The following is a 144,179-nucleotide window of genomic DNA, read 5'->3' as shown; positions in this document are numbered from 1 at the left end:
GATTCAAGAGTGCAAAGGCATCTCAGAATATTTATGAGACAACCTGCAATTCCTTAAATTGCATGTGCTTTTTCCCAGGGTCACAATGTAGGTCCACGATTCCAGCATGTCACAGTGATCACAATGTAATCTCACAATTCCAGGGAAAAAGGCAGCTCTTTTAAAGACTTGCCCGAAGGTGTCTGTGTGAAAATTCCCTCACATTCTGAAGCACCTTTCCTCCCTCCGATTAAAAGCTTTATGGGTTGTTGTTTTCTGGATATGCAAATAGAGTTTGGTTAATTGTGGGCTTTCCCTGCTCTCCTAGGTTGCCTTCTTTCTTTACAACGGAGTGGTCCTGGATAGGTTTGTGCTGCAAGTCACCCACCCCTTCTATCTGAAGAATTCATTATTATATCATCCTCAACTCCGTGCCCAGGCCTGGAGGTACCTCACCTACATCTTCATGCATGCAGGGTGAGTGCTGCGGAAATGTCAATGTCTCCATTGTGACACAGTATTAGGGTAGGGGGGTCAATCTCACAGCGTCCCAATGGTGTCACATGACCGTGTCGGGGTCACCCGTCCCCCCCTTCACTAAACCAGGCGTGGGGGTGGCCAGCCTGTGACAGATCTGGTTTGTGGCCTGGGAGTTTGACAGCCCTGAATTAGGGGAAAGATGGCAAGGGAGACTTGTGAGTGGCATACTTGGGCAGCCCTTAGAATCCAGTATCACAGCATGGCCCACTGCCCCTCACCTCTTTAAAATTATATTATTATTATTATTATTATTATTATTATTATTATTATTATTATTATTATTATTATTATTAATTAATTAATTAATTAACTTATTTATTAGATTTGTATGCCGCCCCTCTCCGAAGACTCGGGGCGGCTCACAACAATAATAGAAACAATATAACAGTGAAACAAATCTAATATTAAAAATAAAAACATATATAAAACCCCAGCAATTTTAATTCCCTGCTGTACCCCTGCCATAATTCCTAGTCACCAATGGTTACGTACCATCCGAATTTCTGGATTTTCACAACTGAACCATAAACTAATCTGATCGGCTGGGTCCCTATAGCATGGTAGGATAAAAAAGGAATTTTTATTTTTATCTAATTTGAAGTTCAATGTCCTGGAAGTCCTTGACTTACAACCATTCATTTAGTGACTGTTCAAAGTTACAACAGCACTGAAAAAAGTGACTTCTGAGCACTTTTCACATTTATGACCATTGCATCACATGATCAAAATTTGGATGCTTAGTTCTGGCTCATAGTTATGACGGTTGCAGTGTCCCTAGAGATCATGTGATCATCTTTTCTGAGCACGCAAGGCTCCCAATGGGGAAGGCAACCGAGATGGCTCTCATTGCAAGCGCCACATTGTTCTCTTTGGTGGCCGGGGTGGGGGGAAGAAAGGTGGGTGCTCTGAATCTCTCCAAGCAAAACCTACCAAAGGAGAGAGGCGCCCATGCAACGGAGGACAGAAGCCCAGATTTCCCCCATGCCTGCCAAGTTTCATTGCCAAGTGAGACATTTGTTAAGCGAGTTTGCCCCATTTTATGACCTTTCTTGCTGGAATTGTTAAGTGAATCCAGCTTTCCCATTGACTTTGCTTATCAGAAGGTTACAAAAATTTCCGGGATCCTGCAATCGTCATAATATGAACCAGTTTGCCAAGTGTCCAAATGTTGATCATGCAATCGTAGAGAAGCTGCAGTAGATTGTAAGTGTGAAAAATGTTCATGTTCTTTTTTCCAGTGTCCTTGTAACACTGAATGGTCATTGAATGAGCTCTTGTAAGTCGAAGATTACCTGTATTTACACACCAGAGATGAAATGCTTCCGGTTCGCTCATGCTTGTCGGTCGTAGGAGAGCCAGTCATGAAGGAAGCATAAGGCTCTACCCACCTGCCCGGATGCGGTCATTTGGGTTCTTTTACCCTCTGCGCATGGACAAAACCTTCTGTCCAGATAGGTGGGTGGAGCCTCACGTTCCCTTCACAACTGGCTCTCCTATGACCGGCAGGCATGAGTGAACCGGGAGCACTTCACTCCTGTTACACACCCTAAGTTTTCACGCACTTATTATAATATCTGGCTTCACCCTATCATTTTTTTCTGATCCTCCAGTTTCTAACTGGGCACTACAGAAACCTAACCTCAACATATGTGAAGAAAACCAAGCACCCTAAATTCCCTGGGATTTCTTTGAATGAAAGGCATTGACTTACTTTAAACACAGCCAACCACCCAGGAACTTTGAAAGATTTCAAAGCACTTTAGACATATTGCAGAACACTTTTCTTACTCCCAAAAAGCCAACCTTTGCCTTCACAAGTATCTCGTTGCCACTAGGCTGCTGTGTGGCTTGAAAAATGTGCTGAATCTTTTAATTATTCCGGGGTTTGGGGTTTTTTGTTTTTTTTTAACCCTTGGCTGGTTTCCAGGGAAATCTCTCGGAAGATCAAGTATCCAAAGTCTGCGGTCTGTACATACTAGACTGAACCGGCATTGGGTGATTATATTTTTTTGGCAGATTCTAAACCCTTTGGAAGTGCAAACCATCCCAGCCACACGGATATTCTCCACTTGAGAAGCAATGGGCGTTACGGATAGTAGTTTCTAAGAAAGCTGTGTAATATTTAAAGTGCTCGGCAATCACTTCCAGCCAAGTTGCCCGAATTAAGATTATTTCACCCAGCTGGAGAACAAAATAATTCTCAAAGAAAGTAATAATGGCATTTGTGCTTTTTAATGGCGAGGCCATTATTCTGCTCCACACCCTTCCACCAAAGGGCAAATGGACACAAAAGTGGGGGAAACTATTGTTGCCCTGCTTCCTGCTGTGACTTTAAAATGTTAATGAGGATCTCTTAATTTTTTATGCTGATCTGCCTTTTTTTGGGATGGGGGGGGGGGGACATGACAGCTAGAATGTATTCTGGGAAAAGGGGGAGCTGCTTAGGCTTCCCCAGAGCACCCCGAACCATGTGCTGTTCATGTTCCAGTCCTGACAAGGAAAAGGCTTCTAAGCCCCCACAGTTGTAAAATTTAGCTTTCCCTTTTTAAGGCAGAAAGCCCATGAATGATCTGTGAGGGCCCCATGCAAGGGCCCGCTTGCTTGGTCCCAAAGAAGGGGAAGCCTGGATAAATCAATTATATTGTCATCCAAAGAATGACACATTCAGAGCATGTGAAAGCTAATTATGTTTTATGGGCCCTTATTGACGAAGGGGCTCTGATGCGCTTGGCTGCTACAGGAGCTGTTTAGCTGAAGGGGAGGCTCGTTTTTAAAGGACCAGCCAACCACTGGGCAAGCAGAAACATCGGGCAGAAATAAATCACTGCACTTCAAGAGATCTGATTTAAAAGACGGTTAAATTCATTGTTAGGGTAAAACCACGAAGCTTCCCGTGACGTTTCTTGTTATTTAAGTCTGCATTTAGCTGTGATTCTTTTAGTATAAGGGGAAAGCTAGTATTTAAAATCTTGTTTCAAACTTTCCCCCTCATTTTCACTCTAAACAATATGTTTTGGTTAAATGTTATGATCGGTGATTGTTGCATAAGGATGCACACACAGAGAGTTTGCAATCCGCCCCGCTTCAACTTAAACAATTATGATAATCAGCAGGATTTTATTTTATTTTTTAAACTCCCCAGAAGAAAATCTGGGCCTGACATCAAATGGTAAATCTTGAACAACCGAGCTGTTCAGTATTCTTGGATACATACCATCTGGCTCGGGAGATTGGCAATTTTTTAATTAGTTCATTTATCGCCTTTATTTGTGCAATTCAAGCAGAATGGTTGATGGATCCAACTTTTTGGGGAGAGAATGAAGTCTGGATGTAAAGAATTCAATCTTTCTATAGTCTCCATCTCTTCTTGTAACGTTCTTGTTAAATAATGAAGTAGCAGTTTCCTTTTTCACAAGTTGCTTAAAATCCTGTGTACTTTACTGGCCACATTATACACTACACAGTGTTCAAACCATGTGGGGTTTGTACTTCTGGAGTTTAGGGGGAAAATACAGCTGTTTACATGTGCAAATTCTCTTAACAGAGAGTGTACATTTTTCTTGTTAAAATTGATTATTCAAGAAGCTTTTAAAAAACAAAAGCAAATAATTCTCCTTTCATTCTTTGATATATAAATTTCTCCAATATGGACTTTTAAAAGTCAATCCTCCAGGCGGTAGAAGTTCCCCATGGACGTTTTAAAGCCACAGTTGGGTACTGCGGGCGTGTCCCCCTATCTATCGTCCCCTACTCTCAGATCCTATTCCCACCCCACTAGCCCTTATAATAGCGAGTCCTGCATCAGTTGTAACTGGGTCTGGCCAGTGTCTTGTTGCAGAGAGCAGGTTGCACATCTTCCCAAGCAATCAAGGCACACCCAGCACCAACAAGGGCTGGAAGAAGCTCCAGCAAGAATGAGGCACCAGAAAATCAGCCCCAGACGCTTCTCCATCCCCTGCCACTGCTCTTACCTTCTCAGGCTAGGCAAGGAGTGACTGGGAGGGGAGAGCGAGGGGCAGGAGTGACAGGGAGGGGAGGGTGAGGGATCAGCCAACAGAGAGCCACAGCAGAGGGCCCAAAAAGCCGGATGTGGCTCTAAAGCTGCAGATTGCACACCCTTGGTCTAGATTATTCATTCATTCATTTGCTTGTTTGTTATTTTCACATCTTTGGTGTAAAAGTTTTCCACCCTCTGCGAGATAGCAGAGCAGGGAATAGTACCTTGCATTGCCAGGAATTATCCAGTTCATTCGAGTTCAGATTTGTACCAGTCCATGGTCTTAATTACTGATTGATTAATAGTAACTTAACTGTGATTAAGATATAATAATTATGGTTAATTGAGCTGGGTGGTTAAACATGTAGCGTTCAAAGACAGACTTCTTAAACCGTAATTATTACATTATTTTTAAATTAAGGAGCATGTCTGTTGGAATACTCTTTGGAAAACTAAGAAGCCAGACAGTCTAGTGCTTTTAAATTGTCCTTTAACCTAAATAATATTTTATCAGGGTGGCTATATAAAGGCTTTGATAATGTTCTTGCAAAATATCACTCGGGGAATAATAATAACAATAATGAAAATAAAATAAAATAAAAGGAATAAAAATAAACAGTGCTGTTTCCTCAGGATAGAACACCTTGGACTCAACGTAGTCCTTCAGCTTCTGGTTGGCGTTCCCCTTGAAATGGTTCATGGTGCGACAAGGATTGCATTCGTCTACATTGCTGGAGTGATCGCAGGTAAGCTCTGTGACGGATACTGGTGAGCCATCATTATTTTGGGCCCCACGGGAAAGTTTAAAAGCTTCCCGCTGTTTTCCATTGCATCAATTAGAAAAGCATTTGCCCTCCATCCTAGTCAACCTCAGCATTTCTGAACCAAGGTTGTAATTCTGGAATTCTTTAACTTGGGTGACTGCCCTTGTCAATGAAACTGAGAGTGTTAATATTCTTTTATGTGTCTGTCATTCAATGAACTCTACAATCATTTAGTGAACCAATTGTCCGCAATGGGGCTTTTTTTTTTTTTTACTAAAAACAACAAGAAAATGCTAGCATGGGAAACAGCCAAAAACACAGACTAGTTGCTGGGCACCCAAAATATGGTTTTATTTATTTATTTATTGGATTTGTATGCCGCCCCTCTCCGAAGACTCGGGGCGGCTAACAACAGTAATAAAACAATGTGCAATAATAATTCAATAAATACTAAAAATGATTTAAAAACCCCATTAATATAAAAAACCAAACATACATACAGACATACCACACATGAAATTGTAAAGGCCCAGGGGGAAAGAGCATCTCAATTCCCCCATGCCTGGCGGCAGAGGTGGGTTTTAAGGAGCTTACAAAAGGCAAGGAGGGTGGGGGCAATTCTAATCTCTGGGGAGAGTTGGTTCCAGAGGGCCGGGGCCGCCACAGAAAAGGCTCTTCCCCTGATCCGCGGAGGTAGGAGGCAGGCAGCCTTTGGAACTTCTAATACAGTCTGTAAGTGCCTTTTTGGCATCCATCTATCATAACTGAGGACTGCTTGTGGGGTTTTGGTTAATTTTTTGGTTAGAATGAAAAGGCAATTAACTTGCTTATAACCCAGGAATCTATTAGAATAGATGAGAGTGTTTCATACACTGATTTTTACATTTGTGTTACACTTGTCCTGTTAGTCTATCTTTTCTGTTTTTTTTTAATTAAGAGGTTTTTTAAGTTGAAAGATGCTGGGTAGGTGAAAAATCTAAAATGTAATTAAAACAATAAAGCCGAGCAAGGTGTGTTCATTTGTTATGTGGCTTGAGACATGATCTTTTGCTGTTATTCCTCTTTCAACCTCCCCTGTCAGACCTTCTTGTCTTTGCGCTAATGAACAAATGATGTTTTAATAAAAGTATGGTTTAACCAAACAGAAATAAGATATTTTCTGCCATGTGAAAATAAACAAAGGCTGAAAGTATAATTGTTATAATGGGATGGCAAAATTATAAATGGGAGCTCAATAAACATCTGAGGATTTATAACTTGGAACCTGGATATCTGATGGCAGTGATGGAAATGGCAGGATTTATGTTGAGAAGGAGAGGGAGGCCAGGAGAAAAAAAATGAATTTGGAAAATTCACTTTGCATAGTGGGAAGGATCCTCCTTTATGGCAGTGGTCACCAACCTGTCAGACCTCAGAGACCACTAAATTCATAATTTTATATCCCGTGGACCACTAATTAGATTTTTTTAAAAGATAAATAGTATTTAGTGTGATATAAAAAATGCAAATATTTTTTCTGCGGTCGACCAAAATTTTCTTGTGGACCACCAGTGGTCCACGGACCATTAGTTGGTGACCACTGCTTTATGGAACATGCCCTTATAGAGTTCTCTTTTCAGGTCGAACCAATTTATTATTATTATTATTATTATTATTATTATTATTATTATTATTATTATTATTTATTAGATTTGTATGCCGCCCCTCTCTGTAGACTCGGGGTGGCTTACAGCAATGATAAAAACAATATACTGTATAATGACAAATCTAATAGTTAGAATCTAAAATAACAATAACACATTTAAAAAGTCTAAAAAACAAGAAAACCCAATATAGAAAAAACATACATACAGTCATATCATACACAGAAAACTACATAGGCAGGGGAGATGTTTCAGTTCCCCCACGCTTGACGACAGAGGTGGGTTTTAAGGAGTTTACGAAAGGCAGTAGCTAATTGAGAACAAATGTTGAGATGAGGCTGCAATGTAAGCATATTTACAGACTTCACATATGACAATTTCTTCTTCGCCTTTTCCTTTCTCTTATTTGTTACCTATCTGAAATATGTCCTGTCAGCAGGGTTATTTCCCTTCCCGAACAAATTTTCTCTGGAAATGAAAGTGACAGGAAGAGCAATGGGAAGAACCAGGAAGCTTTTAAAAACAGAGAGGCTGGTGTCATCTGGGCCACTCATAAAATTCTGTTAATAAAACAATTGCAAAATAAAAAACCCTCTCCTCCCTTATTCCTTTTGATTTTCTGACATTTTCTTGTTTGTGGTATTAATGAGAGCCGGTATAATATAATGGTTAAGTTGCTACTTTGAGAATGGAGAACGTCATATTCATGTCCCCAGACATACACTGGAGTGATTATGGGATGACTACCCTCTCTGTCTCTTGGGGCACATTTCCTTCTGTGGAGATAAATTAGGGGACCTTATAAATATTGCCTTGAGCTTCCAAAGGAAAAATGGAATACAAATGCAAATGCTAAAGCTAAAGCTAATAATAGTAATAGATGGTAAATGATGCAGTGGTTTCTTCTCTGTTTAATTTTAGGGAAGAACATTATGTACATTCAAAGCCAGTTTGGTATCGTGGTCAAAGTGCTGGCCTAGAAACCAGGATACTGGGAGTTCTAGTCCTGCCTTAGAACCATGAAAATCAGATGGGTGACATTGAGCCAGTCATTCATTCTCAACCCAAACCACCTCACAGGATTGTGGTTATGAGGGAAAGAGGAGAAGCAAGGAGTATTATGCATGTCCCCCGCCTTCAGTTATTTATAAAAATAATAATGGCAAGATGCAAATAAAGAAATTATCTCCCTGCTAGCGGTCAGAAAGTCACTCCCCCAACTTCCCGGTGTTTTAAAGGGGCCTTCAGCAAGCAGGACTGATGCCCCCTTTACTTCCTCTTCTTTGTTCCCATTTGGGTTTGTTGTCTCTGCCATTTTTTGCTCTTTTTTGGCATTGTATCATTTTCTTGTTTTAAATGTATTTAACAATTTGAATACTGTACTGCCCAACATCACCAGGATGGCAGAATGTACATTTAATAAATTATTAGACACCATGATATGACATTCTTATTCTTATTACTATTATGGCTTTTTCCTAGGAGCCTGTGGGTAACAAGTCTACCTATATTCATTGTACGCACATAATTGTGTATATTCCAACCTTCATATCTTTCACAGGTGATACGGCCCACTGCAGTGATGGCGAACATATGGCATGGGTGCCACAGGTGGCACGGGGAGCCTTATCTACTGGCACATGAGCCATTGTCCTAGCTCAGCTCCAAAGTGCATGTGTGTGCCTGCCAGCCGATTTTTGGCTTGCACAGAGGCTCTGGGAGGGCATTTTTGGCTTCCAGACAGCCTCCAGAAGGATGGGAGAAGGTGTTTTTACCCTCCCCTGGCTCCAGGGAAGCCTTTGGAGCCTGGGGAGAGTGAAACACAAGCCTAAAACCCACCAGAAGTTGGGAAACAGGCAGTTTCCAGCCTCCAGAGGTTCTCCAGGGGGAAACTGTTTTTGCCCCTCCACAGGCATTGAATTATGGGTGTGGGCACTCACACATGTGCGATAGTGTGCACGCATGTTCTTTCAGCACCTGAGGAAAAAAAGGTTCTCCATCACGAGCCTCACATTACAGGTGGAGACAAAAGAGCTTATAGGAGGGAGATTCAAAAATCTATCCACACGGTGTTTGGGAAACAACCTGCACCTGAACATCAGCAAGACAAAAGAGATGGTGTTAGACTTCCGGAAGAAGAGAGAGGAACCTGCCCCTCTTCACATCGAGGGGGGCTGTGTGGAGAGAGTTTCCTCCTTTAAATTCCTGGGAGTCTACCTCAGCGAGGATCTCACTTGGAAAATCAACACAACCCAGGTGCCCAGAAAAACCCAACAGATACTCCACTTCCTGAGGGCCTTGAGAAAGAAACAAAGTGGAACAACAACTGATGACCTCCTGTTGCGGGTCCACAATAGAAAGCGTCCTCACTCAATGCATTACAGTGCTGACAGCCGCGGATAGAAAGACATTACAGAGGGTGGTGAGCACAGCACAAAACATTGTGGGCTGTGCCCTGAGAACACCAGAGGACATCGCTAGGGCTCGCTGCCTTGGAAGAGTGAGGAAAATCCTCAGGGACGACACACAACCTGGTCAGCACTTCTTTATTCTCCGCACACTGGGAAGGAGATATAGAGCCATAGGCAGCCGTACAAACAGGCTGAAGAACAGTTTTTATTCATGGGCTAACAGACTTCTGAATGGAAAATAACTTTACAACATCGTACGACTGACTTGCAGGGCTGACGCAATGTACAATAAGCTCACGTGGAGCAGTAAGATTGTGTGTTTGTTAGTAGGATTCACTGGGCCAGGGATTTTTTATCTTTCACTGTGAGTTGTATTGGGTTGCACGAAGAGAGGCCAGCCAATCCCATTGTACACATGTTGTACTCTGACAATAAAGGTTTGAATTGTACTGAATTTTGAATAGTGTCTGTTCTTTAGACCAGAAACATAGAAGGTTGGATGTGGAGAGTCCCAAGAAATAAATAGAGTAGTCCTGTACTTTCCACTATCTTTTTCTTTATCTTGCATGAAGCCTTTTTTCTGGGTATGAATTTGTTGTTGCGCCAGCTTTGACTTGGTGTGCCATCCCTCCAGTGAAGGGCTGCAAAAAATTTTACTATCACACTGTGGGCATGGCTTGTTTTGTGGGTGTGGCTTGCCAGCCATGTGACTAGGTGGGAGTGGCTTGACAGTCATGTGATCGGGGTGGCTTAAAAGTCATGTGACTGCTTTAAAAGTGGCCAAGTTAACATCACTCACATCAAGGGTTTGGGTTAGGGTGCCTGGCCTCTCCTCAAAGAGATACAATTTCCCTATCTATTTACTATTACTGAACATCCAAAATATACTATTTAATTCTATGTATATATGCCATATGTGTACATACATATTACACACAGGCACACAAAATTATTTCTTTGTTTGTTTGTTTGTTTATTTATTTAATTATCTATCTATCTATCTATCTATCTATCTATCTATCTATCTATCTATCTATCTATTTATTAGATTTGTATGCCGCCCCTCTCCGTAGATTCGGTAGACTTATCTACTATATAAACTGTGTGTATGTACACACGCACACACAGCTCTTCTAAAATTATACACATCCAACCTCATTTACTGTGATAGGAAAAACATACTCAAAGCCCAGAAAAGGGGGGGGGGGGGGTTTCAAAATTTTTCTACCAGTTCTGTGTATCTGACCCTACCCATAGGAGCCCATCACTGCATCCCTCCATTATTTTATTCCCAAACGTTTATTCGACAGGAAGCCCTGTAAACCACCTTCCAACAAGGGACCGTGTTATTGCATGTTATGTCACAAATGATCAGTGTACTTTTCATTTGATTTCTAAAGCTGTTAACAAGCACATGGCTATCCTGGCAATAACTACAGCAAAGACAGTCTTGTTGCAATTAACTTCAGTGAGCAATAACTCTCCCCTGAAGTGATTTTTTTGCAGTGTAATTTACCAGTTGGTTGCCCATAAACTGTTGGCTGGTTGCAACCTGGAAATTTTTATTCACTTAATCAGAACAACCAAGCGGAAAAAGAAAACTCGAGTCTCGTGGTTTATTATTGTGGCATTTTCTTTGGGCTTCTTAGCTGGGCACCAATAGTTTCTCACACAACACTGTGCATGATTGAAACGTCTTGTGCAAGGAAGTTTTTTTTAAAAAAAACACTAAACAACATACCAACAGTGACATTAGCTCATGATTTCTGTTAATGTTATTTTTATGGAATAGGCTGAGATGGCCTGAGGCACTCATACTGCTAAGCCATAAATTATGTTTTATAAACCCCAATAGCTTCTAGGACATCGCAAAAGGGATGGGCTGTACGCAGGGCCCAAATTACTGCTACGTGCCTAATAAATGTTGTGATTCCGTCTGAGGCCCCTCAGGGAACAGCTGATCCTCTGCCGGCTTCCTGCTCAGAGGGGGAGGATGAGGAACAGGAGGTTCAGGCAGACAGGGAGGAGGAATCTCAGGCTGAGGGAGAGGGAGGACAGCTAGAGTCCTCCGAGAGGGAGCTCTCCCCAGCAAGCAGCCTGGATTCCTTAGATGAAAATGCACAAGCAATAATCGATCTCCGGCAGAGAAGAGCAACACAACGAAGGGGACAATTAGCCAGGTACTTTCAGCACTAAAGAGGCAACAGCTGGGTTTGGGTGTGGTGCTCTCTGGAAAGGCTGAAAAGGCAGACCCACCCTTCATGGCTTGTGGAGTATTATCTTTGGGAGTCCTGGGACCTGGCTGTGATCTTTGGCATCTTGGAATTCTGGTTTGTGACTTTGAATACTGAAACCTTGGGGGGAAAAGGTGTGGGTCTTATTCTCTACAGTGGTGGGTGTGCCAGCAAGAAGTCTGCTGTATTGTCTGGCCACCAGGACTCTGCTGTGAAGTCTCATAGCCTGCCTGTTGGGAAGAACAGGTTTTTCTCTGTGTTTATTTTTCAAACTATAAAGTGCTTTTGCTTTTACCAGCGTGTCTGGTTGCTTTTTCCAGTTGGTGTTGAAGTCTGGGGGCACCCAGACAGAACAATAAAGTTGTCTCTTATTGCCGTTGCTAAACTGTTTGCCACCATTTTGAGGCAAGACTCATAAATACACTAATGAACATTTAAGGAAAGAACAGGGCCTAAAACCTACACGCTTTCAAATGAGCTTTTCTCACATTATGTGTTATCAGAGCTCTACCCAGCCCACTCTGACCTTCATTTTCCTGAAATATTTTAAGTTTAGCTATAAAATGTTTATGACTGGTGAGGGACAAACACCATCTCATGACCTGTTTCTGGCCTCTTACTGCTTATTGAGGCCCCCAAGCAGCTGCTGGGAGAGATCATATACTGCTCAAAAAAATAAAGGGAACACTCAAATACCACATCCTAGATCTGAATGAATGAAATATTCTCATGGAATACTTTGTTCTGTACAAAGTTGAATGTGCTGACAACAGCACGTGAAATGGATTGTCAATCAGTATTGTTTCCTATGTGGACAGTTTGATTTCACAGAAGTTTGATTTACTTGGAGTTATATTGTGTTGTTTAAGTGTTCCTTTTATTTTTTTGAGCATTATATATTGGACCAAGCAGGGAATTGTTTGGATTCATTAGGTTTAAGGAATTGTCCAATGGGGGCCCCCCACCAATTCATCTATTTAACATCATTCCTCTCTTGCAAAAGGAGCTGATCCAAGTACCGGTAGTTTAAAAGCTATAAAAACACAAAAAAGTAAACAATATTCAAAGCATTTGTACATGCTCAGGCTCACAGCAACAACACAGTTGACCCTCACAACAGTTCATTTAATGACTGTTTAAAGTTAAAAATGGAACTGGAAAAAAAGTGTCTTATGATGGTTTTTCACACCTAGGACTTTGCAGCATCCCCATGGTCACACGGTCAAAATTCAGATGCTTGGACAACTGATTCATATTTATGATGGTTGCAGTGTCCCAGGGTCATGTGATCATTATTTGCAACCATCTGACAAACAAAGTCAATGGGAAAATCATCTTCACCGAACCATCGTGTTACTAATTTTACCAAGATTCACTTAACAACTTGTGGCAAGAAATGTCATAAAATGGGGTAAAGTTCACATAACAACCGTCTCGCTTATTAGCAGAAATGTTGAGCTCAGTTGTGGTCGTAAGGCAAACAAGGGTATAAGAATTAAGCCGTAGCCAAGTTAAATGCCTATGTTTTTCTCTGCTAGTGGAATGCACTCTTCCAAAACAGGATGGTAATCTAAATTCTGGAAGCGGTATAAAAGAAACTGTAATTATATTTAATACATCTGGCAAGCAGGCTTGCTTTTAAACTCATTAACAACTCCCCCTCAGGATGTAGGGCTGAAACACACTAATTTTAAACCCATTAAATGCTTTATATATTTTTACTTTAAATAAAAAATAATTTTTTTTTTACAGATGCTTAGGACAGTGACGGCGAACCTTTTTTGGCTCAGGTACCAAAAGGGTGTGCACGCATGTGATAGCATGCATGTGCGTGCCCACACCCATAACGCAATGCCCTAACCCTGCGCATACGCACAACCCCCACGCTGCCCTCCCCCATGCATGCACACAAGTCTCACTGAAGACTTTGGGCTTCCAGTAGGACCACTGGGCTGTTTTTCAGGGTTCAGTAAGCTTCCCTGAAGCATGGAGAGAGTGAAAAAAAGAAGGCTGAAAATCAGCTGACCGGCGCACTGGAGCTGACATAGGGCAACGCCTCACATGCCCTCAGATATGGCTCTGCGTGCTATCTGTGCAGTGAAGCGCTACCAACATTTTTACTACTACACTGTGAATGTGGCTTATGCATTTTCTTTCAAAATCTTTCAGTGCAAATTGGGTGCTCTGGGGTGGAGCTCCATTTTCGCTACCCCACTGCATTTCCCCCCCCCCCCCGGTCCAGGCAGCAGCCCACACCTGCATCTGTGCTACATGTGCCATAGGTTCACCATCATTGGCCTAGGACAGTGATGGTGAACCTATGGCACGGGTGCCACCGGTGGCACACGCAGCCATATCTGCTGGCACACGAGCCATTGCTCAACTCCAACGTGCATGTGTGTGCTGTCCAGATTTTTGGCTCCCGCAGAGGCTCTGGCAGGGTGTTTTTGGCTTCCAAAGAGCCTCCGGGCAGGTGGCGGAGGGCATTTTTACCATCTTCTGGCTCCAGGGAAGCTTTGGAGCTTGGGGAAGGTAAAACGTGAGCCTACTGGGTCCGCCAGAAATTGGGAAACAGCCGTTTGCGGCCTCCATAGGGGCCTCTGTGGGGTGGAGGAACCTGTTTTCTCCCTCCCCAGGCAATGAATTATGGCCGTGGGCACTTGGGTATGCGTGATAGCGCACGCGCACACTCTTTTGGCACTTGAGAGGAAAAAGGTTCACCACCACTGGCCTAGGACATCCCGGAAAAGCATGTAGTGGAGTCTAGTAGCTGAAAGGGAAGCCAACCTATTCTTATGGTGAAAAATATATATGATCCCCCTATTTTGGAGTAGGGGCACAGGTGGGCTACTGCCCAGACGGGGGTTGAGCTTTCTCTGCAAAGGCTGAGTAACAGGACAACTTATTGGACAGTAAAATGATATTAGCCCTTCCATCACAGCAGATGGCAGTAGCTACCCAATCTTGGCTGATCTCAAAAAAATTAAAGAGGGATTGATCTGGTTGGATATAAGACCAAGAAGAAATCCTAAAGTTTTTCACCTGACTGGGTAATTGAAAATATATCTATATATATATATTGGTAGAAGAAAAATGCAAACTGTTTCTGTTTTGTTCACATGTCCATATAGATTGGGGTTTGAACTCTCAGAATCTTTTTCTAGAAAATACAGATAGTCTTTGACTTACAACAGTTCATTTAGTGACCATTCAAAGTTACAACGGTATTGAAAAAAATGACATGACTCTTTTTTTCATACTTACAACCATTGCAGCATCCCGATGGTCAAGTGATCAAAATTCAGATGCTTACTGTCTCATATTTATGATGGTTTCACGTGTCCCATGGTCATGTGATAAGCTTTTGCAACCTTCTTTCATGCAATGGGAAATCCAGATTCACTTAACAACCGTGTTGCTAAATTAACAATTACAGTGATTCACTTAACAACTATCCTAAAATGGGGGCAATACTCAAGAACTGTCTCACTTAGCAGAAGAACTTTTTGGGCTCAATTCTGGTTGTAAGTCGAAGACTATCTGTATTCATAGAAAAGCAGGGAGTGATTTATTTGGCAGTCATTTGTACTTACCTTTATTTTTTTTTTAATTTCTCCAAGGTTCCCTGGCAGTGTCCATTGCTGATATGACTGCACCTGTTGTGGGTTCATCTGGAGGGGTGTATGCTCTTATTTCTGCTCATTTAGCCAATATAGTGATGGTAAGCCCTGGATTAAGTAGAACAGATATTGCCTTTGGGACCAGAATGTGCTGTTTATTGGATATGGATTCATTTATGTGACAGCTGAACTGTGGTTTTCAATCCAGCCTGAACAAATAATATCAACATTTGGTTGTTGGCATTATTGGTTTCTTTTTTGTTACGCTTATGTTGATTATTAGCAAGTAAACAAGTATCTCACATATTTCCATTTACAATAACAAACAGATCTGATTTTATGTTATTATATAAGCACAGGAGACTTAGTTCTCATATAGTCAATAAAAAATAAGACAGTAATAACTTTGACCATTACCAAAGCAAGGGACAGATGGAAACCATTGGCTATCAGCAAAAGAACTGGGTAGCACATTAAAAGCACAGAATATTGTTTTTATATATAAGTCTGTCAAATGCATAGCATAGAGCCCATTTCCATCAAACTAAGTCAACCAATTTGGGTCTATTGACGTGGATAAGCTAAGTCAGTATCTGAAAAGCTGTGAATTATGGATTTTTTGTTTAACACCTTCAGAGGAGGCCAGGTTGGGAAAGGGTAGTCTATGGTAAAATACAGCCAAAGGAAGACTACTATTAGATTTTCAGGCGCCAAAAATCTGCTGTGTACTTACTTTCTTTCTTTCTTTCTTTATTTTGTTTGTTTGTTTGTTTTGTCCAATACACAATGAGGGTTTTAGTGGGTATATATCTATATACACATAGTAAAATACATGATGAAGGTTATAGAGGAGATACTCATAGTAAAATATATCTAAGAAAGAATAGAAAAGTAGATATAGGAATAGAACATATCAATGAAAGAATAGAAGAAGAGATATAGGAATAGAAGAAAGGTATAGGAGATATAGGAGAGCAATAGGACAGGGGACGGAAGGCACTCTAGTGCACTTGTACTCGCCCCTTACTGACCTCTTAGGAATCTGGATAGGTCAACCGTGGTTAATCCAAGGGTAAAGTGTTGGGGGTTTGGGGATGACACTATGGAGTCCGGTAATGAGTTCCACGCTTCAACAACTCGGTTACTGAAGTAATATTTTTTACAGTCAAGTTTGGAGCGGTTAATATTAAGTTTAAATCTGTTGTGTGCTCTTGTGTTGTTGTGGTTGAAGCTGAAGTAGTCGCCGACAGGCAGGACGTTGCAGCATATGATCTTGTGGGCAATACTTAGATCTTGTTTAAGGCGTCTTAGTTCTAAACTTTCTAGGCTTTGTATTTCATTGCCAAATATATATACAGTTATATTTATCTCATTGTATTCAGCCCTGCCAATTAAAAAATATAAATAATTCGAGCTTAATGTTAGTGAGGGAGATTCTTGGATGATGAAAATGATGCATTTGGCACTCTAAGCACATTCATCACAATATTTGTTACACTTTGCTTTGTTTTTCCTCCTGAGAGGCTGACTCCATCAAACCTTTTTATTTTCCCTGGAAGTCCTTGAATAACTGCAAATAATAAAAAATGCCCATGCCTTTAGAATGAAATATTCCTGGAAATAAATAAAGGGAGAAGAATCATAAAGCAGTTCACCCTATGGGAAATAATAGATAAACAAACCAAATAAAAACACAAGATTTAGCAGTAACTTCCACAGTTTTCCAAGTGCATTATTATCTCTGTGGAGAAATAAACCAAAGATGTCTTCTAAAGATGTCTTTTCCCCAAAAAACTGGATTTATTTGTAGCATCTTTACTGATGCTTATCTAAATGTTTGTACTTCATTTCCCAGGATTCCTACCTATCATAAAAAGGCACAAGGTTGAGCAAGGGTCATAGATGATAGACAAAAGACAATTTCATACAACTCAGAAATGCTTACAAATGGTTCAGGTCACATATTGAAATATTACTTTAAAGGCCTGTATGTAACACTCTGGTTGCCTTTGTGAATTGTCAGACTGATTTCCAGGGCACAACCATATTGCATCAGTAACCACAGTTACTTACCTTGACTGACAACCACAATTTAGCCCAAATTTTCTGTTGCTAAGTAAGACATTTGTTAAGTGAATTTTGCCCCATTCTTGCCAGAGTTGTTAAGTGAATAACTACATTTGTTAAGTTAGTAACACAGTTGTTAAGTGAATCTGGCTCCCAGAAGTCACAACAGGTGATTAACAGATTAAAATTACGGAAGATGAAAAGTAATCTTTACAAAACCATGAGTTTGGAGCAGAGCACTGTTATTACATCCACCATCTCCAGCCTAGATCTTCTCCTAGACCCCATCATCCAAAATACCTTGGCTTATGGGATCTGCAGTAGGCCTCTACTACCAGCATGGGGGCTGGCCAATAGGATCAGGAGAAGACAGATCCTCAGATATCCTGGACCCACACTATAGTGGTGAACCTTTTTTCCCTTGGGTGCCAAAAGAGTGTGCGCGTGCACTATTGCACACATAGGAGTGCTCACATCCATAATTCAATGCCTAGGGAAGGCGAAAACAGGGCCCCTCCCTGGAGGCCCCCTGAATGCCGGAAATGACCCATTTCCTGACTTCCGGTGAGCCCAGCAGCCTTCACTGGAGCCTGGGGAGGGTGAAAACGCCCCCTCTCGCCCCTCCAGAAGCCAGAAACGCCATCCCAAAGTCTCTGTGTGAGCCAAAAATCAGCTGGGAGGCGTGCACATGCGTGTTGGAGCTAAGCTAGGACCAGTGAAGGGCTACCAAAACTTTTACTACCACTACCACACTGTGGGTGTGGCTTATGCAGGACGCCCTGCATGTTCTTTCAATATCTTTCAGTGCAAATTGGGTGCTCTGGGGTGGAGCTCCATTTTCACCACCCCACTGCATTCCGCCCCCCCCCCCAATCCGGGCAGTAGCCCACCTCTGGCTAGGACAACGGCTCGCAGATATGGCTCTGCATGCCACATGTGGCACTTATGCCATAGGTTCGTTATCACTGCTATAGACGGTTTTAAATGTGATAAGCAACATATTGAATCGGACCCAGAAGCAGATTGCAATTAGGGCAGCTTGTGTAACAGCGGTGTTACATGTACCAATCCAACTTAGGGGCCTTTAAAACTGTCTGCACTGCTGCATTTTGGAATAATTGTAGTTTGAGAATACTCTTCAAGGGTAGCCCCCTGTAAAGCGTATTATAATAATCCAAACAGGAGATGATCAGGGCATTAGTGACTAAGTGCAGAGGCCCCAGGATCCAGAAAACAATGCAGTTGGCATACAACATTGGAATCAAATCTCCCCAGAGATTTGCACGGTCCCACGCCCTCCTGGCCTTTTGAAAGGTTTTCAAACCTTTGCCAGCAGGCCTGGGACCATTGAGCATGGACATTATGCTGCGTGACTGAGATGAGCTTGGATGAATTGGTTTAAATGTTTGGGATTTTAAGATTTGGGTTTTATGGCTGGGGTTTATAATTTATATCTTGTATTTTGTATTGATTTTTATCTTGTAAGCTGCCTTGCATCCCCAGAAGGGTGGCCTAGAAATTCAGATTATTTATTTATTTATTGAATTTGTGTGCCGCTTCTCTCCGAGGACTCGGGGTGGCTCGCAACGTATCAAAGAAAATGACAATACATCTGGATCCAATTAATATAATTTAAAAAGCTAAAAGTTCTACTAGTATTGAAAACATTCATTACCATTCACTCTGTGAAATTAATTAATTTCACTCTGTAATTAATTAATATTAAGTTCTCTTAGCTTTTTGAGCAGGTGTTGCAAGTCTAGGAGAACACCAAAGTTAATAGCTATAAAAGTAGATAATGGTTAAAATGATTAAAGTGTTTATGGGTAAAAACATACTATTTAATTATTTCCTATTTTAAAAGTAATTAAGGATCATACTAAGGTACTAGAGAAGGAAAGTCAATTTAAAAACGATTAAGTATTCAAAAAATAGTGCATAAACTTACTACCCCCACTGGGGGCAGCAGCCCATTACTGGGACTGGTATGGAGATAGGAGGAACCCGCCCCTGGTAATGGTTCAGCTTTGCTTAGACAAATATGTTCTAGCAATCCAAAATGAGTTCATTTTTCCATTAAACAATGGGGCCATCTCCACTAATGTATTGCAGCAGAGGCGGAGTAACGACACGGACACAAGAGCTGGATTTAAACTGGGTCATTTTTATTAATTAAATTTGCATAATTTATTTAAATCAATTTGCATAAATTAACTATAACCCTAAACAAGGACCCGCAGGGTCAAACAATTGCTTCTGGGGCGGAAAATGACGTAATAAAAACTTCCGGGGCAACTATGGGCGTAGCTCCATGCTGATCCAGGTGAGGGGCCACGCCCTCACCTGATTCACTGCCATGCACTTGCATGTGGGAGGTCCCGCCGTCTATCCCATACAAGGGGACAGCAATGGGCGGGACCCAAAGACAGGTTCCCCCCAATTGCTCAGGTCGCTTACACCACAAGTCTTTGGAGAGAACCTGTCAATCATCCCCAAAGATGCCCAACGGAGAACACGCAGTTGCTAAACCACCACCCAGTTTTTCGCCCCTAACCTGCCTACCCAAATGACCAAAGGTATGCCAATTAGCCTGCATATGGGCGAAGCACCCCCTAACCGCGCATCCTTCACCGCAGTGTGGTATAGGCGAAAAAACGGTCGCAGAAAATACCGTGACCACCAAAAATTCCTATTCGGCCCCCCGAGGGGCGACCCCACTGGCACACTGAAAGATAGGGAGGGCGGGTGGGTGTTCTCCTCTTGTCATCCAGGGCGAAAAGGAGGCCCTGGAGCCTGCCCAGCCCTTTTATAGGGCTGCAGGCTCCGCCCCTGGATGATGTCACTGGGAAGGCCGAAGCCTCCCAGGAGCTGGCCAAGTGTTGTGTCTCCCTGGCCCTGCAGCAAAACAGGCCGGAGATGAAGTCACCAGCCAGGTATTCTTTTAGTATTGTGATTCCATAGCACATTCTCTGGCTTACTCTTCAGGAACTATGTTTCCCATAATGCTTTCCCCCAATTGAATTATATCATCTCCAAAATTTGTTTTGGGGTGTGTGGTTTTGAGGTTGCAAAACCCTTTTCCCCAATCTTTTGCTTTCGATCTCAAAGCAGAGGGAGAAGGATTTGAAGACAGGCAATGCATGGCCCCACGTCTTACTTCCAAGTTATTTTTCACCGTGTACCTATAGAAGCAGGCTGCTGAAAATAATCACAGCCTTGATTCTTAAACCTGTACTTATGTGCCTTTTTAATGACAGACAAGTGAAAGAGAGGAAATTAAAATTATCTGTTTATTTCACTTTGCCTGCAAGAGGATTTAAACTTCTCTTGTAATTTCAGCAACGTGGTTGTGGGTTGTGCCCCTCATCCCAAGGGGAGAGATCCGAGCTCTAAGACCCTCTTAGTTAGCTACTATGTCCCCAGTAATATTTAACTACAGAAAAACCAACAACAGCTATTTTTCCCCTTATCCCCAGAACATTGTTTCATTTGGCTCCCAGCATATTTCTAAAAGAACATTGTCAGTTCTACAGATATTAAAGTAATATTTTTCCCTTTATTCCAATGCTGCTGTACAAACAAGCCTCGAGGTATATGAAACCTGTAGCCTTTGTCATCTATTGTTTTGGAAGGAAGTCAAGTTACCGGAACAAAGTTGTTTTATAAGAATTCCTTCTCACTAACCAGAAACTTAATCTGAGAGGGATTCATGGTGTCCTGTCCATCTTCACTAAACAGTTGTTAGCCTGGTAGGAGGGTGGGACTTCATTTCCCAGACAGATTGAAGTACAACTAGGGTTTGATATCCACGCGACGTCCATAGATCTCGTGGACATTATGCGGATGTGACTAGACCCACATATGGCACAGACCACACTTGTATTTCTATTGGGATGAAGTAGTGGCACTTCCTATAATTCAGGGAAATAGCCTCTTCTCTGGAGTCAGACTGGCAGTTTTTTAAAAAAACTAGATTGAACAAGAGAAGCAATATTCTTGATTGGGGGATTAGGCTATCATGTTATTTTTATGGTTTCATGTTATTTATTGTTCTGTCCAATTTTTATGATACTGTTAACTGTCGGAACTGGAACTCTAATAATGAAACTTCTTACGGCAGTTTTCATATTTGATACCTACACAGAATAGAATAGAATAGAATAGAAGTGGGGTGGAATGAAATGGAATAGAATAGAATAGAATAGGTTTGTATGCCGCCCCTCTCCAAGGGTTCGGGGCGGCTCGCAGCATATAAAAGAGACAGTAGTAAACAAGCCAATTAATATACATAAAAACAATTCTTAAAATTTTAATTAAAAAAAAACACTTCCATTAACAATTCATTCAACAATCAGACTAAGAAACATTCATTGGTCAGGGGGAAGATCTAATAACCCCAGGCCTGGCGACAAAGATGAGTTTTTAAACTCTTTCGGAAGGCAAGGAGGGTGGGGGCAGTGCAAATCTCCAGGGGGAGCTGATTCCAGAAGGCCGGGCCCCCCACAGAGAAGGCTCTTCCCCTGGGGCCCGCCAGACGACATTGTTTAGTCGACAGGACCCGGAGAAGACGAACTCTGTGGGACCTTATCAACCGCTGGGATTTGTGCCGCAGAAGATGGTCCTAGAGGTATTCTGGTCTGATGCCGTGTAGAGCATAGGTTGTCCTCAACAGGAGGGATTAATATTAGGGATCTCATATCTCCCCTACATGTGAAACAAACAAGTAACCAAGAAAGTCCAAACCAACTTCCAGTTAGAGGTTCTTTTGTTTATATTTTCTTCAAATGCACAGGTTTTGCATTTGGAATATCTGCTGTTTGGGCGTTTGGATTCAAGAGTGCAAAGGTATCTCAGAATATTTATGAGACAACCTGCAATTCCTTAAATTGCATGTGCCTTTTCCCAGGGTCACAATGTAGGTGCACGATTCCAGCATGTCACAGTGATCACAATGTAATCGCACAATTCCAGGGGAAAATGCAGCTCTTTTAAGGACTTTTGATGTGAACATTCCCTCACATTCTGAAGCGCCTTTCCTCCCTCCAATTAAAAGTTTTATGGGTTGTTTTTTTTGTGGATATGCAAATGGAGTTTGGTTAACAGCTCTACGCCATTTCAGACAAATGGTTGTCTAATCTCTTCTTAAAAATTTCCAGTTTTGTAGCATTTACAACTTCTGGAGGCAAGTTGTTCCACTGATTAATTGTTCTAATTCTCAGGAAATTTCTCCTTAGTTCTAAGTTGCTTCTCTCCTTGTTTAATTTCCACCTACTGCTTCTTGTTCTACCCTCAGGTGCTTTGGAGAATAGTTTGACTCCCTCTTCTTTGTGACAATTCCTTAGATATTGGAACATTGCTATCATGTCTCCCCTAATCCTTCTTTTTATTAAATTAGACATACCCAATTCTAACAACTTTTCATATGTTTTAGCCGCTAGTCTCCTAATCATCTTTGTTGCTCCTCTCTGTACTCTTTGTAGAGTCTCCACATCCTTTTTACATTGTGGTGACCAAAATTGGTTGTAGTATTCAAAGTGTGGCCTTACCACCAACCAAGGCATTATAAAGTGGTATTAATACGTCACGTGATCATGAGTCTCTCTCTCTGTTCATACAGTATTTTGTATGACTTAGCACACTATGACTACATATTGTGCTAAATCATAATGTGATTTAGTTTGGATAGTTGGATAGTTTGTTTTAGGAATGCAATCACTGCAGTTTATAAGTTATGGTTTATAGTTTGGGGTGAGTCCAGAAAATTTAACAAATAATGGCTTAGTGTAATATCTCAACCACTTAATTTAAGTCTACATGGCATCGGACCAGAATACCTATGGGACCGCCTCCTGCCCCATGAATCTCAGTGACCGGTTAGGTCCCACAGAGTTGGCCTTCTCCAGGTCTTGTCAATTAGACAATACTGGTTGGCGGGGCCTAAGGAAAGGGCCTTCTCTGTGGGGGCCCCAAAACTCTGGAATCAACTCCCCCCAGAGATTCGTACTGTCTCCACCCTCCTTGCCTTCCGCAAGAGTCTTAAGACTCACTTATGTCACCAGGCCCGGGGCCGTTAGATTCTTGCCCCATGGCTGATGAATGGACTGAGATAAACCGATTGAATGGGAATGACTGGTTTTTTAGGGTTTTTAGTTTTAGATTATATATTTAATTAATTGGACCCGAAATGTTATGTATTGTTTTATTATGTGTTATGAGCTGCCCCGAGTACTCAGAGAGGGGCAGCATAGACGTCCAATAAATAAATAAGTAAATAAGTCAAACCAGTTTATTGGCCTGCTAATATTTCTTGTAGAGCCATCTGTACATAAGCAGATGGAGAGACAAATATAGACAGGCTTTCAAGGCTTGCAATCCTTATAGCTTACCCAGTTGAACCTAATACTTCTTACTTCTAAATAGATAATATACAAAATTGTATTGTTCACTGTATTTGGTAATGTAGGAGAGCGTTTGCATGGCTAATCTGAGCATCCGCTGGTTTAGAATAAATGTGACACTTTTATCAAAGCCACTTATTGGAGTGATTAACTCTTGTATTACTAAATTCACAACCAAAAAGGGCCTAACACATGGTTGTCTAAATAAATAAAAAGAAAAAAAAATAACCAGGATAATATTTTCAGGGTGGGAAACGAGAATCCGCTTATAGCAGGGGAAACATGCCTGTATGACAGATGCTTTGGCCTAAAAGTCAATAGAAGTCTTTGTAGAATCTATCATTTTTGTCAACATAACTAAAGCAGTATTGTGCCAACATGTTGCAAGTTGTGTACATCTCCACCTGTCATCTCACAGACACTGCTAGATTAAAAAAAACAAAACAAAACATTGAAACTGAGCCAAACCAAGGAAAATCAGATTTTGATAATTTGGGGCAAAATTTAACATTCCTTTGCCCATTTATATAAAAAATAATACATCTGTGCTTTTGTTTTATCCTTAATTATTTTTTCTTCTTCTTCAGAATTTATCTTATTAATATATCAGGCATTAATTCTTGAAATACTTCTTTGTGCTGCATGTTAATGAAATGAGAGACGTATTCACTGTCAAATAATCTGCATATAGCATTTATAATTTCCTAAAATAAGAGCACCAATGATCTTGCAGTCCTAATCTCATCTTGCTGTTGCTCGAAAGGTCACAGCTACAGTTAGCTACAATCCACATTAATTTTGAAAGTGGGGAGAGATTGGGGGAAATGAAAAATATCATTACTACTATTAGCAATGTAGCATGGAGCAACTTATGCAATTGGGCTTTTAATGCCACCCTTTTCACTTCCAAATTGTCAGAGGCAGTTTTTTTAAAAAGCAGGGTTTAATCTTCATTGCTTTGCAATCAATCTTGCAGGAACATAAATGTTCCCACTCCATGCAAAAGGGAGGGGGGAAATGTTTAGAAACCACATTGACTTGCATTTTGCAGTTGGCTCCTCACTTGCCAAAGGAAAAAGGAATTATTATTAATTTCATCCCTGGTCCTTTTGTTTGGTCTGCTGAGTGGGAACCGCAAAGCCACCATGCCACCATTTCCCTTAAAGGTCCCGAATTCCAGGAGCCAGAAAAGGTTACTGAGGCAAGAGCAAAGATAGGCAAAAACAAAACAAAACAATTGTTTGTTTCACAAGCATTTTAACTACATGCCCTGCAGCCAAGCAAGAAGTAGCTCTCTTCAGCTGTCAAACATATAGAGTTTACTTTCAGGCTGGCTCAGAATCCTCATGTGACCATCGGTCAAGGGTGTGTGTAACTAGCACTGAACCTGTTGATGTGTGAATGAGTATTTGCAAGAGCAGCACGTGAACCCTTCTGCCCTTATAACCCCCAAACTAGAATCACATAACTCTGCCGTTCAGGAAACGAACACAAGATAAACTGAACAGAGAATCAAACAATGTGTGATGTGTTATTTAAAGTTCAAAGGGCCAAGGGAAAACATCAAGCAATTGAAATTTCAGTAAAAATTGCTATCTCTATTCAAACGATATGCGTGCTTGATATTCCACCACCCTTATCCATTATTATTTAAATCTGCATTATTGCCCATTTTATCTTGTTCTGTAAGATCAAGAGAAATATGCTATGACCCAACCCTATAATATAACAAACAAGGTCCCATTAACTACCTATTTAGATATACAGTGTTCCCTCGATTTTTGCGGGGGATGCATTCTGAGACCGCCCGCGAAAGTCGAATTTCCGCGAAGTAGAGATGCGGAAGTAAATACACTATTTTTTACTATGAACAGTATCACAAGCCTTTCCTTAACACTTTAAACCCCTAAATTGCAATTTCCCATTCCCTTAGCAACCATTTAGATTATTAGTCACCATGTTTATTTATTAAAGTTTATTTAAAAAAATAATTATTAAAGGGAGATGAAAGTTTGGTGATGACATATGACGTCATCAGGCGGGAAAAACCATGGTATAGGGAAAAAACCCATGAAGTATTTTTTTAATTAATATTTTTGAAAAACCGTGGTATAGATTTTTCACGAAGTTCGAACCCGCGAAAATCGAGGGAGCACTGTATTTCAAATGACAAGGGTTATCCGGAAAGTAAGGTTGCAAGCACATAGCTCTCATGGGGGAAGTTGGTATTAGTATTGTGTAGCAGGGAAGCCAGCGGACGTGAACGAGCAGTGCCAGTGGTCAGTAGATCATCGACTGGCGTCGTGGTGAATGTTTGAGATGAGCATCTTCATTCAGTTTCCCTCCAAGTGCAAAGTGCACACTGTAATATGCTACCTGAAATTTAAGGGCATGAACACTGCTGTGATGGGTACCCAAGATTTCTGCGCAATGGGTGCCCAAGATTTTTCTCGCCAATTGCTGAGTTTTGAATTTTGGGGATGAAGGAGAATGAGTATGGTGCCACTGCATTGATTGACGTTTGCTGTCTAGAGCAGTGTTTCCCAACCTTGGCAACTTGAAGATATTTGGACTTCAACTCCCAGAATTCCCCAGCCAGCATTTGCTGGCTGGTGAATTCTGGGAGTTGAAGTCCAAATATCTTCAAGTTGCCAAGCTTGGGAAACACTGCTCTAGAACATGGTGATACGCCCAAGTTTCATCTCCTGTTACTATACAGTTAAGAAAACCTTCACCTTCAATCTCGAAATGTCAAGGAATTCTTGGGCGGCACTGACTTTGTTGATTCTGTGCCCTTCAGTAAGCATCTTGGGCACCCACCGCAGCAGCGTTCATGCCCTTAGCATTCAGGTAGTGTATTACAACGCAACTTCACACATGGAGGGAAACAGAATCAGGACACTCATCTCGAACCTTCACCACAACATCAGTCAATGATCTATTGATCACTAGTACTGCTCGTTCTTTTCCACTGGCTTCCCGCTACATGATAGTACCGTGTTTCCCCGAAAATAAGACACTGTCTTATATTAATTTTTGCTCCAAAAGTTGTGCTACGCCTTATTTTCGGGGGGTGCCTTATATTTCTCAAATAAGACAAATTCACAGGCAGAAAAGCTGACACCCCCAAAGAAAGTGTACCGTACGGTACACTGATTATGGTACGGTACCTGTCAGTATGGCACCCACACACACAAACGACGACACTTATATGGTACAACAGTATACTCCCGCTATTGCAGCTTCCGGCCACCAGAGGAGCTACAGTCTACGCACTGTAGTGGAGACTGTAATGGCGGTGAGACAGCAGCAGACTGTGTCTGCTGTACTGGATGGTACAAAGCGATGGAAGGGGCCAGCAGGGGACGCCACATTATTACGGTACTGCTATGAACAGCTTTGAATGGTACCGTATGTTTTTCCACCGTACCGTATGTAAACTTGACTACGCCTTATTTTCGGGGGGTGCCTTATATTAGCAAATTCTGCAAAAACTCTGACATGCCTTACTTTCGGGGTACGTCTTATTTTCGGGGAAACAGGGTAGTAGCAATCTCTCCCTCAAACATTCCCCGTGAGAGCTACCTGTCTTGTAACCTTACTTCCCAGATAACCCTCATACTTTTATATTTACATTTTCTCCCCCTGCTCCAAATTACCACAGCCCCACCCAACCACAGGTGGCCTCATTTTCTTTGATAATAATCTCTCAGTTATTGTTGCCTATGCATCGCTCTCAGCGTGGCTGTATCATTAACTCTTGTTCTGAATCCAAGGAGGAGCTAGATAATTGATCTCCTTCTGAACTGTCTGCCACACTCTCCTCCTCCCTGTCACTCATGTCTTCTTGATCAGAGGAGCCTTCATCAGCAGATTCCACCAGGGGCAAAACAGGCCTGCAGCATGTGGATGTCTCCCCCACATCCACAGTCCTTGGGGCAGGAGCTGGGCCAGAGCTAACCACAACACTAGCCGAGGAATTCAGAGAGTTAAAGTTGCCAAGACTGAGAAACACTGCTGCAATTTCCTTTCAAACAAGACTGCTTGTGGCAAGACCACTGCATGTAACACTTTCAAAGGAGATAATATTCCCAACTTCAATGGGAATCCTGGTGATATAGTGGTTAAAAGTTCGGTCCTGATGGGGCGCAAGGTTGATTCAGCCTTTCATCCTTCTGAGGTTGGTAAAATGAAGACTCAGATTGTTGGGGGCAATATGCAAATAATACTTCATTGTAAACAGCCCGGAAAGTGCTTTAACACACTATGGGATAGTATATAAGTCTAAACATTACTGCTATTCATGCCTATGAATTTCTTAGAATGATCACTGAATTTAAGAATATCCTTCACAGCAATGCTGCTTTGCTGACTACATTTCAGAATTTGGAAAACAGAGAGAAATCAATAAAAGGTCTGCTTGGGAAGAATGAATCTCCTCTTTTAACCAATCTAATGGCAGCGTTCCAAATGTCCTCTTGAGCGTTGTTGATTAGTTAGATGAGATCTGAAATGTAGGTCCAGTATCTCTCTCCCTGTCTGATATATGATGCCATTGACCTGGAGGATTCTTAAAAAGAGATATGAGGAGCAAGGTGTTCTGGCCTGAGAACCCAGATTTTATTGAGCAATAATTCCTATCATCCCAGCCTGTCCAATGTTCAGGAAAGAGCAGGGTTGTAATCACTGTATAGGCAGACTTTATGTCCCAGCCAGTGACAACTCCATCTTTCTTGGTCCTTGAAATCACTTTACCTACAATGCCTCTTCTTTGACACCTGGAGTTGTAGAAGCTGACATGAGAGGCTAAGGTTGCCTAGCATTGACCTTGAATGACCTCCTTCCTCCAATTTCTAAAATCTCCACTTTCCTTCTCATTCCATAGGGATGCACAATATACACTGTAGAAACATTCAATTGCAATTTTAATGCAACATGTATACAATTCCATAGACTGTTTTAGATTCCTTTATAATTTCTTCATTAATGGATCAGATTATTTTCAGTCTTTTTTTCCTTTTCCTGTAAACATAATGTTGTACCTTCAATAATAATAATAATAATAATAATAATAATAATAATAATAATAATAATAACAACAACAACAACAACAACAACAACAACAGATGAGCCGGGGTGGCGCAGCAGGTAGAGTGCTGTACTGCAGGCCACTGAAGCTGACTGTAGATCTGAAAGTCAGCAGTTCAAATCTCATCACCGGCTCAAGATTGACTCAGCCTTCCATCCTTCCAAGGTGGGTAAAATGAGGACCTGGATTGTGGGGGCAAATATGCTGGCTATGTTAAAAAGTGCTATTGCTAACATGTTGTAAGCCGCCCTGAGTCTAAGGAGAAGGGCGGCATAAAAATCAAATAAATCAAATAAATAAATAAACAAACAAACAAACAAACAAATAAATAAACAAATAAACAAATAAACAAACAACAACAACAACAACAATAATAATAATACAAGTGGCACATCCAAAGCCTCCTGGGGGTTTGGGGTTTGTAGTTGTTCCTTCTCTGGATCTATGCAAGAGATGAGGTATTGCAAAATAAGCTAATGGACCATCTTGCATCTGGAGAGCAATAGTTAAAACTGTGAATGGTGAGCAGACAAGTGCCTGTACTATGAGAACACACAAGAATGACTTTACTTATTTTTATTTTTTTATTTTTGTTTGTTTTGTCAAGTACATATTGGTGGCATATAAAGATATGATAATATTCATATACATGATACTAGTAAAAAAGAAACATTAGGACAGGGGACAGAAGGCATGATTGTGCACTTATGCATGCCCCTTACTGACTGACCTCTTAGGAATTGGGAGAGGTTAACAGTGGATAGTCTAAGAGTAAAGTTTTGGGGGTTAGGTGAAGATACTACAGAGTCTGGTAGTGAGCTCCATGCATCAACTACTCGGTTACTAAAGTCGTATTTCCTGCAGTCGAGTATAGAGCGGTTTACATTTTTATATTTCCAAATGTAGAGAAGAGCAACAAAGAAGATTAGGGGACTGGAGGCTAAAACATATGAAGAATGGTTGCAGAAACACATGTCTAAATTAACAAAAATATAAGGAATAAGGTTGATATGACAGCAGTGTTCCAATGTCTCAGGGGTCAAAGAAGAGGGAGTCAAGCTACTCTCCAAAGCGCCTGAGGGTAGGACAAGAAGCAATGGGTGGAAATTAATCAAGGAGAGAAGCAACTTAGAACTAAGGACAAATTTTCTGATAGTAAGAACTAATCAGTAGAACAATTTGCCTTCAAAAGTTGTGAATGCTCCAACACTAGAAGTTTTTAAGAAGATGTTGGATAACCATCTGTCTGAAGTGGTGCAGGGCTTTCTGCCTAAGCAGGGGGTTGGACTAGATCCCCAAGGTCCCTTCCAACTCTGTTATGCTATATAGATTTTATGGTTTATAGCTGTGATTTGTGACTAAGTATTGAATGAACCCAGTATTGTATAATTTTAATAATAGTAGCTCTCACCTCAAATATTAGAACAATTAATCAGTTGAACGACTTATCTCCAATAGTTGTGAATTCTCCAACGTTGGATAAGAAGAGATTGGACAACCATTTGTCTGAAATGTAGGATTTACTGCCTGAGCAAGGGGTTGGGCTACAAGACCTCCAAGGTCCCTTCCAACTCTGTTATTCTGTAAAGTATTGAAGGTTACATCATAGTTTAGCATTGCACAGATCACCCCATTACCAGAAATCCTCCATACCAAACCTGCTCATGTTTTCTAAGAGCTCATTAAGGGAAACAGCAGAAGGTTTCACTGCATGGAGAGCAACATTTTTTATAAAAAATATCATAAAATGAGATAGTCTTGAGCAATGCAAAGGATATAGCTAGAGGTATAACAAGCAGGAAGAGGGAGATTGTGATCCCCTTATATAGAGCGCTGGTGAGACCACATTTGGAATACTGTGTTCAGTGCTGGAGACCTCACCTACAAAAAGATATTGACAAAATTGAACGGGTCCAAAGACAGACTACAAGAATGGTGAAAGATCTTAAGCATAAAACGTATCAGGAAAGACTTAATGAACTCAATCTGTATAGTCTGGAGGACAGAAGGAAAAGGGGGGACATGATCGAAACATTTAAATATGTCAAAGGGTTAAATAAGGTTCAGGAGGGAAGTGTTTTTAATAGGAAAGTGAACACAAGAACAAGGGGACACAATCTGCAGTTAGTTGGGGGAAAGATTAGAAGTAATGTGAGAAAATATTATTTTACTGAAAGAGTAGTAGATCCTTGGAGCAAACGTCCAGCAGACGTGGTTGGTAAATCCACAGTAACTGAATTTAAACATGCCTGGGATAAACATATATCCATTGTAAGATAAAATACAGGAAATAGTATAAGGGCAGACTAGATGGACCATGAGGTCTTTTTCTGCCGTCAGTCTTCTATGTTTCTATGTTTCTATATAAAACCCGAATTCACATCTTGATTTTGAAAAAAAAAACTTTTTTTTTCTTCCGGTCAATATTCTGGCTGATTTAGGAAAGAACGAATTGGTAGCTTTCAGAAGGCAAGTCTTTTAATTTATTTCTCAGGGTCTCCTTACCAAAGCTGGAATGGGTGTGCAATGAAAAAAGATGAAGGGATGGATGTGTATTCCAAAAGCCAAAGACATTAAATGAAAGGAGAAGGGACCCAAATTAAGCCCCAGGGAATCAGGTCTGTCTCCAGATATTGAGCAGATGGGGAAAAGAATCACTTGGATATTCTTTGATTTCTTTCTCAGAACTGGTCTGGAATGAAGTGTCAATTCAAGCTGCTGCGCATGGCCGTTGCCTTGATCTGCAGTAAGTATCCTCATTAAATGATTCTCATTAGCGCACCTGCTATGCTTAAAGATAGTCTTGATCTCATCTATTCTTTTTTCAGATTAGTAGCCTAGAGATAATAGTGGGAAATTAGAAAAAAAAAATCAATCTTGGGACTGTGCCATATAGAACTGCTCACTTTGCTTTCTAAACCCTGTAGAACAGTGTTTCCCAACCTTGGCAACTTGAAGATATTTGGACTTCAACTCCCAGAATTCCCCAGCCAGCGAATGCATTCTGGAATTCTGGGAGTTGAAGTCCAAATTCTGGGAGTTGAAGTTCAAATATCTTCAAGTTGCCAAGATTGGGAAACATTGCTATAGAGGATGTGTTGAATCACATCTACATTTGGGACCAGACTGGATGGCACAACAATTAATTTGGACAGTGCTAATGACCAATAAGTAGATCAACTTCTTTGATTGGGCTTTTTTTCCCCAGAGAAAGAAACCAGGAATAAATTATGGCTTCTTGGAAATTAAGAATAAGTTGGAATTCCTCACTAGCTAAGCAAGTGGTGGCCACTTGTGAAGGCTTTAGAAAGTCTCCCTCGCTGACTTTACTGGCCTTCAGGAAGGAAATTAAGACCTGGTTCTTCCAGCAGGCTCTGAGTCAGACTTATCGGTGCCCTTTAGGCAAACCCTTGTCCTCTGAGTTGCTGCATGGCAGTCATTTCATTACTAAATTAGGTAACATTTTCAGCAGGGTTTTACATGCGCCCGTTAGCGTTTCTGTAATAATATATCTTGTCATGTTTTGCAATGTAGAACAATCTCAGCTGAGATTGGATCAACATCACTCAGCTGTAACTAGGGTGACCTTTGCACAGGTTCGCCCGGTGCACCAATTGCAGCCCTACCTGGATCAAGAGGCTCTTCACATGGTCACTCAAGCCCTTATCATCTCACGGTTGGACTATTGCAATGCGTTCTACATGGGGCTACCCCTGAAAAGCGTTTGGAGACTTCAGCTGGTCCAGAACACAACAATGCAAGCTATTGTGGGTGCACCTAGGTGCACCCACATCACACCAACTACTGGTTCACTGGTCAGGCTCCAGATGCAATTCAAGGTGTTGGTTATCACTTATAAACCCCTATATGGCTTAGAGCCACCTTCTACCACACATCTCCCAGTGACCAATAAGAGTCCACAGGGTTGGCCTCCTCCAGGTCCCATTAGCTAAACAATGTCAGCTGGCGGGGCCATGGGTAAGGGCCTTCTCTGTGGCGGCTCTGGCTCTCTGGAATCAGGTACCTCCTGAGATATGTATGCCTCCACCCTACTGGCCTTCCAGAAAACCATAAGGACTTGGTTTTTCTGGCAGGCCTGGGGCCATTGACCACATAAAGTATCACCTAGATCCGGCCAAGAGAGATATGCATGGTCTAATATGAGTTTTTTAAAATTATTTTTAAATTGCTCTTTTAGATGTTGCTCTCTCTGTTGTAAACCACCCAGAATCCTCAGGGAGTTGAGCAGCATATAAATTAAATTAATAATTTTAAAAAGAGTAATCAAGTTAAATACAATCATACATTTGTGCTCCTTGAAGCCAAAATCAGGGATATGGGACCTGTCCCTTGGTTTTTCCCACTTTAAGACTTGCTTGCATTTTTTTAATGGTTCATTAGAAAATTTGGACTAACCAGCAATTGGCTTAAGTGGAAAACAAGGGAACCTCCATAAAGTTCTGGAGAGGCTGCCTAATCTTTCCTAATCTATCTGCTTAATCTGAATCGCCACCTGTGTTCCACTAGTCTTTGGCAGCAGAGATTATAGCTGAACTCTAATATGATTTTACATCCCATTATGATAATAGGACTAGGTACAAAAAGAGAAAGGCAGATTATTTTCTCAAGGGGAAAAGGGATGGGGGAAATGAAAAGAAGATTCATAGAGAAGGCTCTTTAAAAAAAATCTGTCAGTAATGGGGGGGGGGACTTTTTTTTTTTAGAACTAGTCTGTTGTGTACCACTGAATCAATGGCTTTAAAGAAGTCCATGTAAATTGCATCTATTACTTTGCCCTGATCGAGTTTCATAGTCCATACGTTTTTGCAGTGTAGAAGTTGTAGATTACAGGACAATTTTTTTCTGAAACCAAATTGTTCCAAAAGAAATATTTTATTTAAAAAGATAAAGTTGTCAGGGACTTATTTTCAAGTCATTGGGTGAAATTCTTGCGCAATAATCTGTTCTGTTCCTTGAAAATGTTGCTCAAAATAGTAAGGAACACAGCATAATAGCATGGGATTCTACGGGAGAGTGAATGGACAAAGCTGTGCAATTTCTGATGAATTGTGAGCCTGTGTGACTTCCCACTTCGTCTCTCTTTCAGTGAGCTTTGAATTTGGAAGAGCTGTATGGCTGAGATTCTACCCATCCGCTTATCCTCCGTGTCCTCATCCCAGTTTCGTTGCCCACCTCGGTGGGGTGGGAGTGGGAATCACCCTTGGCGTGGTTATTCTAAGGAACTATGAGCAGAGACTTCAAGATCAATCAGTGTGGTGGATCTTCGTTTCCATGTATATAGTGTTTGTTCTCTTTGCCATCTTCTGGAACATTTTTGCCTACAGCCTGTTGGATCTAAAACTACCTCCACTTCCTTAAGAGCTTGGGCTAAACAACAGACAAAGAAGTGACTTCCTATCGTCCAGCTTTATGGGCAAAATAATAATAATAATAATGAAACCAGAGGATTTATTTTTTTATGAATGTGACAGGAGGGGAATGTATCCAAGTTCTAGAATGACATTCATCAAGGGAGAACTATACAAAATGAATATTAAGGACGACTCCATGGATCCTTGCTTGGAAGATGTTTGGGTATGAAGAATTTACAGGTACCATGATTTTTATGAGCCACACCTTGTGCCCTTTGCTCATATAACCTGTTTGGTGCTCTACTCCAAAGGAAGATTCAGCCCCCTGGATGCTTAGCCCAATGCATATGGGTGAAATGTTCATGCACCCAGCGAAGGCTCATCTGGATGGTTTTGTCTTTTTCAGCATTCACAGTTAGAAACTTTAGAAGAGCGTTTCTTAGCTGATGTCCTCCAGATGTGTTGTGCTATAAACCCTTCACTTTGGTTTAAGATGATGGGAACTGTAGTACTATTATATCGGATCATGCCAGACAATCTTCAGTCTGTTTGGAAAATATATTCCTTTCTTTAGTGGATGGGTTGTAAGGCAGGGCAAAAGGAAGGCTTAGAGACCACATAAGGCATGCCAGCCGAGTATCCACTTTGTAGCTCTACAGAGCCATAAAGTCTCTAAGTCCAAATATTTTAGCCTTTCCCCCATTGGTCGAGTTGTCTGGATAATTATGAGGGGAAAATAAATGGAGGATTCTGAATTTAGATGTTCACTCGTGACCACTTGCAGAGACTGGTTTTCCGCTAAAGAATCAACTAAATCATAGTGAAATATTTGAAGGTGCTTTAGTCTGCTTATAAAATTCAGCTGAATATTTCATTGTTTTTTTATAATTGTTTGTGGCTGGGTTTTTAGTCATCTCAGACTAGTTGAAGCTGTTGAATCTTACAATAACTATATTATTTCCTCTGGGCCTTTAGTCCTTCTGTTTATTTTAAAGCAGAATCTGCTGCTTGGAGAAAGATAGTTAGATGGTCTACTTTTTAAAAAGAGTTCTTCCAGAATTTCACAACCCATTAAACAACGTAATGGATATTCTTGATGTTTAGCCTGCCTTTAACAAGCTCTGCTGCAGTCTTCTGTATTTGCAAGATCTTGATCAACCAATTTTGGAAGAAGTAGATGTGCTCCTCCAACAAAACATTCTACCAATTTTGGTTTGCAAAATACAGGTTTGTCCTTTTGCCTCTTGTGAATGCAATCAGCAAAATTGTAATGATCTTTTGTTAATTGTTCAACATATATTTTATTGCAGCCGTTCTCAACCTGATGGTCTCTAAATATGTTGGAATTCAGCAGGACCAAAGGAATTCTGCGAACTGAAGTCTTTAATCTACGCACAATTGAAAACACTCCCCCTGTAGAAGTGGTTTTTAAACAGTTGATATGGAGGAGGCAGCTGCACGATCGAAGTCCTGCCTCCTTTTTACATGCAGCAATGCACATTAAAAACAGGCAGAGTTTCTGTTGAGTTGTCACACCTACCATATTGGCATTTTACTCTTGCCCTGTCAACATCTGTGGAAAAAGTTGGAGAGATGTGGTTTATTCAGGGCTACCAATAATTTAGGCTGAGAAATCCAGATAACTAGAAGGCAGTAAGGAGAACTTTTAACTACCTGCTATTGTTTAGGAGTCCTCTATTCACCTGGAATTCAGAGTGTTTTGGTCTCGTTATAGTTTAGGACATGAGTCTGGGGAGAATTGCTTTAATGCAGGGGTTTCCAACATTGACAACTTTATGACTTGTGGACATCAGCTCCCAGAACACCTCAGCCAGCAAGTGGCTGAAGAATTTTGGGAGTTGTAGTCCACAAGTCATAAAGTTGCCAAGGTTGGAAGCGCCTGCTTTAATGGATCAGGGATGTGTTTAATAGTAGTACTTCAACAGGTGTGCAAGCCTGAGTGAATTATTTATGCAACCTCATGGGATGCACTTCTTCTGTCAGGAGGGGGAGATTTTGTGTGTGTGGAAAATATCTCTGTGGATTTAAAATAATTAAATCTACACCGCTGCTAGGAAGCAAATAATAGTAGGACATTTGTTTGTTTGTTTAGTCTAAAGAAAAACCAGATGGGATCGCGCCACATACTGGCCTGGATTAAATAAGATGAGATACTTTGAAGCTCAGTATGTAATGAAATCACTAGCATGTTGTGTGACTCTGGGGATCGCACTCAGTCTTATTCAGGTCTTCAGGCATAGCTCATTGTGATAGCACAGCAGTCATATTTTGTTGATTTGGGGTTTGAGGTTGGTGCAGGGGTTTTCAACACCTTAGAGGGGGCAATCCCTGTTTTTTAAAATCCAATCAGCCTTGTGCAGGCAAAATGGAAACAGCAGAATTTCCCTGGACTTTGCTACTGATTTAGACTGTCTTAGTTTCAGTGGACAGTTGTTGAGAATTCCAATGAAAATATACATTAAAATGCAATTACAGGTAGTCCCTAGGTTATGTCATCCCCGACGTACAACGTTTTGTGGTTACGACGACCCGGGGACAGTTTCGAAGCCACCGCTGTCACCACCGCCTCCGTTTGGGCAAAGGGATCTCCGCGGTGGGCAGCAGCTTTGGAGACCCCGCAGAGATTTCCTTGCCTGGAGGGGGCGGCGGCTTCAAGGAACCAACAGCCGGTCCTTTTCAGTGTTGCGTTGCTGCAGCCTCCGAGGCTGCCGCCGCCACCGCCTCCGTTCGGGCAAGGGGATCTCCGTGGTGGGCAGCCTCGGAGGCTACAGCAATGCAGCACCGAGAAGGACCAGCTGTTGGTCCCTTGAAGCCGGTCCTTCTCGCCGCTGCGTTGCTGTAACCTCCGAGGCCGCCCACTGCGGAGATCCCCTTGCCCGAACATTCAGCAGGAGGCTTCGCCGGCTGTTGGTTCCTTGAAGAAGCTGCCGCCGCCACGTAAATTGGAATATTCGTGTAAATCAAAATATTCCGACTTACACCAAACTCGGCTTACGATGGACCGTGGGAACGGATCCTCGTCGTAAGGCGGAGACTACCTGTATTAAAACTTCCCCTAAAAGAGGCTGAAAATTTGGGAGCATCTTATACTCTGAATGTAGCTTTTTTGAAGCTTTCCCACCCCAGCCCTAATGAGGTGCTAATGATGTTCCCAGCTCTTCCTGCCTTGCAGGCTTGTTTTCATTGCTACTGGCTCCAAAAAAGGGTTTTCAGCCCTAATGAGGTGCTAACAATCTTCCTGGCTTCCAGGACTTTTTCATTCATGCTCCCTCTGAAGAAGCTTTTTTTTCCAGCCCCTAAGTCTTTGCAGGCTTGTTTTCATTCCAACTTCCTCTGGAGAATATTTTTTTCAACCCTAACCAGGGGATAAAATAATGTGAATAATGAAGCTGACCAGACAAAGGACGCTAGCCAGATGAATACCTGGTAGGTAGATTTTTTCCTCCCATGTTCCTTCCCAAAAACTAAGGTCCATCTTATACTCTATATCAGTGTTTCCCAACCTTGGCAACTTGGAGATATTTGGACTTCAAGTTCCAGAATTCCCCAGCCAGCAAACGCTGGCTGGGGAATTCTGAGAGTTGAAGTCCAGATATCTCCAAGTTGCCAAGGTTGGGAAACACTGCTCTATCTTATACTCTGAAAAATGTGGTAATTTCTTGTTCAATCCTAACTCTGATAATTTAGGGGAGTGTCACACACTTTTTGGGGTTATTTTAGATCTTATTATTAAAAATAGCTTGAGAATCCCTCGTTCAGCCGATTGTACGAACCCAAACATATAATGACATGAGTTGCCAGCTCTAGATTTCAGGGATAGCCCTGGTTTGTCCTCTTTCTGAAACCTTGGCTTGCAGGATGCTTAAACCATGAGACCATACCTAACAGCTGAAGGTCTTTCTCCTTTAACAAGAAGTTACAAAATCCCAGCCATCTGTCAGCAGGCATGGTTACCTGAGAAATGATTGAATTTGCATGGTGACATCATGATGCAAATCTCATCATCACATATTTATGTCCCAATGCCCAACACAAGTATATAGGTGATGTGGCAGGATGCACATTTTCTCACCTGTCCTTCTTTGATCCACTCTCCCCTGCTTTTCAGATTATCAATATATCTTTGGATTCTAGTAAAGCAACCTGGAAATGCCAATCCTGCATGGCAGATAAACCTGAAATTACGAGCACATATTTCAATAAGTTCCAGAGACCGCATTACATTTATTTATTTATTAATAGAGTTGAAAGGGACCGTTAGGTCATCGAGTCCAACCCCCTGCCTGAGCAGGAAACCCTACAGCACCCCAGCCAAATGGAAGTCCAATCTCCTCTTGAAGGTGTCCAGAGTTGGGGAGTTCACCACCTCCCCTGGCAGGCAGTTCCATTGGTTGATCGCTCTGACCGTCAGGAAGTTCTTCCTTATTTCCAGGTTGAATCTCTCCTTGGTCAGCTTCCAACCATTGTTCCTCGTCCGGCCCTCTGGTGCCCTGGGGAATAAAGAGACCCCCTCCTCACCGTGGCAACCCCTCAAGTATCTGTAAACTGCTATCATGTCCCCTCTAGACCTTCTTTTTTCTAGGCTGTCCATGCCCAGTTCTCTCAATCTCTCTTCGTAAGTCTTGGTTTCGAGTCCCCTAATCATTTTGGTTGCTCTTTTTTGCACCTTCTCCAGAGTTTCGATGTCTTTTTTGTAGTGAGGTGACCAAAATTGGATGCAGTACTCCAGGTGGGGTCTGACCAGGGCATAGTAGAGTGGTATTAGTACTTCCCTGGTCTTGGAGCGTATTCCTCTGTTGATGCAGCTTAGGATTGAGTTGGCTTTTTTGGCTGCTGCTGCACATTGCTGACTCATGTTTAGTTGATTGTCCACCAAGACTCCAAGATCTCTTTCGCAGTCACTACTGCTGAGTGGGGTATCTCCCAGGCTGTATATATGTCTAGGGTTCTTTTTGCCGAGGTGGAGGACTCTGCATTTGTCGGTGTTGAACCTCATTTTGTTGGTATAGGCCCACTGTGATAGTCTGTCTAGGTCTTCTTGTACTCTGAGCCTGTCCTCAAGGGTGTTGGCTACCCCCGCCAGCTTGGTGTCATCTGCAAATTTTATTAGTTCCCCTTTTATTCCCTCATCCAGGTCGTTCATGAAGATGTTAAAGAGTACAGGACCCAGGACAGAGCCCTGTGGTACTCCACTGTCTACTTTTTTCCATGTGGATTTGGTGCCGTTGAGGACAACTCGTTGGGTGCGGTTGGTCAGCCAACTGTTTATCCATCTACATGTGTAGTAATCTACTCCATTTTTTTCTAGTTTGTGGATTAGGAGATTGTGGTCGACTTTATCGAAAGCCTTACTGAAGTCCAAGTATATGAGGTCCACTGAGTTGCGTTGGTCAACTGACTTGGTTATGGTGTTGAAAAATGATATGAGATTGGTTTGGCATGATTTGTTTCTGATGAATCCGTGCTGGCTATTGGATATGATCTTGTTTGTTTCTAGGAAGTGGGTAAGTTGTTTTTTGATTATTTTCTCCAGTATTTTTCCAGGTATAGAGGTCAGACTGATTGGTCTGTAGTTACCTGGGTCGGTCTTTTTGCCTTTTTTGTGGATGGGGACTACGTCAGCTCGCTTCCAGTCCTCCGGTAGGTCTCCAGTGATCCAGGATATTTGGTAGATGAGGAGGAGTGGTTCCGCTATGGTGTCTGCCAATTCTTTTAGGACTTTGGGGTGAAGTCCGTCTGGCTCTGGTGATTTGTATTCGTTGAGTTCCCTCAGGTAGTCCCTCACTGTGCTTTTGTCTATGTTGAGTTCGGTTCTGGGGCAGTTTGTTGCAGTTAAATTGCAGATTGGTTGGAGGGAGGTTCCCTTTTGTGTGAAGACATATACAGGTAGTCCTTGACATATGACCACAACTGAGCCCAAAATTTCTGTTGCTAAGTGAATGAGTTCAACCCCATTTTATGATCTTTTCTTGCCATAGTTCTTAAGTGAATAATTACACTTGTTAAGTTAGTAACAGCCTTGTTAAGTGAATCTGGCTTCCCCATTGATTTTGCTTGTCAGAAGGTTGCAAAAGGCAAATATAGGACCCCAGGACACTTCAACTGTCCTAAATATGAACCAGATGCCAAGCATCTAAATTTTGATCATATGACCATAGGGATGCTGCAATGGTCGTAAGTGTGAAAAATGGTCATAGGTCACTTTTTTCGGTAGCATTATAATTTAGAACAGTCACTAAATGAACTATTGTAAGTTGAGGACAAGCTGTCGCAAACCACAGTACAGTATGTTGTGTGTTAAACAATTCTGGATGCCCAGCTAGTACATTTGTATAGCAAATGGTTTTTGGAATCACGGTCCGCAACTTTGGCAAAAAAGAGAACGGTATCTTAGGTAGATATTTAAAATTGTAAAGTGTAAAAAGATGAGATAAATTTCTGGGCTGGCAGCCTATTAATCTTAAATGAGTTTTCCTGGCGAATCCCAATTTGATGTTTCTATTTGTACATTTTTGGAAGCTGAAAGCATTTGATGATGTCCGTGCAAAGTATATTGGTAGTCCTGGACTTACAACAGTTCATTTAAGCATTGTTTGAAGTTACAATAACACTGAATAAAGTACTTATATGACCATTCTTCACACTTATGACTGTTGCAGCATCCCCATGGTCACACAAACAAAATTCAAATGTGTGCCACAGTTGGCACGCAGAGCTATATCAGAGGACATGCGAGACTTCACCCTGTGTCAGCTCCAGCGTGCATGCGTGTACTGGCCAACTGGCTTTGGGCCTTGGGAAAGGCCGTTTTGCCCTCCGAATGTTTCAGGGAAGCTTTCCAGAATCCTTCGGAGTGCAAAAAACCCCACCCAACAGACAAAACAAAAGTTTGGAAAACGCACTTCAGGTTTGCTTTTGTGCTGTTTTTTGCACTTTGGAGGGTCCAGAGAAATTGCCTGAAGCCGCGGAGTGCATAGAACAGCGCAACAGCAAAACCGGAAGCACATTTTTTTTCATACTTCCGATTTGCCTGTATGGCCGGTTTTTAACGTCCCAGGCTTCAGTGAGGCTTGTGCACATGTGTGTGTGCGGGGGGATTGTGTGTGTGCGTAGGGGCAGGGCATGGGTGGGGAAAGGGAAGGGATGTGGGCATGTGTACGCATGCTGGCACACCCACACACTCCCTGTTGGCATGCGAACCAAAAAAAGTTCACCATCACTGTCCTGGGGTCATGTGACCATCTTTTGCAACCTTACGGCAAGCAAAGTCAATGGAGAAGCCAGATTCATTTAACAACTTCACAACAACTATGATTCACTTAACAACTGTCGCACTTAGCAACATAAATTTCAGATTTAGTCGTAAGTAGAGGGCCATCTGCATAGAAAAAAGAATGAGATTAAGGCTGCAAAATATTATCGATCATTATTTCAGAAAGCACATTCCAGAAATTTACACATTCTTGCCTTACTGTACCGAAAACATGCTGGAAAGATTTAACACAACAGCACAACTGTGTACAATCCTGGGTGGAGAAAAATGCTTCTAAGCTGCCAGTATTTCATCGAGGGACAAAATATTTTTCTCTTGTTCTAAAATTATTTTGTCACCTTTTTCTATTGATTTCTTCACCTGCTATGACCTGCCTTGTAACTTAGCTTGGAATCGACTGCAAAATTAACATTCTTTATCATCCAGGGGGAAAGGAGACATGTTTTCTGAACGATCCGCTGCTGACTTCTGCTGTTAGCTTGTACCATTTACACATGTCTCAAATGTATCACAAATTTCAGTCTTCAGGATCATTGTGGCAAAGAAAGGTTTGAAATGCCAAGCATTTGCTTCCCCAAACAGGAAGGGATCAGAGTATCAAAAGCGTTTGCAAAAATGATTAAAAGGGAAAAGGTCATTAAACAAAACAAAGGCTTGTCAGGAGGATTTATTAATATTAAAGCAGTGCAGTTTTAACATTAACAGGTTTTTGCAAATGCATGATCCGAATCGTGGGCTTTGGGAGACTGTTAACACTTTGCGTGCAGAGTTTTCTACATCTCTTGCAAGGCAGAAAAAAAGGTTTTTAAGAAAACTCCATAGAATCCAAAATGTTTGGAATAAATAATGTCAGCCGTGATGCTACTGTCTTCCCTTGGAAAGTGCATACGTTTTTATGAACCATGTGGAATGCCTTTTAATGAGAGGTGACAGCACAGTTCTGGATCAACTCCACCATCGGTAACCCTAGAAATTAAAATTCATGACTCAGAAGAGAAATGAAATCCTGCAGAAACCCTGAAAGATTGCTTAATATTGTCATTCTGATTGGTCGCTTAACAAAAAAATGAAAATTGACATCATCATGTCTTGTTCAGACATTCAGGTGAATGGAGAGAGCAGGGGTCGGCCACCTTAAACACTCAAAGAGCCGTTTGGACCCATTTCCCAAGGAAAAGAAAACCCCGGGAGCCACAAAACTCTTTTGACATCTAAAATGAAGATAATACTGCATATATCATTTTTTACCTTTATTCTACATATAAAAAAACCCTGCAGTGTGTTGCATTTATGAAATCAGTGGCAGAGAAAACACTTTTATTTCTGCATGCAACAAAACATTTTGAAGCCACCCACCCCCCAAAAAAATGGGTTGAAAAACTCAATAAATCACATATTTTGAGCAACAGGGAGCTGCAAGCAGAGGAATGAAAGAGCCACATGGGGCTCCAGAGCCGCAGATTGCAGACCCCTGGGATAGAGAATTTGGAACTGGAAAGAAACTGATAGGAAGCACCAAGTGGCCTTTCCCATTCTCTCCCTTGATCCCCATGTATTCACTTGAAAGTCTGAAAGTGAGCTCTGCTTGCATTCACGTAGAGCTTCTTTCCACATGCAGCAGTTTGCAGCATACTTATGGCATGCTGCCCAGCTGTGTGGTAGCATGTGGCTGATCTTAGCCGATCTCCAAAATATTGTAAACTGAGACCTGGTTAATATTGGAACAGGATATTGGCCAGAGATAGCAAGGTTGTAGGTTGCTCTGTGTACCTAAAAACAATAACAGCCCCTCTTTGGAAGAGGACAATAGCAAACCACTTCTGTATGACTGCCCGGAATCAATAAGGAAGGATCCATGAAGTCCCCAAACACTCAACTCAATTCAAATCTGCCTTTATCTTTCCTTACTTTGATCCACAGAAAGTGAAGTAAATGTGATGCACATGGTCTCCCTGTAGGAAAACAGCATCCTGTCAAATATAGAACTAACAAACTTAGAACTAAGAAGAAATTTCCTGACAGTTAGAACAATTACCATAATTAGTGGAACAACTTGCCTCCAGAAGTTGTGAATTCTTCACACACTGGAAGTTTCTAGGAAGAGATTGGATGACCATTTGTCTGAAATGGTATAAAGTTTCCTGCTTGAGCAGGGGGTTGGACTAGAAGACCTCCAAGGTCCCTTCTGAATCTTATTCTATTCTATTCTATCCGATTCTAAATCTGATCTCCTTGTCTTTATAAGAAACCAGCCCTTAATATGACAGCAAATGGAATTTCCAATATAATCCAGGTCTGAATTGATAGAAGCAGCGATTAGAGAGGGAATCTGTTTTCTGACCATTCATACATTCCTTACCTTACAATAGGCCATGAACCAGGAACAACATTGTTTTCTCCCACATCAAAGGCAACGTAGTGTAAAGGGTTTCTCAATATAATATACAAATTTGGCTTTCAAGCCTTCCTTCCACCCTATTCTGAGAGAAATTTACTATTTCACTCTTCCAGTATCACAAGATGGAAGGACTTTGGAGTTAAACTTGCATTTAGTATCAAATTATTCATTGTTGTTTCAGTGAGTGGAATATTTCCCCCTAAAGGTCCAAATATTCTGGGTAATTTATAGAATTGATCTGGCACGGATAGATTTTGCATCCTGTACTCCTACTCCTTCTTAGCATTTTCACAGCACTTCCTGCTCTGGTCAGGTTCTCTGATAACTACCCTGACATACACATTTTAAACCGCTATACTGTATTGCTAATCAAAAAGAGAGATTAAGAACACCAGTTTGGGACAGAGTTGCATCTTCAGCTACGTTTTGCATGACCGGCTAAGAAGCAGAAAGTGCAAAATCAGACAAGCCCTTTTCTTTCATAATGAAGAATCACAGAGCATTTTTAAAAGCCACTGAAACAGGAACAGGAAAGGTCATGGAAAGGGAACATTGCTTGAGCGTGGATATCATCTGGCCAATGTAATATGTAGATACTGTAGGTCGCTATCTTACAAAGAGCTGCATTCACCATTTTTCAAGCTGATGTTTCATGGACACAGCCTGCTCTTAAATTGATGCCACCTCTCCAAGGGAGTGAACATTACTATCATTTAGTATAGTGGGTTTCTTAAAATTATGCTAGGCAGAAAGATAATCTGTATATGAAGGGCTTTTTGTTTTGGTAGAAACATTCGTATGATTTTTCTTTTTAACATATTGTTCCAGGAAGAGATATATTCTTCCCTATTGAGGGATTGTGGTACACACAACCCAGAAGCCTTCAGAGTGGTTTTGAGATCTGTTATAACTTCTGGAGGTCTTTTGAACTGAACAACCCCCTTCCCAAAGAGAAAATGTTGCCAGGCTTGAACAGCTTTTGATAGCTGGTTTACAATCAGGAGTACAATTTGCCAGAGGAAAGGTATGGATGAGAGAGCTTAATCCTTTGTCTATATACTGTACATGTTCTTCCTTTCCAGTGTTTTGGTTCTGTCTGTATTTTAACCAATGGAAGAAAATGAAACTGTGTACTCAGTTTTGTTTCTCAGTAAAGGAAGGCAAGAAAAGATTACATAGCTGCCTTCTTTATAAATTATAATTTGGTGCCTTTTTGGGGTACAGATGCGATGATCAGTAAGTCCTAGATGTGTGTTTAGGGTTGGGAACAGACTAGAACTGATTCTGGTCAGACATCAATGGTTTAGTGCCATATAAACAAATGCTGTATCCTCAAATAATAGCAAATTCCAATCAGAGGTGCAGTTTTTTTAAAAAAAACAAACCAGATGCCCAAAGGCAAGAAATAAGTCTGGATCCCCAAATACATCTTGGTTCCTATCTGTAGCATGAACTGTTTAAATTAGATGAAGGAGAAACTGGTTACTCTTTAGATGTTTCTCAGCTTCATTTGTTCCCCAAAAAAGCATAGTCAACAGGAGCCATAGTCCCAAGCATCTGGTTTTCTACCACTACTTTAGTCTGATTCAGATATCTTGGGTAACTGGGGTTTAACAAGGAAAAATTCACAGATACAAGAGAACTGTTCATAATATTTCTTCCCTTTATATCTGAAGTAGTTAACTGTTCCATTAAGGTGTAGTTAAACAACAGTTTCGATGTTCACTGCTTATTCTTAAATAATAATTTCAAATGTGTTTAAAATATACCATGTATACTAAAGTAATGGCAGAGCAGCTTATCTCAGGAAATGATTGCAAAGGTCTTCAGGCTGGTTTTCTATCATTTAAATGCCAGGTTTCTGGACAGGAAACATAGAAGACTGACGGCAGAAAAAGACCTCATGGTCCATCTAGTCTGCCCTTATACTATTTTCTGTACTTTATCTTAGGATGGATATGTGTTTATCCCAGGCATGTTTGAATTCAGTTACTGTGGATTTATCTACCACATCTGCTGGAAGTTTGTTCCAAGGATCTACTACTCTTTCAGTAAAATATTTTCTCATGTTGCTTTTGATCTTTCCCCCAACTAACTTCAGATTGTGTCCCCTTGTTCTTGTGTTCACTTTCCTATTAAAAGCACTTCCCTCCTGGACCTTATTTAACCCTTGAACATATTTAAATATTTCGATCATGTCCCCCCTTTTCCTTCTGTCCACTATACTGATTGAGTTCATTAAGTCTTTCCTGATATGTTTTATGCTTTAGACCTTCCACTATTCTTGTAGCCCGTCTTTGGACCCGTTCAATTTTGTCAATATCTTTTTGTAGGTGAGGTCTTCAGAACTGAACACAGTATTCCAAATGTGGTCTCACCAGCATTCCTTATAGCTGGATCATAATCTCCCTCTTCCTGCTTGTTATACCTCTATCTATGCAGCCAAGCATCCTACTTGCTTTCACTACCGCCTGACTGCACCGTTCACCCATTTTGAGACTGTCAGAAATCACTACAGCCCTAAATCCTTTTCTTCTGAAGTTTTTGCTAACACAAAGGGGAAAAGAATGGAAGCTGATGGGAAAAGACATTGGGGCAGGGTTCCCCCCCCCCTAATTTGGGAATGGGGATTTGCTGGCAGCAGTGTACCTCAATTCTATGTAGCCAAATTAACCTTTCAACATGAGTCTCTCACATGCAAGAAAAAAAAATGTGAGAGTTTAAACGTGCATGGAAAAAATAGTTACCATCCGATATTATGCAACATTAAAAGGAACACTATAAAGGTCCTGCCGGGGCAGATAAAGGAAACTAATTTGTCAAATTTAATTTAACTGGAGTGGTCATTTATGGTCTCCTAGTGCAACGATACACACTTTTGAATGCATTACAGAGCAGCCATGAATCTTCTCTCATTAACCAACTTGCAAAGGTGAAGCAAAATGAACTCAATCTGTATAGTCTGGAGGACAGAAGGAAAAGGGGGGACATGATCGAAACATTTAAATATGTTAAAGGGTTAAATAAGGTTCAGGAGGGAAGTGTTTTTAATAGGAAAGTGAGCACAAGAACAAGGGGGCACAATCTGAAGTTAGTTGGGGGAAAGATCAAAAGCAACGTGAGAAAATATTATTTTACTGAAAGAGTAGTAGATCCTTGGAACAAACTTCCAGCAGACGTGGTTGGTAAATCCACAGTAACTGAATTCAAACATGCCTGGGATAAACATATATCCATCCTAAGATAAAATACAGAAAGGGCAGACTAGATGGACCACGAGTTCTTTTTCTGCCGTCAGTCTTCTATGTTTCTAAAATAGAATAAGCAGCTTGTGCCGGCGTTAACAACTCAGGGATTTCTGAATATTGGACCTGTAGGATACTCTTAATTTCTCAGTGGACTGCTTTCTAATATCTTCGTCGTCAGATTCCCTCCAGATGTGCCAAACAACAGTTCTCTTAGGAACGGTGGTCCTTGGTTATGCTGGCTGAGAATGTACAGATGTTGCCCATGTTGTGGGAAGCAGAACTCTGAGGGTTGTTTCCTGATTTTGTATAGATGGCTAACATAATCCTGGAGCTGTATTAACATCCCTATGTTTTTAATTCAAAAGATATTGATGATACGAGAGAGGAACGTTGTAGTGATTTCCATTTGTTTGAATGTGGTATAAAGCATTAATGGTACAATCACCATCACCACGTTCACCCGACATTCCAGTTACGTTCTCCCTCAACTGTGTTCTTCCATCCTCAACCTTCAACCATTCATTTAGCAGCTGCTTGAAGTTACAGCGGCCCTGAAAAAGGGTCCTTACAGTTGCATGTGATGGAAAATTCAGGCACTTGTTATTTATGATAGTTGCTCTGTTCCCAGTCATGTCATCTCCATTTGCTGCCTTCCCAGCTTTTTTAACAAGCAGTTTCAACTGGAGAAGCCGGATTTGCTTAACGGCAGCCTGAGTTGCTTACACAGCAACAATTTAGTTAGTGATCGTGAGAAGGAAAAAGGTCATAAAATTAGGCGTGGCTCATTTAATGATGGACATTCTGGATCCAATTGTGGTTGTGAGTCAAGGACTACCTATATCAATCTTCCTTCCTTTAAAAAAAAAAGATATTTTAAAGCAGTGGTTCTCAACCTGGGGGTCGGGACCCCTTTGGGGGTCGAACGATCATTTCATAGGGGTCGTCTAAGACCACGAGAAAAGAGAAATTTCCCCTGGTGTTAGGAACTAAAGCTTCTATTTTGGCACCTTGGAACATATTTTTACAATCCAACCAATCAGGCGTTTACAGTGGGGGTGTCCCTCTGACTGTCCTGCCAATCAGCTTTGAGCTCTGTTGGGAAAATTGGCGCTAGACCTATGGTTGGGGGTCACCACAACATGAAGAACTGGATTAAGGGGTCGCAGCATTAGAAAGGTTGAGCATCATTGTTTTAAAGGAAGAATTAGTAGTAGTGGTAACTACCTAGTCCAGAAGTCTTCCAGCTTGGCAACTTTAAGACTTGTGGACTTTAACTCCAGAATTCTCCAGCCAGCCTAGCGTCCTAGTCTGATGGCACCCAGTTTACTTTTTTCCAGGTGCTAGTCTTGTGAATTCTTGTGAACTTTCCTGACTACCCGTGTTTCCCCGATAGTAAGACACCCCCGATTGTAAGACGTATCGGGGGTTTCAGGGGGGTCGGCTAATATAAGCCGTACCCCGAAAGTAAGACATATGTCGTACTTTCGGGGAAACACGGGGTTGCCGCCTCCCTCTCGTAGCTGCGCGTCGCCTCCTGCCCACGTCTACTCTACTTATCCCTCCCTCCGTCTTTCAGGTTGTCCCCACCTCTTCGGTACCTTTGACGCCAGCGAGGCCCCTTCCCTCGGTTGCTTCCTCCAAGCTTGGCCTTCCGTGGGGAAAAAAACCCCTCCAACAAAGCTGATAATTTGTAATCCCCCTTGGTTTAAAATCCCCCAAGTTCTTCGCAGCGCGGATTTCGGCGAAGTCCCGTAATCTCCGGGATCTGCGCCCTGAGAGGCGGGAAGAGGAAACGAGGTGCAAGGCAGCGGCGCATACGTCGCCGCGTCTGCAGGAACGGGTGGTAGGGCACCACGAAGGGCAGCGCTTGAAAGCCACCACGGCGCCGTTGTTGTCCTCACGGCGCAAAGCCACACAGTCCCGGATCGTTTGCTTCCCCGGCCAGCAAGCCGGCTGCCTGGGAAAGCGGCGCGCTTTTAAAATGCGCGTTTTTCAAATGCGCTGCTTTCCTAGGCAGCAGACTTTGCTGGCCGGAGAAGGGAGAGATTCAGGACTGCATGGCTTTGCGCCGTGAGGACAACAACGGCGCCGCTTAGAATCAACAGTGGCCGGTGCCCTCCCACGGGGCCCCAAAAGCTCACGCCGTCACCGCTAGGGAAGCTCCAATATAAGACATACCTCGAAAGTAAGACATAGTGGGGCTTTTGGGGATAAAAAGAAAGTAAGACACTGTCTTACTTTCGGGGAAACACGGTATATAACTGTCCCTTTCAAATTTTGACCTTTGTATATCTCCTCACATTTTTCACACCACATAGGAATTTATCACAAGGTTACATGCAATGTTTTCTGGTTGTTTAACTTCCTCATTTATTTTTTTTTAAAGTGACTACTTTCTACAAATAATTAAAAGGTAAGCATTTTAGAACTAAAGTTCAGTTTAACAATCCCGAACTCTGGTGCTGTTAAATAATACTTTAGCTCACACTGTATTCAAAATCTTTAGGATTTTGGGAACTCTCTTCCACTGAACTGGGCCCTGAATCAGAATTGGGTTTGTCATCCAACAGCCCCACGCTCAGTGCACCTCCACCCCAAAATTCAAGCCTACCACCACCACTGCTTACTGGCCACCACCTTTCCTGTGTCCAGAACAAGTGTTGAAAAATGGTGAGGCAAACGAGATAGGTTCAATCTTTCAGGGTCGCAATGAACGGAAACAGGAACAAAGCCAAGCTTGCTTGAAGGTGAATGCATTTAATATCCTAATTACTCAACAGTTCCGCATTAAAGAACGCTTTCTGAGCCTCTCCAAGATCTCCAAAGAGAATGCAAATCAGAGCTCACGGAATTTTACAGGTTGAATTTGCAAAAATACATTAACGTTCGCCAAATTTGGTACTCATTATTAGTCACTTGTGTCAATTCCACTGCCCCACAATGTACGCTGAATTAGCAAATGCAGGAAGTGTGAACCTTTCTTTCCCTACCCAGTTAATATCTTCCTCCACGGCTTTTTGTTAAGCGCACCAATGAAGTGATTCTGCCTTAAAAAATATGCTGAATAGAACATGCTTTTCCCATCAAGGGCTATTCAAGCAAAGAGTGTGCTTGCTAAGCAGCATGATGTGAGAAATGTCAAAATATTTTTCTATCGTCTACGTAAGTATAGTTTTCCACGAACAATTTTGTGCATAGATTTTATTTCAGATGTACTGTTCAGCTTTCTCTCCCCCTCCCCAGTGAGTGGTTGATATAAGCATACCTCACCAAAACCCCATTATCTACAACTTGTAAAAATGGGGTCAAATTTTACAAGTACAAATATAAATAACTAATAATTAATTTGACTAATGTGTACTTTATTTGGGGCTCCAAGTTCAGCAACCCTGATGGACTGAGAGAGGATGCATGTATTGCTAGGTTGGTGTGTGTGTGTGTGTGTGTGTAAAACAGCAGGACAGAAGGGAAGAAAATTCATATGCTTGGTCCAGATGTGCAGCTGTGCTGCTTTTGGCTAGCCAAGATCCATACATGTATCTGCTCATAAGCCATTTGGGCTTTTACGCTGACTTCCTTCCACACAATTAATAATGCTGACAAAGCCACTTACGCTTATTTTGTCTCCCGGAAAGTATAGCCTGGATCCACACAATAGTGAAGTCTAGTTCAACCCCATTGTTCTTTGTCTATAGCAGTTGGCTCTTATTTAAAAATGTGGTCTAACATGTAAGGACTGCAAGCTCTGAATTGATCCATCTTTTGACTGCGGTGTAGAAGGAAAGCCTAAAACCACAGTTTGTGCACCATAGGGAAACAAACTGTGGTTTTACAAGCCAGACAGACAAGATAAAACAAGGAGGAGGGCGAGTGCCTGAGCGCTCAGCTTGTTCCCACACCAACAAATACCAATTTAACTCAACCTCACAATAGATGCTGTGAGAAGGGTTTTCTTTTTGGACCACATGTTTTTGTGTGGTGAAGAGCCGGGACTGACTGCAGCCCTCCACGATAAGTTCACATGATTTAACACAACAATGGCCTACATGCTCAAGCACTGTGATTCTACACGGAGGCATGCTGACTGGGTATATTGAAAAGCCACCCTCAGCTCAGAAGGAGGATTTAAGCTCCAAGCTGGTCCCTCATGAATTCTTCCAGCACACTGATGACGTTCTGGGCTTCCTGCATTTCTGCATACTCTACTTTGACAATCTTCAAGAGCACGTCGCCGCTGCCAGAGTTTTTTAGAAAGAGGTAGCACTTGAACAAGGCATAGTGGCTCATTTCTGCCTGCCGGATGAACCGCTTCAGGTTGTTGATGTCCTGTATGGCCTGAAAAGAAAGCAGGCAACATGAACACCAGGGTCCTGATCCGGCTGAGAAAGCCTACTCAGAAACCCAAGGTCCACACGGTCCCTTCCTTAACCGTGTCAGTAAGATAAAAGGCAGTTGCACAAGGTCCAGGTGGGCAAGAAGAGAAGTGTGGATGACTGTGGGTTTTGCCTCCCAAGGACAATTCCATCTGTCCGTCCATTACCCTGGGGGGGGAGTCACTAACCCACTCAGAGAGGGTTCACAACTTGGGCGTCCTCCTCGATCCACAGCTCACATTAGAGAAACATCTTTCAGCTGTGGCAAGGGGGCCGTTTGCCCAGGTTCGCCTGGTGCACCAGTTGCAGCCCTATTTGGACCGGGAGTCACTGCTCACAGTCACTCATGCCCTCATCACCTCGAGGCTCGACTACTGTAATGTTCTCTACATGGGGCTACCTTTGAAGAGTGTTCGGAAACTTCAGATCGTGCAGAATGCAGCTGCGAGAGCTATCATGGGCTTTCCTAAATATGCCCATGTCACACCAACACTCCGCAGTCTGCATTGGTTGCCGATCAGTTTCCGGTCACAATTCAAAGTGTTGGTTATGACCTATAAAGCCTTTGATGGCACTGGACCAGAATATCTCTGGGACTGCCTTCTGCTGCACGAATCCCAGCGACTAGTTAGGTCCCACAGAGTGGTCCTTCTCCGGGTCCCGTCAACTAAACAATGTCGTTTGGCGGGACCCAGGGGAAGAGCCTTCTCTGTGGCAGCCCCGCCCCTTTGGAACCAACTCCCCCCGGATATCAGAATTGCCCCCACCCTCCTAGCCTTTCGTAAGCTCCTTAAAACCCACCTCTGCCGTCAGGCATGGGGGAATTGATACTTTCTCTCCCCCTAGGCTTATAAAATTTATGCATGGTATACTAGTATGTATGATTGGTTTTTAAATTGGGGTTTTAAATTAACTTAAACTTAAATATTGGATTTGTTTACATTGTACTATTATTGCTGTGAGCCGCCCCAAGTCTGCGGAGAGGGGTGGCATACAAATCTGATTAATAAATAAATAAATAAATAAATGACTTCCCCCTCAAAGGCAATTGGGGCAGGCTGCTGTGGTACCCTGCCAATGGATGTGTTGTACACATATGGTGGTTCTTTGGATGCCCGATATGAACTCCTGTACCTCCTTCATGGCCAACATACATAGGAATCAGGAGCAATAAATGAGAAATTTAGGACAAAGAAGAAGAAAATACGGACTCAAGATTGCGTTCTTTTTGAACAAATATACTTGAGCCACAGTTGTTGTGTTTCAGGATGAAGATCCAAGCCAGTGGAGTTTGATTAAAAAACCAATCCAGTAATATTAGAACAACAGAAACTTTGTCACTAGTTTCAATTGGAAATAAATTTAAACCCAATTCTTTGCATAAAATAGATTATGATTTGAGGGTTGGAAAACACAGGAGACTCAAAAGAAATTATTGTACGTGAAATATTTCCTCTACCACTATTTCTGACAATCACAAATAACAGCCACCTCTAACCCAATGCTCCAGCATTTGGACTGCAATTCTGAGTCCACTAGGGGAAGGGCAACCTATAAATTTAAATAAATAAATTATCATTGAACATTGTTCTTGCCCAACACAAATAGTTACCTTCAATTTAAAGTTTTCCAGTATTTGCCGAAAAAGGAAAGGATTCCCACCATCAGAAACATTCAGAAATGCTTGTGTCCAGTCTTCGCAGAACCTATTTGTTCCTGAGACATTGGTTGGAAAAAGAAGATTCTTATTTTTTCACTTAATACAGTAAATTTACGAAGTTGCCTGAAAAGGGTTTTGTACAAGACACAGATAATTCTTATGTAATCTAATAAATCTAATAAATAATAATAATGTATTCACAAAGGAAGAGAGTATTATGGTTTCCCGAGGCTTCAATAATGGACCAGCTCAGGATGCTGCTCTCACAATGGGAGATAAATAAGGGACAAAATTTAAATGACCACTCTTATTCAAGCAAATTATAGAAAGACCCAACTCTCTGGAAAAGGCTCCAATATTGGGAAAGGTGGAAGTAAAGAGAAGAGCCCGATGAGCAACAGCAAAGTTCGAACGCCAATATGGTTACTCAAGTAACCAGGCTAGAAACTAGGAGACTGTGAGTTCTAGTCCCATCTTTGCCATGAGAGAAGCCAGCTGGGTGATTCTGGACCAGTCCCTGACTCTCATCCAATCTATCTCACAGGGCTGTTGTTGAGGGGAAAATAGGAGGATGAATCATTACTCTTTACTGTATTGAATTATTTATAAAAAATATTAAAGGTGAGATAACACTCTAATAAATCAATAAGGTGCATGGACCCAGATGTAATGGTGATGAGTAGTGTTGGGCGAACCCAACGAAGTTCGGGTTCAGCACCCGAATTTTAAAAAAAGTTCGGGTTTGGCACCCAAACTAAAACCCGAACTTTTGCCGAACTTTTGAGTTCGGCGCTCGGGAAAGCACCAGGAAGCGCCACCACCCAGCTGTCACCTTCCGGAACAGTAGGGGGGCTTCCCGATGCTCTCCCGAACCCGAACCCAAATTTTTGCCAAACTTCCGGGTTCGGTGTTCGGGAGACCGCCGAGAAGTGCCCCGGCTGTTTCTGAAGGTGACAGCTGGGCGGCGGTGCTTCCCAGAACAGCCGGGGAGCTGTTGGCCAATCAGGAGGCGCAAAAGGAGGTGGGGAATCCCACGAGGGTATTCCAGGGGCGGAGCTTTGACGTCACTGAGACGTCCTTCCTGGAGTCCCCGTTTCAGCTGGCCAGGAAGGACGTCTCAGTGATGTCAAAGCTCCGCCCCTGGAATCTCCTCATGGTATTCCCCACCTCCTTTTTCGCCTCCCGACTGGCCGACAGCTCCCCCGCTGTTCTGGGAAGCGCCGCCGCCCAGCTGTCACCTTCAGAAACAGCTGGGGTGCTTCTCAGCAGTCTCCCAAACGCCGAACCCGGAAGTTCGGCAAAGGTTTGAGTTCGGGAGAGCGCGGGAAGCACCCCGGCTGTTTTGGAAGGTGACAGCTGGGCAGCGGTGCTTCCCAGAACAGCTGGGGAGCTGTCGGCCGATCAGGAGGCGCAAAAGGAGGTGGGGAATCCCACGAGGGTATTCCAGGGGTGGAGCTTTGACGTCACTGAGACGTCCTTCCTGGAGTCCCCGTTTCAGCCGGCCAGGAAGGACGTCTCAGTGATGTCAAAGCTCCGCCCCTGGAATCTCCTCGTGGTATTCCCCACGTCCTTTTTCGTCTCTCGACTGGCCGACAGCTCCCCCGCTGTTCTGGGAAGCGCCGCCGACCAGCTGTCACCTTCAGAAACAGCCGGGGCACTTCTCAGCAGTCTCCCGAACGCCGAACCCGGAAGTTCGGCAAAAGTTCGGGTTCAGGAGAGCGAGGGAAGCACCCCGGCTGTTTCAGAAGGTGACAGCTGGGCGGCAGTGCTTCCTGGCGCTCTCCTGAATCCAAACCCGAAATTTTACCGAACTTTTGCAAAAATTCAGGTTCGGTATGCCGAACCGCGCAAAGTTCGGTATGAACACGAACTTTGCAGGTTCCGTTTGCCCAACACTAGTGATGAGTGTACAATTGAGGGCCATGAAATACCAGGTTAGGGATGGAGGAAATTATGTGGCCACTAGAAATTGAAAATAATTTGATGATACATTTTTTTTTTTAAAAATCCTTTGGAAAACAGCAAGGAAAGAATAATAGATATATTAAAGAATATATGTCCAAGGAGCCACAGCATAGTTTTATAGAAATTCTTGGGTGAACAAAACACTCAGTAACAATGAACTTCTAGCTTGGATCAAGAGAGTTTTTCTTAATTGGTTAGTTAGCATAAAATGCCATAAATGCTTTAGTGAGTTTGAAGAGTTGCTGAGGATATGATTTTCTAGGCTAGCTTGGTGCAAACAGATGACTTAAACACACGCCAGATTTCCATTCCTTTAGGTCTAAAGCTATCTGGCAATTCTTGGATTTGAAAGTTAGCCCCTGGAGGGACCCCAGATAGCAGTTTTAGGTTATGTTGCAATGAATCCGAAGCATGACACAAAGACCAAGAAAAATCTGACAGTGATCTTTCAGAAGTATTTCTTTCTTTCAAGAGAGAGCAGGGAAGAAAGAAAAGTATTGGTTTCCCAAAGGACCACCTTTAAATGAACCAGATAACAAAGCAATATACACGAAATAACCTAATCAAAATCTCTTTAGTGGTCCACCATCATAACCTTTCCAAATCTGGGGATCAATTTGCCATATTTGAGTATTTTAGATAGCAATAGCAATAGCATTTAGACTTATATACCGCTTCACAGTGCTTTACAGCCCTCTCTAAGCAGTTTACAGAGAGTCAGCCTATTGCCCCCAACAATCTGGGTCCTCATTTTACCAACCTTGGAAGGATGGAAGGCTGAGTCAACCTTGAGCCTACTGAGATTCGAACTGCCAAACTGCTGAAGTAGAAGTAGCTTGCAGTACTGCACCCTAACCACTGAACCACCAAGGCTCTCTAAGAGCAAGAGAAAGGCTAGACTCAAATAAGATGGTCTGCCTTAAACAACTGTCTCTGTAGAGAGGTCTAAAACAACATCAGTCTATCACCCTTCCCTGTGCCAAAGTATTTGGATGCTACAAGTATCTCCTCCTGTAAGCTTACCTGCACCCTGGAAGCAAACCTGTGGCCCACTCCAGTCGATCACCACTGATTTGCATCGCTCCTCTGTTGCCGCGGCTGTGCATAAGGAAGTCGCCATCGTTTCCCTGACCAGATCTTGAAGACTTGCTGCTCGAAGGAACCTGGGAAAGAAGGCAAATGGATTTCCAGGATGTGTAGCCATTGGGTATGTTCCATCAAGCAGTTATCTCAAGGGAAGCAAGGGTGACCCCGGTGAAATACCATCTTGAGGGACTTTTGCTTTTATTTTTTACCTGTTAATATCCTTCTCTGTCCTTTCTTCAGATCCTTTCACTTCGACAGGAGTGCAACTCAGAGCCTAGACAGAGCAGAGCCAACGTCACTACTTGGTATACTGACATAACTTTAGACTACAATTCTATACTCTTTTATATCTTTTATACACAAGATTGGTCTTGTGTTGACTGTAAAAAATACAACTTCAGTAACCGAGTTGTCGAAGCGTGGAACTCATTACCGGACTCCATAGTGTCATCCCCAAACCCCCAACACTTTACCCTTAGATTATCTACGGTTGACCTATCCAGATTCCTAAGAGGTCAGTAAGGGGCGAGTACAAGTGCACTAGAGTGCCTTCCATCCCCTCCCATTGCTCTCCTATATCTCCTATAGCTTTCTTCTATTCCTATATCTCTTCTTCTACTCTTTCATTGATATGTTCTATTACTATATTTTTTTTATATTATTTCTTAGATATATTTTACTATGAGTATCTCCTCTATAACCTTCATCATGTATTTTACTATGTGTATATTGATATATACCCACTAAAACCCTCATTGTGTATTGGACAAAATAAATAAATAAATAAATAAACAAACAAACAAACAAACAAACAAATAAATAAATAAATCTGTCTCAGGAAACACTTGGCCAAGTTGATGTAAAGAGTTATGTCGTGATCAAGTAGCAATTTGAGTCCTCGGAGAGGGGCGGCATATAAATCCAATCAATTAATCAATATCATTTTATTTATTTTATTTGTTTATTTATTGGTTGGATTTACAGGCCGCCCAACTCCTCCTGGGCTCTGGGTGGCGTAGAGCAGCGTTTCCCAACCGGTGTGCCGCGGCAGACACAGGCAGGTGTGCCGCCAAGCTCCCCGCCCGATCTGCCCCCTCTCCTCTGCCGCCGCCCCCTGCCTTGGGGCGCGACGTCTCTCGCGGCGGCGGCTGCAGCTTCAGCTCCTCGGGACGAAAGCGCTCCCAGCCCTCTCTCGCAGCCCCCTGGCTGGGAGCGCTTTCGCTGCGAGAGAGGGCTTTCTCCATCCGTTTCGGGAATGCACGCCCCGCCCCTCTCTTGCGCGCGCCACTCCCCTTTTCTCTCAGCCCTCCCTGGCTTCGCTTCTCAATCCCTCCCTCCTTCCATCTCCTTCCATCAGCCGTTCTGTCTGGGGGTCTCCCGCTCTTCCCTTCCACGCCTCCCAGGCTTTGCCTTTGCCACCCCCACCCTTTTTTGGTTGACAAGGAGTCCTTTGCCGCATCCCGCAGTTCGCACTCGGCTCGAGGCCGCTTTCCCTGGCTGTGCTCGGAACCGACAGGGCGCTGCTCTTTCTCTCTCTCACTCTCTCCCGTGAGGCGGGGGAAGGAAAAAAAAGCAAAAAAAACTTCTTGCAGCGTGCCCGCGCTCGTCCCTTCAGCAGCGAGGGAGGGAAGTCAGAGGGCGAGGGAGCGAGCGAGCGCTCTTGTCCTCGGTGCCCTCTGCAGCCTTCCTTCCTTCTTCTTTGCCCCCGCTGAGGGACGGAGAGAAAGATAGAAAGGAAAGAGGGAGGGAGAGATAGAAAGGAAAGAGGGAGGGAGAGATAGAAAGAAAACAGATAGAAAGGAAACAGGGAGGGAGGAAAGAGGGAGGGAGAGATAGAAAGGAAAGAGGGAGGGAGACAGAGAGAGAGAGAAAGAGAGACATAGCAAGAGAGAGAGAAAGATAGCAAGAGAGAGAAAGATAGCAAGAGAGAGAGAGAGACAAAGAGATAGCAAGAGAGACAGAGAGAGAGAAAGAGAGAGAGAGAGAAAGAGACATAGCAAGAGAGACAGAAAGAGAGCGAAAGAGAGAGAATGAAAGAGAGATAGCAAGAGAGGCAGAGAGAGAGCAAGGGAGAGAGAAAGACATAGAGGGAAGGAAGGAGGGAGAGAGAAAGAGAGCAAAAAAGAGGAATAAAGAAAGAAAGAGGGATGGAGAGAGAGAAAGAAGGGAAGGAAGGAAGAGAGAGAAAGAGTGAAATTGAGGAAGAGATTTTTTTTTGTCCAAACTTTTCTTTAGCCCCCCCGTGCGCCCCCCTGTCCCCCCGTTCAGTGTTTCCCAGGATTTTGAAAATATGAATAATGTGCCGCGGCTCAAAAAAGGTTGGGAAACACTGGCGTAGAGCAATCCAGACAATATAAAAACAATTTAAAACCCCAAAACATAAAATCATGCATTCATTCCTACTTGGCCAGAGCTATTAAGCGTATTGCTTAACGGCCCCAGGCCTGCAGGCAAAGCCAGGTTTTCGCAGCTCTCCCGAAGGCCAGCAGGGTGGGGGCAGTGCGGATCTCTGAGGACAGCTGGTTCCTGAAAGCCAGAGCCACCACAGAGAAGGCCCTCCCATTTTCAACAGGTGTCAGCTGAACGTCCGCCAGCTGTGGTGATTCTTCTCCTTCTTCCATCATGCAGATAGCTCAGAGTGTACAGGTAGCCCTTGACTTAAAACCACAATTTGAGCTCAAAAGTTCCGTTGTTAAGTAAAGCAATAGCTAAGTGAGTTTTGCCCCATTTGGTGCCCCAGTTGTTAAAAGGGCTGCTGTTGTTCACAAGTAACATGGTCGTTAAATGAATCTGGCTTCCCTCTGGACTCCACTTGGCAGAAGGTTGCAAAAGGTGATCATATGACCCTGGGGACATGGCAGCAGTCATAAACACATACCAGTCCCCAAGCATTCAAATTTTGATCAAGGGGATGTTGCTACAGCTATAAGTTTCAAAATTGATCATAAGTCACTTTTTTCACTGTTGCTGTATCTCAGTGCCTCTCAATTATTTTCTGTTATGCCTCCCCCAGGAAAAAGTTAACATTTCATCCCCCACCAACTCTCCACTGTGATTATAAATACAGTAGTACCTCTAGATACGAGCTGCTCCACATGTGAGTATTCCAAGTTACGAGCCGCGACGCGAGCAAAATTTCTGTTCGACACCCGAGCTCAAATTCGGGATACGAGCCGAGCTTCCACTAGGTGGTGCAAGAATTCCTTGCTTCCAGTTATCTCGGTGCGAAAAACAAAGTCTAAAGGCATTCGTTCGAGATGCGAGTTGATCGACATACAAGCTGGGGTCTGGAACGAATTAGACTCGTATGTCGAGGTACCACTGTAGTCCCCAAATTGTGCCCCACTGCGAGACACCCGTCCTACCTGACACTTGTACTGGGACCTCTGTTGCATTCCTCGGTGTTGTGTCCAAGGCAGCTCGTTCTAAACGAAAACATCTTGCAAGTTCAATAAAACTTCTCAAACTTGCAAGACATTTTCTTCTAGAACAGCTGCTCTGGACACAACGCCAAGGAACGCAACAGAGGTACCAGTACAAGTGTCAGGAGGGATGCACGTCTCATAGCCCATCCCGTCCTACCTACCACCCCCAAATTATTGTGTTCCTCGACGTTGTGTCCAGGGCAGCCTATTCTAAAAGAAAACGTCTCATGAGTTCAAGAAGTTTGACTGAACTTGCAAGACATTTTCTTTTAGAACGGGCTGTCTGGACACAACGTCGAGGAACATGAAGTGATAGGTCGGATATGCATCCTACTCCCTGCGGCAAAAAAAAGCACGTTCCTCAGGGTAGCGCACCCATTAGTATCTACTTGCCCCTCCAGGGGGGCACACCCCACTATTTGACAAGCACTGCTGTAGCTTCCAACTACACAAATGGTTGTAAGTCAAGGACTATCTGTATATGTGAACTCCCTGGCCTCCATTTTGTTTTCAAACAATTTCAACTGCATTAAAACGGTAATGAGCAAAAGCAGGAGGGCTTCCTGATTATACAGGAAGTTGACCTCAAAAAATGGTAAACTAGAGCCAGTTTGGATTGGAGTTAGGCATTCTAGTCCTGTCTTAGGCATGAAGCCTGTCTTGGGCCAGCCCTAAGAAGGAGACAATGGCAAACCATTTCCAAAATCTTGTTAAGAAAACTGCAGGAATTTATCCAGACAGACAGGAAGCATCAACACTGAATCAAAGGCCAAAAAAAATCAAGAAAGAAGAACTTATTTTTGGTATCCTCTCTATTTTACTCTTTCTCTCTCTCTCTGGTATCTGCAGAGAAATTGCTTTTCAAACTTTCTGAGCTAAAAGCCCTGTCTAATTGAATGTATATGTTTCAAAACATGTAAATCAATTCCAGCTGCAATAAAGGAAATCCATGTTTCTAAAACTGCTGGCCCAATTTTAAAATGAATTACATGTACAACTGAAAGTTGGTACTCTTTAAAACAAAGGGGTTATTATCGTGTTATTCAAGCTGTTAAAATCTTAATTCTGACCAATCGTTTAAGCCAGTGTTTCCCAACCTTGGCAACTTGAAGTCCAGATATCTTCAAGTTGCCAAGGTTGGGAAACACTGGTTTAAGCCAGGGGTAGGCAAAGTTGGCTCTTCTATGACGTGTGGACTTCAACTCCCAGAATTCCTGAGCCAATCTTGCTAGCTCGGGAATTCTGGGAGTTGAAGTCCACATGTCATAGAAGAGCCAACTTTGCCTACCCCTGGTTTAAGCCATCAACATTCCCATAAACAGCTCCTTGCAGTATAGCTCTACAGCTATGTCGTGTTACTTTCCTGAAAGTTAAAAAAAATCAATATGGAAGGACTGAGGCTAGCACATTATGTCCTCTAGTGCAGTGTTTCCCAAACCTGGCAACTTGAAGATATTTGGACTTCAACTCCCAGAATTCCCCAGCCAGCGAATGCTGGCTGGGGAATACTGGGAGTTGAAGTCCAGATATCTTCAAGTTGGCAAGGTTGGGAAACACTGCTCTAGTGTGTGCCTCCGCACCCCCAGCCCACCCAGTAAAATTTCAGCAAAGCAGCACATGCTAGGTGACATGACTGCACAACTAAAGATTGTTTGAAGTAGTGAAGTCTTATTTTGAACACACTGTGACTATCACCACAGTTGCAGCCCAGGCCATGAATGAACAAGGCAAACCCTTCAACAAGAATCCCAAACAAAAGCACACCGGAGAGAGATCCAGGAAAGAGGGAACTTTGGGTGGTACTCACGGCATGTAGCACAAAGGCAAGTTTCTCCTGGAAAAGCTTCACCACCCTCTGAATGGGGCACACCAGATCCTCAAACCACGTTCTCAGAATGCCGGTCTCCAGGTAGCCTTGCTGCATCCAATTGAAAGAACAGTCGATCATTCTCCAGTGACTGTAAAGGGGAGCTCAGTGAAATAACTTGAGACAGCTTCTTTGGAAAATGTTGATTACTTTTCAGCCATTGCCTGTTCCAGAGCCTATGAAATTTCCCTTGGGGCTAATCTGCTCTCTTTGAATCAGGAAAGTGAGCGAGAAGTAGCAGCTTATCCAAACAGCTGTATTGAGATCACCCAAGCAGGAGAGCCTTTCCCTCCCTGGTCTGTCTTTTAACAGCAATAGTCCTCCCGTATACTATTTTACAAATTATTCTGGAAATTCCCAGAGATGCTAAAAAGCGTTTATGGTGCATCACAATATGCTACATTCCACAAACACAAGCTTAGGACAAGCGCTGTGCTGTCCCGCTCCCCCACTCATTCACACTCATAAACACACACACACAAATGGGTGATAGGAGTCTTTATTGAGTCTTTATTGACACTCCAAGGTTTCTCTAGTGCCTCCTTAAGTGATTGAGGATCGTGAAAATCAAACTGTCTTCCTGAGTGAGTCTTCATTATCCTAGGTAAACAATTCTGATTAGGGATTTTCACAGGGAACTCAAAATAACTTCAAGCATCTCAGTTTAATAATCCTCTTATAAAGAAACCAACATTTTGTAAACCAACAGCTGTAGTTCAGCAGTTCAGCTCAAAGTTGACTCAGCCTTCCATCCTTCCAGTGAAGGGCTACAAGTCACTCCTTCCCAGTCACATGACCATCATCCGTGTGACCAGGTGGGAGTGGCTTGACAATCATGTGACTGGGGGTGGCTTAAAGGTCGCGGGACTGGGTGGGAGTGGCTTACCGACCAAGATAAATTTTCAAATAGGTGCTTGGACTCTTTCAGTGGATTAAGTCACATTATTTGAATAGTCACAAAAAGGACAAATGATAGACAGCATTATTTGTCGAAGGGCACAGTAACATTTTAAGGTTTTGTACTGAACCCATAAGGTTCAGTATGGTAACAGATTAGGCAAGTAGTTCAATTTTCTTTAATTTCTATAAAAGATCAGTTCTAGATAATGATTTGAATGATTCAAGCGTATATAAGTCTAAATGCTAAATGCTGTTTCCATCTTCTTGAAGGAAAAATTGAGAAATATTTCAAATTTATTAACAGCAACAAACCGTTACCTCTTCATCAAGACTTACCTTTGAATCTAAACAAGTCTTCATATGTTGAATATATCCATGAAGCTCAAGTCTGAATGTATCACTTTTAAGGAAATAATCCTTCAGGTCTGCCTAATCTTTATGTTTAACTCTTCTTATATTTCATGTGTTAAAGATATTTTAAACATCCAGTTACAAGTAGTCCTCAACTTACAACATTTCATTTAGTGACCTTTCAAAGTTATAATGGCATGAAAAAAAGAAAACTGTTTTTCACACAGCTGTTGCAGCAAACCCATGGTCACATGATCAAAATTCAGATGCTAGGCAAGTGCTTCATATCTATGACAATTGCAATGTCCTGGGTTCACGTGATCAGCTTTTGAAAGCCTTCTGACCAGCAGAGTCAATGGGGAATCCAGATTCACTAAAACAACCATGTTACTAACTTAACAAATGCAATGATCCACTTAACAACTGTGGCAAGAAAAGTCATAAAGTGAGGCAAACGTATCCAACAAATGTTTCAGTTAGCAACATAAATTTTGGCCTAAATCGTGGTGATAACTTGAGGATTGCCTTTATTTATTTATTTTTATTTACTTATAAATTTTATTGGCTGCCCATCTTACCATAGTGCAGCGCTTCTCAATAATAATAATAATAATAATAATAATAATAATAATAATAATAATAATAATAATAATTTATTAGATTTGTATGCCGCCCCTCTCCGAATGATTTTCTCCCCCCCTCCCCGGAAGATGTAAACATTTCGTGCCCCCTAAACTCTCGGCCGCGAATGTAAATAGTATTGTGGCCCGCCCCACCCAACCTGCCATTTCCAAATTGCACCACACCGCGATATGCGCATTCGACTTGACACTTGTACCGGTACCTCCGTCGCGTTCCTCAGCTTTGTGTCCAGACATTTGATTAAACTCACGAGACATTTTCTTTTAGAACGGGCTGCCTTGGACACAATGCCAAGGAATGCGATGGAGGTACCAGTACAAGTGTCAGGTAGGACATGCATCCTACTTCCTGCGTCAAAACCCCCACATTCCCTGGGGTCATGCGCCCTCCCTGGTATCGCTCCGCGCCCCTTTACAGGGAGTTGGCCCACTATTTGACAAGCACTGCCATGGAGTAATTCTGGGTGGCTTACAGTTACAACTTAGTTAAAAGAAAAATGATTATCAAACCTTACAACTAAAGACACATAGAGGAGTGGGAGGGCAAAGTGGAGGGTGGGGAGATGGGATCCATAATTATTCAATCAACCACCTCCATGGTGCTGATCGGTACTGCCCCTACTCTACTGTCCTTCCGTAAAGCCTTAAAGAATTGGCTCTGCCGGCCGGCCTGAGGCTGTTGATCAATGATACATCTTTTACATCCGGCTCCAAAAGAAAAAATATGTATGATGTTATTAAGGGATTTTTAAATTGTCTTTTAAATTGTCTCTTCTTAAATGTCAAATTTTCATTGTAAGCCACCCAGAGTCCTTCGGGAGTTGGGCAGCATATTACCGTATTTTTCGCTCTATAAGACGCACCTGCTGATAAGACGCACCTAGATTTTAGAGGAGGAAAATAGAAAAAAAATATTTTGAGCCAAAAAGGGGAGAGGAAGAGAGGAAGGAGTGAAAGAAGGGAGTGAGGGAGGAAAGAAGGGAGGAAGGAAAAGGAAAGCAAGAAATGGAGGGAGGAAAGGAAGGAAGGAAGGAAAGAAAGAAAGAAAGAAAGAAAGAGGGAAGGAACAGGAACAGAGGAAGGAAGGAAGGAAACTTATGAAAGGGGAGAGTAAGAGAGGAAGGACTGAAGGGAGGGAGGGAGGGAAGAAGGTAGGAAGGAGAAAGAAAAGAAGAAATAGAGGAAGGGAAGGTAAAAGAGAGAAAGAAAAAGAGCAAGAAAGAAAGCAAGAAAGAGAGAAAGAAAATGAAAGAGAAATAAAAATAGAGAGGAGGAATGAAAGAAATGGAAGGAGGGAAGGAAGGAGAGAAAGCAAGAGAAAGAAAGAAAGCAAGAGAAAGAAAAAAGAATGAAAGAGCAAGAGAGCAAGAGAGAAAAAGAAAGAAAGAAAGAAAGAAAGAAAGAAAGGCAACTTCAAAGAAAGGCTCACTGAGCATCTCTCACTCTCTCTTTCTATCCCTCTTTCTTTCTTTCTCTTCCTTTCTCTCTCTCCTCTTCCTTTATCTCCTCTCTCTCCCTCCCTCTCTTTCTCTCCCCCCTCTCTCCCCCTTTCCCTCTCTCTTTCTCTCTCTCCCTCTCTTGCTATCTCTCCCCCTCTCCCTCTCTCTTTCTCTCCCCCCTTTCCCTCTCTCTTTCTCTCTCTCCCTCTCTTGCTAGCTCTCCCCCTCTCCCACTCTCTTTCTCCCTCTCCCTCTCTCTCCCCCTCTCTCTTTCTCTCTCTCCCCCCCTTTCTCTCCCTCTCTCTTTCTCACTATCTTGCTGTCTGTTGCTCTCACTCACTCTCGTTCTCCGTTCTTCTTAGCGGTGACGCGCGCACGCCCTGCCCGCCTCACCTTTGCCGAGAGCTCTCAGCAAGGGGGTTGTAGGAGAGGCGGGGCCGGCGGCAAAGGTGATATTCAATGTCGGGGGCGCACGGGCGGTTGCAGGCGCTCCCTATCTCCCTGCTAGCCCACTCGGAATATTCAAAATAAGAAAAACCTTCGCCAGCAAAGGCTTTTCTTATTTTGAATATTCCGAGTGGGCTAGCAGGGAGATAGGGAACGCGCCAACCGCCCGTGCGCCCCCGACATTGAATATCGCCTTCGCCGGCCTCCGCTGACAAAAGCCTTTGCCGGCATTTCCTCTCGGCGCAGCGGCGGGCGGAGAGAAGGAAGGGGGGGCAGCGGCGTCCCTCCTGGCCTTGGCGGGCCGCCCGACCCTCCCCACCTCCTGCAAACGCGGCGGGCGGGGGGGGAGAGCGAGGAGCCGGTTCCGGCGGGCGCGGGGCTTGGCTGGCTGGCTGGCGTGGGGAGCGCCGCTGGTGGTGAGGAGGGAGACCCTCCTCCGGGAGGGAGGGGGCCAGGCAGCAGCTAGCCAGCCAGCCGGCGGGATGGCGCTTCGGAGTTCGCAGCCTCCCCCCCCTACCCGGCCTGCATCTTCGCTCCATAAGACGAGGCTGATTTTTCTTCCTACTTTGGGAGGAAAAAAACTGCGTCTTATGGAGCGAAAAATACGGTAATTAATTATTATAACAAGAGCCGGGGTGGCGCAGCGGGTAGAGTGCTTTATTGCAGGCCACTGAAGCGGACTGTGGATCTGTAGGTCAGCGGTTCAAATCTCATCACCGGCTCAAGGTTGACTCAGCTTTACATCCTTCCAAGGTGGGTAAAATGAGGACCCGGATTGTGGGGGCAATATGCTGGCTCTGTTAAAAAAAGTGTTATTGCTAACATGTTGTAAGCTGCCCTGAGTCTAAGGAGAAGGGCGGCATAAAAATCAAATAAATATAAATAGATAGATAGATAGATAGATAGATAGATAGATAGATAGATAGATAGATAGATAGATAGATAGATAAATAAATAAAATAATTGATTGATTGATTAATTAATCCATCCCCCACTGGGGATCCAAGCCAACTGAAACAGTCAACAACTTTTAAGACTTGTGGACTTCAACTCCCAGAATTCTCCAGCCTGCTATGCTACACTGGAGGATTCTGGGAGTTGAAGTCAACAAGTCTTAAAGTTGCCAAGTTTGAAGACCTCTGCTTTAGGCCCTTGTGAAAATATAAGGGGGGCATAACTGATATTCTCAGAAACCTAAAAAAAAAAATGATTTGGGAATGTGCCTGATCTCTGGCCTAATTTAAGGCAACAATCAGAACCACGGGCATTCGAATAAAGGAATAAAGGTCTCCATTTTAAGCGAGGCAGAAATATAGTAAAAGGATATAGTTCAAGCCCCTTCTCCGAGCCTCCTAAGAAACAGACGACATACTCCGAGGGACTCTCTCTCGATTCAGGATCAGTTCCTTCTGCACAGGTTTCTGACTGGAACACGCAGTAATAACAACCAACTCGACTTTCTGGAAGACTGAATTAATCACAAGGTGGTTGCCCCAAATCAGTTGAATGCCGTACTTCACACTGCCGTTTACCTGTTTCATCGATCTCGTGACAAGTGAAGCCCTTGTTTTAATTCAGTCAGAATCAACCTCCAGAGGGAAGAATTTTATACAGGTTCTTAACTCCAGTCGATATATTTCGCTTCATGTTTCTGTCAACCTCGTGATTCTACTTATTTTCCCCTCAGACCAGCGTTGGTGAATGGAAAGCCAAATCACCCACCTTCTTTTCCTGTGTTCAGGCACGCCTCAATTTATAAGCATTCGTTTAATAACCATTTCAAAGTTATAATAATAATAATTAATAATAATTTATTAGATTTGTATGCTGCCCTTCTCCGAGGACTTGGAGCAGCTCACAAGTTAAAAAATCATATACAAATGGCACTGAAAAAGTAATTTAATCCCGTTTTTCACACTTATGGCCATCACAGCATCCCTACGGTCATGGGATAAAACTTTGGGCGCTTGGCAACTGGCATGTACTTGTAACAGTTGCAATGTCCCTGGGTCATGTGATCACCCGTTGTAACTACCTCAGCTGGCTTCTGTCAAGCCACATCAATGGGGATTCGCTGAAGGACCATGTGATTCACTTAACAACTGCAGCGATTCGCTTAACAACGGTGGCAAAAGTTGAAAATGGGGCAAAATTCACTTGATAACCATAGATTTTGGACTCAATTGTGGCCATAGGTCAACGACTACCTGTAGCCTGTAAATATGACATGTATTAAATAAAGATAAAACACAGTAAAAAAAAGGGTGTTTTCAAAACAAAATACTGCTACCCCCTCCGTAATGCATTTGGGTGGCGCTAACATTTGGCAGTTCCCTGAATAGATCTATGGTAGTCCCTGGAAGTGATTATGCCCGCCCTTTTTAAAATTCAGTGGATCAAAGAATGGTATTAATGGGAGGAAGAGTACCGTATTTTTCAGAGTACAAGACACACCTTAGTTTTGGGGGAGGAAAATAGGGGGGAAGATCTACCTACCACGTATTCATCTGGGTAGGGTCCTTAGTCTGGTCAGCTTCATCACATTATTTTATCCCCTGGTTAGGGCTTAAAAAAAATCTTCTTCAGAGAGAGTAGCAATGAAAACAAGCCTGCAAAGATTTAGGGCTGGAAAAAAACTTCTTTGGAGTAGCAGTGAAAAAATCCTGCAAGCTGGGAAGATCCTTAGCACCTACTGTAGTTAGGGCTGGGGGAAAAAAAGCTTTGAAAAAACTACATTCGGAATATAAGACGCACCAAAATTTTCAGCCTCTTTGAGGGGGGCGGGGGGCAGGTACATCTTGTACTCTGAAAAATACGGTAATTAAAACAGCCAGGGATAAGATGAGGAATTCATGGCTTCCTTGGGTGGCATTCCAGTGCCAGGGAAGAAATGTGGGATGGGTAGCAGAGACTGCTGAAAATTTCTGCTGGGAAGAAATACTGCTAACCAAACCCAATGTGTGCTTTGCAAAGGATAAAATGTTTGTTACACGAGTGATATGAATTAATCAAATGTTGCTTAAATACTGTTAAATATTCTTAGGAAAGCAAAAGGAAATACTTTCTTGAAGTCTGTTACTGCTGGATAGATCCTTGTTACTTTCTCGACAACGCTATGGATGTAATTCGCCCCGGCCTTTCAAATCCCAGACTCATCTCTAGTTTAGCAGTAACTGCTTGGTCAGAATCCAAATCTCTTTGGACCTCCTTAGCTTTTCAAGGATGATCAAGCACCAGTATTAGCTGTGCTATTCTTAATAAGTTCAGCCTTTCACCACCACCACCCAAAAAACCCCCTGCAAAGAGCACACAACAGGCAATAATTCAGAAGTGATTTAGACTCCAATTGCATAAATAGTAGTCCAATTAACCTGGGAATAGCCCCATTAAATTGTGAGTTCATTTTAAACAGAGCTGCAGAGCAGGGGTGGGCAAACTAAAAACCTCAGCATCCCATTAGTAACATGGCACCAGCACCCATTTTGGTGGCAAAAACTATTATTTTTCAGCAACACTTTTTTTTAAGGGAAGAAAGGGAGGGTTCTTGGGTTGAAGGTGCAATTTCAGCCACTTTTCTTGCCTGCCAGAAATCTATTCTTCTATCCCTCTTTAGCCCAGCCTAATTTCTGCAAAAAAGGGGCAATTTGAGCATTGATCACCTATGGCTGACGGGGAGACCGGAGTTGTAGCCTTGAGCACTGCATCCCACCCTCCCAACCCCCAACATGCTGCGGTTTTATAAAATGAGGAAACGGTCTACACAATTCTGATGCAACAGCCCTGTACCTGCCTGGCAGCGTGGTGAAACAATTAACGAACACTCTTGTACTTCCTGGTTGGGAAACCTGCCACCTTTCATCAGGTGCTGCTACAATATTAATCCTGTCAACACCAGCCAGCCCACAGCCAGTGGTGCAAAATGCTGGGAGTTGTAACGCAGCACCCTCTAGAGGAAAAGAAGTTGTCGTAATTCTTTGTAATGCTTCACATGTGGTGATTACAACTCCGAAGATGCCACGAGATCCAGGATTTAGTTTAAGGTAATACACAAAAGCAAACCTGCCTCCTGTATTCACACTCCCATTAAATTTAAACATTAAACATAGTACCAGGTATCTAGCTCAGTCCAAGCTTATTCTACCTATTTTCATGGATCAAGTGAGCATTCATTGAATGATAATGAGATGAAGTCGATAGTTCAGAATTCAGAGCATATGGGTTGTCTTTCTTTTTTAAGTTTAAGCTCTTGAAACCCTTAATTTGATAGTTATTAAATCTGTCATTAAAAGCGTAGACCATTGGTCCTCAACCTTTCTAATGCTGTGACCCCTAATACAGTTCCTCATGTTGTGTTGACCCCTAACCATAAGTCTAAAGGCCAATTCTCCCAACAGAGCTTTAAGCTGATTGGCAGGAAGCTCAGAGGGACTCCCTCACTGGGGTCACCTAAAACCATGGGAAAAGGAAATTTCTCATGGAGTTAGGAACTAAAGCTTCTATTCTGGCGCCTTGGAGCATATTTTTACAATCCAACCAATCAGGCGTTTACAGTGGGGGTGTCCCTCTGACCTTCCTGCCAATCAGCTTAAAGCCCTGTTGGGAGAATTGGCGCTAGACTTATGGTTGGGAGTCACCACAACATGAGGAACTGTATTAAGGGGTTGCAGTATTAGAAAGGTTGAGAACCACTGATCTGTGTGAATACAAATAGTCCTCAACTTATAACAATTCGTTCAATGGCTTTTCAAAGTTACAGCAGCACTGAAAAGAGTGACCAATGACTGTTTTTCATACTTACAGCCATTACAGCATCCCCAAGGCCACGTAATCAAAATTCAGATGCCTGGGCAACCGACTCACATTTATGATGGTCGCAGTGTCCTGGGGTCACATGATTCCCCTTTTGAATAGCAAAGTCAGTGGGGAAGCCAGATTCACTTAACAACCATGTTACTAACTTTAAAAACTGCAGTGATTTACAACAGAAGTTGTAAAATGGGGCAAAACTCACTTTTTAAAATATATATATATAATTTTTATTGACTTTTAAAAAAAATTACAAAAAGCAAAAACATAAAACATAAAAAGTGTGCCATCACCAAACAAGAAAATAAAAATCCCCTTCACCAGGGAAGATTCCATTCTGTATCGTTCATTTGCTTTATCTCTGGATTACATTATTCATTCTTTATAAAGTGATTGAATTTTATTTTTTACATTTGCATCGCTTGCTGATATTGTTATTATATAATTCTTAACCTTCTCCCACCGCCTCATTGTTGCTGCTAATTTCTCTTCATTATAGTTGTGTAATCTAATTTCCATAATTTCATAGTGAATATGGTCCACCATGTACCTGCACCAATTTTTTTATCGTCCATTTATTATCATCTTTCCACCCAAGCACTATAGTTGCCTGGGCACTTTCTATCGCTGCAGTTTTGATTTCTTCGTATTCTTTGACCTCACTATTTTTTATCAATAATGCTGCTTCCTTGGTTATTTTCCAGTTGCCATTCGTGATTTTATTCACCTCCATTTGTATTTGCTTCCAAAATTTTTGAACTTTATTACATTCCCAAAACATATGCATAAATACTCCTTTTTCCTTACATCCATGCCAACAGTTTCCTTTCCTCATTTTTTGAAAGTGTGCTCATTGTACTGGTGTGTAATACCATTTATGTAATATTTTTCTTCTCATCTCTCTTATTCTTGTGTTTTTGATTCTTTTAATACTTTCAATTATGCCTTCCATATCCCATTCATCGATTTCTAACTCATCCTGCCAATATCTCGTCAATCCTTTTACTACTTGTTCCTCTGCTTGTAATAATTCTCTCTATATATTACCTGTTTGTGCTTTTATATTCTTACTCTTTTCCCTTAATATCTTTTCTAAATTCATTTCTTGTCTGTTGAATATTTCTTTATTTTCCCTCTTACTTAAATATGTGCTTATTGCGTTAATTTGTAACCAATTTTGTTGTCCAAGGCATCTCTCTATTTCATTTCTGTTAATTCTTCCATCCTTTTCATATAACTGTTCCATTCTCTTTATAGGTTATGACCTATAAAGCCCTTCATGGCACCGGACCAGAATATCTTCGGGACCGCCTCCTGCCGCACGAATCCCAGCGACCGGTTAGGTCCCACAGAGTTGGCCTTCTCTGGGTCCCGTCGACTAAACAATGTCGTCTGGCGGGACTCAGGGGAAGAGCCTTCTCTGTGGGGGCCCCCGACCCTCTGGAACCAGCTCCCCCCTGAGATTAGGATTGCCCCCACCCTCCCTGCCTTTCGTAAACTCCTTAAGACCCACCTTTGCCGTCAGGCATGGGGGAACTAAAACACCTCCCCCTTGCCCATGTTGTTTTGTTGATTGATTGACTGTGTGCCTGTTTTTTATATATACTGTTTTTTATGAGATTATTAATTTAAATTGGAACTGGATGGGTGGGCATTGGATTTGGTATTGTGTACTGTACTGTTTTTTATTATTGTTGTGAGCCGCCCCGAGTTTGCGGAGAGGGGCGGCATATAAATCCAATAAACCTAACCTAACCATACCTTCCCTCCTTAATTTCCATATTATCTTTGTGAGGCTACTTTCTTTCTTTATATTTATCACATGCAGCGTTGCTAATTTAGAATTTGTCATTTTTAATTTATCTTGCCATTTCATCCAACTCTCTATGATCGCTTTAGTAGGGTCTATTAATCTATTTATTTCTATCTTATTCCATTTCCTGAATAATAATTCCTGATTCTTAATATCATTAATTTCTTGGGCAAAACTCACTTAACAACTGTCTCACCTAGCAGCAGAAATGTTGGGTTCAAAGCTCCTTCGTTAAGGACTAAATCTTGTAAATTTAACTCAGTTGGAATGAGAGTTAAAACGAAAACAAAAACCCACAGGATCATGATCAGAAAACAACTCTAAAAACCAGGATATTTTTATATATATAGTGGGAGTGGGAGGAGAGACGAAGCTGTTTTATTTTGTGTTTGCAACCAGCGACTTTCAGACACTGACAAGGATGTGACAATTCAATAAATAAATAAGCATAGGTCAATCTTTGACTCGTAGCACACAAACTTTAAAACTACACCAGCAGTTGAATTTGATTACACACAATTTAGTAAAATGGCATCGCTGTTTTATTAAGAAAGCTACATTGAATTAAAATTGCTTGAAATCACTGGACGTCTCAGTCCATATCTACAGCCTTACCTTAAGTCGGCCGATATAACATTGCCCATCCCTTCAAACAAAGCTCCTTTGTTAAGATGTTTGGCAACCAAACCACGCAACTCCATCTCAGCTTCAGTTGGTAAATTAGTGTCCACCAACGAAAGGCTTCATAAATGAAATAAAAACAAAAACACACCCCATGATTATATTTATTGTTATATCTATTTAGTTAGATTATAGCGTTACAAAGACCAGCTAACCACAGCCAGGCCTTTGTATTTGAGATTTTAAACATGTCAAGCTTTCAAAGAAAAAGATGCTATTTCCAGTTGGATGTGAAATTCCAAGCATGCCCCATTTAAATAAGTAATCAAAACATCACTTGGAGTAAAACCAAGAGCTACAAAGTTGCACACTTCATTATTCATCATGTGTTTCAATGAGCATGAATAACGATTAGCAATGAAAGCACGGAACAGAAGACCAGAGACTTCTCAACTATATTTTCCTTGATTTGGTCCCATCCACACAAATATTTTCCTCCCCTTTCTGTAATATCCTTGTTCATGTCTCATACCAGGAGCAGGCATTCCACTTGTAATGGCAGCAGTAAATTTAGTTTCTTTTTCAGGAAGTATCTATTTATTAATTGGATTTCTATTCTTAGAATATTGACAATTTTTTCATTAAGCTGGAAAATACATAAAAATGTATATACTAATGAACTCTCATACTTCTTATATTAATCTGTCAAGCCCAGAAATCAGGAGCCCAGGCAGTTAGAATTAGAATTTTTTATTGGCCAAGTGGGATTGAACACACAAGGAATTTGTCATTGGTGCATTGAAATGAATATAGGTTTATTGTATGCTAATGCTCTTCTTTACAAGAATCTGAACTACTAACGATCAAAACTAATTGGCGGTAAACAAGAATCTGCAGAATTCAAGGTGGCCTGGACTTAGATTCATAACTAGACTAGACTAGAAACATATTTCGGCTGTGGCGAGGGGGACGTTTGCCCAGGTTCGCCTGGTGCACCAGTTGTGGCACTATCTGGACCAGGAGTCACTGCTCACAGTCACTCATGCCCTCATCACCTCGAGGCTCGACTACTGTAACACTCTCTACATGGGGCTACCTTTTAAAAGTGTTCGGAAACTTCAGATCGTGCAGAATGCAGCTGCGAGAGCTATCATGGGCTTCCCTAAATATGCCCATGTTACACCAACACTCCGCAGTCTGCATTGGTTGCCGATCAGTTTCCAGTCACAATTCAAAGTGTTGGTTATGACCTATAAAGCCCTTCATGGCACCGGACCAGATTATCTCAGGGACCGCCTTCTGCCGCACGAATCCCAGCGACCAGTTAGGTCCCACAGAGTGGTCCTTCTCCGAGTCCCGTTAACTAAACAATGTCATTTGGCGGGACCCAGGGGAAGAGCCTTCTCTGTGGTGGCCCCAGCCCTCTGGAACCAACTCCCCCCAGAGATTATAATTTCCCCCACCCTCCTTGCCTTTTGTAAGCTCCTTAAAACCCACCTCTGCCATCAGGCATGGGGGAACAGAGATATTCTTTCCCCCTAGGTCTCTACAATTTATGCATGGTGTGTTTGTATGTATGTTTGGTTTTATAAATAAGGGTTTTTTAGTTGTTTTAATATTGGATTGTTACATGCTGTTTTTATCACTGTTGTTAGCCGCCCCGAGTCCACGGAGAGGGGCGGCATACAAATCCAATAACTAAATAAATAAATAAAATAAAATAGACTACCTTAAAACAGAAAGAGCTGCAGATCTGACAACAGTCAGATAAGAGGCAGCTTAGCTCAAAGAAGCAACATGGGCATGGCAAACATTCCTAGTTTCTTGGATTGTAAAGGTAAATGGGAAGATTTCCAAGACTGATGACAGTCTTCTGAGAAATTCTAGACAAGAAGCACACCCAAAAGTACTAGCTGCAATTTTATTTATAAGCGATATCAACAGAATCCTCCTCCTCACTAAAAACTAGAGAGGAGTTTATTACTTGTATCATCTCAATACACAAAGCGTGAGAGATGAGTGCAATTCCAAGGGAGCACAGTCGTTTGCACATGATTGACAAATAAGCCTAGGAAACTAAGAAATCTTTGTCAAGACACTTCTTGCTAATGTTAAGCAGACAGTTTACACTGAGTTAGGCAACTCCTCAGATAGATGGCCCTTAACCTATTCGGAAATTAGAAGAACAAAAAGAGAGCCTTAAATCAGAGCCAGAAAGAGTTCACTTGTGCATTCATAGTGCACCAAGTTAAAGGTTTGGTAACAATTAAAAATGATTAATTGGAACAAGCGATATGCACATGCCTGTCTGTTATAACAGCCCAAGATACAGCCCCACGCAAAATCTTTCTGCCAAGTTCATTTACCTGAAATCATCTGAAAATGTTTCAACTGATGATTTGCTTGGACTCCCAACATCACTGCCTGACCCTTGGTGCAATCTGAAAAAGTCAAAATAATTATAAATTTCAAGATAAAATGCATGTGGTTACAAGCATAGTTCCCTCTAAGCTGAGCAGTGAGCAATCGCTCACTTAAAAATCATAGAAACATAGAAACATAGAAACATAGAAGTCTGACGGCAGAAAAAGACCTCATGGTCCATCTAGTCTGCCCTTATACTATTTTCTGTATTTTATCTTAGGATGGATATATGTTTATCCCAGGCATGTTTAAATTCAGTTACTGTGGATTTATCTACCACAACTGCTGGAAGTTTGTTCCAAGGATCTACTACTCTTTCAGTAAAATAATATTTTCTCATGTTGCTTTTGATCTTTCCCCCAACTAACTTCAGATTGTGTCCCCTTGTTCTTGTGTTCACTTTCCTATTAAAAACACTTCCCTCCTGGACCTTATTTAACCCTTTAATATATTTAAATGTTTCGATCATGTCCCCCCTTTTCCTTCTGTCCTCCAGACTATACAGATTGAGTTCATTAAGTCTTTCCTGATAATCATCATCAACTCAGAGTTTTCCAAACCTGCCCAGAAGCCGAGAGGGAAAGAGTGAGAGGGAAGGAGAGAGAGAGGAAGAGAGAGAAACAGATAGAAAAAAGAAAGGAAGGAAAAGAGAAAGAAAAAGAATGGGAGTAAGGAAGAGAGAAAGAAAATCAAAATCTAGTTTGAAACTAGCTCAACTATTTAAGTGGCATTTTGATATTGATAGAGTTGCCCTATTATGAGCTCACTGTTATAGACACATATTATTTATTTGTTTGTTTGTTTGTTTGTTTGTTTGTTTATTATTTTTGTGCCGCCCAGTCCCGAAGGACTGCCGCTCAGACACTATACTTTTCCGCCCACCCCCCCAAAAAATTAGAGGGAACACTGGTTACAAGACAACTCAAACTCCTATCATGTCGCTATCATTGTTTTAAAGGGAAAGGGAGTGAGAGCTTGGTCTGGGAAGAGCAGGTTGAGATTTCTGGGAATTGAATAGACAACTCCAGGAATATTTGGACTTCACAATGGGCAAATGGCACCTTGTTTTGAGCAGCCCTCTGAGCAGAAGAATTTGATAGCCCAAGATGAGATAACTCCAATATATGACCAACATTTTAAAATGCATTAAATAAACTCATCGATGGACAAACCTTCCATAGTTGCATTTCTTTTCTGTTAATTCTGCCCAATTTTTGGAGATTGCCTGGACAAGTCCCTGATGTCTCCTTGGCAAGGTTTTTCATAAGTGGTTTACCATTCCTAGGACTTAGCAACAGGGACTAGCCCAAGGTCACCCATCTGGTTTTGTATTTAAGATGGTATTAGAATTAATGATCTCCCTGTTTCTAGCCCGAATCCTTAACTACTATACTACAGTAAAGTGGCTCTCATTTGCATAATAGTCATCATCACCATAATTATTTTTAGCCATTATCTATCCACTGCTGGAGGAAGGCCTCTTCCACGTTTCCAAAATTATATTACAAGACAAGATAGAAAGACCCACACATGAGTTAGTTAGAGCAGTATTTCCCAACCTTGGCAACTTGAAGATACAGTATTTGGACTTCAACTCCCAGAATTCCCCAGCCAGCATTCTCTGGCTGGGGAATTCTGGGAGTTGAAGTCTAGATATCTTCAAGTTGCCAAGGTTGGGAAACACTGAGTTAGAGAACAAACGAATTGAAATGGGCTGGTCACGTTAGTAATAAGAACTGATGACAGGTGGACCAAGGCGGTCAGAGAATGGATCCCACTTGATAAAAAGCGTCTAGGAAAGAGACCTAAAACAAGATGGATCGATGACGTCAGCAAGTATTGCAAGTCCAATTGGGACAGTCTTGGTTGGAAACATGCGTAGTAATCACATTTCAAGGAACTGCGGGAATGAATTCATTCAGGACCACCACCCCAGGCTGGATTATCATAATCCTTATTATTATAATTATCACAATTATCATAATTATCATTATGATAATTAATATAATCCTATGAAGGATTGGAAAGAGAGATCTGCAGCCTTTTATGGTTCAAGGCTGGAGATACGAAGGGAGGAGAAAACCTGCAGGGACCCGGCGGAGCAGCCCTCGCTCTCTCTTACCCGGAACCTCGGTAGCCGTACAAGCAGTGGTAACTGTTGCTGCTACGCTCCGGTTTCCGTTCCTCGGGCAAACCGCCTCCCTCCTCGCTGCTTTCCAGCTCTCGCTCATCCCCGTCCACGGACTCCTGAAGGGAAGGCAACATCTTTGCTTTGCGATCTCGGAGCGAAGAAAATCCGCTCCCCCTATTGCCGTACAGCGCAACGGCCGATTCTCCTCGGCTTCGCACTTTCTGTCCACGTACCCGTCACAAAGGTTCCGGTCCCAAACATGTTTGCCACGGCAGAGAAAAGGCAGCCGTAGATGTTGCGGGAACACGCGCTCACCGCACACCCGCATCTCTCTCCCAGGCTCATGCTGGCTCAGTAAAACATTCATGTTCCCTAATTTTATGGAGTTTTTTTAAATCACTCAGCACGCTGGATTGGATGGACATTAGTTTAGAATGAACCATCTTCATTTAATTCATTCATTTAAGAGGCGTGCATAAGCGAAGCATTGTGACTACCGTCCCCATCCTACTGTCCTATTGCCTAATTTACCTGTACCTACTTTGCTAATGTTTACGTTTATACCAATACCTACTACCTTGTACATGCTTGACAGACAGACAGACAGACAGACAGACAGACAGATAGATAGATGATAGACAGACAGACAGACAGACAGACAGACATCCATCACTGAAATCAGTGGGATCACATTTGTGGATTATCTAAATAAAAGTCATTCCAGTTGTAAACTTGTTTATATTTACTTCTGGACTTTGAGCTATAACAAATAGCCCCCGGCCCTATAATAAATTTGACACAGAAATTGCTGAACTCAGTAGGATTCAAATAGGCATATATAGGACAGGATGGTCAAATTAATTAGGCTTATCTAATTTAATCAATGATTTATCAACTTAATCTCACAAAAGCAGAAAGGCACTGTTGTGCCCAGCATCCTTTGGGATGTGTGAGTTGTTTCCACCAGTAGTCTGACCTATGCTGTTGGTGCAAAGTATACGTCTGGTCTGGAGGCTACTTCTGGGGCAGAATCATGATTTGTCCCTTGTCAGGATATGGAAAGTTCCATCTAAATGCTGGTGATCCACACCACCTTTGCAACAGCATCTCATGGTAGGGCAGAAAGTTTGGAGCAGCCAGAGGGAAATCTCCCTGCTGTGACTCTACTCCTTAGGCCAGTGTTTCCCAACCTTGGCAACTTCAAGCTATCTGGACTTCAACTCCCAGAATTCCCCAGCCAGCATTCGCTGGCTGGGGAATTCTGGGAGTTGAAGTCCAAATAACTTCAAGTTGCCAAGATTGGGAAACACTGCCTTAGGCAACATTCTGAAGTCTTGTGTGAGGGGGAGAGAGGGAGAGAAGAAAAGATAACACAAAGATACAGTCTTGCTGTATTTTAACCAAGATGTGGGGATGGCAATGTCTGGAAGAAAATAAGTCAATTTTTCGTTTCTTGAAACTGGAAAATTTGGGGAACATACTTATTTATTTATTTGTTTGTTTGTTTGTTTGTTTGTTTTGTCCAATACACAATAATACACAATGAGGGTTATAGAGGATATAATCAGGTAGAATGTATTAAAGGGGGAATAGAGGAGAAAATAAAGGAGTGAAATATAACTATGAGAGAATAGCAGAAAAAGATATAGGTAGAGAAGAGATAGGAGATATAGGAGAGACAATAGGACAGGGGATGGTAGGTACTCTGGTGCACTTATGTACGCCCTTTACTGACCTCTTAGGAACTTGGTGAGGTCAACTGTGGATAGTCTAAGGGTAAAGTGTTGGGGGTTAGGGGATGATACTATAGAGTCCAGTAGTGAATTCCACGATTCAACAACTTGATTACTAAAATCGTATTTTTTACAGTCAAGTTTGGAGCGGTTAATATTAAGCTTGAATCTGTTGTGTGCTCTTGTGTTGTTGTGGTTGAAGCTGAAGTAGTCTTTGACAGGCAGGACATTGCAGCATATGATCTTGTGTGGGCAATACTTAGATCATGTTTGAGGCGTCTTAATTCTAAGCTTTCTAGACCCAGGATTGTAAGTCTAGTTTCGTAGGGTGTTCTGTTACGGGTAGAGGAGTGAAGGGCTCTTCTGGTGAAGTAAGCATTCAGTTCTCAAGCAATGTCAGGCCATGTCCAGTACAGAGTGAGGGCTAGAATTTGTCAACAATGAGTGGGTTGGGAGGGGAGGATTATTTTGTTTGGAACTGGCAAATATCCAGCAGAGCTCAATTTTGGCATAGCATATGTACACAAGTATATAAAGGAAGGCTGTGAACTTATTGTCAAAAGTGCTCAATAATAAAATGCTTTCTCAGAATCCTGATTTTTGCAATGTTTAATTCGAATACCATTAAGCTTCCCATTGAATCTCAAGTGGATTTATTTCCCAGCACGCATGTACAATGCTGAGCTACATAAGCCTTCGAAGACAAAACGTTACCCTCGCTGCCTTTTTTTTAAGAGTGGGAAGAATCGCATTCAATTGCAGAAACCACCTTCTTCAGGCGGAACATAAAAATCACCATCGTTATTTCTAAACTAGAGAATGGCTAGCAACAATTGGACGACCTAGGATAGCGGGCTCGGCTGCCTTCTGCTCATTTCTTTCCCGAAGCAAACTTCAGGGTTTTTTTTTTTTTTTGTTTTTTTTTAAATCGTTCAGTCGCAGCGGGAACACCCATTTAAAAAATAATAATTAAAAAAAAGCAATCCACGCGGGCAAGAAGCGCGCGGTCGGTACAGGGACAGGCAAAGTTGGCTTTTCTATGACTTCTGGACTTCAATTCCCAGAATTCCTGAGCCAATCATGCTAGCTCAGGAATTCTGGGAGTTGAAGTCCACATGTCATAGAAGAGGAAACTGCCTGTCCCTGGGCTAGAATTTCCGCTCCAGCGCCTGGCGGGAAGGAACCGATGACGTCACAATTGGTGAGGTCGCCTCGAGACCCGTACACATGCTCTCCTCCCCGCGTTGCATTTCGGGAAAGTGAGGGATTCGGCGGAGGAGAGCGGCCATTTTATGCTTGGCTGAGACGCGGAGAAGAGGGAGAGCGAGAGAGCGCGCGCGATAGCAATAGAACGCAGTCGGCGTTGTCGCTCCGTCACGTTCGCCGTTTTTTGAGAGGAGTTTTCTCGTCCGAGCCTTTTGCCTTCTCGTCATGGGTCGGAAGAAGAAGAAGCAACTCAAGCCTTGGTGCTGGTATCCTTTTCCTGGTATCGTTTCGGATGGGGGTGGGTGGGAAGGAGGCCCCGACTGGCCTGCCCTTCGCTAGCGGCCTCTGTTTTTGTCCCCTCAAACACCTCAGCGGCCCTGTTTTTCTTAGGCAGAGAGCCGGGCCGCGAAAATAACCCGGTGCTGGCAGGAAAAGATGTTCAAAAAGCTCTCGCTTTTCGCTGCCGTATAATACCGGAGCCTTAAAAAAAAAAAGACTTTCGGAGCTGCCGCCTTTTGAGATTAACGGCCCGACCTCCCTTTGTTCCCCGCAACCTTTTGGGAAAATATAAATTGTCTATTCAGGAGAAAACAAAATGAGATTAGATTTTTTCCCCTTAGGTTTTTCTCCAGCAGCGTATCCCGTTCTTACAGACCTTGTGCCATGACATTTATCCGTACAAAAAAGCATATTTTGTTAATTTTGGTGGGTATCGTCCTAGTAGTAGGCCGAAAATGTAGCCGCCTTTTTTTTTGTTAGGTGCTTGCCAGATATCCATAGATTTAATATCTCTCTAGATCTCTCACTAACTAAATTGAGAAGGTTTAAGTATAAGGACTTCTTAAAGGGTTGGATAATTTTTTCTTCCATTGTTCTGTGTTAGCTTTATACACACACGCACTTACCTTTTTCCCAGATAAGGCGACTCTTGAATGGTCAACTGTGTAAGTTAACTAGCTAACTAGGAAAGGTATGGTTGTCTACATGTTTTCAAAAATACAAAGTCAAGAGTGAGGCTGAAAGCAATGTTTCTCTGAGAAACAACTTATGTATGTATGTTCAGAGTCTGCATGGCTTTCCCTTATCCCAAATGTTAGATGGTGTCACAAACAGTGGTTGACAATTCAGCACATCAAAATTTGTGGGGTTCTAACCTTGAACGTTCCAAATCCTGCCACTTAACATTAGAGTTACAGTCACTGAGTGAATAACTGCTGGGTGCCTTGTAAGTTGTCTTTCCTGATGAGAAACAGTATAAGGTTTATGAAATCTTGATTTATAACAGTATTTGAAATTCAATTGGAAATGTTACAGCTTTCTTTGTTGACAAATTAATATCTTTAATACTAGCATATATGTTTTGACTTCTTTAACAATTTGGACTAGGTATTGTAACAGGGATTTTGATGATGAGAAAATTCTTATTCAACACCAAAAAGCAAAGCACTTTAAATGCCACATATGTCATAAGAAACTGTATACAGGGCCTGGTTTAGCTATACACTGTATGCAGGTAAGTACTATAATATATCCATATAAATAGGATTATTTGTGGTGTTATTTATATATGCTTTTGTTTCACAATATTTCCATTTTAAAGTACTGTAATACAATAAAAGTTAAGGTATTATTTACAAATATCGTTGATGTACAAGTAGTCCTTGATTTATGAGTTATGTCATGTTGGTCATGTGATCCATCTGATTCTACAATATTTTTTGCAGTGGTTGTTAAGCAACTTACTGTGGTAAACAAATCTATGATCTCTAATTGGCAACTTTTGCCAAAAATTTGAAGTAAATGTCAAGCATCCAAAATGTAACCACATGACTGGGAGGAACAGCAGTACTTCAAGTATCTTTTGAGGGTTTATCATAACTGTAACTAATTACAAATAAAGGTTACCCATATTACACTAGCTGCATCAGTAGAAGATTTATTTGATCAGAAAATAAGCAGAATTGATAGTAGCTGTACATGGAAAGGTGGCATCTAAAGTTTTGAAAGTGTCCTTCAATAAGACTGAAAGACAAGTTATGTAGAAAGTTCCATGCTGGTGTAGATTCTGTTTTCTTTTCCATTGTATTGGTTTGAGCATTTTTTAATAGTTCAGGAAAATAAACATCAAGAGTATTCAAATCCCAGCTGAGAAACATATTTGAGAACCAGTATAGCTGTTCGTTCTAACCATTGAGAGCAACTTAAAAAGCTATGGCTTTTCCTGGCAGTGTGTTGTAGCTAAACCAAGAAAAGATGTATCTTTAAGTTTAACATTAAATTAAGATAGTGTGATTGAACCTCCTTCCAAAAATTTTTGGTAAACTTCTCAGCTAAGATGAGATTAATCTTAAAGCTCTATAGTTGCAGTCTCTAATGTACATCCTGTTTTCATTAGCTTGGATTTCTCTTTCTCTTAAGGTACATAAGGAAACAATTGATGCAGTTCCAAATGCAATACCAGGAAGAACTGATATTGAACTGGAAATATATGGTATGGAGGGCATTCCTGAAAAAGATATGGATGAAAGGAGAAGGCTGCTTGAACAAAAAACTCAAGGTAAATGGAAACACTTCCTGATATTTATACTGATCCTTTGCAACATGATCCCTCTTTGATTTGGCAGACCATTGAGTCTCATTGTATTTAGTTGTGTTGCTGCAACATATTCAAAAACATCTACATGGAAAATGTAGAAAACAATATAAATAATAGTCATGGATTGACATGGGTAATGTTGAAAATAGTATTGATTATAGCTGGAGTGATATTACAGTAATTTATATAAAGCATTAAAAGTATATGACATAACATTGTCTCAGTTGCTGTTCTCAAAACTATTTTTTTAACTTGGTGGAAAATAACTTTTTATCAAAGGATAAGAGAATGAAAGTTAATTTGATTTTATGAGGTAAACTTACCACTAATTATATTATCAATTTAAGCTAGCAAAATTTTATTGAAGAATCTATTGGAATAAGGTGAGCTTCATTTTAAAATGGAAGCATCAATAACCTCCGCTTTGCTGATGATACTATCCTCACGTGTTGAGCTGGTTTTGCTGTGAAACAGTTGTGGGAAATCAAACAAGTATTTAAATGATTGAGAAAAGGAGCTTGCTCAAAATGATTGTGATTTATTATTTTGTGCAACGATATCTTACAATGTAGAAATACAATAATTGTATTAAAATAATGGTTATTTTTGTGACATAAATTAGCATTAACCTGAACATTGAAACTTTTATCAGAAAGCCAGAAAAAGAAACAACAAGATGATTCTGATGAATATGATGATGATGAGTCTCCAGCTTCCACCTCATTTCAACCACAGCCTGTGCAGCCACAGCAGGGATATATACCACCAATGGCACAGCCAGGTTTACCTCCTGTGCCAGGGGCACCCGGAATTCCTCCAGGTAGTTAGTTATATAGACAGAAATAATTGTGTCAGCTTTAGACTATTTTTTTTACTAATATGAAAGATTTTAGTAAAATATTATTTTGGATCAGCATGGATATGTTTTACTGTATTTTAGCTATGTTAATCATTTTCTTAACATTTAAGAACTAGAAAATATTCAGTGGGATTAAATCTAAATTAGAGAAGTAATGTCTTGCTTCCATCTGTTCCTCAGAGGCTCATCTAACTTGTTTAGTTCTCAATGTTTTCTTAAAAGTGAAAAGATAAAGATAAAAGGTATTTATCTTACAAGACTTTTGATTTTGCTTGCTATAAACATGTTAACGTAGTCAGTAAATATTACTCTGCTTTTTGGAATTGGATTTTCTTTACAGAGCTATAACTGATCATGGTAAAATATACAGGGAGCAGATCTGAAGGATAGTTTTGATTATTTCAGAAACAGTTAAATCAACGCTAGAAAACCTAATGATGAAAATCCAGTGGATTGTAGTTGTAGTTAATTTTCTATGATTACATACATTAAGGAAAATTGTCAAAAAGATTTTCACATGTTTATCCAACAAACAATAGATTATTCATTTGCAGGTCAGTTAATATACATTCTGACTTCTAGGTATACCACCATTAATGGCAGGTGTTCCACCAATGATGCCTGGAATGCCTCCAGTCATGCCTGGAATGCCACCTGGGTAAGTATGAGCAATGTTTAGGCAGTTGCGTGTTTCATGCTTTCATTTGATTTACTTCACGTGTGGGGCTTTGCTTTAAAAGCTGCACAATTGGGGATCTGACAATCCTGTCCTAGTTTGTGGGGACATCAGTTGTTTATTCTTTCAGGAGTATTCAATAGTGTTTTCCAATATAGTTTTCCTAATTGCTAAGACTTTCATAGTATTTTGAGTTGTAATTAAGATTAATGGGGAATAGCCACTGATTTACTAGGTTCTGTCTGTTACCTAGAAGAGAATAGGAAAGAAACTGAAATCAAGTAAAGAAGTGGGTAGACAATTATCTATTTTTAACTGAAAATATTGGCTTTTGCAGGCATGGATATTTTTCATTTATTGTGGTTTTGTTATTCTACCTTTAACATTTTATAAATAATCCAAGGAATGGCATACATCATATTCCTTCCACCTCCTCTTTTCCCCACAACAACAATAACCCTGTGAGATGGGTTGGTCTGAGAGAGAGTGACTGGCCCAAAGTCGCCCATGCCAAAGGGGAACTAGAATTTATGGTCTTCTGGTTTCTAGGCCAGCACATTAACTACAGATCAAACTGGGGTATGTTAGGCTGACAATTGCTTCATTCTATCTTCCCAAAAAGAATTGGATAATGAATTATGATAGCTCTGCTCTATTTTGCTCACATTTTGAATTAAGGCAGGGAGTTGTGCTAAAATCCAATACAGCCAAAGTTATTTGAAGGCATATATTTACATTTCTCAACTGGTAGAAAACCTTGGGACATTTTAATATACAGTGCCATTCTTTATGAGAGATCTCATTAGAGTCTTTCAATTTTATAGGATGATGCCAATGGGTGGGATGATGCCTCCAGGCCCAGGAATCCCACCTCTCATGCCTGGTATGCCACCAGGTAGGTCAGGAATGACGAATCCATATTGCGGTGAGTTATTTAATTTTTTTTTACTGGATTTATGGTTACTACAGTTCTGGGGTAAAAGAGGGACACAGAACAGCTGTTTATGGGACAAAAATGTATTAAGTTCAGGCAATGGCAACTGCTAATAGAAGCTGTTCTATCAACTTGATATATTTATATTAACACATAAGCTGCATGTTTGATTGAAACATGAAAGCCTTTTAGGTGAAGACTTTGGAACAGTTCCAACCCCCCCCCCCCCCAATATAAATTGTTATGTTCTGGCTAATTTTAGTCCTTCAAAAGAAGTTTTTGCTTCCAAAACTAGTATTAATATAATGACTAATTTGTACATGCATGTCTCTGTCAAATTTTCTATAAAAACAATTTTTGGATATTCTTCTCATTGCTTAAATTGTTTAGTAGTTTTAGTTACATATTTTATTGTTTACTCAATTCATCTTTATATTTACCTATGTTTATTTGGGCGATATTGTAAGCCATTGTAATATATGAGAAGCTTCAGCATGTTCTCAGAATTAAAAATAGATACATTTAAGCATTGGGTGAAAAAATAATAGTCCTAAACATTGCTTGCAAGGAATTAGAAAATGTGATAGATTCTCACCCTGGGAACGGTTTGCCCTTAAAGGAGGGTTAAAAATATTTTGTATAAATAAATGTTATCTTCAAATTGCTTCTAATAAATAGAAGGTTAACATTTTTCAACAATTATATTAAAATGATAAATTAAAGCATTTTAAAACAATCATTAAAACAGAATTTGTAATTAAATCCAGCCCAGGATCGTATCCTTTGTACTTCTTTTGTGACCGAGCCCATACAAAAGATGTCTCTCAGGGATTCAGGCTTTCCAATGAGGGTTCCCAAAAGCATCTTCACCTTCTTACCAAATAGATAGACCGATTAGTCTTACAATCATATAAAAAATATAAAACAAAAATAAAAGAGGATCTATTTCCAGAGTAAAACTGATGAAATAAAATACAGTAATAAAATACATATGTGGTAAATACAACTAGTGTTCAGGTAAAATAACAACTTTTATAGGATACCCCAATATAACAGGTCTTAGATTAGTTGCCTTAATTCTGCTCAATCTAAACATCATTAAAGTATATTTCTGCAAATAATGCTTCTTTGTATGATGTGTTAGCTCTCTGATGGAAGGCCAGTATTTGTGATCTTGCCTGTGGTATTAATAAAATCCTCACCGAAGCATAATCAGAAATCATTATTCTACAGGTATGCCACCACCTGTTGGTCCTCGCCCTGGATTGCCCCCAATGGCACAAGCCCAGCAGGTGACTGCTCAGGGTGTTCTTAATAGACCTCCAGCTCCTGTTATTGCAGTACCTACTCCCCAACCACCAATTACCAAACCACTGTTTCCTAGTGCAGGACAAGTAAGTTTTCAAATATCTAATCACCAAAAAAGCTTCAGTGCATTTTTTCCCCCTCAAGTATGTTAAAATATGGTGAATTATGGTTCAAAAATAGTTGAGTGTGCGTTAAAACCGGAATTGCCAAACGGTATTAGCTCATACTTCTGTTGCATTTTATAGTTCTTGTCAAAGATTTCTTATTTACATCTGGGTTTTTTTCTGCAAAGAATTTAAATACTTCTGTCGGTGCAAACTCAGAATAGAGGGATGGATAGATGGATGGTAAAGGGAATAAGTAAAGTCTGTGTTAGCACAAATTCAAGAAATAGTTCTAATAACCACTTAATAGAAAAGTTTTTATCCTTAAAACATGTTTTGTACTTATAATTAACATAAAATTAAGAAAGCGGAGTGTATTCTGTTCTGCACTTTTTAAGTACTAAAGAAAATTCTATGTTGATACTGGAGAAGAAAATATATATAGTATATTAGCTATTTAACTGAAATCTAAAATAACAATTATTTTTGCAAGTTAAAGTAGTACCCGCTCTTTAACAGAACTGCATTATAAATGAAGGTTTTTGTTTTTTAACTATTGACTTGGAAGCAGAAGTTTTAAATTTCTGCAAGAGAGAGTTTGTAGAAGCTTCACTCACAAACTGCACCAAACAGCTGGTTTGGAGTAGTTTATGTCCAAACCAAAACATGCATGTTTGGGCAGAGTATGGAATGAAATGCTATTATTTTGTCAAGATAAGTATTGAAACATGGTTGTTAATAGGCAGCGTTTGAAAAAGTAGGAAAGAGGTTCAAGCATCACAGATGGGTGGGCTGGTGATATGTATCTTGTTAGGAGCTGCTGGAGGGATAAGAAGACAGCAGAAGGAATACACACTAGCTTTGTTCTGCTCATCCAGTACAATCATCCAGAATCCTTGCTAGTTAGTATATTTTGGGACAATGGAAACATGTTTTTCTTTTTCTTAAACCACAGTCCACCTGGAACAATGTGTCATAATGCTTGTTTCAAGATCAAAGCAAAAGTAACATGTTACATTTTATGTGCATCCTTATTCATATAGAAAAATCAGTCTGAGCTTTTTCCTCTTGGTTATTTTTATTCATTCATTTGGAGACTGTTTACTGTTTCCTTTCTTTTGTGCTACAGATGGGGACACCTGTCACAAGCTCAAGTACAACTTCATCCAATTCAGAACTGTCAGCACCTTCTAAAGCTCTGTTTCCTAGCACAGCACAAGTACGCAGGAAGTTGCAGTTAAAATTGCTTTGCCAATTAACCCTTTAAACCCTTATGTACATTTTAAAAATCTGCCTAAACATTGTCAGATAATTGTGGTTTCCTGATTATGTTTAGTTGTTCAGCACACAATCTGAGAATTGGTTATAATAATTGGTTAAATAAAAAGAAAATTCTACATTGTGGTTCTAAAGGGTTAAAAAAAGAGCATGAAAGCAGTTAAGTGCATTTAGTGGGCAGTAGTTTACTTGATGCATGGTTTATTTTTTTCTAATTTATGCTATTCTGATACATCCTGTTAAATGTCAAATGCATCATGTGCTAAAATCCCAATTTACCTAGTGTTGTTTTGGAGTTCAGTGATTAGTTCGAAATAATGTGCTGTTTGCTTGCCAAAGCATTCTGTCATGTGAAACTAAGAGCTCTTTTGTTATGTATAAATTCTTTCAAGCTTGTACTTTCCCATTGAACTTAAATATAGCTTTCATGGGCTGTAGGATATGAAAATAATTGAAAACTGCAAGTGAGAATTTGAGGTGTCACAGAACATCAAGGCATTTTTATACAAAATATTATTTTAAACAAATTTTAACATAATAATTGACATCCTGAGGTTCCGTCTTAAACATTCTGTTTGGGTACTAGTTTATCTCAGCTGATATTCCTAGATTAAATTGGTTTTTATTTTGAAAAACCAAACATCTTACTATATGGGATATAATACAGAAAATGACAAGAGCAGATAGTTTGTTCCTATTTGTTCTAGACATCTCAAACTTTGCAGTACGTTTGTGTTGCAGGAGTTTTTTTATTATTGTTTGCTACTTTTTGTGATAAAATAGAACTTTTACTTTTGGTTAATTTAGCTGTGTCGGTATATGATAATGTTATAGAGTTTATTTAAAAGATAACAATGTACTTATATTTTTAATTTTGTATTTTTAAATATAGGCTCAAGCACCTGTTCCAGGCCCAGTTGGTACAGATTTCAAACCTTTGAATAATGCACCTGCAACTACTAATGAACCACCCAAACCTACATTCCCTGCTTACACACAATCTACAGCATCTCCCACTAATACAACCAATAGTACTGCAGCTAAACCTGCTACTTCTATAACAAGTAAGCCTGCTACTCTTACAACAACCAGCGCAACCAGTAAGTTGATCCATCCAGATGAGGATATATCCTTGGTAAGTTAAATATAATTTTCTCATACCCTTTCTTTATAATCAGTTTGATATGATAAGTAAAAGTTTTCAACTTCCCATATAATTTACCATGGTTAAAACAGTATAATTCTCAAAGTCGATAACTTTGTAGTCGTTAAAATGCTTCATTTTTGAGACTTCAAGTGATTTAATTCTATATTTAATTCCTGCTTTAATTGAGATAGCAATTAATACCGAATTTTGTAAACTGAATTTATGTCATGTACATGTCTACTTAATGATTTGATTGTCAAAATTTATCCATTAGAGCTTCCTGAACTATAATTAACCACTACCATGAAAATAGTGTCTCAGCTGTATCTGTATTTCAGAATGAATCTTGTTTTGATTTTGCACTGATTAGGTATCCCCCATGTGTTTCCTTTCATAGGAAGAAAGAAGAGCTCAGTTACCCAAATACCAGCGTAACCTCCCTCGACCAGGACAGGCACCTATGGGTAATCCACCAGTTGGACCAATTGGAGGTATGATGCCACCACAGCCAGGAATTCCCCCCCAGCAACAAGGAATGAGACCACCAATCCCACCTCATGGTAATAACAAATTAAGCTATGTTGGAAGTGCATGGAATGTATTTAATTATGGAATTAACTGACATATACTAATAGCAGTACTGCTGAAGGTAGATGTAACTTCATTCTTTCAAATTTTGCTTTTCAGGTCAATATGGTGCTCACCATCAGGGCATGCCAGGGTATCTTCCTGGTGCAATGCCTCCATATGGTCAAGGACCCCCAATGGTGCCTCCTTATCAAGGTGGACCTCCTAGACCGCCAATGGGAATGAGACCTCCTGTAATGTCGCAAGGTGGCCGCTACTGATCCTACTGCAAACGTTCTAATAGGTTTGGAGATTAAACCTTTTCTCGTCTTGTGCTGTTAATATAGCCAAGCTTCCATCAATTAAAACTTCATTGTGACTTTTAGGGGAAAAAAAATCTTTCCACATTCAAGGAACTGTTGGACATTATTTTACATGAGAAAAATTATTTAGAATAATAAAACGGAACTTTCCCTGATGTTGCAATTTATACTGTATGGCTTCTTTTTCATGTTTCATCTAGGTTTTTAGAAGTGAAGTATAGTAAATATGGTTCGTTAAATTGTGAAGGCGCTGGAATTACATGAACGTACCATCTTTAAAGGCAAGTTCTGTAACCTTATGTTGCTGTTCATAAATGATGCCTTCACAGCACTTCAAGTGCTGTTGGACTTCACGTCCCCAACAATAGTTTGGTGAGGGCTTTAACTGTTGTCATCTACTTGTACACCTAAATCTGGATGTGTAACCACATTTAATGTAGAGTTCCTCCTGTTCCAGGGTTTATCAAATTGACCCACTAAATTCATGTGATTTTCTGTATTGTTTAATTTCATTGTAATAAAACAAAAGAAAAAAATTGTCCTTTTATTCATGACCAGCTGTGGACATCTGCCTGAAGGTTTGTACTGATGCATGCTACTATAGCTTGTATAATAAATACAATACAATTCCTGATGCTACATTGATATATCCTGAATTGTTTAATCAAGTAGTCATAGACCTGTACACTTATTAACAAGACACAAGAAATAAATTTGTCCAATTTTCTTCATGAATTTTTAAGGATTTGCCATTCAGTTGATTAAAATTTGCTCTTCACAAGTTGTTGAATATATGTTGGTTTCTATGAAGTACATTTTATTGTGCAATACTTTTATTTGACTCAGGTTTTTTAAAATGACACTGATGTAGTTAACAACTACAATACAACTACAATATATCTTTCATTACATGTTTTACCAGACTTGTAGAGGCCTAGGCCTATATGACAGGATCATATTCTGCAAAGGATACTGGAATTGCTGTGAAATTTTAGCTGGTTCTTTAACTAGACTGATTCCCATTTATGAAACTTAACTGGAAAGTAGGAACAAAATTATTTCCTTCAGTAGGTGGCAATGAGTGCCTTTTGATTGAAGGTTAAAAAGTGTAGCATGTTTGGAAGACTGTCCAAATACTTTAGGTCTTAAATTTTTAATTTTCTAGTTTTATATCTGATACTTACAGTATGTGATGAAACCTTTCCTCGAGAGCTAGTTATAAGAAGATATTCTTGGATATTCTTTATTACTTGATTTTGTAAATGAAATATTTTGTTCTTTTTTTCTGCTCCAGTGGCAGTTATACGTGTTAATACCATCAATTATTAATGTCTGAATTTTACTGCTGATTAGTGTTTTCCACATTATTGGTTCATATTTGAAAATTCTGACTTTGTATTCACAAAATCTTATTCTTTATATAGGTCCCTTTTTTCCTTAATACTCCTCATTACACAGAACTGCATAATTAGCAGTCTAAATAAGTGTCTTTCTGATTTGTCTACTTATTTTTTCATAGAAAATATAAAAATAAGCAATTATGATCACTTGGCTGTTTATTTTTTGTTTCATTGTGTTGTCTTTTTGCTCCATTGCAATAATCTTTTTGTAGTTAGATATCTTAACCATTTTCCAAAGAATTTATATAGTCACATGAATGAGAATAGTTTGTATATTTGGAATTTACTTCATACATATTCTTCTCTTAGTGTGGCAAGCAACTCCTCAGTTAATAAAAATGGCTTATTAAATAGCTATTGCCTGTGATGGTTGTGGAAGCATATCGCTTATCTTGATTGTGCCATTTGTGCGCTAGTTTTCAGTTCATACTATGATTGTGCTATTTTTCCCAAGAATATTTTGCAAAATTTGATAGAAAGTTTTACATGATTCCCCAAAAAGATTTTTCTGGAAGCATGAGCTTTTTAGAAAAAGTCAAGAATATCTATTACTTAACTGAAAATTATACTTTTAGTTACAGCATATTTTAATAAGAATTTTCATTGTTTCAGTGGTTGTATTGTTCCTTTAGAAAAAAATTAGTCCTGCTTGTACTGTATACTTGTTAATACCTACTTTGTTTTCAGTGGGAGAGGACATTATGGAGCCAGTAGATCTTATCTTCCTCTCCCAGGGGCAGATTTATTTGTTTCCTGACTGGAAAAGGGCCATATGGTTTCTGTCAGGAAATAAGGTTGTGTTTCCTACTATAAAATTTGCAGTAAACACCTGCTTTTTCAAGGTATAAGCAGTGTGCTTATTTTTATTTTGGAGATACTCAGATACCAAACTTTTTTAATGCATATAAGGGTTTATTTATTTTGTTTTCTCTGGGTTCAAACAGTATAAAATGTAATGGGTACCTTATTTAAAATAAAATAATTCACTGGCCATGTTGAAAAAGAAAAATATGAGAACATAATTTTGAATTTTGATTTTATTTAAATAAAAATGCATAGTCCTGGCATTTATTAATACATATTACAATTGTCTTAATAATTGTACTGGTCTAGCTACTTACATAAGATGGTTATACATTTTTGAAAAGCAGATGGGTGTTCTTCTAACGTTTAAAAGCTTTGACTGAATTAGTACAGAATATTCCATTGCTTACAACACCTGACAACTGTATTACATAGCAGTTGTCAATTTTTAAGGCAAGCTCAATTGGAAATTTTTCCCTATAGAAATCAAAGCTAATTTATAAATTCCATGTCACACATGGATCTAAAGTTTTGAGACCAAACTTTCAATTGATCACTGGAATTCTGTTACTATTGATTGCATGTACTTTTAGCCTTAGTTGGGTCATGTTTTTCTAAAATTTTAAATTTTCTTCTTCCTATAGCCCTGCCATAGGACAGGCTGAGGCAGAGTCTCAGTGTTGCCCTGTTCAGTCTGAGGCAAGTGGGATTTATTTTATTCATTCTAGGGGCTTTCACAGCTTTATAGCTGTTGGATATTTATGTCCCCAAACTTGCAGCAAGTTTGGTGAAGGCTCCTATGTTTAATTTAATATAGGATTTTTATAATATTTTGATCGGCTCTATATTAATATTGATATAGTGACACTGGTGCTTTCAATTTACTATTAACAAGAAGTCATAACATGGGGTAAACATTTGCTGAAATATTCTCCTTGATATCCCCTCTGAAATTTTGATCAGTGGAACCATTTTTTAAAACAACTCATTTTAAAAATATTGTGATAAATTAATGCGATTCAAGAGTTCTTTTACCTGTGTTTAGTATTTTAAGAAAATGCCTGTGTTACAATTTGTGTTTTCTTCATTGATACCTATTTCTGAAACTTGGAGTAAATATTTGATCAAGCTAAATTTAAATTATTTATCATAAATATTAATGTAGAGCCTGCAGAGTGAAGAAAAATGTAGATATGAATTTTATAAGATGGAAAAACGGGGTAAATATCTACAAGGAACCCATTTCTTTATCGACCATTCTTCTCAAAATAAACAATTTACAAAATCTATATGCTCTAAAAAATATTTTTGAGCATTTTCAGTGTTATTTGAATGCTTATGGTAAGAAATCGTCATTGACTTCTTGTAAAACATGCACAAGATGTAGTTCATTTTAAAGTAACAAGGTAATTTCTGAGGAATGCTTATAAGATTTCCAAGAAAAATTAAGAGCAACAGCTCTTGAAACAAATGCAACTTCAAAAGTTTTGACTATCTACAGAAAAAAAAAACAGATTTTCCTGGCAGTCTCTTCACTACTTCTCAAACTGCTTCTTAAAACTGATTTTTTTAAAAAGCTTGGGGATCTGACACGAAAGCTCTTCTAAAGGGAAAATCTGAGAAAAGTATTGTGCTTCATTGGTCATGGTTTTCCCTGATGTGGTCTTCTTCAGAGTCCTCAAACTGCTTTTCCAGCTTCCAGTTTTTCTGGTATCTTAATAGCTACAGACATAATGTACTTACCTTGATGAGGTTTTAAATGTTTAAAGCTATTGATGTTATAATGCTTTATAAATAGCATGGTTGGTTCCCTGTTATTTTTCTCACAGGTATCCAGAACCATCTGAGTTCTTCTAAAATTCTGGACAGATTAATTTAGGGAATTTTCCATACAATTTTGTCAACTCTACCAATTGCATTCAAATTATTATCCAGTGTTTAATATCAAAGCCATAATAGTTTAGATAGCCAGTATGTTATAATATTTTTGTCTTTATATCATAGAAAAATTTATAAGTATGTCTCTTGATCTAAATGCATCAGCTTAGAATGTCATTACTTGGTAAATAGAGAATGCAAAAACATGTCATTAACAGTGAATGTCTTCATCCACATTAGGTCTATTTATTTACCACTGATTTTTTTTCTAGACTAAGCTTTAGTTTTCAACCAGTGTTCATAGTTATAATGGTATTGATAAATGCTTCTTGTTGGACAACTTTGACCACAATATAACCAGGAATTTAACACCTTGAAATTTTTGGACACATTTGTTCTGATCATTGAAAATAAATGTTCTCTACCAATTTTGTAACAAATATCACCACAGAATTTCAAAATATCACCCAAACTCTTCTGAAAAAGCAGTTTGGGGTTTGTGTTGAGAATTCAAAGAGAAGGTACCACCAATTCCCACATTGTACATTTCCTTTCTCAATTTCCCTGTTAAGAGTTCTAGTTTTGAGATGTTTCTTATCAAAATTTAAGCAGTGGTTTCAGAGTTTTAGGGAGGACAACTGTTGAGTGAAAATATATTGATAAGTATGCATGCATGGTTAGAATGCTGTTTTAATCCAACCTAATCTGATGTCACAAATAATGCTGTTATGTTGATGGTGCTTTTTATTTATGTGAATGTATAGAAATTGACTGTAGTATGCTAGGAAACATAACTTTGCTTGGGTTGGACTATTGCTGCCGTAATGCAATGCTCACCTTGTCTAAATCTAAAAAGATACTTGAAGTAATTTATAATTAGACCAATAGCCTAAGTATATTATAGGCTGATTTTACTAACAACCCTATTTGACAAGCAACAGTTTGAGTAATGTAATATGGTTCTTTGATTTTGCCATTTTCATTATTTTAACCTAGGTTTTAACACAAACACATAATTGATATTAAAATTGCATGTGCAGACATTATTTGATTGATTTGCATTATAATCATTTCCCAAGTGAAAAATATTTTACATAATTAAAATGATATATAAATTATGTGATACACAATTTATAAGAAACTATAAAGTTGCTTCTAAAGTATTTACTGCACTGAAGAACGTTAAAAGAAAATAGATCTTGCTATGTGAAATAAATTAATGGTGTTTCAGTTACAAAAATATCCAAGAAATTATAAACTGAATAAAAAAATGGAGTATTACTGAAATAGAAAAACCCTGCATTCTACTTCATATTTTTTACAAGGAAGTTTGGTATTACATTTCAGGTCTGAGACTTTAAGATTTCGACTTACTGTACTCTGTTGTGAAGATAAAGTCAATGGTTTTCCCATTAATTAACCGAAGAAATTCATTTACAAGATATTGTAATTGAAATTTGTGTTCAAAACACTGTCAGTTAATTTTTATTTTATTTTTAAATAGATGTCACTGCACTACTGTGACACCTGATAGGATAATACATATTTATGTCAGAAATGTGTTGATTTACAGTGTAGTCATAATGCAGATAATTTCCTTTCATTATCAGGAAAGTAACTAATATATCTCTAATAGTTCTTGAACATTGGCATATCTTGCCAAATGCTCCTTTCAAAATTTTGTATTTAGCATAATACCGGCTAAATGTTTAGAGTGAAGTATAAATTAACTTGAATCTTAAAAATGGACATGCTTTTAGGTCAAATTCAACCAGTGATTCTATTTTTATTTTGCACAAACAACCCATTCTTGGGGGTTTAATTGTTCTGTGTATGTGTTAGAAGTGATAGAAGAACAGAGTTTTCACTGAAGCGCTTAAGAGTTCCACATCATAGCACAACAACCATTTAACAGTCAAATGTTTAACTGGCTAATTAATCATGAGGATTTTTTTTCTTCAAATAAGTATAAAGCCTGGGGTTTGATTTTTACAATTTAAACTTAAATCATGATTTAAGCTCCTTTTTGTTTAATATAATTTGTGTTTTTGTTGACTAGCAGCAGAATTTCAGCATTTGCTTCTTACTGGTAGAGAAGAAAAAATCCCAGCACTGCCAGTACAGGTTAGTTTAATCTGTAAGTACCGTGATGTTTGTTTGAAATCCTGTACTACAAATAATATGTTAGTACATGAGGATGGAGTCACTAGTAATATTAGGAGGGAATTATCTTCCTGCTTCTAAAACTAAGACACACAGGCTCCTATTTTAAATGGGAGCGAGAGATTGCAATATATAGACAAATTGGATTAGTGTCTGGATTTATTTAAGTCAGACCTAGAGTGATATACTTCTTTGAAGTTGGAAACCATTTGAGAAATTGGTTGAAAAATAATCTTGTCATTTATGAGGGGAAATAGATATTTTTGCCATAAACAAACACATATATGAAATATTTGATTCTTTCTTTACATACACCCACCAGCATTATTGATAAAAAGCACATCTTTAGTTATGATTCACTATATTCTGAAGTCTAGACCCCTCATTGACAACAATACAGAATATAAAGTGTTCTCACTTAACTAGTTTCGGCTCTCTTACATTTGCTTCTGGGTATCTTTCAAATAAATGTTTTTTGTAGCACTACTGTACTACTGAAATTGGTGGTTTTTGTGAAGCTGTAGTTGCACCTCATTGGAATTGCATGTTTTCATATCTTTAATTTTTTGCTTTGTCTAGCCAACATTATCATATCTCAGCTACTTATAAACATTTAATGTAAATGTAGCAGCTCAAGTTATCTAAATGTTTTAAGTAAGGATTATCCATAGCAGATTAGAAATAGGAATTGTTCAACATGACTGCACAAATGTGGTTTTTTTCCTAAGCATTCCGTCTATATGACACTTGCTTCTTTGCATTTTCAGTCTTCTCAATGCCATCTGTGGCGGGTTTATGAAACAATCGCTGTTCCTTAATGACGGAATTTCTTTTTGCAAAAATTTCCACCTAGAAACAAAGGGTTTAATAGATTTTTCTTAAAACTCGCATTGTAAGGTTAAGTAAAATATGCCAGAGTTGATATGATTTAGTTAACTTGAATTTGATTCTTACTAATTGAGTATTTCACATCAATAATGTTTGCTTTAGGGTTGAAATAGAATAAGGCTGAAAATAAACTGTTTTCTGTTACAAGATGTGAGGTTTTTCTGTTATGCTGGGTTATGGGACTAAAAATTACCACAACTCTCAAAACTAACAGCTGTGGATGTAGAATTATTTCAAGTATTTATTCCATATTAATAGATATATCAGAAAAATAATTTAATTATGAGCAATCAAATTTATGAATAAACGTTCCCTACATGAATACCCTATTTATCATCTTAGCCAGTACAATTTTTGAAGATATAGTCATTTTACTGATGTCCAGAATTCTGAATTCCATAAAGAATATACATAAAAGGTAAATCTTGTTTTAAACGTAGAAGAAATTATGTTCTAGGGGAGTTCTGCTGAACTCTTTGGGATCTGTTTCATAAAAATCAAAAATTCCAGTCTTTCCAGCATCTTCTGCCTTTGCTTTCGTTAACCAATGCTGTTGCCAACACAAACTTTCCCACTGGCTGGTCTGCCCCCGCCTCCCGGTCTCCCTAATTCAGCAACTGATATCCTTAGCTATTTCCTTTACCTCCCATAATTCATTTCTGCTCAGTTCAGAACAGCTCCATTTTGTTCCAGGCATTGAACTTTCAAATACTTTTTTTTTCATTTAATCACAAACCACCTGAAATCAACTACAGTATTCTATGCATGAAAGATGTTGCATATCCCTGCCTAAGATTGAACTACTTTTATGCTGATCAGAGGGCTGACGACAACTAAAAAACAGTCATTGATAATTGCCCTTTTAATATGAATCTCTGGGAAATTTGTTAAGTTACTATCTTTCTCAGGAAATAAGAGTTTTTTCTTCACCTGCACCCTTTTAACTAAGAAAAGTTACCCTTTAATTAATATGTGAATTCATGTGCTCTTTGGTGGTGCAGTTGTTACCAGAATCTCATATGGGAACCTATATTGAGTCCAGAGTGTAAATGCTTAGAGGATTGCAAAAATTTTGATTGTTAAAGAAACAGTGGCAGAGAGGCAAGTGCATTGTGCAACTTCACCGTTGAACATTCATATAATAATTCACACATTAATCCTGCTATTAATAATGCTATTAAAATTGCATTAGCACCTGTTTTTTTAAATTTGTGGTTATAATGATATATCTCAAGCTATGGCAGTAAAAAACAAACCATACGTTGTTATTATTTATTAGATTTGTATGCCGCCCCTCTCCGTAGACTTGGACTATTAGTATTGACTAGAGTCATACTATTTAGAATCTGTTAATTCTAATTTTATTTGGATTTACATAACAAGCCTGCGGATTTTGAAACAATGCACACAATACATAGGCCCTTTATTTGCTTTAATATAAATAACGTGTTGTGTGAAGCAGCAGACTTTTGTCATCTTTATTATTGGACTTCAGCTTTGCAGTAAGATGATCCATCGAAGTATATATTGTAACAGATCCTCTGATCTTGTTTTGATGAAATAAATGCAACTTATATAGTCCTGCAGACACCAGCAATTCCAGAAATCGAGAATCATTTCAGATCTGGGAAACTGGTAAGTATTTTTTTTAAATGCTATTTATCAATCCTATAGCATTTGTTCATCAGTGATGTAAAGATGGGAGATTAAGAAGTAGAAAATTAGTTTATATATGCTCCAGTGTTTATTATTCTTATTGGTAACATTTTCAAATGTACACCTTGATAACACCTTTTTTCATTCATTAAACTTAATTAATTCCTTGACCTATGTGTTATCTTTTTGTCATTTTGCTTCCTGAATATATTTGAATACTGTACCAAGAAAAAGACAACTCATGGCTCACAAAAAATAAATTATAAAATCGTTGCAGCGGCTCAATTACAATTACGAGGGTCACTCAGAAAGGAATGCACCACATTTTTTTCTCAGCCTACAGTAATGGTACAAGCGTGAAACTTTAGATATACATTATTTGAATTGTCAGGCATGCGTGTGTAAATTTTGCGTTTCCTCAAACAGATAGTGTAGCTGCAACAGTGTTTTGAAATGGCCTCTGTAAATGATGTACGTTACAAGCAGCGTGTCATTGAATTTCTCACTATGGAGAAAGAAACTGTTGGGAACATTCTCAAACGTTTGTATAGATTATGGAGAATCTGCAGTCGACAGAAGTACTGTTAGTCACTGGTCATAAACGGTGAGGCAAAGCTCCAAGGCTTTGTGACCAGAATAAGGAGTGGTACCGACAGAGCAAACACACCCTTGTGTCTCACTAGAGCAAGGCCATAGAAAGGGATGGAGATTATGTGGAAAAATAGGGAGTGTAGAAGAAACATTCTTTGTTGTGTGTAAACTTCATTGTGTTAAATAAATGTTGAGGGGGGAAATGTGTATTACTTTCTGGACGACCCTTGCATATTACAGATAAGTTATTATTTTGTAGAGTGTCCCATTAAACCTGAATAGAATGAAGCCTCCATGACTGAAGTTTCCACCATTTGTAGAGCTGTGTAAGAAGAGGATGATGATTGTTAAAGGGCTACTATTTGCCTCAACTGAAAATAAAGTGCCCCTTCTGCTATGGTATTTCTCTATAAAGTAATTAGAAGATACAAGATAATTATGGAAACAGTACATTCCCCTCACACAAGGACCTCTTTAAAAAAAAACCTGGTATGAGTATTTTGTTTCTTAAACATTTTCATTATCACATTGCAGCAATTTATCTTCTATTTGTAAATAATATAAAAACGCTCTAAATGTAGGTCACCCGTTCTCCACAAAAGAAACTAGCAAAAAACTAATATATAAAATGCAGAGTAATGAACATTTTTACTTTTTTTCTGCCTTTACAAACAATTGTAGCAGTATTTAAGCATATGGTAGTCAGACATGGCCATAAATCATTGCAACTATATGCATAATAAACGGAAGGGTTTATTCATGTTTTTGAGAATCAAAATAAACTTTAAAATTAGATGTGATGCTGGCTCTGTTAAAAAGTGCTATTGCTAACATGTAAGCCGCCCTGAGTCTAAGGAGAAGGGCGGCATTAAAAAAATCAAATAAAAGCTGGCAAACATGTAAGATGAAAACTGCTTTGCTGGCTAACTTATAAAATTTTAGCTTTTTGCATATTGATCCTCTTGATTAGATTGACGTCTTGGATAAGGGTCATAGCAACACTGCAAAAACAAAAATGCATATACATAAATACTTCACTTATCGCTGCATCACTTTTTTTTAGCAATCTTGCTATGAGCTATTATCCAAGAAGTCACAATGAACACTTTTATAAACAGTTATGAATTTTAAGAAGCAAAAACAAACTCAAGGAAAGAAATAAAGGTGATAACAATTCCTGTAGTTTGAAAAATTAGCATTATTTTAAATCTGTTCTGTTACAAAGCTGAGTTATTGAGAGAAGGATATACAAAATGTTTTGTGAACAAAGCTGTGTTTCAGATTCAAAATAATACACATTTTTCTGTGGGAAAAGGCTACCCAATGAATTTGTTTATTGTCATCTTGGTACAAAAAGGTATGTTACTTTAAAAACTTGTTCTCCAAGGGAGCCAGGAGAAAAGGGCCCAGATAGGTGGCAGCACTTAGCAAACTTAACTGGATGGAGACTACAGATAGTTCTTGACTTGCAACCACAATTGAGCCCAGAATTAATGTTGCTAAGAAATTTCTTAAGTGAGTTTTTGCCCCGTTTGTTAAGTGAATCACTGCAGTTGTTAAATTAGTAACATGGTTATTAAATAAATCGCTTTGCCATTGATTTTCTTGTCAGGTTACAAAAAGGGATCACATGACCCAGGGGCACTGCAACCAGAGTCTTTGGAGAGGGGTGGCATAGAAATCAAATAAATAAAAATAAGTAAACCATCATAAATATGAACCAGTGTAACATGGGGATGGTGCTATGGTTGTAAGGGTGAAAAATGGTCATAAGTCCCTTTTTAAAATTATGTAACTTTGAACAGTCACTAAGTTTATTTAATTTTACTTAATTGGATTTAGCATATTGTATTCTTTTTTTATATGTTATAAGCCGCCCTGAGTCTCCGGAGAGGGGCAGAATATAAATCAAATAAATAAATAAATGAACTCTTGTAAGTTGAGGACCACCTGTACCGGAAAAACTAGTAGGATTGTGAACTAGGCTGAAGTTGAGTAAACCTGAAGGCGGAAGCAAATCAGTTTGGTATTAACAAAGATATCAGAAGGAGTACATGATAATGTAATTCTCCCCGAGAATCAAGCTCAGCTCAAGATTTTATGTCTATATAATTTACATAGATTCATATTTAGTTTTAGCTGCTTTCCCTTGTATTTTAATAGAGATACCTTTAAGACAATACCAATAAGTTGGGTATACGCTTAAGGTTTTTATTATGTAAGCATATATTGCATTTAAATCAAAATGTGCTGCAGGTGTATTGGAACAACTAAAAAGCATAAGGGGGCTTCTTTTGATCATTGTTCTCTCATTATTAGCTACTAGTAATTCTTGAAATAAGAAAATAAGTCTATACCAAAAAGATTTAAAATGTCCCAAATTTTCAATACAGTATATGAATTCTGTGATCTTTTACCTCATCAAAATCTGTAAAATGGCAACTTGGCTGCAGCAGTGCAATATAGTTGGATATCAACCAAAAATAGAAGATCAGACCTTGCAGTAATAATCTAAACACATGATGCGAAAATTAATGGGATTGTGCAATTCCCTTTCAGGATACAGTGAACGTCATTGCATGATTCACAGTTAATCATGGGGAGGTTTTTTCCATGTATGTCACTAATCATGTGATGGGTTTTCTTTTTTACTATTATAAAGAATTGGGTATCACTGGGCAGTTACTAAAATGTAGCAGTATAATCATACTATGTGATTGGATTAACAGTGCTTCACAAAAAAGTATTCTAATATGTAGAAGAACATGTTCTCTGAAATCCAAGACAGATTTATATTATTACATACTGTGTTAAATACAACATTGTTATAGTATGAGTTAACTTAGACTTGTGGCTATTGGAAACCATGAGCTGATCTGGTTTCTAGGAAATGGGCACATAGAGTCAGAAGCAGATTCTACAGCCCCTCTGTCACCTGACTGGTTGAAAATATGTTGTGGGGTACAAGTAGTCCTCAACATACAACAATTCGTTTAGTGACCAAAGTTATGGCACTGAAAAAGTGATTTAAACCATTTTTCACACAACTACTGCAGCATCCACATGGTTGCATAACAAATTCGGATGCTTGGCAGCTGGTTCATATTTATGATATTGCAATGTCCTAGAGTCGTGTTATCGTCTTTTGGAATCTGACAAGCAAAAGTCAATGGGGAAGCCAGATTTGCTTAAGAACCCAGATTAACAATGATTCATTTAACTCTGGCAAGAAGTTGCAAAATGGGGCAAAATACCAATAGCACTTAGACTTATATACCGCTTCATAGTGCTTTTGCTATCTTCCCTAAGCAGTTTATAGAATCAGTCTGGGTTCTTATTTTACTCACCTCGGAAGGATGGAAAGCTGAGTCAACTTTGATCTTGGTGAGATTTAAACTGCAGTCAGTGGTCAGTCAGCAGAAGTAGCCTGCAGTACTGCATTCTTAACTATTGTGCCACTTAAATGTCTCACTGAACAACTCTCACTTAGCAACAGAATTTTTGACCAAAATTATGGTCATTGCTTTTATTATAGTGTACAGTATTACTCTTTCACTGTAGAAAAATCCTTGTTGATTGTAACCTGTTTGTATGGACATTCTACATAATTGCCCTGTAAATCCTGTATGGATTTAGAGCAGTGGGAAATATCTGGACAGTTGTGATAGATATTAGAAGCAAGTGTAGGTTGATATATGTATTAGCATTAAATGCGTATTTAATATTCTAATGTACAGTTTATGTGTGTACAAATAAATGAGCACATTCTTTAAACATAGTTGTCCTTGCAAGATTTATGAACAGAAAAATAATAGCTATTCACTTACTATGGTTTGAGACAAGACTGGGATGGAAATTATCTCTCCTACCCCAAAGAGAATAACTTGGAGCCACTGTTATATTGAGGGAACAGAAGAAAGAGGCACAAGAATTTGAACACTGATTACAGTTGTTTAGCAAATACAATTGGGAACCACAACTCAAGTGAAACCATGACTCAGATTTTCCTTGCTTTACAGACCTGCAAAGGTCATAAATGAAATTTATTGGTGATAAAATTATTTTTCATCATCAAAGATGTGATCATTAAACAAGACAGTCACTAAACAAGTGTAGAGTCACTGGAAAAAAATTTAAGGACTTCTTGGTAAATGTCAGACACCCAGGTACACTAGATTAGGAAATGGGACCAGATGAGATAATTCCACTTTATTATATGATTAAAGTGCAGTCAGCTTTTGGGGTAGCTCTTGAAGTTTCTAGTTGTCTCTGGTGTTTCATTTTCTAAAAAAAAAAACATTCCTGTTTAGATGTTTTATTTATGGCAGGAAAATGTGTACAAAGAGCTTTTAGATGTTTAGATGTGTAGATGTTAAATTGAAAACAAATAGTGGATCTGTCTGATACAGATGTACATGCGCCCATGTTCAGCCCTACTCTGGCGCTGAGAACAATCGCCTTAATTCCTCCTCTTTCTCCACCAACAACTACCGGTACCCTTTCAGTAGCCTTGGTTAGGATGCCTAATTCTCTGCTGAGGGTAAGCCAACCAATATGATCATTTATTCCCAATAATATTGCTGAATTTTACACAATGTTGACTCCACATGAGCAGTGCCTAGTGTAATGACTGTATCACCAGCTTAATTATTATTTGGGTTTCTTTTTGACCTATGATCTATGAGGAACTAGACAGAGTGCTCTCTAGCATGACTCTTTGGCCCTGCCATGTGTGGCTCCTGGTACCTTGGGGGAGGGGGAGTTGATGCAATATTGGATGTCTTGTATTGGTACCCTGATGGGATAAGTGCACTAATCTTGGTCCTTTTAAGCCTCAGCAGTTTTTGATATCACTGGTCATTTATTTATTTATTTATTTATTTATTAGATTTGTATGCCGCCCCTCTCCGTAGACTCGGGGTGGCTCACAGCAATAATAAACAATATATAACAAATCTAATAGTTTAAAAGAAACACTAAAAGCCCCATTATTAAAAGCAAACATACACACAAGCATACCATACATAACTGTATAGGCCTGGGGGAGATGTTTCAATTCCCCCATGCCTGACGGCAAAGGTGGGTTTTAAGGAGTTTACAAAAGGCGAGGAGGGTGGGGGCAGTTCTAATCTCTGGGGGGAGCTGGTTCCAGAGGGTCGGGGCCACCACAGATAAGGCTCTTCCCCTGGGTCCCGCCAAACGGCATTGTTTAGTTGACGGGACCCGGAGAAGGCCAACTCTGTGGGACCTAATCGGTCGCTGGGATTCGTGCGGCAGAAGGCAGTCCCGGAGATATTCTGGCCCGATGCCTTCTGCACCAGCAAAGTGCAGCAAAGCTATCCTTCTGCACCAGCAAAGTGCAGCAGCAGCCCAAAAAGCTAATGCAATCCTAAATTGCATTAACAGAGGGATATAATCTAGAACTAGGGAGATACGAATGCCACTCTTAGACCGCAACTAGAGTACTGGGTCACCACACTACAAAACAGACACTGAAATTCTAGAGGAAGTACAGAAGAGAGCAATCAGGATGATAAGAGGACTGGAAACTAAAACATACAAAGAGGGGTTGCAGGAACTGGGCATGGTCTGGTGAAGAGAAGGACCAGGGGAGACATGATAGCAGTGTTCCGATACTTGAGGGGCTGCCACAGAGGAGGGAATCGGGTCCAGAAAGCTAGACGAGCAAAACTGAATGAAAGCTGACCAAGGAGAGATTCAACCTGGAAATAAGGAGGAACTTTTCTGACGGTGAGAGCAATCAACCAGTGGAACAGCTTCTCTGCGGAAGTTGTGAGAGCTCAAACTAGAGACTTTCAAAGGGAGACTGGACCGCCATTTGTCTGGAATAGTGTAATGGACTCCCGCTTGAGTTGGGGGTTGGACTAGATGACTTACAAGGTCCCTTCCAGCTGTAATAATAATCTAAACCATTATGGGGTTTGGGAGCTGAGGCACTATTCTGGAGTGATCCTATTTCTTCTATCTATGGTTTCAGTTGGGAGATGGGGAAGAAATTTGCTCAGTGACTGTTCCCGTTTGGGGTGCCACAGGGATTGGTGCTCTGCCCACCATTGTTTAACATCTACGTGAAATTACAGGGAAATTTGTCCAACAGTTTGGGCATTTATATCCTGCCAATGATTTAAAATATATATATATACTGTGCTGGTGGTGGTAGTGTAGAAGTCCTGATTAGATGCCTGGAGACTGAAGGTCTTTGGTCATCAAAGCTCTCTGCCTACTCCAGTGGTGTACTCATGGGGAAGTACTTCCCCTGAAAGGGCAGGTAACAGGTTCGTGGCTTGGTCTATCCCCTAGACTTGTAGCTCCTGCTAGAACAGACCTGGGCAAGATGTAGCCCGAGGGCTAGATGTGGCCCACCCGCTGTCTCTGACCGGCCCACGGAGGTCAGTCCAACTTTTCTAGAGAAGAACTGGGTGTTCAAGATATAATACTCATCCTTCCATCCTTCCGAGGTGGGTAAAATGAGGACCCGGATTGTGGGGGCAATAGGCTGGCTCTGTTAAAATGTGTGATTGCTAACATGTAAGCCGTCCTGAGTCTAAGGAGAAGGGTGGCATAAAAATCAAATAAATAAATAATATAATTAACTCAGTTCTACCCAGTAATACATAGTATTGGGTACAACTAAGTTAATTATATTAATCCATCCCTCTAAAACCATCCCAATTTCTCACGCGGCCCTATGGCAAAATTAATTGCCCACCCCTGTGCTAGAAGTACAGACAGGCCTTAACTAAGGGTGCTTTTCTCAACTTTGATTGGGTGTGCCAATGGCTTCACATCAAATTAGTTGAAATGCAATTTAATAATTGAAATTGCATAATTAAAATGGTGCATAAGCGTACCATTGTGCCTACTGTTCCTGTCTTGCTGTCCTATTGTCCTAATTTACCTGTACCTACTTTGCTTATGTTTATACAAATACTGTACCTGCTATCTTGTACATGTTTGACAAATAATAATAATAATAATAAATACCTAAAATGAAACATTATCTTCCCTTCTCTGTGTATAGCAGGGGCCAAAACTACATTCTAATGAATATTATTGAAAACAAATCCCTGGAAGCATTCTTCCCTAATTCAGGAGTTCATGTATGAGAAACTGTCAGTTGACTGGAAACAACATGAAAAACTTTTAATTTTTAGTAGTGTTTTTCTTTTTTCTTTCTACAGGGAATTTTACTTTTAGTTCAGTGGAGGTGGTTTGCTTAATAACGATTATCTCAGGAATTCAGTAGGTAGGTAGAAGATATGTATTGTTAAATTAGTTACTCTAGATGGGCTACAGAGATTATAAAGTAACAGATTAAAAATTAGCCTTAAAAGAATTGATTGTTTTTTACATTAACAATCTTTGGTTTTATATTTGAGAAAGTTATCAAAAGCAATTAATAATCCTGTGAACAAAGCCGTTCTTTTGAAGCATTCACTGTACAAATGACTTGTTATACTTTCTCTGCTCCTAGCTCAGCTGATAGATAGCACAATTAAAAATTAACAGTAGTTTAATAAACACTTCAGTAGCTTTTATTACAGAAAGCCTGGTATTGCCAGTTAAATTACACACTGGTCAGGCTGGTTTTCCCAGCCATTGCCTGACAAAAGGCAGTTGGTTTGGTTAGCTTCCTCTTTGAACTTCTGCTTCTGTATTTTTTCCTAGACTATCAATTAAAAGCCATCTCATTTATCCATCTCCACTCATAATGCCTTTCTTTCTTAAGTATTAGTCCATTTACACAACAAGTCCAAAGAAACATTCTTCAAAGTGTTTTTTTTTAAGGGCTAATTTGGCTGTAGCTACTGATCCCTCCTTTCAATCTAATTTTGTTTCCTTGTCTCCCTTTATCAGCTCTACATCAGTTTTTTTAATGAGTCACTTGAATTCTTGAATAAGATTTAAAGGGGCAAGACAGTTAAGAAGCATATGATATGGGTAACCCTCAATTTAAAACAGTACATTTGGTGATCGTTCCAAGTTACAATGGCACTGGAAAAAGAAACATGTCTGTTTTTTCACACAACCATTCTAGCATTCAGATACCTGGCAACTGGTTCATATTTACTTTTCCCCAAAATAAGACATCCCCTGATAATAAGCCCAATTGGGCTTTTGAGTGCATGGCAATAAGGCCAAACACTTATTTCAGGGTTAAAAAAAAAAAAAAGATAAGTCTTATTTTCGGGGAAACACGGTATGAGTGTTGCAATGTCCTGGGATCATGTGATCCACTTTTGCGACAGAATCTGAGAAGCAAAGTCAATGGGGAAGCCAGATTCACTTAACAGTCAAGATACTAACGTAACAATTACAAGGATACACTTGACAACCGCAGCCAGAAATGTTGTAAAATGGGGCAAAATTTACTTAACTATCTCACTTAGCAACATAAATGTTGGCCTCCATTGTGGTCATAAGTCAAAGGACAACTTGTACTATCACTCTTTCCAAACCATTTTACCTCCGAGACCACCTTCTGCCGCATGAATCCCAGCAACCGGTTAGGTCCCACAGAGTTGGCCTTCTCCGGGTCCCGTCGACGAAACAATGTTGTCTGGCGGGACCCAGGGGAAGAGCCTTCTCTGTGGCGGCCCCCACCCTCTGGAATCAACTCCCCCCCCGGAGATTAGGATTGCCCCCACCCTCCTTGCCTTTTGCAAACTCCTCAAAATCCACCTCTGCCGTCAGGCATGGGGAAATTGACTCCCCCAGGCCGTTTCCTGTTTTATGCAAGGTTTGTCTGAGATGTGTGATTGTTTTTTATACTCAGGGTTTTAAATTGCTTTTTATTGTTGGATTTGTACCATGTTTTGTGTTGTGAGCCGCACCAAGTCTCCGGAGAAGGGCGGCATACAAATCAAATAAATCTAATCTAATTTTTGAATCTTCTTAGCCCCTGAGAGATGTTATCTGAGAATCTTGATATAATCTTTTCTTGATCGGAAAAGGATACTGGGAAAGGATACTGACTTAGGGAAATAAAAATTCTATGTGGTTACATTCCATCTTCTGCACAACTATTGTGCTAAACTCCTGAAAGTTATTTCCCATCTCATTTTTAAAAATTTATATGGTATTTAGAAGTCAACCATCTGCCTTGTACAGCAACTCTGGGAGATGTACAAATAGATATAAAAAGTAAAAAGGTTACATGGCTGCATGTTCCTTTGTGGGCCTCAAGCAGAGCCAGCCACCAGCATTTCTGAAAGGACAGGAGAAAGTTGGTTGGTCTCTTAGCAACCACAGTTTTTTCTCCCATGATGATTTGTCCCTAACCTGGTCTTTCAAATCTTAAAAAGGCAAATACACACCCAAACAAGTTTTTGAAATTAAGAAAACAGCCCAAGAAATTAACTTCAGAGTGAGACATACTGTAGACTTTCAGAATTATTATTTTTTTTTGAACTGCAACGCCTAACCCAGCCAGGGAGGAAGGAAGCTGGAAGCCAATGTGATGTAGTAGTTAGGATGCTGAATTCGAGTTGGGAGACTCCCATAGAAGTTTACTCTCAGTTCACTGGATGACTTTGGGGGGCTAGTCAATATTTCTCAGGCCAATCTCCTTGCAGGGTTATTTTAATGAGGACAAAACTGGGCACAGTCCTCGATTTATGATCACAATTGAGCCCAAAATGTCTGTTGCTAAGTGAAATATTAAATGAGTTTTGCCCCACTTTACAATTTTTCTTGATGTAGTTGGTAAGTGAATCGCTGCAGTTGTTAAATTAGTAATGCCAGTATGGTTGTTAATTGATTCTTCCCCATTGACTTTGCTTCTCAGAAGGTCGCAAAAGGTGACTCCAGGATACTGCAGCTGTTGTAAATATGAGTCAGTTGCCAAGCATCTGCATTTTGATGGCATGACAACAGGAATGCTGCAATGCTTCATGTTAAGAGTGAAAAACGTCATAAGTCACATTTTTTATTGTCATCATAACTTTAATCATTCACTAAACGAACTGTTGTAAGTCGAGGACTAACTGTATTATGTAATGTCCCACTACTAAAGCAATTAATACAGGTAGTCCTCAATTTTTGAGGCCAAAATTTGTGAGACCCAAATTCCTGTGAGCCCCAAATTTCTGTGAAATGTGACATTAAGTAAATTTTGCCTAATTTTACAACCATTCTTGCCTCAATCCTTCAGTGAAGCACTCCACTTAATAAGTTAGTAACCCAGCTGTTAAATGAATCCAGCTTCCCCATTGACTCTACTGATCAGGTCGCAAATGGGGATCACACGACTCCAGGACAATGCAACGTCATAAATATGAGTCAGTTGCCTGAAGTGTCTGAATTTCGATGCAGTGATCAGGGGATGCTGGAAAGGGGGAAAAACGGGGGAAAGGTCACGTGCCTTGAACGGTCACTAAACGAAGCGCTGTAAGTCGAGGACTACCTGTACACCGAGTTCAAAGCCTCTTCCACTCGATCCCGAGAAAGCGGATTTAGAAAGGCGGATGCAGGAGTCCCTCAGGCCTGCGAAGAAACTTTTTTTCCTATGAATTCCTTGCTTTCCCCCCCTTTCCGTCGCGAGTTTTAGAGCCCGCTGATTCGGGATCCGACGGAGCGCACTGAGAGCCACACCGGCTTCCCCGCCGCTTCCAAGGCGGATCCTCCAGCCCGACGGGTGGAGGGCGTTTGTGTGCGTTGAGGGAGTGTATGCGTTTATTAAGTGTACAGTATATGTGTGGAAAGGCCGGAGAAAGTCGGCGCGCCTCGGACGCCTGACTGAGTCAGCTGCTCCCGCTATCTTCCCCTTCCACGCGTCCTGTTGACTTAGTTGGCGGAGCGTCAGCTGAGCTTTCGCTTCCCTCCCCCCCGGCCCCCGCCTTTTAATTTTGTGGGTCTTCTTTTCCCCTTCCCTTCACATGACCGGCCGCTGGGCTCCGTAACGCTGAGGGTGGCGCAGGAGGGGAGAAAAAGGAGGAGGAGGGAGCGAGCCAAGGAATAAGTGACGCCTGCTGAGGCAGAAGGCGCACGCGGGGCGGGCAGGGGAGCGGTATAAGACGCGGGGAAGCGACGCTTTGCTTTTTTACTACTCCGTCCTTAGCCGTTCGGTGCGGGCTGCTTATTTGTCCCCTTGAGGAGGAAGGTAAGCTAAAGGACAAGGGGGGGGGAGTGGGAAGTTGGGGGGGGGACAGGACGGGTTGAATGGCAGTCTTGGGAAAGAAAAAGCGAGAAAGGAGAAAGAAATGGGGAAATGCAATTTGGGGGGAGGGTCCGCTAGTTGCTTTGGGATAACTCCCTGGGGGCTTTCACCCCCCCCCCGCCTCAGTCCTCCCCTTCCTTTCTCCGGCCACCTCCCCCCCCCCCTCCTGAAGCTCCCGGGTTGTGAAATCTGGTGCGGGAGGGGACGCGACGCCTTTAGGAGCGGGCGTAGTTTTAGGTCGCCGAGGCAGGGCGCGCTGCCACGCTGTTCAAGGATCCAATTGTCCCCTCCTCTTACTCCCCCCCCCTCTCCGTTTCGCCCTCTGCCCCCCTATACATACCCAAACATTTCCAGGGGGTGGGTGGTATGGGAGGGGGCAAATGACCGGCTTTGGGGGAGGGAGGAGGCGCTTGCGGGGGTTTTACGTCAGGGAGTAAGGTGGGGCGGGGGAAGACGGGAAGTTTTGGGTGTTGTCCCGGATTGGGAACTTCTTGGCCGGGAGCGCGTGTCCTGTTTTTAGCCCGCTCGCTCTCTTTCCTTCGATACTTCGGAGTTACTACTGTAGTAATAAGCGGAGGATTTCGACCCCCCTCCCGTTCCTTCAGTTAAACCTGATCACGATTCCAGGAATTGCAGGTCTCTGTTTCTGCCGCCTCGGGAAAGTTTCCCGTTTCCTTTTTTTTTAACAACAACCTCCATTTTATTAATAAAGACTGTTCCCTATCCTTGTTCCTGTTAATGATTTTATCTCCTTCCCTTCTCGTTCTTTTCCCCTACAGGAACACAGACAAAAACGCAAGATGGGAGTGGAAGGTGGGATGAAGTGTGTTAAATACCTGATATTTTTCTTCAACTTTATATTCTGGGTAAGTTAATATTTTTGGGGGTGGGGGTGGGGGTGGGGGGGTGATTAATAGATTACTTGTTGGACCTCCTTCCCTAGCCAAGATTTCTGGAGTATGTTTACTTGGAATATGTTTGGTTTCTGTTTGTACTATTATCCCTGGAGAAGCTTTATATATAGCTATGGGGTGGATAGTTTAAGCTTCCATCTGCTACCACATCTTCCTGAAGGCTTGGCCAGACATTTCATTGTCTTTTAACAGGTTTTAAAAGCACTACTAGAGGAAGTCAAGATTTAAAGTTTTATCCTTGATAAATTTGATAATTTATTTATCAACCAATTTAACCTTGATAAATTTGATAAATAAATCCTGCTGACCTGGTCAGTGTTTGAGTTTGTATTATATTTCTACAGTAGTCAACATCTGAGGTACTTCCACTTGTATACCTGAAACCTATTAAATCAGTAATTTTCCTGGTAACCAAGATTGGTAGAATTGGAAGAAATACTAGTAGTAATACTAAAATTAGTGACACTAATTCCTTTCCAAGAACAGTTTCCATTTTCAACGCAAAAACCACAAATGTAAAATCCTGGCTTGAAAACAAAAATAAAACTGAATTATTATTCCATGACACCAAACAATTCACAAATAGCATAAACACATTAATTTAACAGTGCAAATTTAAACTTCACTTTAACAGTAGTCCTTCAATAATTGAAATCTTGACAGATCATCAAAGCCCACGAGGTGTTTAGGTTCCTGTTTGAATTGTTGTGAGATTTTGGAAAAGAGCGTCAAAATCTCATGAGATTTCAACTGTATTTGTATAGATTAATTTGTATAGATTAATTTTGAAGTCCTTGGGATAATATCTGAAAAAGGGTTAGTTGTGCCTTGGTGATTTGCATTGCTCATCCTACACAAATTTCAGTGAAAAGGTTGGAAAGCCCTGTTGTAAGAAAATGGTTGGCTTTGTACAGTATTACTATGTCATGGCTTGTTCAATCATCGTGTTGAGTAAGCCACGGTTCACTCAACTTCTGTAAAACAGGCTTAGCCAAAACAGTTGGATTTACATGGCCTGCTAAGCCAAACCAAACAAACCATATTACTGCTATTACTACAATGGGTGAATGTAATTAATATGCTAGAAGGAAGATGTGCTTCTCTGCCTCTCCGTACAGGAATGGTTTCAGATGCTAAACTACTGACTTGGTATAAAATGGGCCAATGCACAAAATAACTTCATAAAAAACATAAATTGCTGAAGTAGAAAGTTCAGCCCACAAATAGCTGAACATTTTGAGACTGGTATCAGTTTGGCCAATGAAATTGCCAGACACCAAGTTCCAGAACTTGGTGGTTTCCTGTTAGACTTGAAGCTGCACATTATCCCTTTGATGATTAGTGTGGAAGAAATTGTTGATTTTACCATAGCAGCCATTGTGGTATTCTCTGTATGGTAAGAAAGCCAGTGGTTGCTGCTGATGTGCTTGCAGCACAGAGCCAGTTCCTGGTGTTGGCAAACAAGGTTCTGTGGAATGTTAGTGAGACTTTCAAAGCACTTTTACTGATCTGGATTACATATCCTAATTCTGTAGAAATGGCATGACTTGCTAAATTGCCCAACCACAGAAATAAACTTAGCTTTCTACATCCCTTTTCAATACTTACTGTGACAAATTCTGGGTGGTACAAACCTGACAGTTTTAAAAGCTGACTATTCATTTTGTTGCAAGTGTAAAATGGGTCATTTGTTCATATGAAATGGACTTGCCCTATTACTGCCCTGTAGTTGTGTCTTTATTGTCTCCTTAACTCAAAGACATCCAGGATTTTCGGAGGGCTCCTGGTGACTATCATGTGAGCTTCAAGAAAGGAGCTAGTTTTTAAAAAAGATAGGAGTGTGCCCAAACTTTCCTCCTTTGGGTCTAAATACCCCAGTTCCCTTTTTTTGGTTATTGTTTTTAATATATGCTTATATTTTATATATGTACTTTTTTCTTTATATGAAGAAAATTCTGCAAAAAAAGTTTTTTTAAAAATAAATTAATCAACCTTTAATACCTAGCTACAGCTAGAGTTGATGGAGTAATACCAAATTGTGGGTGAAGCTGGCACAGCAGTATGAAAAAAATGCCTGTACACAGACAGAATGTTTGGCATGGGCTTCATTTGTAAGAGGCCAGTGGCAGCAAAGGATGCTACTTTACTGGAAACTTGGGATCAGTTGAGGTTTAGTAATTAGAAAATGATGTTGGTTTTTCCCAGGAGCACTTGGTGGTGCTGTATGGGATTAAATTTGTTAAATTGCAAGAACTAATATATAAGGAAGGTATTCATTCCCCCCCCCCCCAGTTCCCCAATATCCTTGTAGAATTTGGAATTTCCTTTTGGAGAAACAGGACTTTTTTATTGGACCAAATAGATGATAAGAATTTGATAAGAACTGTTGACCTTTCTTCGTACTGTAGAATGTTTATTTTGGCAACCGTGAGAAGAGTGAATTAGCCATATGTTTGTTCTCTATCTCTTACTGCAATCCAAATGATAAAGACAACTGGGCGAAGAGCACTCTTGTGGAATGGATTAAAAAAGGGAGTTAAATGTGAAATCTTACTTTTTTAAAAATCTATCCCTAATTCTACTAAAATAATTTGTGGTATTATTGGGTTCCATAACCTATATATATACACACACATATACATACATACATACATACACACACACACACACACACATATATATATATGACAGTCTTGGTGTATTCGGGTTTCTTCCCGTGTAGGATTTGGAAATTTCTGGCAACGTTTCGACGAGGTCTCACTCGTCATCTTCAGGCTGGTGTTTCTGTCCTTGTCTAAGGCGAACACTGCGAGATCTGAGCTGCCTTCCTTCTATAAATACTGGTGGCTGGGTGTGGTTTGATGGCTCAGCAATTGCCTGCTGTGTAGAAACTTCCTGGTGAGTCAGTGGGGTAACAATTGGGGTCGTTGATGTAGCTGAGGTATGCTGATTAGTTAATGGTTGTAGATTAGGCGTGATATCCTTAGTAGTTGGAACTTGCAGGCTACTTGATTGTTTTACAATCCAAACCACACCCAGCCACCAATATTTATAGAAGGAAGGCAGCTCAGGTCTCGCAGTGTTCGCCTTAGACCAAGGACAGAAACACCAGCCTGAAGATGACGAGTGAGACCTCGTCGAAACGTCGCCAGAAATTTCCAAATCCTACACGGGAAGAAACCCGAATATACCAAGACCGTCATACCTGTACCAGTGAAAATCTACGAAAACAAATATATATATATATATATATATATATATATATATATATATATATATATATATATATATATATATCAGCATCTACATTTCATTAATGAGATGCATTTTGATAATCTGATTTTGTGTACATGTTTTTAATTGTACTTAAACAATGAAAATATATGTGCAAGTATATTTTGATGGCAAAATAGCATTGGTTCTTGGAATCAAATACCTTATTTGCCTGCTTTTAAAGAATTGTATTAACACATTTTTTTAAAAAAAAATTATTAAGATACTAAATGTGGGAGAATCCTTTTTATACAGTCCTGCCCAAATATGTGCCAGGTTTCCAATGTTTAAGTTTTATAGAAGAGCAGTTGTTGGGATTTTACTTTCCAGATATATATTTTTTTCAAAGGATCATTTTGTGTAGGAACCTTTGAATAGGCTCTGAAATTTAGATACTAGTTTATTTCCTGTGGTTAGGCCCCATTTACATAAAGGAAACTTTATGATCTGGAAATTCATTTGCCAGTGTAAACATTTGGTGGTCTCACACTTAGAGAGAAAATAAATTATGACTATGCCTCTCTTTAATTCTGTTTGGACCAAAGTGACAAGAATTGACATCTATCTCAGAAGATGTGCAGGTTTAGTTGCACATAAAAATTATCTCAGGTGGTTCAGGAATCAAATTATGAAAGTGTTAAGTTGTCCTTTTTGTATTTGGGGAAAAGCATAATAGTTGGTTTTTATTCTCTAGAATGGTAAGCCAACTTTTATTTGGCAGAACAGTGGAATTGGTGGGATTATTTGTCCTAATGTGCACAGCAGCCAGATGTTGCCTGGCTGTAATGCAAAAACAAAGATAGCAGTTACTAGGGAAATGATTTCTGTTTAGTCTGTTTAAATATTGCCTCTTTATGACTGCCCAGACAGGATCAGCCCTTCACAATTGAATTATCCAAATATAAAGGGAAAAACAGATAAAAACAGTAACACTGGATTGTTTCTGTGCCACTTGTGTTGCACTATTTGAACTGGCTATTAAAGTATTCTTCGTAGGACTGTGAAAAAAAGTTTGTAGGAGGTAGTAAAAGAATAGGGTTGATGGCTGTCTGAAAGAAGCCTGATAGTATAAGGCAGGGGTCTCTGTACTTGGCAAGTTAATTCTGGAATTTCCCCACCAGCCAATCCACAATTCTTCTGTTTGGAGACTCCTAGTACAGTGTTCCCTCGATTTTCGCGGGTTCAAACTTCGCAAATAGCCTATACCACAATTTTTCAAAAAATATTAATTAAAAAATACTTCGCAGTTTTTTCCCTATACCACGGTTTTCCCCACCCGATGACATCATATGTTATCGCCAAACTAATAATTTTTGCAAATAAATAACAAAAAAAATAATTATTGTTAATAAATAATTATGTTTATAAATATCAGGATCACTAAGTGTCTTATACAATGGTGATACCAGTAATAATGGTGAGTAAATGTTTGTTAAGGGAATGGGAAATGGTAATTTAGGGGTTTAAAGTGTTACGGGAAGGCTTGTGATACTGTCCATAGCCAAAAATGGTGTATTTACTTCCACATCTCTACTTCGCGGAAATTCGAATTTCGCGGGCGGCCTCGGAACGCATCCCCCGCGGAAATCGAGGGAACACTGTATAAGGGAAAACCTAAGGGATGTATAAGGTCAGTTTAGACAAATAATCCATAAGAATGTTGCTCAATATATGCTGAATGAAAAAGTCAAGAGAAAACTGATAGGGAAGAAGACTACCATGTAGATATGCTGGTTTAGTCAGGAAATCCATATCATATATCTCACTTTATTTTAGAAACAATATTTTAGACAAAAAAGGGTTTAAAACCTTTTCTTAACTCTTTTGTTATAGAAACATTAATACTGAAGTATTCTGTTGATCATAGCAGTATCCCTAACAGAGAAGTTAATACTATTCTATTTATTAAGTGACAAGGAACAGCAAAGATAATCTTTTCCATTTAGGATTTTTTTTTTCTTTTAAAATAGTTATTTTGAACCTACACTTTGTAGTATATATCGGTTCCCTCTTTTGTTGTCCCACCCATTCTGCCAACAAGGTATCCTTATTGCTGGAAAGCAAACTCACTTTTCCTCATGACCCTTAAGGAATTGTTTTATAATCCCAAGTATTGAAACCGCGTCTGCAAAGCAAATTAATTATGGTCTGTTTCATAGTGTTCCAATGCTAGGGTCTCTGCTTCCTCTTTGGAGGAGTCCTCTATACATATGTGTACGTGTAAACATACATCCGAAATATGTTGAGACCGGTGAATCATAACAAGTATGAGTCAATCTACTGTAAATGACAACTATAAATCAAAAGTATAAATGAGGACTTTATGAGCATCCTTTCTGTGTCCTCTTCTCTCCACCTGTGGAGTTTCATATTTTCTTGAGTAGGGTCAAAATTAATTTCTGCTGCTGGCTGCCTATGTTTAATGGTGAAGGCACCAGGGTAGAAACCAGGAACTGGTGAGTTCTAGTCCTGCCTTAGCCACGAAAGCCAGCTGGGTGATTTTGGATCAGTCACTCTCTTTCAGTCCAACTCATCTCACAGAATTTTTGTGAAGAAAATATAGAAGGACTGTGTTTGGCTGGATGTTTGCCTCCATGAGTTATTTGCAAAAAAATTAAAAAGGCAGGATACAAATAAAATGTCCTTGTGGTTACAATAGAAATAATTCTCTGTGGGTTTGCCTTTTGTGCTTGGACTATTGTAGAAAAAAGCTGAGTGTGCTATCAGGATATAGGCTGAGCCTCTTTGCTTTTGGGTGGGTCCATCCTGTTGCGATAGAGTAAAAAGGTAAACACTAAATCCAGGAAGTTCTTATTATTTGGGAAATGTGTGGCAAAGATAGAGGAGAAGACTCTATGTTTTGCAGATCCAGATCTTGTTATTAGGATTAGCTTTCATGCTATTAGAAGTGCACTCTCTCTCGCTTAAAAAAAAAATCTTTTGTTTGCTTTTAAAAATATTGCTGTTCCTGTTCTGAACCTTTTAGTCTCTTTGTCCTTGCTGGCTTTCCTTGAGAGACCAGTTAGTAATTTGATTCTATTAAGCACATGTGCCAAAGTGTTTCCAAATATACAGCCTGCTGTTTTATAGTCTGAGGCCATGGTTTGTTTTGAACACAACTGTTTTCTGCACGTATATCTTTAACAACCTCCCCCCCTCCCATACACAAAATTAAGCAGATTTTAACATGATACAATCCAACCCCAGCAGTGTTTCAAGTATAAAAAATATTTTTCCCCCATCTTAGTCATCTTCCTAGAGAAAGTTTCCATATGCATTTGCGTTCCAAATTTGTGATGTGTGCAACCAGATTCTTGGTGAGATGAAATATGCATTTTTTTAAAAGGAAAAGGAAATAGAGACGTGTATTTACGTATCTGATTCCATGAGCCATTTAAAAACAGGCTATTGTGAAATGAATAGATTTGTAGGGGAGGGAAAATTGAAAGACCTTTCATTTAAGCGAGGAAAGCAATAATTATTGCTTTGAAAATTAAATGTTATATATATAAATGTGTTTGGTTTTCACCTGAATGGTGAAAAGAGGGCGTGGTTTTGAAAGCATTTCCCCGAGATCAATGCAACACATTAGACTAACTAAAATAAGTTTGTGGTATTGGCACATTAGAGTCTTCTTTCACAAACATATTCACGGTGGTTCATCATTATAAGTGCAGGAAGTGATCTCATCTCATTGGCAGTGGCTGATCTTAAAGAAGTTGGACTCAGTTAATATTTGAATGAAAGTGCACAAGGTTTTGGAAACCGAATTAAGACTAATTTAGACAAGGAATTCATGAGCACATAATTGCCCATCATGAATTTTTGCTGGATCTGCAGTGAATTGTTAACTTGGATTGTATTTAGTAGATTGATTAGTATTAGTTGATTTATATCATTGGTGTGTGGTGCGGTAGTTTTAACAACCTTGGTTGGTTTATGAAATGTAGAATACAAAAAAATAAAGAACTGGGGATTAACATAAGCTCTCAAGATTACATGCATGAGAGGTCGTTGGAGCTCTCTGAGCTTGGTTGTTTTCTTGCAGAATTGAGACCAAGCTTTTTGATCAAACCTGATAATCTTAGAAGGAGAGATAATGTGAGAGGATAGGACATCATCTTTACAGCAGTGTATAACAAGATGAGCTTTAAAAAGTTATAAGAAGTCCAATGGTGTTGCATAATGTATGTGTTCTAAAAACTTGGAAGTTATAACTAGATTAATGAGCAGGTATTAAGCAAGCATTATTTTAAATAATTGTATGGATGATTTGATAGCAAAATATACACAAGTCTTGCTTTCTTTATTTTGTCCCAGTTTAGCAGGACACTAACCTATTATTTTTACCTACTGTCCCCATTTCATTTTTAAGACACTTGTTCTGATGTGGTCCATAGAATTCATGAAATCATTTCTATACTGTCACTTAAACATCTAAGAGTCACTCCGGAGTTGGAGGGTGCTGAAATTCTATAAATGAATGAACCCATTCGTTTTTGTGATGCTGCTCAGAATAAATAACCTGATGCCCTGGTTGTTGTTTCCTGGATGGCAATACACACAATTCCTAACTGGTTGATATTGTAACCGGACACATCGAGAGGATATCAGATTATTGACACAAACAAGAGTTAATTCCCTTTTTTCTAGATTTAATTAATTAATAGATGGGTACATTGCTTAGGGATTGGACATCAATTCCCACTCATTCTGTGCATGATCCAGCCCACTAGTGATTGGACTGATGGGACTTTCACTCAGCTTACCTGAAGGCAACAGGTAGAAAATAGCTTAGCAAGCTTTTCTCCAAAGTTGGCCTGTACAATATATAGCAAACGTTTTTCGGCTCAGGTGTCAAAAAGGGTGTGCGTAATAGCGTGTATGCCCACACCCATAATGCAATGCTCTGCACATCAGGAAAAGGCTTCCCGTTGTCGGCATTAACGGTGCATTCCCGACGGCAGGAGTGGGCATGCCTGTTGGCATGAGATTCAGTTTTCTGCGCATGCTCAGAAGCTGAATCTTGCGTGAGGACACTTGTGTGCATGAGATTTTGCCAATTTTCGGTGATTTCTTTGCTTCTGCACATGCGCGGAAGCAAAAAAAGTGCTGAAAATCAGCAAAATCTCGGGCATGTGAGCGTCCTGGTGTGAGGTTTGGTTTCCTGTGCATGTGCAGAAGCCTAATCTTGCACTGACATGCCTGTCTGCCTGCTGGTCAGCTGGAGCTGCAGGCACAGCTCCATTTTTCCAACCAGGACTGCGCACCTGACCGTACCTGCTGAAGCCCAATACTGCTGCATATGCACACAACCTCCAGTGTTCCCCCCCCCCCCCCAATGCATACACACAGGCTCACTGAAGCCTCCAGACTTCCATTAGGCCCGTTGGGCTATTTTTTGCTCTCCCCAGGGTTCAGGAAAGTCTGTGGACAGCGAAAAGTGTCCCAATGGGCCAATTTGAAGTTCAGAAACAAAATGGAAGTGGAGCTGCCCTACGACGTACCTTCAGATATTTGCAGCCAGGCCTCGCACACCTCTGACCATTGCTTCTGCAGCCAGGAAGTCTTCCCTGAAGGCCTCTCTAGCTGATACCAGAGCTCTGGATCCATCTGGAGCTCTGTTATCGGCTAGAGAGGCCTTCAGGAAAGCCATGATAGCTGCAGAAGAAATGGGCCGAGGTGTGGGAGGCTTGGCTGCAATTGTCCAAAGCCAAAGAAATTCCTGAAGACCTCTGACGGCAAAAAGGAGGCTTGGGGTGATGCACACAAGTGAACTTCCCGTTGGGCCGTTTTTCGCAGTCCCCAGGCTTCAGGGGGCTTTCCTGAAGCCTGGGGAGAACAATAATGGCTGAAAAGGCGAAAATCAGTGCACTGGAGCTGACCTAGGGCAACACCTCGTGTGCCGTCCTATATGGCTCCATGTGTCACCTGTGGCACATGTGCCATAGATTCACCATAACAGGTATAAGAGATTGAATGCTTCCATGGGAGGAGGAGGACAAAACATTAAGTCTTCCAAATGTGCCCATTTGCCTATGCCACCATTTTGAGGCTGGAACTGGGTTAGTGGAAGTTAGCATTGTAATATATACAATAGGGGAACTTCTCCGATTACCTTAACTCTTTTGCTTGAAGGAAGGATAACCTTTGGGCCAAAGTTGATAGATTCCTTTACATCAGAAAAGAGGAAAATGATTGGGGAACTGCACTGAATACGTTGGTGTGATGATTGAGTTGTTGGGCAGGGATGGTCCATGTTCAACCACAATGAACTCTGAAAGCTCATTGTGTAACTTTGCAGCAACTGCTATCCCTCAAGCCAATTTACCAGATTGTTTTTTTTTATTAAAAGAAAGAAAGAATGGTGGGATCTAAATTAACATGTAAACAGGGCCCCTGGAGGATGTGGTGATAATGCACAGAACAGCATCACCCACACATTGAGATGTGGTTTTCTGTTTTTCTGAATTTAGCTATTGTTTTTTTTCCCTTTCTTACTCTGATAAACTTATTGTAAGGCCTGCATTACATCAGGGGCTCCCAGCTCATTGTGAGCACATTTGAAATACAACAATCAAATGAAATACTAAGCTTTAGTTATCTGTTTTTATTTTTTAATAAGAGAGAGAGAGATAGACCTGAAGCTTTCTTGACATTAAAACTTTGTGGCACCATAGCTTCCCATTCCATTGTTTTCCTTAAATTTTAAACATTTAAAAATAACAGAATAAAACCAGGTATTGCATAGTGCATGGGTCCCCAAACTTGGCAACTTGAAGACTTGTGGACTTCAACTCCCAGGCTGGAGAATTTTGGGAGTTGAAGTCCACAAGTCTTCAAGTTTGCCAAGTTTGAAGACCTCTGGCATAGTATAGTGCCTTATGGATACCAAAGAGATTAATAGCAGGTAAAATAGTAATTATTTCACTTTTCTTATTTCACGACTCAACGAAATAGGAAAGCACGCCACCAATTTATGACTATTAAAATTCAGCAGCAAGAGGGTTTTAGGAAGAGACAAACTGGTGGGTTAAAAGTCTTACACACCTGTAGCCTATTTTCCTCCGTAGCTGCAGCACTTCTAAGATTATGGCAGAATCTTAGAGTTGGAAAAGCTCTGTTTAAGTCCAGCCTCCTGCTCAGTGTGGTAATGCAATTAAGACACCAGCAGTTATCTCTCTAGCCTCATCTGGAACCCATCCAGGGAAGAGGAGGCACCACTTCTCGTACATAGCTGTTTCCCTGCTTCTCATCATCACCCTGCTGATGCTTTGTTTTCCTTCTCCACAGCTCTGCGGAATTGCTCTGATTGCCCTGGGGATTTACGTACAAATCGAGCTCAAAAACACGCTGGTGATGACCGGACCGGCATCGGCTTCTGCTGCTCCTATTGTCATCCTCTCCGTGGGCGTCATAGTGTTCTTCATCTCCTTCTTTGGTTGCTGCGGGGCAGTGAAAGAGAACTACTGCATGGTCACCACGGTGAGAGGCGGGGAGGTTGATGGAGAAGAAACAAAGAGCTATGAAATTGCTGACCGGCTTAATCCTGATGCTGCATTCAGACAACAAATCGGAGCTGTAGCGTTACTTCTTGGGAAATGGGACAAATCAAGCAGAACATGTTATGCAGCTGCTTTGCAGATTTATTTATGTCTCATTGCAGAAATGTTTCCTAAGAATGTGCCACCTGAACAATTCTTAGCCAGAGGCCCCTGGGGCTGAAACACATGTAATCTGGCAACTGCTATTCCTAGCTGTTTGAATTGGTGGGCATACCTGCGATATTAAGAGCTGCTTATTTTCTAAGGATGTCTGTGCGGCTTATAAGTTTTACATTGATTTTTTTTAAAGAAAAAAGTTGCTGGAACTTAGCCTGCCAGTTCCCCATTTCATTTTAAAAACCTGTTCAACCATGAGTTGAATCCGTCATAGCGGGCAACATGAGTAACCTCCTCCAGAACCATATTGGGGATTGTAGGATTATGGCCACAGACCATATTGTAATAATACTTTTGCAGTTGAGAAAATAATTCAAAAAGGAATGGGACAGAGATATTCCAGTCTAACTCAGAGCCCTTTACAAATAAGTCAGAAAGTATATTTTTAATCATTATATGTTTATGCCACCCATCTCCCCTACAAGGTGAATTCAGGCAGGCTTACTAGTTATAAAGCAAGTAAAATTAAAATATTAAAACTAGAGTTTTGCATTTAAAACTTTGAAGGTTTTATCAATACTTTGTCGGTCTTTTAAGAGAGGTGGAGAAATGGTAATAAGAACAGAAATAACAGGGACTTAACAATACTTGTGAAATCCATTCAGGAGCTTTATTTGGCCTTTCTGTAAGCAATGAACATCTTGGGTCAAAAACTGTATTTTAAAATCATTTAAAAACCTTTCTATGGCAAAAACTCTGTGCAAAGTCATGTCAACAGCCATGTATATCTTTTGCATAATTTAGGTTCCTTATTCCCTCCTGGACTAGAGTGTGATGTGTTACTCTATGGAGAAATACGTCTTCTGATTCCCAACAGAAATGGCCTTTAATGTGTTTTAAAATCATAGCAGCAAAAGATCCCCCATTGGCCAAAATCTTATAGATTGTGAGTGGGTGTTTCTGGATAAATCTAAGGTCTTGGCAAGCTACAGATTAGTGCTGAATATTAAAAGGGCCCACAAGAGAGATAGTGGCTACATGTTTGTCTTTTAAAACTTGTCTTTGTATGCTGGGTCTGTTAACACTAAAATTGTTGCTATAAGATGAAGTGCATTGGCAAATACTGGAGAGAATTATAAAGTTGTGGGGCAGACTGTTATTGGGAGGCTAAGAAATCTGTTTTTCCTAGATGAGCATGGAAGCCTTTGACTAAAGATGGGCCTAGTGCCTTTATTTGGTGGTACAGCCTTACTCAACTGGTGCCTATTAGATGCGAGTGAGTGAGTGAGTGGGTGGTCATAAATAGATAAATAAATACTAAACTTCTAAACTCCCAACCAAATATTCTGATGTAAGAGAAGCCTAGTTTATGTCATGATAGAGAACTAGAATTTAAGAGTTGTTTTGACAAAATATTTTCCAGTTTGAGGATAGAGTAATTTCTTGAATATAGATAATCTTAATCTGGAAGTGGGTTGTGTCAGCCGAACTGGCTGTACATTTTTGTCTCCTTAATCCCAAAATCCCAAATGAAGGGAAACATGACAATTGGGATCCATTTGTTACTCCAGGGTGTTAACAGATTTCCCCCCCTCTTTAGTTTGCTGTCCTGTTGACTATAATCTTCCTGGTGGAGATTGCAGCTGCCATTACAGGATACATCTTTAAAGACAAGGTAAGAAAGACCTTCAGGAATGATGCCACAGTAACCTCCTACCCTTAAATATTGAAACTTTCTAGGGCCATGATGACAAACCTATGGCACGCATGCCACAGGTGGCACCTGGAGCCATATCTGAGGGCACATAAGGCATAAACCTATAGTGATGGCCAGCTGATTTTCAGCATTCGGGGGGGGGGGAGGCTGTTTTCGCACTCCCCAGACTTCAGGAAAGAGCCCTGAGCTTATGGATGGTGAAAAATGGACCCAACGAGCCTACCAGAAGTTCGAAAATGAACTTCTGGTTGGCCCATTTTTTGCCCTCCCCAGGCTTGAAGAAAGCCTCCTGAAGGTTGGGGAAGGTGAAAAATGGACCTACCAGAAGTCCGGAAACTGAAAGTTCAGGGGGGTTGTGCGTGCATGCATGGGGAGGAGGCCATTATGGTTGTGCACATGCGCACACGTGCCCTTTTGCCCCCAGAGCAAAAAAAAAAGGTTCACCATCACTGTCCTAGAGGGAAAAAAGGTTTTGGACCACAATTCCAAGCATTCTACATCCAGCACAGGCAAAGGCTGGAGTACAGATTAAGGCTCAAATTAGGATGTCCACATTGAATGGAGTTTTTTCATTCTTCATATATAACTTTTTGAATCTTACTGCCTCTCTTCCTTTGTTTTCTTTCCCAGGTCAAAGCAGTGATTAAAGATGAAATCCATCAAGAAATGAATAACTACAACATTTCAGCCGTGAAGAAATCTTTGGATACATTACAGCAGAAAGTGAGTCTTCCATATGAGATTATTAATTTTAAATTGTAACTAGATGGGTGGGCATTGGATTTGGTATTATGTACTGTGCTGTTTTTTATTATTGTTGTGAGCCGCCCCGAGTTTGCGGAGAGGGGCGGCATATAAATCCAATAAACCTAAACCTAATAAACCTAACCTAAAAGTGCTTCTAGGACTCGAGGATTGGCAAAGCAGTGATGGTATAAATAGTGGATTTTTTTTAAAAAAAAGCTTCCTAATTTGTTTGCAGATTCCCCTTTCCTGATTTCAGTATTGCCTTCAACAGTCCTTTGCTTTCCAAAACAACTTGTCCAAATGTCTGTAGTTACAGTCTGTGTGATACTTGTTGCATTGCTTTTCCTACACATAGTCCCATTGATCAAATCTGCAGCCGAATCCTTGCAGTGAAGAGCAGTAGAGAACCGGCATTTTTCCTGGAAACAGAACAACTGGGGAGAAAGGCTTCTGGAAGAGGCGAATGAAAAGTACAGGAGAGATGTGGGTCCAAAGTGGCGGGAGCAGACTAGTTGGAATATGTGTCAAAGAAGATATAACACAGATGAGAATATAGTCTATTAAAAAGGGAGAGAAAAAGGCTGAGCTCCAACCATTCCCGGTCTATAGGTGTGAGAATGAAGCTAAGGGGTGGCTCAACTGGACGTATGATGGGGTGCCACCCAGCATTAGATGTGGCCCAATCATGTATTTAATAAATTAATCAGATGTAAGTCAAGTATATTAAAATATGTTGCAAAATCAAAACCAGATGCATCCAGATGACTGATTCAGCTGGATTCAAAAACTTTTTTATAAACATAATATATATTTACAATATCACAAGTAGAATTCTTCAATCAGTTAGAGGTAAACACAAGCAGTTAGTTTCATTTCAGCGGAGTTCAGAGTGAGAGAGTACAGAGTGGAGACTGGAGCCACACCCAGCCTTAAGCTTGAGTTCCAGTTTCGAATCTCTGCACAGACTCTGGTTAGCTCCCATTGGCTGACTTAGTTGCTATGACTATTCATTGGCTGACCTTGTTACATTGGCTCTGTCAGTTCATCAATATCTTAACGAACTATCGAAGACAAAACTGGAGCCCCCGACTTCATTAAAATGTTCATCTCTTTTTCTTCTTGTCTTTCCCATCCCCAACTATAGTACAATTGCTGTGGAATCAACAGTTATACTGACTGGTATAATGTCACAGACTTTAAGCCTGGAGAAGTACCCGCTTCCTGCTGCAAGAAGGACATGAACTGTACCAAAAATCCCACGCCAGAGAATACTTTCGAAGAGGTTTGTATGGCATGAGTGTTGGGATGGGTATGTATTCATTCATTCTGCTTTGAGCTCTTTGTAAAGGACAGAGCATAGGGTCATCTGCCCTAATAATATCCTGTGAAGTGGGCTAGGCTTAGAACATAGCTGGCTGGAGAATTCTGGGACTTGGAGTCCACAGGTCTTAAAGTTGCCAAGTTTGAAGCCCCGTGCCTAGTTCAGAGTTGTCTTCTCCCCTTCAGGATTTGTGGACTTCAACTCCCAGAATTCCCCAGACAGTATTCCAGCTCACAAGGCTGGCTGAAGAGTTCTGGGAGTTGAAGTCCACAAGTGTTAAAGTGGCCATAGCTAGACATCCTTGGCATCCAAAATCATGCAATAAGGCCTAGTTCATATAGGAGTTTATTCCTAGTTTCCCCACACTCAAAGTTGCCTATAATGCTACACCGATTTTCTGTTCCAGCGTTAGTTTTTAGAGAGAGTCCTCCAAACATTGTTTTCTTTCCCTGCAGGGTTGTGTGAAAAAAATAGAAGATTGGATGAGGAAACACATTGTGATTGTGGCTGCAGTTGCGTTGGGCATTGCCTTCTTTGAGGTACAAATGCTGTTGTTTTGTGGGAACATGGTTCTCATCTGAATGCATGTTTACCTGCATCTTTGTTTTGCTGGAAAAAGTTAGTAACCTTGTTCCGGTTTGTGTTCTTGAAAAAGAGAATTTCACATCACAAAAAGGCAGACTTCCACAAACACAGTTAAAATGTGACTATACCTATATATAGTGATACCTTGTCTTACAAACTTAATTGGTTCCGGGGCGAGGTTCTTAAGGTGAAAAGTTTGTAAGACGAAACAATGTTTCCCATGGGAATCAATGGAAAAGCAATTAATGCGTGCAAGCCCAAAATTCACCCCTTTTGCCAGTTGAAGCACCTGTTTTTGCGCTGCTGGGATTTCCCCTGAGATTCCCCTCCATAGGAAACCCCACCTCCAGACTTCTGTGTTTTTGCGATGCTGCAGGGGAATTCCCAGCAGGGGAATCCCAGCATCGCAAAAACGAGCACTTCGCTGGCAACGGAAGTCCGTAGGTGGGGTTTCCCAGTAAAGGGAGCCTCAGTGAAATCGCAGCATTGCAAAAACACCGAAGTCCTTGAAACCCCACCTCCGGACCTCTGTGTTTTTGCGCTGCTGCGATTTCACTGAGTCTCCCCTCACTGGGAAACCCCACCTCCGGACTTCCATTGCCAGCCCATTTTTGCACTGCTGGGATTCCCCTGCTGGGATTCCCCTGCAGCATCACAAAAACAGGGAAGTCTAGAGGTGGGGTTTCCCATGGAGGGGAGCCTCGGGGGAATCCCAGCAGTGCAAAAATGGGCACTTCACTGGCAACGGAAGTCCGGAGGCGGGGCATCCCAGCGGCGGCGGTGGGTTTGTAAGGTGAAAATAGTTTGTAAGAAGAGGCAAAAAAATCTTAAACCCCGGGTTTGTATCTCGAAAAGTTTGTATGACAAGACATTTGTAAGACGAGGCATCACTGTATATGTATATATACGCTGCTCAAAAAAATAAAGGGAACACTCAACACATCCTAGATCTGAATGAATGAAATATTCTCAATGAATACTTTGTTCTGTATAAAGTTGAATGTGCACAGCAGCATGTGAAATTGATTGTCAATCAGTGTTGCTTCCTAAGTGGACAGTTTGATTTCACAGAAGTTTGATTTTATTATTATTATTATTATTATTATTATTATTATTATTATTTATTAGATTTGTATGCCGCCCCTCTCCATAGACTCGGGGCAGCTCACAACAATAACAAAGACAATGTAGGAACAAATCTAATAATTTAAAAAACACTAAAAACCCCATTATTAAAAGCAAACACACACACAAACATACCATGTATAAACTGTATAGGCCCGGGGGAGATGTCTCAGTTCCCCCATGCCTGACGGCAGAGATGGGTCTTAAGAACTTTACGAAAGGCAAGGAGGGTGGGGGCAGTTCTGATCTCCGGGGGGAGCTGGTTCCAGAGGGTCGGGGTCGCCACAGAGAAGGCTCTTCCCCTGGGTCCCGCCAAACGACACCGTTTAGTCGACGGGACCCGGAGAAGGCCAACTCTGTGGGACCTAACCGGTCGCTGAGATTCGTGCGGCAGAAGGCGGTCCCAGAGATATTCTGGTCTGATGCCATGAAGGGCTTTATAGGTCATAACCAACACTTTGAATTGTGACCGGAAATTGATCGGCAAGCAATGCAGACTGCGGAGTGTTGGTGTAACATTACTTGGAGTTATATTGTGTTGTTTAAGTGTTCCCTTTATTTTTTTGAGCAGTATATATGGCTGTAGGCAGAGTTTGCCTGCAATTCTGCATTCTAACCACTGTACCTGCCCAACTCCTACAGTGCAGTAGTCTTGCTATTTCTAAATAAAACATCAGGGCTAAATAACATCTTTCTTTTTTTCCCCCCAGCTTCTGGGCATCATTTTTGCCTGTTGCCTCATGAAAGGAATCCGCAGTGGATATGAGGTCATGTAACCGTTCCTGTTCCTGTACATCCGACTATTATGAGGCCCAATCACAAAGCTCTGGAATACTTTCATCTCCATATCTGGGGATACAGTTGACCATCATGTGCCAATGGGACAGGGTGGGGTGGATGCCTCTTCTTCTGTTGCCTGTTAGGAAAATATATGCTGCCCTCAAAGGATTCACACGTTGCCGTATCTTTCTTTTTCCCCCCTCTCCCATAATGGACAGGTTTAAATCCATTCCTTGCACCTCACTGCAACTCCTAGACCAGAAGTGTTCAAACTTGGCAACTTTTAAGACTTGTGGAATGCTGGCTAGAGAATTCTGGGGGTTGAAGTCCACAAGACTTAAAGTTGCCAAGTTTGAGGACCCTTGTCCTAGACCTTTCATTATCCTTCATGTGAGACTTGTGTGCCACCTAGTGGGCATCTGACGTTACGTTCCTAGTGCCCTTAATAGATGTGAGCAAACATATTTAAAGACATTATTCTCTACCTTATGAGTCCTTTCAAGTAGACTGTCTTATGTGTTCAGCTATATTTCTCCTTTCCTTTGGAAAGGTAAGCTCTTGATTCTATATAGGTTATAATAAGAAGGAAAATTGTCAGGGCTAATATTTTTAGTCAATAATTCACTATTTGGAAAATAAAAGATATTGTTTCACCCTCGTGTCGTGACTTATTTGTATGGTGCCTTTTCTCCATTGACCATTTTTAAGCTTTGCCTCATCCTCTGACTCTTAAAAAAGAGATGATGGTTGGTAGAACATGGGTTCTTTGTGTGGTACTGAAATAACATATGGTATATAATCAGTTGTAAACAACTCCTGCACTGCTCCAGAAATCTAGGAGACCTTATTTAACATTGCAGCATGGGATGTATTTGGATCAGGTGGGTTCTTGATCTGGATGTACTGGTATGTATTTTTACCCTTTACAGATAGTCCTTGACTTACAGCCATTTAGTGTCTGTTAGAAGTTTTAGTGGCACTGAAGAAAAGTTACTTAAAACTGGTCCTCATGCTTGCAACCAACACAGTATCCCCATGGTCGCATGATTTGAAATTTGGTTTCTTGGCAACCGGCATGTATTATTAATGGTCGCAGCATCCCCGGGAGAGGGAAATCACCATTTGCAAACTTCCCCCCTGCCAACCTCTGACAAGCAGTTAATGGGGGAAGCCAGATTTGCTTAACAACCATGGCAGAAAAAGGTCATGCATTCACTTAACCACCACCTTTGCTTAGCAATGGAAAATCTGGCCCACATTGCTTGTAAGACAAGGACTGCCTGGATAGAGAAGTGTGAATTGCATTCTGTTCTGCTTTTTCATCCTCTGGCTTTCAACAGGACTTTAGTTCTTGGTCATTATTAAACCACTTCCTGTCTGGGCTTTTATGAGCCAAGTCAGTCACAGCCGTTTTTCCTAGATTAGCTCCATGAAAGTAGGCTCATCAATCTTAATTGTCTCTAAAAGTTATTCTTTCTCAGCAAAGCTAATGCCATATTAAAGTTTCAACATAAGCAATAGATTATGTGTATCAAATTTAATGTGGTTATACAAGAAACTTCCCTTGGATCCCAAATCACCCTCTTATGGGCATTGTGGAGAATTGCAAATTCTATCCTTTTTTTCCTGTTGCCTCTAATCTTTCAGTATTTTTATGTATGCCCTTTCTTAACAAATACATTTGGAATATATTTGTGCTAGGTTTGCTGGCATTCTTGAAAAATCAGGTTAATATACACACTCCTTAACAGAGCTGTCTAGCTAAAAATAGAATTCTAACTTTTAAGAACTATTTTTGCCTGAAGCAGAGTAAAAGGAAGGCTTGTTAGGGCTTAGTGAAAAATTGAAAGATGGTTGGTTGAATGTAACCCAAGCCAATTTACTGAATCCTAATGAATTTCTATCATCTTACCCGTCAGGATTGAAACCGGGAAAGCATGATACCTGGGGAAATGGTTTCGTCCTAAATGTGTTTAAATCTCCACTTCCATACATTTACCTAACCTACAGGTGAAGCTTTGGTATCTATTCCTCCTTTAAATAGAAGACTTGGCCATATATACAAAAAGGTAGCAACAGTTTTCAGATCATGGACTGGAGATCATCTTTGATCTCTCTTGGATATTTAGATGTTCTACACCAAAAAAAACCCCAGTAGACCTTCCTGCTTGTAGAGTGTGTGGATGATGAAAGTTGGACTGTTGAGCAATCTACAACATACTACAAAAGTTAAGAGCTCAAGGTCTTTTGGAGTACTTCCTATAAGGTCTCCCCCAGTTCTGCCTCTGAAAGTCTGCAACAGTGGTGTGATTTTGCAAGGGGAGCAGTTAAGACAATGAACTGTTAAATGTTTTGACATTCGGAATACTTATTTTACTTTAACCTTTTCCTTCAAGGCTGCAGTTAAGATTAAATATTGCCTTTTCTTGTATTGTCATTTGTACTTCAGAGTCTCACTAAAAAAAGCTGATGCTTGGGGGGGGGAATGGTACCCACTTTTTGGCACTGATTACTCAATTCATTTGCCCAACGTTTCCCTTCTGCATCCAAATATCCCTGTTCTTTATGATTTCTCAGCACCTGGATAGTAACTAACTTAACTTAACTAACTTAACAATATGGAAATGTTTCCATATCATCCTGGGAAATCAGAGCTGGTGAGACATAACAGCTTTCTTTGAATAATCCTTTATTTCTTATTAGTTTTCGGGAGTATGATCTGTCAACATTTAGGCCTCTAGCCTGATCATAAGGGAGTAGCTTTTAGTGCACCCGCTGAGCTGGCTTTGGTAAGATGATAGACAGGGTAATATCCACCAAAAAGGAAGGTAGATAGGAGATTGGCAGCCACAGAAACTTGGCGTCCCACCCTGCACTGTAACGAGAGCGAGGGTGCTTAGCTTGAAGGGCGTGCTCCATGCAGTTCGTCACTTTGCTGAGATCTGAATCACAGATGATGTTCATGATGAACTTCTGGACTTTCAAGTCTACAGAGAGATGGAAATCATCATCAGAAATTAAACTTATAAGAGGTTTATGTTCCTGATAAGAGTTTCCTGTTCCTGTTTTAGGACATCTCTTGTCTTCATGTAAAATACTGACTCCTGGTTAGCTTTTCCCGTCAACTAACACTTGACTTCTCCTAGAGCTAAATTAATTGTCTTCAATTAGATGATCTTCAGTCTAAAGACAAATGGTTGAAGCAATGGTTCTCAACCTTTCTAATGCCACGACCCCTTAATGCAGTTCCTCGTGTTATGGTGATGCCCAGCCATAAGTCTGGCCCCAATTCTCCCAACAGAGCTTTAAGCTGATTGGCAGGAAAGTTAGAGGGACACCCCCACTGTAAATGCCTGATTGGTCAGATTGTAAAAATATGTTCCAAGGCGCCAGAATAGAAGCTTTAGTTCCTAACACCAGGGGAAATTTGTCTTTTCCCATGGTCTTAGGCGACCCCTGTGAAACGGTCATTCGACCCCCAAAGGGGTCCTGACCCCCTGGTTGAGAACCCCACTGGGTTAAAGGCAAGATGTTTATAATCCCATCACTATAAAATGATAAAGAGTTCAATTCATCTGATGGGCACTATGTAAAGAAAACTCTTCTCTGTTCTGTATTTAACTAGCAAACTGCAAAAATTGACTGAAATCACAGCTGGGATGTAAGACATATCTGCAATTCCTTGGATGGTGTTAGAACAGATATGAATTTGCACATGCAAATGTAATAGTTTTCTAGCATTCGCTGAGCTGAAAAGCTGTAGTGGCCCAGTGGTTAGAATGCAGTACTGCAGGCTCTGTTCACTCCACTTTGATCCTTCCAAGATCGGTAGAATGAGAACCCAGATTGTTGGGGGCAACATGCTGATACTGTAAATTGCTTAGAGAGGGCTGTAAAGCACTTTGAAGTGGCATGTAAGTCTAAGTGCTATTGCTATGCACTTGCTGAAATTTAGGAGCCAAATACCAAATGTTGAAAGCCTTTTTTTTAAATTTAAAAACAACCCTCAAAAATAATGATAAAAATGAGAGCAAGGCCTACCCAATTTTTTTTTCTTTCCAGAGTGATTTCAGTCACACTTTGGCAGGTTTTAGTATTTTGAGAATGGAGATTGGAACAAAAAATATCCTTAAACTCTGCAATATGGCTATGGCCATGGTGCATTTCTTTGGAAGAGATTTTGCATTAAAATGGCTTCAAATGGGAGTAACAGATAAATAGGGTTGGAAGGGAACTTGTAGGTCATCTAGTCCAACCCCCCACTCAAGCAGGACACTCTACACCATTTCTGGCAAATGGCAGACCAATTTCTTCTTGAAAGCCTCCAGTGATGAACATCCCGAGTCTACGGAGAGTGGCGGCATACAAATATAAATAATAATAATAATAATAATAATAATCCGAAGGCAGTCTGATCCATTGGTTGATTGTTCTCGCTGTCAGAAAATTTCTCCTTATTTCTAGATTGAATCTCTCTTTGGTCAGTTTCCATCCATTATTCCTTGTCTGGCCTTGAGGTGCTTTGGGAAATAGCTTGACACCCCCCCCCCCCCGCCCTGTGGCAGCCCCTCAAATGTTGGGACACTGATACAGTGTCTAGTAATTTACTTCTCTGCTTCCACCCGTATTCTAGCATGCATCAGTACTCACAATTGCGAAAGAAACTTTCCCCATAGCTCTGCTGGGCCTCAGGGGTCATTCGGTCCCAGTAGTGCCTCAGAGCGGCCTCTACCGTTTCAAGATTAGTCATGGCTGTTTTGAAAAAGCCTGGCTCTACAATGGAGACTTTCACCCCAAAATGATACATGTCCCTCCTGGGGAAAAAAACAAACAAACACCAAAATATTGTGAAGGGTTAAATCATATCCTTTATACTAATTTGTAAAGCTTCTGTAATGTTTTTGTTTTTTTTTCAATTTTTATTATTTTTCTTCCACCTTCACATACAAATTTAACAAATTTAACATGTATATACCTTACAATATTACATACATATACAGTGGTACCTCTACTTAAGAACTTAATTCGTTCAGTGACCAGGCTTATTCCCTGTCCAAGCACCAAGAGAAAGGAAAATGCTTTGTTCACTCTGGACTGCCAAAGCCTCCTTAAGCACCACCAAAAGGCTCCTCTGGCAGTCCAGATGGCCAGGATTAAAGTGGGAATGGCAGGAAACTGACTGTGCCTTCGTGCCGCTCTCAAATTTCCTGGGAGATTTTTCCTGGCTCGGGTTCTTAAGTAGAAAATGGTTCTTAAGTAGAGGCAAAAAAATCTTGAACACCCGGTTCTTATCTAGAAAAGTCCTTAAGTAGAGGCGTTCTTAAGTAGAGGTACCACTGTAATTCCAAATTTTTATCCATTGTTTCATAACCCAAAATCTTGTTTAATTAATTTCCCTCCCACTTAACTACCAGTAGTCTGCCCCTTTAACTATTCTTTCTTGCACTCCCCCTCCTTCTAAATCTTTCCCCCTCCTACCTGCTTTCCCCTAGCTCCTCCTCATCCCCTCTCTCCTCTTTCTCCCTACTTCACTCCTCAATCTCTCTCTCCTTCTGTTCCTCCCTTTCTTCTTTCTCTTCCATTTTCTTATAACTTCCTCCCCGAGTGTCTTCCAATCTAAAATATTAAAATAATAAGTGTGTACCTTAGCCGACTGACGCTGTACATTCAACTTTCAAATATAAATCACCACTAATTTTAATTTTTACTCATGACTCCAAAGAGATACAAATATATTGTAGGTAAAGCTTCCATAACATTCCTTGAGTCCCCAATAATGGGGTAGTTGGGTAGTTGTTGCCACAGATTATGTGTGATAAACATGCCTAGGTATTGCTAACTAGGCATGTTTATCATACACAATCTGTTTCTACAACACTCCGTGGCCTGCATTGGCTGCCGATCAGTTTCCGGTCACAATTCAAAGTGTTGGTTATGACCTTTAAAACTCTACATGGCAGTGGACCAGAGTACCTTCGGAACTGCCTGCTACCGCATGAATCCCAGCGACCAATAAGGTCCCACAGAGTTGGGCTTGTTCGGGTCCCATTGACTAAACAATGTCATTTGGCGGGCCCCAGGGGAAGAGCCTTCTCTGTGGCGGCCCCGGCCCTCTGGAATCAACTCCCCCCGGAGATCAGAACTGCCCCCACCCTTCTTGTCTTCTGTAAATTACTCAAGACCCATCTATACCAGGTGAGTTGAGACACCTTTCCCCCCAGGCTTTTTTATATTTTTTATATTTATGTTTGGTATACTGTATATGTGCTGTTTGCTTTTTAATATGATAGGGTTTTATATGCTTCTTTTAATATTAGATTTGTTTCGCTATAATATTGTTTTATTACTGTTGTGAGCCGCCCCGAGTCTTTGGAGAGAGGTGGCATACAAATCTAATAAATAAATAATATAATAAATAAATAACAACTACCCAACTACTCCATTATTATTACCCCCATTACCTTTCAAGAAACAACAGGCACCATAAAATCTTTGAAAATGGGAAACACCCCGTCTGAATGGTTATCACGTGGGTTGGCGTAAGACATCCATTTTAATAACAACAGTGGTTACATTAAGAGCAGGCAATAGAGAAACATAGAAACATAGAAGTCTGATGGCAGAAAAAGACCTCATGGTCCATCTAGTCTGCCCTTATACTATTTCCTGTATTTTATCTTAGAATGGATCTATGTTTATCCCAGGCATGTTTAAATTCAGTTACTGTGGATTTATCTACCACGTCTGCTGGAAGTTTGTTCCAAGGATCTACTACTCTTTCAGTAAAATAATATTTTCTCATGTTGCTTTTGATTCCCCCCCCAGCTAACCTCAAATTGTGTCAGAGATTCTGAAAGGCTATTGTGGACCTGAGGAATGAACGTACCTCCCGTACACCTACCTGAGGCTGTCAGAGAAGGCCTCCACTGTGTATTTGGAAACGCAGTAGCCACCACCGTTGGCTGAAACCCGCCCCAGGACGCTGGAAACATTGACTACTCGGCCACGGGCTCGCTTGAGCAACGGCAGGAAGGCCAACGATACCTCGATCATTCCAAAAGTGTTAACAGACATGACTTTGCGGTAGTCTTCCACGGTCATCCATTCCGTGGGGCCAATAGAGCTGCCTAAACCTGCATTGTTCACCAGACCAAAGAGTCCTGGGAGATGAGAGAGAGGGCAGGGGGGAGAGGGAGAGAGAAGAAAATGAGGAAAAGTCTTCCTGATGTTCGCTAAACAAACTGCAAAGGACTCCAGCTATTGTATGGTGTGGGTTTTTTCTGTTTATGCTGCGCCAACTGATCATGGTCTCATTTGGCCCCAATTTGTGTACTCTGCACATAGATCAAATTCAAGCCCCTTTTCAAGCAGTGGAAGAGGAGAAGCCCTCCAAACAGAGAAAAATTCGCAAAAATTAATTTGAAAAGAAAAAGATGGCGGTGCCTACAGACTGGCACCGACCAAATCACTTCCATGGTGCCATCATGACATCACCACCAGTGGGTCACTACTGGTTCAGGCGATCCAGTCCGAACAGGGAAGAACCCACCCCTGAGGCTGAGACTGCTTTGATTGGTCTGTTGGGAGAGTCTGATTTTGTTGGGATTCCTAGGGATGGGATAGTGAACTAAAGACAGCTTTCACAAAAGTAGAGCTGGGATGACACAGTGGTCAGAGTGCAGCACTGCAGGTACTTCAGCTAACTGCTAGCTGTAGTCCAGCAGTTCAGATCTCACCACCAGCTCAAGGTTGATTCATCCTTCCATCCTTCCGAGGTGGGCAAAATGAGGAGCCAGATTGTTGGGGGCAAGAGGCTGACTCTCTGTAAAGCACTTAGAGAGGGCTGTAAAAGCACTATGAAGCGGTATATAAGTCTAAATGCTATTGTTATAAAGCAGACCCTATGATCACAACAGAAACAAAGAAATGGGTGAATTCTGAGGATTGAAGTCCACATGTTTTTGGCAAGGTTGACAAGCCTTGGCTTATATGAGTAGTGCATGTGGAGTATTTAAGTAGGAAAGCTGAAGGAGCTCAAGCAGCTAAGTCTTATTCCTGGTTCCACATACTCTCCTGTTTCCACTTTGGTCCACGATCACCATTACTATCACCCATTTCCTCCCACTAATGACTGTATGATTGTTGTTTGTATCCTTAAGATTTTTTAAAATATTGATTGCTTATTTGACCCCTATGACACTCATTAAAGTGTTGTACCACATGATTCTTGACAAATGTATCTTTTTCTTTTATGTACACTGAGAGCATATGCACCAAGACAAATTCCTTGTGTGTCCAATCACACTTAGCCAATAAAGAATTCTATTCTATTCTGTTCTGTTCTATTCTATTCTATTCTATATTCTATTCCATTCCATTCCATCCCATTCTCTATTCTATTCTATTCTATTCTACATTCTATTCTATTCTATTCAATTCTATATTCTATTTTATTCCATTCCATTCCATTCTACATTCTATTCTATTCCATTCTACATTCTACATTCTATTCTATTCTATTCTATTCCATTCCACATTCTATTCTATTCTATTCTATATTCTATTTTATTCCATTCCATTCCATTCTACATTCTATTCTATTCCATTCTACATTCTACATTCTACATTCTACATTTTACATTTTACATTCTACATTCTATTCCATTCCATTCCACATTCTATTCTATTCTATTCTATATTCTATTTTATTCCATTCCATTCCATTCTACATTCTATTCTATTCTGTTCTGTTCCATTCCATTCTATTCTATATTCTATTTTATTCCATTCCATTCCATTCCATGATGAGTGAAACTCACCTTTTTGGCCCACCTGAGCTTTCACCCATTCCACTGCTTTGGAAATGCTTTCAGAGCTGGTGACATCAATCAGGGTGGTGCGCAGGTTTGGCGAGCTGGTGCGGGCCAGGTTATCAGCTCCTTTCTGGGCCAAGCAGCCTGCCAGCACGTGGAAACCCTTCTTGTCAAGTTTCTTGGCTAGCATGTTCCCAAAACCCGTGTCGCAACCCGTGATGAAAACATACTTGTCCTTGAAGGTGCTCAAAACCTGCTGGTCGCGGAGGAACCAGACCACAGCCCAGACCAGGCTGATGAGAAGAATGCAGCACCACATTGTAGGCTGAAGGCCTGCGGAGATGGGAGAGGATTGGAAAAAAGTAGAATGGGACCCCAGTGTTCCCACTTTTGTCCTCTTACCAAAGTCCAACCGGCACTTTTCTAACTCAATCCACACATACCGTAATTTTTTTGTCCAGGAAGAAGCAATCTGGGGTTTTCCATTTATTTAGGACAGTGGTGGTAAACTGTCGGCTTGGGTGCCAAAAGGGTGCTCATGATAGCATGCGTATTGCGCATGCGTGTCCACACTCATAATGCAATGCCCTGCGTATACACAAACCCTCACACACATTCCTCCTCCGCAAATGCGCACAGGCCTCAATGAAGTGTCTGTACTTCCAGTAGACTCATTGGGCTGTTTTTTTGCTCTCCCCAGGGTTCACGGAAGCTTCCTGAAGCTGGGGATGGCAAGAAAATGAAAGTTCAGAAACCAAAGGAAGTGGAGCTGCCCTACTTCTTATCTTCAGATAGTTGCAACTGGGCCTCGCACACCTCAGCCCATTTCTTCTGCAGCCTGAAAGATTTCCTGAAGGCCTGTGTAGCCGATAACAGAGCTCCGGATTGATTGCAGAGGCCTCCAGGAAAACCTTCCCAGCTGCAGAAGAAATTGGCTGAGGTGTTTGAGGCCTGGCTGCAACTGTCCAAAGCCAAAACTTTTCCTAAAGACCTCTGACAGTGAAAAGGAGGCTGAGGGTGAGCATACAAGGTAACTTCCGGTTGGGACCATTTTCACCGTGTGGAGAGCCGAAATGGGCACAAAGGCAGCCAAAACTCAGCTGGCCAGCATGCACATCTGTGCTGGAGCTGACATAGGGCAACACCTTGTGTGCCCTCAGATATGGCTCTACTTGCCACCTGTGTGGCACACATGCTATAGGTTCTCCATCACTGATTTAGGATCATGACTTCCATCAGCCATAGTCAATACAATCAAGGCACTCAATGCCTATGGAGATTCTCAGTCATCCAGGTCATGGATGTCCCAAAGGAGATTTTCCAAAGACAGCTGGACTTACTTGAGTGTTGTTTTTTTCTTAGGAAATGTTTCGCTTCTCATCCAGGAAGCTTCTTTGTTGGAAAAAAACCTTCCTGGATGGGAAAAGTGTAACATTTTCAAAGAAATTCCACCTCCCCCAAGAAAATCCAATTGCCTTTTGGGAAAGTACCTTTGGGACAAGTGGCTCACTCATTGAAGGATTTGCAGTCCTACAGAGATGAAGGTCATGAGTTTATCTGAGTCTGCATCAATCATTTGGGTTCTAGTTCCAGAGTAATGCCCTTGAGGAGGGACATTGATCAAGTTGCTGGTATTTAAGCAGCCCTATTAATTCTCTTGCTAAACATCCATGCTAATTGAAATAATGAGAACCCGACCTATCAGAAAACAATTAATGAATCATCAACACAATTTGAATTTTTAGGGAGCCTTCCAAAGAGAGAAACTAGAAATGTATTTATTCTCACCTAACAGCCTTTGGGTTGCAAATCAATAGAAGAAATGGACTAGATTAGTGATGGTGAACCACAGGTGGCACACAGAGCCAAATCTGTTGGCACGCGAGCCGTTGCCCAACCTCAGCTCCAGCATTATTATTATTTATTATTATTTATTAGATTTGTATGCCGCATGCATGTGAGCGTGTGCCAACTGATTTTTTGCTTGCATGGAGACTCTGGGAGGGCATTCTTGGCCTCTCGAGGGCCTCCAGGAGGCCAGAGGAGTACGTTTTTGCTCTCCTCAAGCTCCAAGATGTCCTCTGGAGCCTGGAGAGGGCAAAAAAATGGGTCTACCAGGCCCACCAAAAGTCAGAAAATAGGGGAGCAGAGGCGCTTGGGGGGCATTGAATTCAGACGTGGGCATGCACCAGTGATGGGCTCCTACGGGAACGGTCAGAAACGCAGTTTCGGTAGCAAAATTTGGAGCTCTACCCCAGAGCACCCAATTTGCATTGAAAGATGTTGAAACAAAATGCACAAGCCATGCCCACAGTGTGATAGTAAAAATTTTGGTAGCCCATCACTGTGTGATAGCGTGCATGTGCACTATTTTGGCACCCAAGGTTCACCATCACAGGACTAGATGAACCTGATCTGAATTAGCATTATGCTAGGATGTGGAGTAAGGGTTCACTCTGTTGACTTGGTACCCAAGAAAAGTGTGGATTCTTATATTTCAAATAGGGCAAAATTGAGTAATAACTCCAGTGGGACATTCTCTTCAATAGTAAACATCAAATGTGTTTCTACTGGTTTAGATTCGGAACTCCATTTTAAGGTCCAATCTGAACCGTTCTCCTATCTGTGGCACCTACTTTGTGACACTTACATTTAGAAGGACCATTACCGTCAACTCATTAAGTCTAACTCAGTTCCTAAGAACTTGACATCCGGTTTTCTCTTGGATAGTCGAATACTAGACTAGAGGATAAGACACCCCCCCCCTCTGGAATTCCAGTTTAAACTATTAAATAGGTTTAATAGGCCAGTTTTGTAACTGGCCTTGGTCCTGCTCAATGTGTACCCAGTTCTATGCTTCATTCTCGTAAAGCTCAGGAGGAGATTAAAGGATTAAATTGACATTTACACAAGTTGCATACAGTATACAGTTTGGATGTTTTCTCTTAACCCTGGAGTGGATCACAATCCTAGAGCCTCCCACTCACATTAGGATGAGGATAATTCTGCAAGAATATGCCTCACCTGTCTTATGGTCATCATCCCCATGCCTGATCTTCATAAGCTAATGACTTTACTTGAATGCACATTACCATGAATTTTTTGCATATGCTTTTCAGTAACTGTATTTATATAAAACAGCAGAATATAGGGCTGGGAAACATTTTGTGGAAACCCAGCCATCTTCTTAACAAGTTTTGTGAAGCAGGACCCCGTGTCGGCATACTTGTTTGTGCTATAGCATATCCCGTAGACTGCAATTTATTAATATAAGCGTAGCATTTTGCACGCTGTGTGAACCCAGCCAACCTAATCAGGGGTTAATCCTGCCAGGTGCAATTCAATACAAAGGCAGTTCAAAAATTTAGCTGTTTGTTAGAGGGTGACATTGACACCGACAATTTCCTTATTCTCCCAAATTGGGCTAGCCTTGACTATTAGCACAGAAATAAAGTTACAATTTTCCATCAGAGCATAAGATCAAAAATGACTAGTGATACCCAAAAATGGATGCAAGATACAGAAATGGCTTTTTGCTTGGATTTTAAAAAAAGGTAAAGTGTAAATCTGTTGGCATTTGCTACTTCACAAAAAAGCAGCATCTCCTGTTCTTTCATCAGCCACATTTCTTCTCTGTTACTACAATTAATTATTGTAGCCCCGAGTCTTCGAAGAGGGGTGGCATACAAGTCTAATAAATTATTCTTATTCTTCCCTTCCTTCAATGAAACAGAAAGTATAACCATCATTGATCTTGATTTTTTTAGTTCTTTATTGGCAAGGATAGATACCCATTCATGATTGGTATCTCTCATTGAGATCTCCATCTCAATCACTGTGCTTTTTAACTTTTTAACTTCTAAACTGCCCAGTAACTCAGGTGAGGTAGGTGGTGTAAAAATGTAATAAATATGTTCTAGAAAATGTAGAGGTTAGGTGAAATAGGTATGTATATTTTCTCCACTCCGTTCTTGGACTACTCCCGGTATGTTACAGTGTCAATCTACCCTCATATGTTAATGCATTCTATAAATTGTATTTTAGGATTGTTGTGACCCAAAACACAAACACAATACAAGAAAGGGGAAAAAATTAATTGGCAGAATGAGCTCTGTCCATTTATTTATTTATTTATTTATTTATTCATTCATTCATTCATTCATTCATTCATTCATTCATTCATTCATTTATTGGATTTGTATGCCGCCCCTCTCCGTAGACTCGGGGCGGCTAACAACAGTAATAAAGACAGCATATAACAATCCAATATTAAAACAGTTAAAAACCCTTATTATAAAACCAAACATACATACAGACATACCATGGAGAACATAACAAAATGATTATTCTTTACAATGCTCAAGAATGTTGCAATGCTTCCTATAATCCACTGTTTTCCTTTAATAAGGCTATAAACTGGAGTGCTAAGAGAGCTCCTCAAGTGAACAGAATTATAGATTTACATTCTGTAAATCAGACATAAAGCAAAAGATATAAGGTCCAGTTAAAGACATATAGTGGCAGAAACAAACTCTACATCCTATTTTAAAGTAGAAATTATCTCTCCCGCCACCCCAAATCTCACTAATTGTCCCCTTTCCTTCTGAAGTTGGAACCTGGGATTCCGATTTCTCTCTATTTTCATCTTGCAGAGCTAGGCTTTTGATTCCTGAAATAGTTCCTATCTACAGAGCAAAATGGGAAGAGGGGTTTTTAGGCCAGGTTTTTTGGGGCTCCGCCCCCCAGTTTACCCAGTTTTCAGCCTTGACTATACTGGCTGCATTCCCTGCCTATAGCACCCTACCTTTCCTAGGCTTTCAAGATGGAAAATATGAGTCAATTAGAAAATCACCTGGATTGCACACCGAGCAACGTCAACTCACCTCCCGCCCCTCTTGTCCCTCCTTACCTTTTCTGAAGATAAGCTTAGGGAGATAACTTGAGCAAACTGCCCGCTCAAAGCAGCAGCAAGTCCCTGCCCTGTTTAAAGAACCTTTAGGAGGTAACAATTCTGCTCCTTGTCAAAGTCCACGAGGGGCAGAGCCTTTCCCAATCCGGACTCTGGTGGAGGATGCCAAGGGCAGCGATTCAACCCAGCGTATTAACTCTTGCCATTGCCACTAAGAGTCAGAACAAAAAGAGACATCCAACCTCCCTCCAATGATGCAAATTCTAGTGAAAAGGTCGGTGGAGAATGCAAAGGAAAATAACAACAGCAGAAAAGCCAGGACTGAGCTTGTGTGAAGAAATGGGTTGAAGAAAAGAATGTGTAGGCTGAGTTCCTGGAAAAATGAAGCAGGCCACAATGGCAGTCAAACAAAGATAGCCAATATTCAAGCAATCATTGTAGAATGCGGCCAACTCGTTTCTAATCCCAGGAGCTCAAAGTTAGTGTGTGTTCTGTTTTGGAACTTTACAATAAGGGAGGTAGATGTAACAAGGAGACCGCCTCTTTCCCCAAGAGAACTTCATGGTTAAGATATCCACCCGTTGTCCCACCCGCAACATACACGCACAGAGCTACTTTATCATATTCTCTTCCTGTTCAGAGCTGACAGGAAGTCATGCTGACTTAAATCTTGTTTCCTCTGCAAGCTTGCCCTTTTATAGGCTTCAAATGGGTCCATGTTACACTATTATCTTCTACAGCTTTTAACTTGCACTCTGCTATGTTCTGTCCAAGCGATGAGCCCCCCCCCCCAGAAATAGGTCTACACACACAGCTTTGACAAAATTTAAGCATGTAATTCTAATAATTTAGTATCAGAAAGGTTTAACTGTGTAAAATGTATCAGCGAAGCAAGAAATAAGTCCTTTCGTATCAACTGTTCATTAAAGTCTCAAGATAAAGCCAAACCTCCCAAATAGTTCTCTTTGACCCAATCTCTAATTAACATGACTCACTTTGAGTTGGCAGAAAGCCCAGATGTCAAGATTTCACCTTCTTAGTTTGTGAGTCTTCGGAGAGAGGCGGCATACAAATCTAATAAATTATTATTATTATTATTATTATTATTATTATTATTATTATTATTATTTCACATAAATAATCCAAGATGACCAAACAGTCATCGCTCACATTAGAAAGTTGACTTCTGCACTTGCTCATCACAAGATTAACCCTCAAATATCCAAAAGGCGTGGCCAAGTGTTCCAGAGATCTATTCATGCAGAGACCTTCTCCTGCTCAGCCACTCATGCCTTCTAACACTCCTGTGTACTCTGGCGTCAAGAAGAGTCTTCATCTTCTCCTGAGTCACTCATGGGCACCTCTGGAGGTGTAACAGGCTCTGATTGGCTTTCAGCCTCTGACCGCACATCCTCTCCGATATCCTTGCTATCACACTTGGGTGCCAAGTACCAACCCACACCCATCTCTTGATCCTCAGAATCCATGATCAGCTGTGCCGGATGTGGACGGGCCACAACATACTAAGGGTTCAGGAGTCTGGTAGCACCTGAAGTTGACCAATAGACCTTTTGATCTCTAGGGAGCAGCATAGAATTAGGTTTTTATTTGCATCTTGATTGTCATTAAGTGGTCCTCTGTGTATTTGTGCAGCCACTGGATAAATGGCATTGAAGAACCAGACCTGAAGAAAGGGAATAAACTACGGAAATCAGAATGGACACTGTAAACTATCCCAAGAACATTATGTGAGAAGAGATATGGAGGAGCTATTGCTCTTGGGAACAGTTACTACTAGGAAAGGAATTATCTTCTGGGCAGGCTACTTTTGTGACCCACCAGCAGCAAGCCAATGAGGTGATGTGCAAGTGGCCCGTGCAGCAGGCACCTGAGTTGGACAGTGAGGAGGCTGGTGAGGACTCAGTACCAGAGGCAGCAGTTCAGCCTTCGGAACCTCCAGCACCTCACAGCAGTGTTGAGGAAGAAGAGGAGGAGGAGGAGCCTTTTCTTAATGAATGAGCACACAGAGTTGCCAAAAGGC

At 40.7% G+C, this 144,179-nt stretch overlaps 5 protein-coding genes across 10 annotated transcripts in view; 3 read left to right on the top strand and 2 right to left on the bottom strand.

Annotated features, from left to right (window-relative positions):
* Positions 1–34,324, top strand: part of RHBDL3 (rhomboid like 3) — a 163,596-nt gene extending 129,272 nt beyond the window's left edge. The window contains exons 6-10 of the mRNA XM_070735999.1: positions 308–456; positions 5,150–5,262; positions 15,189–15,289; positions 31,428–31,488; positions 33,850–34,324. Of these exons, the coding sequence (XP_070592100.1) occupies positions 308–456; positions 5,150–5,262; positions 15,189–15,289; positions 31,428–31,488; positions 33,850–34,121 (696 nt within the window). The 3' untranslated portion in view covers positions 34,122–34,324. The remainder of the gene's footprint in view (positions 1–307; positions 457–5,149; positions 5,263–15,188; positions 15,290–31,427; positions 31,489–33,849) is intronic.
* A 15,467-nt stretch (positions 34,325–49,791) lies between these two features.
* On the bottom strand, positions 49,792–77,237 carry C2H17orf75 (chromosome 2 C17orf75 homolog). The gene is made up of 10 exons (XM_070740458.1): positions 76,995–77,237; positions 74,815–74,889; positions 72,443–72,568; positions 66,536–66,676; positions 62,667–62,724; positions 61,371–61,481; positions 56,348–56,412; positions 56,076–56,215; positions 53,040–53,143; positions 49,792–51,389 (listed from the first exon to the last, which is right to left on the bottom strand). Exons 1-10 carry the CDS (start codon positions 77,135–77,137, stop codon positions 51,180–51,182), a joined length of 1,173 nt encoding a protein of 390 aa, XP_070596559.1. The 5' UTR covers positions 77,138–77,237; the 3' UTR covers positions 49,792–51,179.
* A 2,313-nt stretch (positions 77,238–79,550) lies between these two features.
* Positions 79,551–90,515, top strand: ZNF207 (zinc finger protein 207). Of its 3 annotated transcripts, XM_070740451.1 has the most exons (11): positions 79,990–80,208; positions 81,329–81,455; positions 82,361–82,499; positions 83,191–83,358; positions 83,980–84,055; positions 84,898–84,968; positions 86,241–86,401; positions 87,549–87,638; positions 88,590–88,832; positions 89,242–89,404; positions 89,532–90,515. In XM_070740451.1, exons 1-11 carry the CDS (start codon positions 80,168–80,170, stop codon positions 89,690–89,692), a joined length of 1,440 nt encoding a protein of 479 aa, XP_070596552.1. In that variant the 5' UTR covers positions 79,990–80,167; the 3' UTR covers positions 89,693–90,515. The 3 variants fall into 3 exon arrangements, with proteins under 3 accessions (XP_070596550.1, XP_070596552.1, XP_070596551.1); XM_070740449.1 differs by lacking the exon at positions 87,549–87,638 and having other exon boundaries at positions 79,551–80,208; positions 84,898–84,998; XM_070740450.1 differs by lacking the exon at positions 87,549–87,638.
* An 18,920-nt stretch (positions 90,516–109,435) lies between these two features.
* Positions 109,436–129,069, top strand: CD63 (CD63 molecule). Of its 2 annotated transcripts, none has more exons than XM_070740456.1 (8): positions 109,436–110,236; positions 111,073–111,159; positions 121,774–121,965; positions 123,742–123,816; positions 124,489–124,581; positions 125,750–125,887; positions 126,382–126,465; positions 128,347–129,069. In XM_070740456.1, exons 2-8 carry the CDS (start codon positions 111,094–111,096, stop codon positions 128,410–128,412), a joined length of 714 nt encoding a protein of 237 aa, XP_070596557.1. In that variant the 5' UTR covers positions 109,436–110,236; positions 111,073–111,093; the 3' UTR covers positions 128,413–129,069. The 2 variants fall into 2 exon arrangements, with proteins under 2 accessions (XP_070596557.1, XP_070596558.1); XM_070740457.1 differs by lacking the exon at positions 109,436–110,236 and adding an exon at positions 110,485–110,929.
* Positions 129,070–131,088: 2,019 nt separating this feature from the next.
* Positions 131,089–142,197, bottom strand: RDH5 (retinol dehydrogenase 5). 3 transcript variants are annotated; one of them, XM_070740454.1, is made up of 5 exons: positions 142,139–142,197; positions 137,236–137,562; positions 135,318–135,576; positions 133,067–133,230; positions 131,089–131,403 (listed from the first exon to the last, which is right to left on the bottom strand). In XM_070740454.1, the coding sequence occupies exons 2-5, from the start codon at positions 137,546–137,548 to the stop codon at positions 131,180–131,182; spliced, it is 960 nt and encodes a 319-aa protein (XP_070596555.1). In that variant the 5' UTR covers positions 137,549–137,562; positions 142,139–142,197; the 3' UTR covers positions 131,089–131,179. The 3 variants fall into 3 exon arrangements, with proteins under 3 accessions (XP_070596555.1, XP_070596553.1, XP_070596556.1); XM_070740452.1 differs by lacking the exon at positions 142,139–142,197 and adding an exon at positions 137,673–138,074; XM_070740455.1 differs by lacking the exon at positions 142,139–142,197 and adding an exon at positions 138,008–138,026.
* Between the last annotated feature and the right edge of the window lie 1,982 nt (positions 142,198–144,179).

Source organism: Erythrolamprus reginae, chromosome 2 (genome assembly GCF_031021105.1).
Source record: "Erythrolamprus reginae isolate rEryReg1 chromosome 2, rEryReg1.hap1, whole genome shotgun sequence".
In the NCBI taxonomy this organism is placed as follows: Eukaryota; Metazoa; Chordata; class Lepidosauria; order Squamata; family Dipsadidae; genus Erythrolamprus; species Erythrolamprus reginae.
The sequence above is the reverse complement of the archived record's forward strand: the minus strand, read 5'-3'. Positions and strand labels throughout refer to the sequence as shown.

Excerpts from the sequence above, each read along its gene's own strand:
- C2H17orf75 (XM_070740458.1), bottom strand. The coding sequence starts at position 77,137 with ATGTTGCCTTCCCTTCAGGAGTCCGTGGACGGGGATGAGCGAGAGCTG. Across the intron at positions 74,890-76,994 it reads TACGGCTACCGAGGTTCCGG|ATTGCACCAAGGGTCAGGCA; the intron begins GTAAGAGAGAGC and ends TGACTTTTTCAG. Across the intron at positions 72,569-74,814 it reads ACATTTTCAGATGATTTCAG|CCTTTCGTTGGTGGACACTA; the intron begins GTAAATGAACTT and ends TCATTTATGAAG.
- ZNF207 (XM_070740451.1), top strand. The coding sequence starts at position 80,168 with ATGGGTCGGAAGAAGAAGAAGCAACTCAAGCCTTGGTGCTG. Across the intron at positions 84,056-84,897 it reads ATGCCTGGAATGCCACCTGG|GATGATGCCAATGGGTGGGA; the intron begins GTAAGTATGAGC and ends TCAATTTTATAG. Across the intron at positions 84,969-86,240 it reads CATGCCTGGTATGCCACCAG|GTATGCCACCACCTGTTGGT; the intron begins GTAGGTCAGGAA and ends ATTATTCTACAG.
- CD63 (XM_070740456.1), top strand. The coding sequence starts at position 111,094 with ATGGGAGTGGAAGGTGGGATGAAGTGTGTTAAATACCTGATATTTTTC. Across the intron at positions 123,817-124,488 it reads GATACATCTTTAAAGACAAG|GTCAAAGCAGTGATTAAAGA; the intron begins GTAAGAAAGACC and ends TTTCTTTCCCAG. Across the intron at positions 126,466-128,346 it reads TGGGCATTGCCTTCTTTGAG|CTTCTGGGCATCATTTTTGC; the intron begins GTACAAATGCTG and ends TTTTCCCCCCAG.
- RDH5 (XM_070740452.1), bottom strand. The coding sequence starts at position 137,715 with ATGGAAAACCCCAGATTGCTTCTTCCTGGACAAAAAAATTACG. Across the intron at positions 137,563-137,672 it reads TCCTGGACAAAAAAATTACG|GCCTTCAGCCTACAATGTGG; the intron begins GTATGTGTGGAT and ends CCATCTCCGCAG. Across the intron at positions 133,231-135,317 it reads GCCTTCTCTGACAGCCTCAG|GAGGGACATGTATCATTTTG; the intron begins GTAGGTGTACGG and ends TTTTTTCCCCAG.